The sequence below is a fragment of the Acinonyx jubatus genome, chromosome F2 (genome assembly GCF_027475565.1).
Source record: "Acinonyx jubatus isolate Ajub_Pintada_27869175 chromosome F2, VMU_Ajub_asm_v1.0, whole genome shotgun sequence".
Classification (NCBI taxonomy): Eukaryota; Metazoa; Chordata; class Mammalia; order Carnivora; family Felidae; genus Acinonyx; species Acinonyx jubatus.
Window position 1 is genome coordinate 8,535,475 of NC_069394.1, and position 140,730 is coordinate 8,676,204.

General features: G+C 54.2%; 1 protein-coding gene and 1 long non-coding RNA gene across 6 annotated transcripts; both read left to right on the forward strand.

Annotated features, from left to right (window-relative positions):
- The first annotated feature begins 8,945 nt into the window (after positions 1–8,945).
- On the forward strand, positions 8,946–19,540 carry LOC113600555 (uncharacterized). Its single transcript, XR_008292795.1, has 3 exons — positions 8,946–9,293; positions 15,631–16,913; positions 17,687–19,540. It is a non-coding gene; the product is annotated as an uncharacterized LOC113600555 (long non-coding RNA).
- A 3,034-nt stretch (positions 19,541–22,574) lies between these two features.
- Positions 22,575–116,151, forward strand: ST3GAL1 (ST3 beta-galactoside alpha-2,3-sialyltransferase 1). Of its 5 annotated transcripts, none has more exons than XM_027063856.2 (9): positions 22,575–22,932; positions 40,013–40,147; positions 76,805–76,860; positions 98,572–99,473; positions 108,429–108,625; positions 109,674–109,853; positions 110,666–110,711; positions 112,117–112,236; positions 114,025–116,151. In XM_027063856.2, the coding sequence occupies exons 4-9, from the start codon at positions 99,162–99,164 to the stop codon at positions 114,196–114,198; spliced, it is 1,029 nt and encodes a 342-aa protein (XP_026919657.1). In that variant the 5' UTR covers positions 22,575–22,932; positions 40,013–40,147; positions 76,805–76,860; positions 98,572–99,161; the 3' UTR covers positions 114,199–116,151. The 5 variants fall into 5 exon arrangements, with proteins under 5 accessions (XP_026919657.1, XP_053064468.1, XP_053064467.1 ...); XM_053208492.1 differs by lacking the exon at positions 22,575–22,932 and adding an exon at positions 24,488–26,938; XM_053208493.1 differs by lacking the exon at positions 76,805–76,860.
- Positions 116,152–140,730: the final 24,579 nt, after the last annotated feature.

A 140,730-nucleotide genomic window follows, 5' to 3' on the forward strand; every position in this document is an offset into this window, starting at 1 on the left:
AGGGGTGTCGTTACAGCCGGCCGGCAAAAGCCCCCCCCACCACCGCCACCGTCCTCCCTGACAATCCATTCTAGAACCGTTTCCCCGCATGGTGCCCCTTCCCCACCCCCGGCACCACCATGGAGCTGAGCCTGCCCCACCACAAGCTGCCACAGAGTAAAAAGTAGAGTCTGGGATTCCGGCAAACCTGGGTCTTCTCAGAAGTTAGGTTGGGACAGTCACCGCCCCGCTCCGAGCCCAGCTGTCTCGCCTGTCACGTGAACGCACAGTTCCTGCCACCCGGGACTATCGTGGAGTTCACGTGCTACAGGGGCAGGTGCTCAGGGAATGCCAGCGGCTTCCCCTTGTCTTGTCTGACAACCTGTGAGGTGACCTCACGGAAGGGGGCCGCTTCTCAGAGAGTGAAACAACTCTCTACAGCTTTCCCTTGAGGGACAAAAATACGAGGCGCTCCGAGAGCAACGAGGGCAGCTTGAAGCTCTCATTCTTCCATAACGAGTCTCCTGTGGGCACTCACAGCATTACAGCGACTGAAGGGCCAATCCAGGTCTCCCATTGAACAGACAGGAAAACTGAGGTCCGGGGAGAAAAATAGCAAAGCTTGGACGAAGGTACACGTCTCTCGACTGTCAGGGGAATGCCTTTTCGTGTCACCTCACCGTCTTCCTTTCCTGCCAACGTGCTCTCAAAGCTCACACCCAGTCGGGCAGCAAATCAAACCCAGCCCAGCAAGTGTTTTGAAAGTCCTATGATGTCGTCTAGGGACTGAGGATTCCGGTCTAATCAGAACGGATCTTCACACACATCCCAGGCTGTCACCCGTCAGCTCGGTGGCGTTGGAGAAGCCACCCACCTCCTCCACCCGCCTTCCTTCCCCTCTGCAAAATGGGCACGGCGATAATTACCTCACAGAATTGTTGCAAGCATTTACTAAAATACCGCGTGGATAAAGGGCTTAGCCTAGAACCCAGCTTACTACCGGAAGTACCACACGATAGACGCTGGTGGGGTTATCATGTGGTTGGGGCCGGGCCAGGCACCGAGGTGCTGGGAGGGGTTAAACATGGGCATGGTCTCCTTCTGGGGATTTACGATAACAGGCTAAGATGTCACGTTGGGGAGAACTCAAAGAACAAATGTCAGGGAGAGGGTGACGAAGTGACTTTGTATGAGATAGGGAGCAGGAGTGAGTTTACAAGACAAGAAAATGAAGAGAAGCATACATAGGGTTGGCCTCCGACGGAAATGAAATGTGCATGTGACATTTTATTTTCTTACTTAAAAAAAAATGCACAGTATCCGATATCAGATACATTTCAAAGTAGTTCTCTTGGGAGGTGGATGTCCTTCCCATTTTACAGACTAGAGAGAGAATACGGGCGCAGAGAAATGAAGGGACTTACCCAGAGCCACACTGTTAGGGCTTTTTGTGTGTTGTTTTGTTTTGTTTTTAGTGAAAAAGGAACATTTATTGCTACCTTTTAGTTTTTCTGATACATTTTTTTTCCATGGAAGTGAAATTCACATACTACACAAGTAACCGTGTTGTTTAAAATGTACAATTCAGTGATGTTTACTGCATTCACAACCTTGTGCCGTCACCACCTCTGTCTGGTTCCAAAACATCTTTCCCACACAAACTAAAATCTCTTACCCATTAAACAGTTACTCCTTACTTCTTCCTCCCCTCATTCCTGGCAACTTCCCATCTGGGTTCCCTACGAGTGCATTTACCTGCTCCAGATAGTTCATATAAATGGAATCAAACTTTCACTTCACGTATTGCTTTCCAGACTTATCCATGTGGTAACAGGTGTCAGAACCTCTCTGTGGCCGACCGATACTCCGCTGTGTGCGCACGCCACGATTTGTTCAGCCGCTCATCTACTGACACGGGTTTGGTTGTGTCCGTCTTTTGGTCATTGTGGGTAATGCTGTTATAGGGGCGCCTGGGTGGCTCAGTCGATGAAGCCTCCGACTCTTGATTTCGGCTCGGGTCACGATCTCACAGTTCATGGGATCGAGCCCCGCGTCCGGCTCTGCACTGAGAGTGCAGAGCCTGCTCGGGAGTCCCTCTCTCCGCCCTTCCCCTGCTCATTCTCCCTCTCTCAAAAAAATAAATAAATAAACTTAAATAACATAATGCTGCTACAAATATTCATGTATAAGCATTGGTTTGAATCCTTGCTTTTGAACCTCTACCTAAGAGCTGAATTGCTGGGTCATGTACCAATCCCATGTGTACCTTTTTGCATTCCCACCAGCAAGGTCCAAAGGGTTCCGGTTTCTCCATATGCTTATCAACACTTGCCACTTTCTTTTTTTTTTTTTTTTTTTAATTTTTATCATCATCCTAATGGGTGTAAAGTGGTATTTCATTGGGATTTTTAATTGCATTTCCCAAACACCTGATGCCACTGAGCACCTGTTCATGTGCGCATTCGCCATTTGTGTACCCTTTTTTTTTTTTTTAAAGAAACAGCGATTCATATGCTTTCCCCACTTTCTAATTGTGCTGTTTGTCTTTTCTCATGTGTTACGTTGCAAAAATCCTCTCTCTCTTTTGGAGACCAGACCCTCATCAGATAGATGGTTTGCAGATATTTGCCCCATTCTGTGTGTTGCCTTTTGGCTTTGTTGATCATGTCCTTTCATGCACAGTTTTGCATTGGAAGAAGTGCATTCAATGCTTTCTTTTGTTGCTGGTGTTTGTGACGTCCCCAGGGGTGATGTGAAGCCCTGGTCCTCTAGCAGGGCATCGAGGGTCTTCCCGCTGCATGCTGGCAGCTTTCCCAGGGGCAGTGAGAGATGCTTGCACTTGAGGTGAAATGAACCAGGTCAGGAGGCAGTAGGACGCCACCAATGAGCAAGGCCTGTGAAGGGCAGTGCAAGGTCAGGGGTGGAGGCCCTGTGGTAGTCTCCTTCCTCTCTGCACAGCTGGAATGGCCACGTGGGGTTTAGCTGTAGCTGCCTAAAAGCCTGTGCCACAAGAGGGGCTTGGAAAGGCCCCACCCCAACACGAGGGGACCTTCAAACAGAGCAAGGAACTGGGGCAACCAACTGGGGAGATGGTGACAGCAAGGGAGGGCACGGGCAGGAGAGGAAGAAGGGGAGAGAGGGACATCCAAGCGGGGGCCAGAGTGAGAACAGATGTTGGAAAAGAAGTTGCTTTTCCAGGGGTGCCTGGGTGGCTCGGTCAGTTAAGTGTCCAACTTTTGACCTCCACACGGGGCTCCAACTCAGGGAGACTTGATGTAGGCTTAGGTCATGACCTCACGGTTAGTGAGTTCGAGGCCCGAATTGGGCTAAGCACTGTCAGTGGTGTGAGAATATGCCCACTGACACAATCAAAGGAGGGACGCAGAGACTCGGGGCAGAGCGAAGCGAGGCTTTAATCAACATCTTGCAAGAGCGATTGCGTGTCTGACGGACAGGCTCACCCTGGGCAGTTACAGCAGTCAATTTGTCTTCTAGCAGGCAAGTCCCTCCCCCGATTTCTCATTGGCTGAGTACTGTAGCGGGAAGTCCCTGCCCTGGTTCCTCACTGGCTGAGTACTACAGAGGTAAGTCCCTCCCCCGATTTCTCATTGGCTGAGTACCACAGAGGTTACAGCCTGACCCGAACGTCACCTACGCTTACATAAGGCAAAAAGCAGTCTGACTGGAACAAATGTACATTTCTTGTGTTGACACAGAGACTTCAGTTCTTTGGCCCATGCTCATTGCAAAGCCTGCAAAAACCAGCCTGAGAGACAGAAAGGGGAAGAAGAACCAAGAAGCGAAGTGTCTAAGAGTTTGGGACTCCATTGGTGGTGGGGGGAGGGGTGGGGGGAGGTGGGGGTGGCGTCTTACATATTTCCATTCAGGTTGTGAACCTATTGTTAACTAGACAGCACAGATTTTATTTGGTATTTCTGAAAATGGGTCATCTCATTTCTCACAGTGGGGAGCCTGCTTGGGATTCTCTGTCCCTCCCCTGCTCATGTGCTCTCCCCCTCAAAATAAATAAATACACTTGAAAGAAAGAAAGAAAGAAAGAAAGAAAGAAAGAAAGAGAAAGAAAGGAGGAAGGAAAGGAAGGAGGAAGGAAAGGAGGAAAGAAAGGAAGAAGGAATGAAAAGAACAGAGAGGAGAGGAGAGGAGAGAAGGAAAAAAACAAAGAAAAGAAAAGAAAAGGAAAAGAAAAGAAAAGAAAAGGAAAGAAAAAGAAAAGAAAAGAGAAAAGAGAAGAGAAAAGAAAAAAAGAAAAGGAAAGAAAAGAAGAAAAGAAAAGGAAAAGAAAGGAAAAGAAAAAGAAAAAAGAAAAGAAAAGATAAAAGGAAAGGAAAGGAAAGAAAAGAAGAAAAGAAAATGAAAGAAAAGAGAAGAAAAGGAAAGAAAAGAAAAAAGAAAAGAAAAGGAAATATAAAAGGAAAGGAAAGGAAAGGAAAGAAGAAGAAAAGAAAAGGAAAAGAAAAAGAAAAAAGAAAAGAAAATGAAAGAAAAGAGAAAAGAAAAGAAAAAAGAAAAGAGAAAAGAAAAAAAACCTGCTTTCCAAACTCTCAAGCATGGAGCCCACGCTCCACCGTGGGCACTCTGGGCGGGGGGCACCCTGAGGGTACTTGGAGTGAGGGCTGGCCTGTGAGAATAGTTTCAGGCTCAGGTACATGTATGCATGTGCTGAGTGTCTTTACACACGTGACCTCATTTACTCCTTCCAGCCTTTCTGTGGAAGGTTTATTTTTTTCTCCTTCATACGTGAGGAAACGGAGACTCTCAGAGCGAAGACAATTTGCCAAAGACCCCGTTACAGACAAGAAACAGACTACATGTGGACGCTCACGTCCTGCTCCCTAGCGTGGGGCTCTTTCTGCTGTGACTCAGCTATGAACACAGTCACAGAGTCACCCTACGTGAAGCCTAGAGGTCACTTTAAGTCAGGGCCAGCTGTGCACGTGGGATGTGGCGCAGAGAGCCTCGCTACTTGGAGCGAGGTCCAGAGTCCAGAGGTCCGGCCGCATCGGCACCCCCTGGGAGCTGGTCAGAAACGCGGCGTCTCAGACCCTGCCCCAGACCTGCTGGCTGAGCAGCCGCGTTTTTCACCAGACCCCTGGGTGATCTGTCTGTACATAACAGTTTGGGAAACATCTGTCTAGGGCTATCGTTTCAGACTTCCAAGAAGAAGTTTTACTATTAGAAATAAGGATAATAGCTCGAGTTGTCGTAATTAGGCTCGGTCTCCTGGTCCAGCCACAGACAGGTCCAGAGTTTTCAAAATATCATGTGGCCGGAAAAGCTTATAACTGCTTTATCAGCCAACGGCTGACCTCAGAACCTTTGGCAAGACAAAATGTTCCGCTCTCTCAATGAGATCAATATTGCATTTCTGGTGATGTATTTATCTCATTACCATTTCTGACATATATTATGTAAAACCGCCCCTCTTGTTTCTGCTTTCATTGGTTTATTTGAATTTCTGACTTACCTTGATCCTAGACTACATGGACGCGTACACAACAACTCAGATGAGTCTCCCTCCGTGTCTCTGGTGGCCCCACGGCGGCCTTGGCTCCTGCCCTCATCTCAGAGATAACAGAGCTGTGTCCCGTCCCGATACTCTAGTAAGCAATTATGGGATCCAGCACTGGCTGAGTCCTTACTGCCTTCTGTTCTTTGAGGCTTTTCTGGACTTGACTGTGGTCCTTTACAGACCTTCTTTCCCAACCTCACTGTGTTTAAAGAATGCTGGCAGAAAGGAGGCACCCGGCTCAAAACATACGCAGCTAATACTAAGCAGACGCTTCCTCCCCTCTCCATGGTGGGGGTGGGGCTGGGGAGAGCTGGCAGCTCAGGACCCAGGATGGGACCCAAGGAGTCAACGAGGGAAGGTGGAAGTCAGAAGAGAACGGCACTAAAAACCCAGGGCTCTAGGGTCAGTCAGAACTGAGACAGGATCCTGTTCTGCCTCTTATTTGCTGGGTGACGTTGGGTAAATTTACTTACCCCTCTGAGTTCCCCTGACCTCATCCATAAAGTGGGGATGATCCAACTTCTAGGAGTTAAATTAAATGTAAGCAGAATACTGGATCCCAGGCCTGTCATGTACACTCAATAAAAGGGAGCTGTATTTTGAGTCTAGAGTACGTCATCGAGGGACAGAGCCGACAAAAGTCACGAATCTTCCAGTATTTAAAACACAAACAATCACATACACAATCATGTTTTCCTGTGTAAAATTCGAGAAAGGTTAACTGAAAACTTAAAAAGCAGGGGTGCCTGGGTGGCTCAGTGGTTAAGTGTCCAGCTTTGGCTCAGGTCATGATCTCGTGGTTCAGGAGTTCGAGGCCCACATTGGGCTCTGTGCTGACAGGGTGGAGGCCCGCTTCGGATCCTCTGTCCCCCTTTCTCTCTGCTCGTCCCCTGTTTGTGCTCTCTCTCAAAAATAAATAAACATTAAAAAAACATTTTTTTTTTAGAGAATTTGAGAAAAGTTTGCTGACCTGGATCAGAGAACAGTCCTGGGAACATCTGCCTTATCGAGTGTGTCCTATGTGTCCAGTGGCCTTCCCAGATGGTCTTGCTTAATCTTCCCAGTCAACAGACCCAGCGAGACACCCATCATCGTCCTGTTTTACTGATGAGCAAATGGGGGCTTGGAAAGCTTTAACAATCAGACCAGGATCACAAAGTTAATGAGCGGCTATTCCTGCACTAAACGCCCCGCTTCTCTAAACCGATCTCTTTACTGTGAACCTTCTGCATTGATTTGACAAGAGTCAAAACCAAGAAAGGAAAATCCTCAAATGCCAAGGATCCACTCAACAGCCCGAAGGAGTTGGGGAGATCCAGGCTTGAGGCCCTGGCAAGGAGGGCTGAAGTCAGCTAAGCCAGGAGTGCAAAAGGTCTGGGTCAACCAAGGAGAGATCTGTTAGGCTGCCACAACATACGGTTCTATAGGTTGTGCACTGCACAAAAAAAGATGAGCAGAGGCTGAAATCCAAATCACCCTCTTCTGGCCAAATGTGTTCTCTGCGGCAAGACTAGACCTGTCAAAATCAAGGCGGAATTTCCTTCTCGAAAAGGGATCACCCATTTCCCTGAGGGGTGGGGTTGTACTCACCCATCAGTCTCTAATTGCATAGAGACTCCATGTAAGCTAGCAACGTCCCGACTGTGTCTGAGGATTTGGAGGGACCCAGGTCTGAGTGGTCTTGAAGAGAGAGCCATCTTTACCTTTAAAGCACAGAGAAAGAGAAAGCAAATACCATTCCTGGGGTTTTACAGACGGGGGTCCCAAGGCTCGAGGCGGGCCAGGTGACTCGGTGGTGGTAAAATCTGGAGTAGAATTGACCCTCGGGTTTGGCAGTCTTTCCTCTGAGGCCTGCAGTCTCTGAGGGCATATCTCGAAATGCAGAAATTAGACCGAGGGGCATCGACGGGGGGTGGTGCAGGATGGGCCCATGTCTTCATAACTTCTTGGAAACACAGTTCCCTGTGGTAGGAGTTTCTCAAATTCTTTACAAATGGTCATCATATTATTGATGATGATATCCAGTAGGTACCTGGTGGAAAAAAATAGCGGCAAAAGCAGCAATAAATTGGGGCAATTTTCTAGTCAACATCTATTTTCCAACAGAGTGCTACATTTCAAAGGTCTTTTTTCAATCCCTGTACGTTTCGAGCTGGGGGCAGTGTATTTTGGGGGCAAGGGAATAGATATTTACATCAAGCACGCGGAGACCGGGATGTGCCTGGATGCGGCCACTTCTGGACGGAGATGCGCTGCGTGTACAAGGTCACTGAGCTTTACGCGGAAGGTCGGTGCACTTTGCAGAAGTCGTGCCCTATATAAGGGCAAACGTTCCTTCTGTGTCTTTCCGCCATGGGCCTTCCAGAGGCCTCGGCGGATTTCACCCTCAGGCTACTCCTGAGGGATGATTAACGGGTTGGTAGCGCAGATTAGGCACGATGCTCTGCAAACCCTTGGTCACCACGGAGGCGGCGAATCCACCTCCTGTCCTGTCTGCCCCTTGCCCCGCCCCCCGCCCCTCCACTCCCAGCCCTGCTTAGCCTGCGTGTGACACTAATTGCAGCGGGTGCCTTTGTGTGCTGATGACCTGAACAATTGGCCGGCTGCAGGTGCAACAGCGTGGAGTGCGTCTGGAGACCTCCTGGGCCCCACTTGTCTCCAGTGGGGCTGGCAGGCCTCTATGCTGGGGGGCGGGGGAGCTTGGGCGGGTCCCTCCTGGTGGTGTGAAATGTTCCACTGCAGACCCGGCGAAGCAGTCATGAAACTATTTTAAACCCCAGCGGGAAGGAGGGGCAGGCCTACTATTTCCATGCTAGTTACTTGAGATTGCTGCCTCTTAAACCTGGAAAATACAGCGTGTGTGCGGGTACCTGTGTGTTTACGTCTATGTAAGACTGGGGGGGGGGGGGTGGAGGGAGAATGTAGAAGGCAAGCACCTGAAATTTATTTGATCTTGGAGCCTGCCTGCCTCCTTTTTCTGCTGCCTTGTGAGTCTGGGCAAAGGACACAGACAAATGTGTATTCATTAAAAAATGCCTCTCGAGTGGCTAATTTGTGCAGGGATTTGGAAGAACCGGCATGATGAGCCCAGAAATGAGGGCAGAGCCGTGCGCTCTTCGCGAGCGGCCGGTCTTTCTTTGCCTTTTCCCCACTTCTGTGTTTATTGCGGGGGAAAATGCTGGCTGAATTGAGCGGCGTGCAGAAAGGCTAGAAGATAATCCCTCTCCGCTGTGTTCCCCTGGAGATCCAAACAGGCACACACAGGTCTAACCAAGTCAAATCCCAAGTTGCCAAGTCAGTACTGCGCTCCTGCTATGCACCCGAAAAGACAGGATTGAGTTGTTCCCTTGTTTATGCAACAGGCATTTATCCGAGAAGCCCCTGCCCTTGTCCGAGACTCTGAGCAGCGCCCAGGGCACTTAGGAACAGGTGGACCCAAAAGCTCCCCCCTCGCATAACCCAGTGGGAGGAGAGACACATACTGTGATAAATATAACACAGCGTGCTCCCTCCCCAGGCTCTTGCAAAGTGAGGGAGGGACAGGAGGTATCTGCTGGGCGGCGCCTGGTTCATGTTGCAGACCGATCTCAGCTGAAGTTCAGAAGTTCAGAAGGCGGAAGGGAAGAAAATGGGCATTAACTGAACTTGTCTATGTTCCTGGCATTGACGCGTTTCCCACACAATGTGCAGCATCCCTCCTAAGACCCTTGTGAAGGAAGAGTTTCTTCCCCTAAGCCTGCAGCTAAGGACACAGAGGCCCAGAGGTGATGGTAACTCGTTCAAGGTCAGAGAACTAGAATGTAGCAGATCGGGTTTGCAGTGCATTTTCCCTGGCACCAGCAGAAGGGCATAGGGTGGGAAGGGGTCAGTAGGGGTGGGGAGGTCGGCTGGGTAGAACATTCCACACAGAGTTTGCACTTTATCTTCCAGGCAAGATCCCAGCTTGGCAGCTTGGCAGACCCCGGGGGGCCAAATGCGGGTCAAGCTGAGCATCACCTAGCATCGAGGAGAGAGAAGTGCCCAGTATCACCTGTACAGCCACAGGCCTGTGTGACATGGGGCGAGTTACTTAACTTCCCTGAGCCTCGTTTTTCTCGTCTGTGAAATAGACAAAACCAGTGTCCATTTCATACCAGTTCCCATCTCCCAGGGCTGCTGGAGGGACCCAGGGAGCCGCACAGGTTACCCTGCATTGAGCTGTGCCCTGAATGGCAGAAACGCATAATTTATGTTAACAATTCTACTGGAGATGTGGCACCTAGCACCGTTTCTGGTACCTGAGAGTGGCTTAATACATGTTCATTATTTGTATCTTGTGCTTTTTCAAAATGATCAAATGCCTTCAGTGCTTCGTTGATCTGTGTCGCCATCGGGTAAAGAAGGGAAGTATTTGTCAGCTACGGATGCCATCTTGAGGCAGGGGCATTGTTTATACATTGAACACGAAACCTTCTTTGACCACTCAGAAGTCAGGGAATGAGGAGAACTCACTTTCTTGACCCTCCATGAGTTTACATGTCCAGCGGTGTGGCCCTGATGTCAGCCATTTACAGATGGCTCCCATGGAGTCTGCACGGGGCTTTTTCTCCGTGGCTGGCTTCCAGATGGTTAAAAGTTTCTTCCTCTCCAGTGTTGTTTGAAAAGCACCCCGACGTCGCTGCAAAAGCTAGATATTTCTTTTTGCTCTCCCATCAGCCATTGTGTAATCTTGGATGCGTGCCCTGTCTGTTCATTAGTTGATCTGATATTCATAATATCCCATTTAATAAAAGGAAAAGCAATAGAAATTAAGAGACCTGCCCCAAATTACAGAGACAATTAGCTTAAGGATAAATAGGAATGAGGAAAATACGACAGACAGGGAAGTCCTGGCCGGATCTGGACGGTCAAGAGGATTCGACACCTGCTGGGCAGGTGTATCAGACACCCTCCCCCCCCCCCCCCCCCCAGCACACAGCCCAGCTCCTCAGAGCCTCCCTCTCCACACCCTGGAACCCTCCATGCGTTCCCACGCCAGCTCAGCCCCTCCCACCATGACAAGCTTCTCCCGGGGTCTCTGCTGCTTCTGAGGTGGGATTCCTAGAGCCCGGGCATGACCAGCATCCTTGGCCCAGGGAGTGCTGGTGAGTGGATGACCCATGAGGCCAGACCTGCGATGGATGAGAAGTGGAAGGAAGCCAGTGAACTCGCTCCCCTCCCTCCCCCCCCCCCGCCCCCCAGTCTGCTCCCTGGTGCAGCAGTTCCGAGCCTCTTAGAGAGGGTCCTGGCGATAAAACAATACCAAGTGGTGCCCCCCTCCCCATCACATACCCCCCCACTGTGTTCCACTCCCTCCCAACTCGCCTCCCCTTTTCTCTCTCCAGCTTCTTTGGAAATCTCTCTCCTAGAGTAACATAATAACGAGCAAGCTTTTCCTCAGCCTTTGCTCGGTGGGATTCGAAGAGAAAGTGATTTCGCTCTCATTATTATTAATTAGGATAGCTAAAAGGCAGGAGGAGGCAGAGTGTGACAGAGAGAGGGGGAGAAGGGGTGCCCTTGGCAGTGGGTGGGTGTTAAGGATCATGCACATTCCAGGAGCGGACACAGTGCTTCCTTGCACAGACTTTGCAGCCGGCCACCCTGGGTTTGCACACCTCTCTCGTCAGTTACAAGCCTCCGAACCTTCAGTTGCTTCATCTGGAAACTGCAGGTGAAAATAATTCTGACGTCACAGGGGTCTGCAAATATTAAGAGTACTGATATTTGCCAATGGGGTGCCTGGGTGGCTGGCTCAGTGGCTTAAGTGTCTGACTCTTGATATCGGCTCAGGTCATGATCTCATGGTTCATGAGATCGACCCCCAGGTTGGGCTCTGTGCTGACAGTGTGGAGCCTTCTTGGGATTCTTTCTCTGTCTCTGTCTCTGTCTCTGTCTCTCTCTCTCCCTCTCAGCCTGCCCCCCTCCCCCCATCTCTCTCTCTCTTTCTCAAAATAAATAAATAAACTTAAAAAAAGAGTACTGATATTTGTCAACCACCTTACAGCAGCGTCTGATACGTTGTAAGTATCATTTACGCATTTATTAAACATACCAGTCAATGAACGACTCTCCCTTGACTTTGCCTGCAGGACTCTGAGGAAGTCAGGGAGTTTCTCTGAACCACAGAGAAAATAAAATGAACGGTTTGAATTAATAAAGGGCTTGGCCAGTTCTGGCCCTCCATTTTCTAAAGAGACCCCGGGCACTAATGTGAATCCAGCATCGGTTGTGGGTCAGGGAAGGTCTTAAGATCTTACATATAAATGGTCTTCAAATTTATATAAATCATGCCGTAATTAAGCCTCACAAGAGGTCTGTGAAGTTATGGTGAGTTCCCTGTATTTACCGACGAGAAAGAGAAGGCTCAGAGAGGCTAAGTGACTTGTGCACGGTGACGGAGTGACTGTCAGTACGCAAACTTGGGTTGTCTGGAAGCCCCACCACAAGGTCTGGGTCTAGGGAAAAAGTGGGACTGTAGAGATCAAAGCTTGGCTGTTCAAGATGTAGCTGAAGGGCTGGATGCCTTCCTGGAAACGGATGATTGAATGGGCGCCTTTCGGCGTGCTCAACGGCTCATGGTTGAAAGGGTGACAGCCTCCCAGGGGTCTGGGACAGAGGTGTGAGGGGTGGATTGGTGGGCGCGCTCTGACGCAGGGTCTAGGGAAGGAAAGGAACACGTTGGGATCAGAATTCACGCGTGTGTCTCTCCCTCCGCCAGGCCACGTGCACCTTGCACATGGTGGGTGCCCAGCCCTGGTTTGCGCGTGGCTACTTCTTGCCCAGAAGTTTTGGATAGAGGCATCTTTGCTTTGGGTTTAAAATTTTTCTTAAAGAGGGGGCACCTGGGTGGCTCAGTCGGTTAAGCGGCCCACTTCGGCTCCAGTCATGATCTCGTGGTTCTTGAGTTTGAGCCCCGCGTCGGGATCTGTGCCGACAGCTCGGAGCCTGGAGCCTGCTTTGGATGCTGTGTCTCCCTCTCTCTCTGCCCCTCCCCTGCTTATGCTCTGTCTCCTTCTGTCTCAAAAATAAATAAAAAACATTAAAAAAAATTTTTAAATACCAAAAAGCTTTTAAAAAATTAAGTTTATTTATTTTTGAGAGAGAGAGAGAGTGAGCAGGGGAAGGGCAAAGAGAGAATCCCAAGCAGGCTCCACACTGCCAGCACAGAGCCCAAAGTGGAACTCGAACCCACAAGTAGTGAGATGGTGACCTGAGCTGAAACGAAGAGTCGGAGGTTTAACCGACTGGGCCACCCAGGCTCCCCAGAGCCCTTCTATTTTGTACACAAATAAATAAAAATGGGAAAAAGTGGAAGTTGTATTTTGAGGTTTTGATTATTATTATTAATGTATTATTGTTACGAGACAACGTTTGCACAATTGAAAACTATTTGAGTTTTTAAAAATGTTTTAATATGAAAATCAGTAAAAACACCATTTTTCCTTAGATCTTTCAATTCAACTTCTAAGTCTCTTTTAACATAGACTATATTTTAACAACTACTTTCAAGGAGTCTCTTGTTTAAAGAACCCTAAATAACTTCATACAATGGGCCCAGATAACAACTGGATTCGTTAAATCCTCTCCATTGCTTCAACCGATGTGACAAAAGCCTGCCTAAGTATTTCAAACATCTAGTGAACCAGTAATTCAACGTATAACCAAGGGTGAGACTCTCGGATTCTTCCGAACAGTCAAACTTGGCACACTTTCTAATTAAAAAAAAAAAAACAAAAAACTTTCCCAATGAAAATTTACAAGTCTAAATTACCTCACTGCTCAGTTACATTTTAATTGGCATGATCAGACTAATCTGACTCTAATGTATCAAAACCTTTTTCTTTTTTTTAATTATACCACATACTTCAAATACCCGCCATATGCTGATTTCCCCCCAGACTTGACTTCTGGGATTTCCTTTCTCTTCACTCCGCAGAATACATTCTGAACTTTGCCAGGGCAGAAGTGTTCGGCACCAGGAGAAGAAGCAAGTTGTTTTAACATCACAAGCAAGTCCCGACCTAAACTTATGAAATTATCGACCAGAGATTTCTGGCCAGAACACAGGGGCTGAGGGACAAGGACGATTTTTTTTTTTTTCTTCTTCACGACAGTTGGCAGGTTCAGGCTTTTCTAGTCGCTATGGCAACAAGCAACTCCAAGCCCACACTGTGCACCTGAGATTAGTTTCTGCGCTCTTGCCCCTGGATCTAAGTTGAATGATCTAACCTCTTCTAACCTGGCAGCACAGACTGCTAATTGTCCCCGAATACGTGTGTCGCACAGTGTGTGTCCCAATATAAGGACTACGTTTACCAGTGTCCCCTGCAGCTAGGCAGCTGGGAGACGGAAGTGGAAGTCCTGGGAACAATCTGTAGAATGAACTTAAAGGGAAAGGGCATGTTCTTATCTCCTTCTGGATGCCTGGAATAAAGATTTGATGTCTGGAGCTGGGGCAGCCAGCTTGGACCAGGAAATCAAGTTGGGGAGGATGGTGTGCTCTACAGTGAAGCAACGAGCTGGCTGAGCCTGCGTCGCTGACCCTGTACAATGCTACACCAACCTTGTGTGCCAGGACTTAGGAAAGGAAAAAACTAACTTCTACCCAGTGAAGCCACTGTGACTGGGGGTTTTCCGCTGTCGAACTTAATCCTAACTGCTAGATACTACTGCCTGATTTGCGTAGGTGAAATTCTGGATCCTTCCCCCCCTGGAGGGGATTCTTCACCAGTCAGCTATTTGACTGCCTGATGGAATTCTGCCTTCTCCCGTGTCCGGTTGTAGACCACAGTCCTAGGGCACCCCAAGTGATTTACATGATTTTACCAAATGGATGCCCCAAATCGGTAGCAGGTGTCATATCTCTTAAAGCTGAGGCTATAGCTCCCAACCCAACGCCACGGTAGATTGGGCTGCCCCCAGAATCATTAAATGCAGATGGTTAAATGCAAGCAGCTAACGTTAATTTATATTTTATGAGTCTGTAGTTGAAAATACATAAGTGAGCACCAAAATACCGAGTAAATCAATAGACGCGAAAATAACAATAGTTAACGTACTATGCACTTACTGTGTGCATGGCTAATAACCACCCTATTTATCCTAGAGGGTGAAGTCTATCATTATCCTCAGTTTAGACATAAGGAAGCTGTGGCCACATGTTTTCCTCAAGCTCAGCCGTGGAGTCGCACCCCATAAACTAAGTGATAGAGGTGTTCCCAACCGTGTTCAGTCTCTGTACTGTTTTTAGGATCCAGCCAGAGAGAGAATAAAAGATGCACGCATGTTTGGTCTCAAGGAAAGTTAGGGCGTTCAACTACAAAAAATACAAAGGAATGATTTCAGGGCTTCTTTGTAATTTCTCCGCAGCATTTATGGTTATCATCTTTATTCTACCTCAATGTGGAAACCTATCCCAAATTTGGGTGTTGGCTTGCTTTCTACTGAGAAAAGTAACTTGCTCTCCTTTGGCGGGGGGGTGGGGGGGACGCTGTGGAGAGGGCATGGGGCAGAGGGACACTCAGAATTTCAAGGCCGCCACCATGGGCATGTAGTTTCAAGAAGAGGGAATTACAGGGCTTTCTTCCCCCAGAGATGCAGTTGGCCTGGCAGAACCCTGATATTTGGCAGCTCCCGTCCTGAGTACTTTTCCATTCTCATCTATAAAACATTTGCAGGAATGTTGACAAGTATAATATGCATAAGAAAGATACTTAAATTAATAATGGCCATCATTTATTGAATGCTTACTAAGTATCTGGCACCGAGCTGCTAATTTTGTATATATAATCTGTCTCCTTAAAACAACTCTGGGGGCCAGGTACCATCTGCCCATTCTGCAGACAAAAACCGGAAGGCTCGTGGGTCCAGAGCCCCCCGCCCCCGCCCCGCCTGCTGTTTCCCCCCAAAAGCAGGCACGGCTGCTTTGCAGCTTCCCAGTCTGCCTTTCACTCAGTTTCCCAGGTTAAGGTGCTGGTTCTTCACTGTCAGAAAACCTTCTAAAGAGCCTGAAGTTTCTTTTCCAGAACGAAAGGGTTAACCTGGGGGGCCCTGACGGATTTCACACCCAGTAATTGCATTCTGCTTGTTTTGACGTTGCTCAGAAATAAAATCATCGAAGAAACGTCACAGAACAAAAGGTTTCCTGCCGCAAGGACCCTTAAGATGATCTAAGCCAGCCGTTTCAATCCCGGGAACAGTTTGTCCAAACGGCAATTCAAGCGGAAGGACACGCACAATGTAAGCCATCTTTGTGAGCGCCCTCTTACCCTTTGTTGCACTTCTTTGGAAAGAACGCCCATCATGATAATTAATCGCTGATCCTGTAACACCCCCGGTATCCACCCGTGCCATGAATATTTGCTAAATGGATTAATGGAGGTGGGTAGCCAAGGTGCAATCTCCTGAGGTATGACAGAGCCCAGTTTGAAAACATTGCTCTAACTCAACCTCCTAAGCGTACACACAAGAAAGTTGAGGCCACAAAAAGGAAACTGTCCAAAGTCAAGTGGCGGCAAAGTCGCAAGAGCCGGGACTCGGGGCCAGAACATCCTATCAGGATGACTTTGTCCCTGGTCCCTTTGGAATTTATGGTTGAGCGGCTGAGCAGGGTGCTGTCCACGCGGTCCTTATAGCTGTATTACGGAAGGAAGCTGTTTCAAAAGGCAGATTCCTGGACCCCACTGCAAGGCAAGTGAATTTCGAGTCTCTGGGAGTAGGACCCAGGAATCTGAGCTTAGAATAAGCCTCCTGGAGTCATCCCTGTAGGCAGTGAACTTGGAGAAATAGACCTTACGGGTTCCTTGTCGGGCTCCAGGAGGTTAATTGGAGACGTAGCCATGATCCTTCTCCTGCTTGAGGACAGAATGAAGAGCCCTTGACCTGGGCGGGGGGGGGGGGGGGGGGAGTTACCTATAGTTACGTTCTTGACCGATTGATTTATTCCATAACCATTTATTGACCATCACCACGTCCTCAGGGCTCCGACCTTGTCCCTCTTCATTTTCTACAACATCCCCAGGTGACCTCATCCACACCAAGTCCCCACCACCACCCGCTGTCTGTGAATCTAGTCCTGCAACCCAGTCCTGAACATACTACAGCCTGCAGCCTGCCAACGCCTGCACCCCATCCCCTCCCTTGTGTCTGCACGGGCTCGTGATGGGGAGCGCAGAGCACAAGGATAAGGTTATGTTACTTTGGAAGCAAGGTCATAAAGGGCATATGGCTTCTACCCGGTTCCCCTGGGATGCTCTGTCTCAACATCTAGCCTCTATGGCCACGTGGAGGTGCTCTGGCGGACTGAGTTTCGTCTTCAAGTCAACTCATCCCCGATCCCAGACCCACGAGTGAAGAAGCCTCCGGACTCCAGCCTCAGCCATTCAAGGTACTCTCAGCTTCCCAGACACGTGGGGCAGAGATAAGCCCACCCTGCGGGGTTCCATCCAAATTCCTCACCCCCAGGTCCCATGATCAAACGCAGGCAGGACGGCCGTCTCATGCCTCTAGTTTTGGGGATGTTGTGTTACGCAGGGTTGGTAACCAGAGTCAGCAGCAAATGAAAAGTCCCGCAAAAAACCGAAATGGGACATGTGGAAACGGTTCCTTTCTCCTTCAGCAGTCGGAGGTGCCGTAGTTTAGAGATGGCCACCATCCACTGAGTGTCAATTATTTTTGCAGTTGGGTTACAAATAATAATAAAAAAAAAATCTCAGGGCGCCTGGGTGGCTCAGTCGGTTAAGCGTCCAACTTCAGCTCAGGTCATGATCTCACGGTTCGTGAGTTCGAGCCCCGTGTCCGGCTCTGTGCTAACAGCTCAGGACCTGGAGCCTGCTTCGGACTCTGTGTCTCCCTCTCCGTCTGCCCCTCCCCCACTCGCACTCTGTCTCGCTTGCTCTCAAAAATAAACAAACGTTAGACACTTTTTTTTTTTTAATAAAAACAATCTCACTATGGTACCTTCGAGAAACCGGGCTGAGCATGGTTAAACGTTCTCCCTCACAAAACAAGGGATCTGAGGGAAGATGTTACCAACCCTGAACCCGTTGTGAGGCCTTCAGGGATCAAAGGTTTTTCTGTCAACCTATCATGCTTCTGCCGGCCTCGCCATGAAAGATGGGTGATGCCTGCCCAGATGTCTCCCTTCTGCTCCTTCCTTAGGTCAGTCCCCTGGCCTCTGCTGGATTCCCGGAACGAACATGCCCTCCAGTCTGGACACCCCAGCGCCGGCCTCCCGAGGCTGCCGGAGTGGTCTGGCCAGCATGCAAATGTCGCCGCATCCCCATTGCCTCTGCCCGGTGTGTGAAGTCTCGGAGCCTCTGCCAGCATCCAGAGCGAAGTCCGAAGTCTGCTCCACCCGGCTTAGCAGGTGGTACGTGAACCGGATGGGCTCACGCCTCCTGCACACCGCACCCACCCCCCTGCTCTCACCTAGTTCTCCCTGAGATCCCAAGACACCTGTCCCCCAGGAGCTGCCCTCCGGTGGAGGAGGTCATCAGGAAGACGTGACTGCCGGCTGACCCGAGAGCTGACCCCGGGGAAGTGGAGGGCCTTCTCCCCCTCCCCTGTCCTGGGAATGTATATGCAGTCTCTCCCACACCCTGTTCCCACAGAGGGAGCCGTCTTCAGGGACAGGTGTTGTGGAGACTGCCTCGACGGCGTATATGACCGAACCTCACAAAGGCCTCTTTCTAAACTTTTAAGATTCTAGAAGGTGGGTTCAGGTATCTATTCATCTTGAGGCACTGAAGATCAGGCTTACAAAGTGAGTTCTCTTGCTTATTCAACCTGCCACTTACCAACGTGGGGTGGCCCGCCTCTGTCTTCGGTCTCTCCCTGTCTTCTGTGCATGCGGTCAGTTTCAGACTACACTCCAAATGCTCCCGGGTTTGTGAACCAACATCCTCTAAGTGACCTCACTACACCCACCTGTTAGCCTGTCACAGCGCTGCCCCAACGTGGTGAAATCCCAAGCATGGTCAGTCCCCTGCCAAACTGTGGGCTCCTGGTGGGCGGGGACCGTGTTGTGCCCACCTCCACGTCCCCAGCATTTAGCACAGTATGTGGTGAATTAAGGTGGGCCCCAAGTGCCCAGTGACTGCTGTCCTTACAAAAGGAGGAGGCACGCACTCACACAGTCACACACACACACACACACACACACACACACACACACAGAGCCATGTGAAGGGATCATCCACAAGCCAAGGAAGGCCGAAGATTGCCAGGAGCCACCAGAAGCTGGGAGAAAGGCACAGGCCAGATTCTCGCTCAGAGCTCCCAACAGGAGCCCATCCAGCGGAAACTTTGATTTCAGACTTCTGGCCTCCTGAGCTGTGAGAAAATACACGTCTGCTGTGTGGGGCCCCCGGCTCGCGGTAATTTGTTATGGTAGCATCCAGGAGGGCTGGACCCAGTGTCTACGATGTGGAGGAGGCATGGTTCTTTAAGGGTCCTGCAGCCCAGAACAGCAAAAGCTCTGAGGATACAGTGATCAGTGCTAAGAAGCAGAGTTCCCTCATCCCAGGCCTTGCATTAGACCTCTGGATCTCTAGGCTCAGAAGTTTGGATTGGCATCCTTAGACAATGGCAGCCATTGAAGATTTAAGGGTTTTGAGCTTGGGAATGCCTTGGGGGCAGTGAAGGGACTTTGGGGGAGAAAGGAACCTGGCTGTAGCTGCGTATGGTTCTCAAGCATCTAGCAGCAAGTAACAGAACCATGACCTAAAGTGGCTTAAACAAAATAATTGTTCTAATACAACAGAAAGTCTAGAGGTAGGCTTCAGGAACGGTGTGATCAGGGCTCTGGATCTACTTAGCTTCAGTTTGTCTCCCCTCATGGGTACAAGATGTCGTCCAGAGAAACTTGAGCTAAAAATACCTTCGTGTTCACGTCCAGTTGGAAATAAAGAGAAGCTTCCCAGGCCTTAGTCTTAAGGACTCTTTTCCTAGAAAACACAAATATATTTCTTTGTCTTCTTGATCCAAACAGGGATTAAATCTACGTATTCCTGAGCCAAATTCTGGCAAAGAGATTAGTGCGGTCATGATTGGACAAGATTAATCAGCTGCCTTAGCATGGATGTTGGGTCTAACATGTGTGAATAGTGTAAAGCGTGTGATTCTGTGGAATAGTTCTGCTGACTCAAATGCCCCCAAGATTCTCAGAACTGGAAGGGGGCTTAAGTGTTATGAGTCCTATAGTCCCCGTAATGCAAAACGTGTAGCTCTCCTTCCATGTGCTTACTCTTCAGGTGGGCACTTGCTGCCTGGGCAGCCCATTCACCGCTGGGTTGTTGACCCAGGACCCGGTGAAGCCTGCCAGTCAGATTCCTCTTCTGGAAAAACTAAAATCCGGAATAGATGAACAGTGGAAAGTGAAACTGTGAAACAAGAAGGACTGTTTTGACAGCTGCCCCGCCGTACAGGGGCTGGGGCCACAGACACCAGGAACATTTCAGGGCAGACCCTAGGACTTAGCAGAAGGAGACCGTGGGCAGGGATGGAACAGAGCAGAGAGGGGGCAAGAGCAGGGAGAGAAAGCGGAGGGAGGGAAAGAGGGACAGAGCCAGAGCCAGGAAGCCTGGCTGTGTCTCTCTTTCCGGCTTCTGTCAGTACATCCCCCTATTACCTCTTTTTATCTTAAGGGAAGTTGGGGCCCCAAAACCGTGGTAAGTAAAACCCTGCCCAAAACAAACGGCCACGTGCCCAGTAGCTCTGAACTCACCGCTGACAAGCCGGGCTGCCCTTTTCTGCCCAATCACCCAGATAGCATCAGGGCCCATTAGGATCCCTCCTTTCTGATGTGTGAAGAAAGGGGGCGGGGAGAGGATGAAATCAATTTCCTTCACCATTATTACCGAGAGCTTTGCAGTTGTTCTGAACACACGGGGGCGGGAGGGGGGTGAGCATTACATCAATGTCAGGGCTCCCTGGGGGGACTCACTGTGCAGACACTCCCTGTAATGACTATGGCGGCTGTACTAGGCAGGGCATGTTAGGAGACACTCGGGATGACAACGAGGAATGCCCTCACACACACCCCTGACACATAGCCCCGGAGGATGTGGGCTCCCCGAAAGGCCCGAGGGCCTCGCAAGTGCTGCCTCCATGGAATAGAGGACAAACCCGAGACGGGGAGAGGCCCTGTCTGTCACCTGGTAAGAAATAACATTGCAACACAACTGAGGCGGGCGAGAAAAAGCCTGGCCGGGTTAACCCCTCCGAGACGGAGACGGGGAAAAGGTGCAGCTGATGGAAATCTTTTTCTAGATAAGGTGATGATATATGCATGCTTCACCAGAGAGTCACTTAATTAGGTATTTCCATTTTACTGTGGAGTCACCGGCGGGAACTGCCAAGGACCTAGGGCTGAAATGAAGAGCTGTCTTTGGTTCTTGGCTGCAAAGGAGAACCAGCAGCTGGATGTTTGGGGGCCACTTACTTGCTCAATCTGGTCGTCTCTCCAGATTCACCTAGGATAAAATGGCGCAGTCTTAATTACTAATTCTTTAATTTTCTAGTGGTGAATTTTCGCACTCTCTCCTCCTCCTGTTTTTCAACCTGCTCCTTTTCTACTTCTCTATGCTCTGAATAGCTCCCTTTTCCTCCTCCAAGGCTGAAAAGTCTCCTGGACCACCCTTTACCCACCCCACCCCCCCCCATTGTGAGTAGGGGCCCACGCCAGAGGGCCCAGCATCCATGAAAGCCAACTTTCACTGGGTACTTACTATATGATAAGCTTAGTTGTAACTGTTCAACATGGATGGATTCACTCGTTTATTAGAACAACCTTATGGGATAGACAGCAATCAGTCCCATTTTCACAGAAGAGGAAACTGAGGCACAGGGCTACCTAAGCTTAGATTCTGTAACCAGCCTAAGATCACATCCAGTAGGTGCAAGACAAGACTGGAAGCATTAAGTCCCATCCAGCCCCTGGTCTGAAGCACACTCTGATGAATGACGTGCTAGGGAGCTATCTCCACTGCAAAAGGCTGACCTCTCCAAGGGAAGAAATGGAAGCCAGAAGAATTAAGCGCCCCTTAGGCCACGCTGCGCCTCTGTCCTCTGAGCATTGCTCAGAGAAGTTACAAAAGAGGTAAAATCCCCATAAGGGGATAAAAGCTGTACAATCACACGTTTTTAATGCCTCTTAAACCTGACGTCCAGCATTTAGTCTCTAAGACTGTCAAGTCCGTCACTGAGCAAGAAGTCTCCACTGCCCTCACTTCCCTATAAAGGAGAAACGGCAAAACCCCCACAAACCTGAGTCCCACAGGGGGTCCGGTCCCAGAAGCCCCAGTCCCAGGTCGCCGTGGGACCTGCCCCTGCCTGGCGTCCCGCTGCCTGGCGCTCACCCTGCCCTGGACCCTGGTGCAGCCTCCGCATCTGGGAGGAAAAAACTGCGGCGGGCAGGCGAGCCGGGGCGGGGACCGCGCCGCGGTGGCCGCTCTGCGGCTCGTAACGGGGCCCAGGCTCGGGCCTTACCAGGGCCCCAGCCCCGCCGCGCCCCTCCCCTCCCCCTCCCTCAATCCCACCTCGAGTCCCGCGCCCTTAAAGGAAGTCCATGGCCTTGCCCGGTCACCAACAGGGTGTCGGCCGGCCCCTTCTGTGCTACGGTGCGGCCGACTTGGGCTCTTCAGGACACCGCCACGTCCTCTGGGTGGGCGCCCGTCGCCTCCTCCCCGGGGTTGACCCCACGGGTCTCCGAGCGATTCTTCCCTAGTCTTTCCAGCCCGTGGGCGGCGGCGGCGGCGGCGGCGGCGGCGCGGAGTGTCGCGGAGCTGTCCCCGCAGAGCCCTCCCGGGGCGGCGATCCGGTCCCCGCGCCGCCTCCGGCGTCTCCCCAGCCTGGCCTCCGCCGAGCCGGCTGCAGTCCACGTGGCTCCGGAGCTCGCAGGAAGCCCCGAGCGAGCCGAAAGCCGAGCCGAGAGCGGGCGGAGGGGGCGCGGGAGGAGGGGGGGGGGAGCGGGCCCGGGGGGCGGGCACTGGGCGGAGGAAGGGGAGGGCCGCGCGCAGCCCAGGCGCCCGCCCCGCTCCGGCGCGCCCCGCTCCCGGCCCCGGCCGGCCAGGGAAGCGGCCCCTCCCCGGCCGCCCGCCGGCCCCTCCCGTTACACCCGGGGGAAGGTGTTCCCGAGACCGCTCCCATCCTCACCCCGCCTCCCCGCTTCCCCGGCTCCAGCCTCCGCCGGCGGAGCTCCACTATGCCAGACAGTTTCGACACTTTGCAAAGACAAAGACCAGAGGGAGGAAGAGGAGGACAGGGAGGGCGAGGAGGAGGAGGGAGAGGAGGACGACGCGATGTGAGCCGGGAAGGGGGCCAGTGCTCGGGACAACCCCCCCTGTAGTCTCCCCGGAGCCCCTCATCTCCAAAGCCGCGGAAACTCCAGCGTGTCTCCGGCTGCGGTGAGTGAGCGCGCCGAGCCCAGCGCGGCCAGGGTGAGCGGGGGGCTGCGTCCGCCGGAGTTGGGGCAGTTTCGAGTGTGTTCTCCAAGTGGAGGGGCGGTTGCCCGGAGCCGGGAACAGAAGTGGTCGGGAGGGGTCTAGGAGGGCTTGACAGTGGAAGTGGGACTGTAGACCCCGGGCGCCCAGGGGAAGACACGCGTAGGGAGACCCCCCCCTTCTTTAGCCACGGCGTCACCGGGGTCTTCGGGAGAGGGAGGAGGTCCGGGAGGAGGCCGGGGCTCCGGGATCTTTTGCCGTTATTGGAAGAGCTGCTGGGACCTCAGCGGGGAGCCTGCGCCAGGTCTGGGGCAGCGGTCCCCCGGGTGGCCCCAGTGACATTGCACCGGCGCCAGGCTGGAATCTCCCTGGTCCGGGCCGCCAGAGGGCGAAGCGGCCAGCGGGGCCGCCGGTGGGATGAGTCCCCTCGGGGTGGCTGGCTCCGGGGCTTTCGAGTGGAGCGAGGGGCGCGGGGGCCCGCGGAGGCCGCCGGTGATCCGATCGAGCTGCGGCGGGACAGTGTACGGATCGAGCGTCCAAATCCGCTGCGAGCAGGAGCACATCCGGGAGTTGGCCGTCGCCCCCGGGGACGCCGCCGGCCCACGTTACTCCGGAGACGACCGAGAAGTTGGCGCCCGGGACGCGGCAGCTGGACGTGGCGTGGTGGGCAGGGAGGTATTGGGTGGGCGCAGGGGAGCGTGGCGGGGGTGGTGCGGGTGGCAACTCGAAACTCCGGAGTCCTCCCCAACCCCGTTAGGCGCCGCAGCTGCAGCGAAAAAATCTGACAAAAGTTAGCAACTTGTCTGCGTCTCGTGGATGTGTGACCTGCGCGGGGCAGGGGCCGCTGTTTGGGAGAACGCAGGGCCAGGGCAGCGGTGACCCTGGGGCGGAGCGCCCGGATGGGGCTACGGCTAGATTCGGAATCCGGACCGTAGCGCAACTTTGAGATCCTCCTTTTCGCTGAGCCTGAGTGTGTTTGAGCGTGACCTTGCGGGAGGAAGCGCGGCTGAACTTGAGATGGGGGTTGAGGCTGCGCCCGGGCTGCCTTCAACGTGCCCCGCGGCCCGGCCTCTGGGGACGGGCGTCTGCAGCGTCTGGGTTCCGATCGGCGGCTGGAGCCCGGAGTCCTTCCAGCCTGCTACCCGAAGGTCTCGGCCAGCGCCTGCCACTCGCAGGGCTTGGTGGGGGCGCTCGGCGGGCGGACACGTGCGCGCTCAGAAGTGCGCGAGTGGTGGGGGCTGGGCGGGTCACTGCGTCTCACGGGCTCTGTGTGTCCCGCAGAGGGAACCGGCTTCGTCCCTGAGGGCAGCGACCACTTTGCCGAGGGGCCGCATCAGGCATCCGCCTGGCTCTCACGTGTCCCACCTCTAGGGACTCCTGGCTCCTTCTGGCTCACCACCCTCTTGGGTCCCCTCGCCACGCGGATTTGGGCCGAGATGTCCCCTAGGGAGACAGCGAGCGCCCACCGCCGCTAAGGCTGAGCGTGTGTGTTTGGCTGGGGGGAGGGGGAGGGGGGGAGGAGTGGGGGGAGAAGGAGATTAGCAGAGAACGAGGTTGTCCAGGAGCGGTAGCCACCGCGCCTGACACACAGTAGGGACTAAGGCTGTTTGAAAAGGCCTCTAGATGGAAATGCGCTGGCAGGGGCCGGAATGTCCCCTTCTCGCCTTCTCCTCCCCATTTCTACCACCGAATTTACGTTCATCCACCTAACCAAGGCCTTTCGGCCTCTAGGCGTGCCTTGAGCACCTACTACGCGCGGGGTTCAAAACTGGGCTGTTTAGAAGCTGAGGGCAGAGCCGCCTGGTGTTCCTTCCCTGGAGCTGCGTAAGGGCGCCCAGGCGGTTCGCAAAAGGCAAGGCGCACTGCCCCCTGCAGGCTGCTACGGAGACTGCTGCTTGTGTCCGAGGTGGGGAAGGGGCGCCAGTGACCGCACCTTGCCTGGGCTCCTTGGAGGTACCTTCCTGCACCTCTTCTTCCTTCCCCCAAAGCCATGGCCTGGCTGTGTTCTAAAATCCCGCAGTTGGCTGGAAAGATCGACCAGAGTTCACCAGTCCAGCACACTCCCACCCTCCCCATGGATCCCAGGTCTTTTATCATCTCCGTCTCTGACCTTCGAGCCTGAGACTTGGAACTCCCAGAATCTCAGTTTTCATATCTGTAAAATGGGGTCATCACTATTACTTTACAAATGTGTTGCACAGAGTTACATAAAATTGTGCGAATACGTGTGCACGTGTGGATATACGCATTCACGCATTCACACTACATATGCATATCCACATACGGTGACTCAAAGTCTGGGGAGAGGAATCCCATCTTCCAAAATACTTAGTTTTGCTGAACAAATAAATAACAGAATGAGTAGGGGGCCCCTTCCTCTGCCTTTGAACACCTCCACAAGCCTGGCAATGTACTGTCCCTGCATTTTGCCAGTCCAGCCTTTACCACTGGGGCAAGGCAACGGCCTGGGCCAGAGCAGGATCTTCCCCTCACCTCACTGGGTGGGCAGGCCTGCGGAGGCCTCTTGAGCCCTTGGCTGATGGAGAAAACAGGAAGTGTTGCTAGAAGAAATGGCAGAGGGTTTTTTTTTTTTCGTTTTGTTTTTTTCTAAGGGGGTGTGGATTCTGCTCAGTGTGGCTCTGAGTAGCCCGCTTGCTGACCTCAGGCCTGTGTTCCCTTTCTGGGGGCAAGCTAGGCATTCCCCCAGCTGGACATACCAGCAACCCTCTGACGTCAGGAACTTCCACAGAATCGGCTGTCTGGAGCCTTTGGTCCCCTAGGTATGGTGGGGTGGGTCCGTCTTTGGGCCTAGCAGCGAGGGGTCCTTGCAGATCCTGGAGCCTCAGGGATGTGAGGGGCTCTGTCTCCCCTCTGCACCAAGCAACCCCTAGGCCAGGATATCTCCTGGGGGCAAGTTCTCAGCAGCACCCTCCGCCCCCAGGAAGGGGTGCCTTTGAACCTCTTGGTCAGCTCACCTAGCTTGAGTCCCTTGCTGTGTGTGGCAAGCTGCTGACTCAGAGGAGTTATATTTGGACAGGGCTTTGCCTTACGGGATCTAGACCTTAACCCTCTCCCCAGGCTCCCTCCCACACCATGAAAAGCAACCAAAGTAAAGTAAAACAAATCCACCAGTGATCTCCTTATCCTGCTTCCCAATAAATCCTATATACACAAAGGACAAGCACCACCCTCCCGTGGAAGAGCTGGCCTGGTCACAGAGAATTCTAGAATAAGGCTCACATGCCCTTTGTTAAGTTGTGGACCACACGTGTAACCTTCGCTCCCCCCCTTGCAGACCCAAAGCTCTGAGAGCGCTCTTCTCTAATTTGGGCACAGGAGCCCAACCTTGGGCCCCAGAGGAAGTCCCAGAGCCAGTGCGCAATTGCTTTGTAATTTGGCACCCGTCTGTTCCAGGCTCTGGTCTCAGTTTCACTCTCTGCAAAATGAGAGGCTTGGAGTTCTGCTGACATGGCCTTGGGGCAGTTAAAGTCTTTCTTCATGAAGACAGCCTGTGCCCTGCTTGTTTTTTGCTCCAGCACCGTCCTCAGAACTTTCCGGGCATTCCTGGCATCACAGACAACAGGGCCACCCCGTGCAATGACGCCTCCTTACTCACTGCGAGTGCTCCAGACTCCCAGAGCCCACGCCCGCTTGGTGAAGTCATTCGTCAGCAATTCTCAGCACCGGACATTGAGAGACGCCCCAGAAGTTTCAGACTCCGGGGTCTGAAACTGGGCAGAGCCGAGGTGGCATTTTGGGGGAGCCCCGATGTTGTGTATTGCAAACAGGGACCTTGGTGACTTCACCAGGACCAATAGGGTTCCCACTCGAGCTGAAAATGTTCATAGAAGTCATTTTGTTCAATATTTTCATATTAATTCAAAAATACTGAAGCCCAGAGGGGAAATCAGGGGACCCTGAGTGACAGAGCTGATCTAGAACACCAGTTGGTCTCATAAACTCCAAATAGGTGAGTGCCCTGTGTTTTCCCTTCCCCCTACCCCCATTCTTTTCCCTGCACTGAAGTCCTTGTTTCCCTCTTGGAAACCCAACATTCCTTGGGAAGCCTGAGGTTTGACTGTTTCTTGGGTCTTGTTGGATGGATTGTTTTGATTTCTGTTGATCCAACATTTATTAGGAACTTAACTGTGTTCTACTCACCATGCAAGATGCTGGAAATAGAGAGTGGTAAGAACTCTGATCGACCCTTGTTACCATCCCCCAGAGGTCACCGCGTGGCGGGGAGGCTCACGGGTGCACTTGAAGAGTTTGTGGCAGTATGGTTTGCACGGGGCGGGAGCACGCATGTGCCGAGGGAGGGCTGGGACAGAGAAGCGAGTGGATTCCTGTGCCTTGCGGGACCCACAGGGAAGAATTCACTGGGGAGCCAAAGCCCGAATAACTAGGGAAGTCACACCGCAAGAGAGCGAAGGTGTAGTTTCTTGCCTGCCTAGAACTGGTATCTAATTAACATGGTGTGCGCCTAGTGAGCCCAAGAAAAGTGAAGTAAAATAAAATAACAGGCCGGATGTAGGTCTGTTCTGCGTGGTTCTGCAGAGGTGAGGGAGCTGGGATTTCAGGGCTTCAGTGATGTGGCCCCGTTCCTGCAGTAGGTGTCGATTTCTGGTTTGCTTGGGTGGGATTCATCATTGCCGCTCAGCCAGAATGCAGGTCCCTGAATTGAGATCTTCCAAGGGTTATGGGCACTGCAGTGATGGCCTGTCAAATAGAAAGTAGCTGCTTTGCTTTCGCTTCAAGAAAATACAATTCTGTGCTTTATTTTTCATCCTTGTCCTTAAACTTGATGTCAGAATTACATGGCTGCGTCGAGAGAGGGGGTTTTAAAAGGCATGGCAGGCAGGTGGGGGATGGTGCCCAGGTTTTCAGGCACATGACCACATCTAATTGTGTGAGCTCAGGCAGGCCCTGCACCTCGGGGGCTAGGGTTCAAGTGCAGGTGGTTTATCTCAGGACGCACGGTGAGGATTAAAGATCCTGCATGGAAGAGTGCCTGATGCCCCAGCTAAGAGCCTGTGCGGGCGGGTGAGCACAGGAGGTGCTGCTTTCTGGAGGCACCGAATTCAAACAGAGCACTTGGGAAATAAAGGAGTTGACTGAAGGCGGAAAGTTCTGGAAAGCTCATGGAAAAACACTTGACGTACAAGGCCGGTGTTGATGTTAAACGGTTTGTTAATAGCCCCCATTGGAAGAAGCAAGGCCAGACGATGAGGTTACAGGAACAGCGTGCTTTTCTCATTCCTGTGGGTTGTGAAAATAATAAAAAAAAAAAACTTTGAAAGTTTTTTTATCCCTAGGGCTTGACACGGGGAATTACCAGGAGCTGGAATATGGGGGGGGGGGGGGGGAGGGCAGTGGGGAAGTGCACGGGTGGGGGTGTGCCGTGCCCTGAGCCCTTCCTGCGTGGCCTGACAGGCTCAGGGACAGGTGCGACCTGTGTCAAAGTTGAACACACGCCTCGGTCTGTCGGGGTTAACGCTGGGACGAGTGTTGGAGACAGGACTTTGGTGTCAGGATATTTCTTACAGAGTCAAGTGGATCCAGGCAGGGCAACCCCTGGCCTAGGACTCAGGACTCCTAGCTCCTGGGCCTTATCCCATACCACCGGTTCCTGGCCGAGGACTTAGGTCCATCACCGGACCTCTTGGAGTCTCCCGTTTCCTCAACTGGTAGATGGCCGTCTAGAATTCCCACCCTGCGTGGGACAATTGGGAGGTGGCCCCAGCAGGAGGCCATGAGCTTGCCTTATTGATAATAAATAGAGTCACATCTGCTTTTTAGTAAGCACTTAGGGTGTGCCCAGTGCAGCAGCAGGTATTTTGAACAGAGAAGCATTCTGGATCCCAGTAGCAAACACGCACTCACAAACTGAGTGGAGGGTTTACCTGAGCCCAGTTACCACCCCCCCACCGTCTCCTACCCACCCCCCTCGCCCCCCAAGAGGCAGACGGAGGGATGGGTGAGGGGCACTGGGAGTGTGGCATAGGAGCTGCTAGAAGCCTCTGAAGAAAGCCTGTCTCCTCAACCTGGCAGGGAAGAGCCTGGGAGATAACACTGCCATCTTGCCGAGTCCTGCCTGCCTTCCACAATCCTTGGGGCACCAGGAGCTGAGCCCAGCCAGCAGCCAGAGGCCAGAGAGTTCCTTACTGGGGCCTCTCAGGAGCAGGACCGCCCCGGAGGGTGATCTTGCACTCACCTGCCTTCTCATTTGATTCTGCAGCAGCCGGGGGCGGGGGTGGTCACAGAATTCCCAAAGGACAGAAGCCTGAGGCAGGAGGGGAACTCCCTTACTCCAGGCCCTACCTCTGGGGCAAGCCGGACTTTTAACCCTTGTTCTCTATTCCCCTAGTAAGATAAAAGAATCAAGTGTAAGATACTATTGGGGCACCTGGGTGGCTTAGTGGGTTAAGCACCCGACTTTGGCTTATCACGATCCCAAGGTTCGTGAGTTCAAGCCCCGTGTCCCAGACCCCGCTTCAGATTCTGTGTCTCCTTCTCTCTGTTTCCTGTTCTCTTTCTCTCTCTCTCAAGAATAAATAAACTTTTTTTTTTTTTTTAAAGTGCAAGATATTATTATGAAGACCTTTGGGACTTCCATAGCATCTTTGAAAGAAGCAGAGTAGCCTCAGAATTAAGGTTTTGGTCTGAGGCTTATCACTTACTTCTCAAGGATCATGTTACTTACCTTGTCTGGGTCTCAGTTTCCTCTTCTGTCATGGGGATGATACTCCGTAGAGTTGATGCGAAAAATCAAAGAGTCACTCAACAAATGTTAGCTTTTGTGCACAAGGGTCAGGGTTCAGACGTGTGGTTTTGGGGTTGGTGGTGATTCCTCCTGTCCTTTTAAGCCTATGTGATATTCAGATAATACTGTTTGCATGTTTTTATCTTAAAAGTTTTTTCCTTCCAAAAACATCCGGGGATGTTCTTCTGACTCTGCGTATGTGTATGTGTGTACATATTTTTTTCTCCTGTAAAATATTTAGAAGTTCTCTAACCAAGTCTGATTCTGGAGCCCTTAAGAGAATAAAAAATAACAAGTTAAACAGCCTCAGTCATTCAGAGGTGAGCAGGAAAGGACATTCGTTCCAAATTATTTGGTGGAATTAAAAAAGAGATTGCTAATGACTTTTGGTAGGTCCGCATTTGGGTATGCAAAAAAAAAAAAAAAATCTTTTTTTTTTTTTAATTCCACCAGCGACCTTCAAAAAAGAAATCAAACCCAAATGGATATCATTGTGATAGATTTTGCTACATTAAAAAAAAAAAAAATCCGTTTGAGTCCACATTGAACTAACAGACCAGAGTGGCTAAAAATTCCCTTGATGAATATTTACTTAGCAGAGGGCTCTTGAGAAAAACCCAACCGAGAAAAAAAAAGAAAAAAAAAACCCAAAGCAAACCCAGCTTCTTCTCTAACTGAGAGGGTGGAATGACTCCAAAATATTGTTTCATGCTCAAAAAGCCTACAACAAGTCCACATGAAAGACGAAAATCCATCTAATTGGGCATTTACCTTTTCAGAAATAAAAGGCTCAGTGGAAAGAAAAGAAAAGGAAAGAAGAAAAGAAAACCTCTTTCCTTGGAAGACTAGACTGGAGCCCAAAATAAATCCCTCGAATCGCTTGGCCCAGTGATGCGGGGCCTCGTTCCCCCTCCCTTTTTTTATTGTGCTCTTGCGGTAACGGGTAAGAGAGCTGCTAGCGGTGTGGGAGCTGAAATACCTCTTGAAACCCCTGACCTCTGCGTTCACAGCCATTGGCATCTGCAGCCCTGACCTTATTTGGACTCCCCTGCAGCTCCTCTAGCTGTGGCCCTGGGATTAGGGTCCTGCCCAGGTTGCAGAGGAAGTGACTTACCCAAGGTCACACGGTCTCTGCAGGCAGATCTCCCATGTGCCCGCCGTTACCGACGTGCAAAGTGGGTCGCTCCTGGGAAGGCACAAGCCCACGCCTCCGACACACAACAGCACCAGACAGTGGCCTGGCTGCCCCCTCACTCATCTGACTCAGCCCATCGCTCACAGCCCCCATCCCCGCCCCTCCCACCTTGAATGGTTCAGATGAGTCAGGTGACCTGGTCGACACAAGGGCATGTGAGCAAAGGCAGATCCCTCGGGTTCCCACGTGCCCGGGGTCTGCCATCAGCTCCTCCACGTTGGCGGGGCCAGGATGCAAACTTGTCATCAGCGACTTGACCCTTCCTTTGATACTGCTTTCCTAGTCTTTATAAAGCAGCCCCGTAAAGTCACTGCTTGTATTTCCCCCCTACTCCCGTTTTACAGATGTGGAAACTGAGGCTCAGCGAAGTGAAGCCGCTTGCCCGAAGTCCCACAGCTAGAAAAGTGGCAATTCCTAACTGCTCCGTTTCTGTCCGAAGCCCAAAATCTCAGGCCTCATGTTGTGTAATTCCCAGGATCATCTGGTGTCTCTACATCGGGGGGCCGGCAAGGGTAGAAATAGACTCCCTCAGAGGTGCAGATATAGAGCACATCGCATGGACATCTGTCCCCAAGCCCACCCAAGCTGCGTGCCATCCCACCCAATGGCCACGGCAAAGGGACCCAGGTTCTGTAGCCTCTTCTTTGGCGGGAGGGCGGTCCTGATTGTCCTCTGCACGCTGTGTCCCAACGGGTGGGGCTCCAAGGCTTTTTCCCTGCTTCACCATTTGGTGCCGGCTGGATGGGTTTATTGAGCTAACCTTGATAGACTTGCCGGATTTTTCTGCCTCCGTGTCGGACCCTGTGTTGCTGATGGCAAGCACCCTTCCTTTGGGTTGTACTCATACATTGAATTCTGAGATCCCCATGGTGCCTGGGGATTGAGGAAGGTCTGGGAGCCCGCGGGTGTCAGAGACAGGGCGGTGAGCAGCAGGAAGGCTTAATCTGAAGCTTGTCACCAGGCATGCAGACCCACCCAGCTCCCCAGGCAGGTGTCTTTGAGCGACCTGCTCCAAGTAAAATGATTAGTAGAAGTTGCTGTTGCAACACTGGAAAATTCCCTTTTAATAACATCTTCACAATGGAGAGAAAGGTCTGCTGTTGGTCTCCTGCCTCGAAAACACCGTTAATCCTACCACCTGGTGGAGAGTCTGATGAATAAAGACCTTTGCTTGGGAAACGTACGAGCGGCCACAAACAAGAATGTCCTTGTGGGGGGTATTCCTGGTTGTTGCTAAAGCAAAATCTTAGATTTGAGACCTCAGTCTTCCGGCAAAAAAAGGAAAGTAGAATGAAAAAGGGAGATTAGAAGCCAGCGAGGTCGTGCTCCCCCACCTACCAGAAATTTCCAATGAAAATCACGCCTTCCGGAGTGGTTTGAAGAATTGGTTCCGACGTAGTTTTTCTGTCTCCTGCTAGTTTTTGTCTCTACCTATGACAGGGAACAAACTGAACTAAGCAAAAACGATCTGTGACCTCTAGGATCATAAAAATTAAACTGATGTCTCTACCAGGCCAAACGTCCGAACAAGGTGAAAAAATTTACTGGCCCCGGACACAGCTTTGAAGAGCAGAATATCTCCGCATCGTTGGGAATCTGCCCTGGGGTGAAGTAAAAGAGGTTTCTCCTTTTCTCTGAGCAGGAGCCACAGTGTCAGAAGCTGTGACGGGTTCCGGAGCCGGGGTGGGGGAGGGGTGGGGGGGAGGAAGGTGTGTTTGAGTAGATTGAATGATAACACATTACAGACGTTGCACGTTTATAGAGCATGAAACAAGAAGGAATTGTAAAATCCCAGCATTTGCAAAGAGGCTTAGCAGTGCCCTTGTTTAACCTTCCCCTATTCCAAGATTTCAATTATTCATCTACTGAGTCATTCATTGATTCGCTCAATAAAGGTACTGGCTCTGCCGCGTCTTAGCTGTGTGACCTTGAGCGAGTTGCCTAACCTCTCTGTGCCTCCATTCCTCATCAATAAAACGTGGGTAATAGTACCCACCTCCCAGTAGGTACTAAACGAGCACTAAATGAGTTGGTACTTAGTGTTTAGAACGGTGCCCTGCAGAGTGCCCACTCGAAGTGCTTGCTTTGGTCGTCATGATCCTTGTTCAAGTGTAGAAACCCCTTGCACGGTGTCCCGGGAATTGTTTCCTCCCTTCCACCCTCCCCTGTGGTGGTTCTGCGTCTGCTTGAACACCACTAGCGATAGGCGAGATCCGTGCCCCACGCAGTGACCCTTTGCTCTCTGGTCACCTCTGTGGATTAGGAAGCTCTTTGCCACACAGACCTTCCAGCCGTGGAGGGCTTCCTGGAGGAGGTGACAGGGTGCAGCTCTGGGGCTGTCCGAATTTAAGGCTGAGAAGTGGTCTGGGCTTATGAAGCTTGGGGGTGGCACTGGACCCGGGAGGCACCTAAGACTTTGACATGACATTTTAGATATTCCCTGCCCCCTACTTCACAGCTAAGCAGACAGAGGGCCAACCTGTGTGATTCCTCAGCCCGTTAGCGGGCAAAGCCGGGGCGAGAAGCCAGCCCGCAGCTCACAGCTGCCAAGTCCTGCCTTTACCGCTGGGTTTCTGCCCGACGTGGGAAGCTCGGGGTGTCCTAGAGAGCGAGCCTCCCTTGTCCTCCCCAGGCCAGCAGCCAGGGACCCCAGCGGCCGGGTCTCCTACGTGACCCCCTGCGCCAAGCCCTCTCCGCTGCTCGGTTGGCACAGTGCTTACACCACAGCCTCCCAGACCACCCCTGCCCACGGGCTCCTGTAGACCTCCCTCTGAGCAAGGCTGGCTTGCGTTTTGTGAATTCTGGCGGCCGTCTGCCCTTTTATCCCTCCGGAGTTTCTGCTCAGGAAATACCGCGTGCTGGACATTTCGGGCTCATTTAACGTTCTAACCAGGGCTCTGCGGTCATTATTGTTATCAGTGTTTTGACAGTTGGGAAAGCTGAGGTTCATTAAAGTTGGCCGTTGGGCCTAAGGTCCCCCAGGTTGAGTCGAGCGGGGGTTGGGGGGGGGCTGTTACACCCCCCCCATCTCGCGTCACCAGATCCTGCTGTGACACACCCACGTGGCAGACGTTTCCTGGGTCCAGTGTGTCTGGTCTGACCGCCCGCACTCACACACCCCTGCCAACCTGCCCCCCACCTCCCTTCCCTTCCCTTTGTTCTGAAGAATCAGATAAGAGGCCAAAAGAAAGAAGTCCCCCCTCCCCCCCACTTCACCAAGCCATATTTCAAAGGGCTATAAATAGGACGGTTAATGGTGGCACTCCAGGTCACATTCAGCACGGACAGACTCTGAGTGACGCCAGCCCTGTCCTCTGGCTCAAGGTTTCCATGGTCAGCACAACTTTGCTTTCTTCACTTCCTTCCCTTTTTCTTTCTCCCCCCCCCCACCCCCGCCCTCCTTCTTTCCCCTCGTCCACAAACTGTTGTTCACAAGTACATAGTTGTGCCTCCCTAATTAGGCCGCGGTTGCCGGGAAAACAGACCCAGGCGTCTTATTTCACAATCCCTCCTAGATCTGAGCGCGATTCTGGGCAGTACAGAGAAGCCGGGAGGCCCAGAGGAGACTGCTAGGCCTCCAGCGTCTGTCTCCCTGCTCTGAAGGCGAATTCAGGTTCCCCAGCGAGGAAGGCCGAGGGGACACCTCCGGGAAGGCCTGGGGCCCGAGGGGGCGGCGAGGGCCAGGAGAACACGGGCTCCGGGGCAGAGTGTGGGGGCCACCGTTTGTCATCTCTGAGACTGGGGCAGGTGACTTCCATGTCCGAGCCTCGGTCTTCCCACTGGTGCTCTGTGGCCGCACCGCCCATCTTCCTGGCTGGGAGTTGGGCTCAACAGAACAGGAGAGGACGGGGCATGGGGGAAAGCCCCAGAGAACAGACAGTCTTGAAGCTGGAAGACGGTGGGATCTGGTGACAGTGGCAACGAGGGGGGAGAGAGCCAGCGCCCAGGGGACCTCATGGAGGAACCCCGAGATGGAAGCAGGGCACCCCCCCCCCCTTCGTGTGCTTGGAGGAAGCGGGTTGTAAGAGAGGAAAATGGCGAGATTGCGGTTTGGGGGTTCTGAGCAACCTTCAGTTTTTCATAGTGAGGTACGACCGAGGTTTCTTTACCTGCTTCTAGAAGGAGCCGTAGCCAGACCTGCGTTGTTGGAAAACCAACAGACCGAGGCTCGAGGCGGATGGGAGGGAGCGGCCCGGTGCTCGCGGGAGTGACGGCCAGCCGTGTTTGGGGTGTTTGCCTCGGGTGAGAAGTTCCCACGTCTTTATTTCTCTGGGCTTGGAGAACAGACTGAACTCGGTGCTGGGAACCAGAAGCTGAAGCCGCTGCAGAGCTGGGAGCCACCAATGATGTTAGGGAGCCCAGAGCGGAGGTGCAGGCCAGTGAGCCGCCCCAGCCCCCCCCCCCCCACCGCCAACTTACACATCTGTGGGGTGTGAGGTGGGGAGACGACCTTCTAGAGCCCAGCCGGGCCAGAAGGTGAGGAGACGGGTCTGTGTACGAGGCGACCCTGACTTTGAATTGCACCTCTGCCCCTTGCCGAACCTGCGGCCTTGGGCAAACGACCTAATGCTTTCAGAGCGTCAGTTTCCACATCTTTGAAATGGGGGTCAGCCTGCCCCCGGCCACCAGAGGACTGCTGTGCAGACCGAATGAAATCATGCGCACAGGCTGCTTAGCCCGCTGCTGGCCTCGTCGTCCACATCCATCCATTTGCTGTGGGTAATCATAACGTCTCCCAGAAGCTGCCAGACCAGCGCCTGGCCTCCGAATTCAGAAATCCACTGGGTCGGAGAAACCGCCCCCAGCTGAAGCTCTGTCAGAGGGGGAGGGGACGCATGAGAGGACAGCCCTCCCAGGACAAGCGTGTGTACTTCCTGCCGGGTACAGTGCCCTTCCTGCCAGCCCGCCAGGCCGGGGCCAGCTTCCTCAGCCCCTGGGCCGCGAGAGGGGAGACACGGCTGCCTCAGGAAGGGGCCGCTCAACTCCTCTACCCTGGAGCCGGCCCAGGCACCCGTGGCTCCCCTGCCCTGCACCTTGCTCCCAGCTGGCCAGCAGCCCTGCTCTGGGTACCCGGCTCCTACTCCAGGCGTTTCTGGGTCATCTCACTGCCCAGCTTCTGATCCGTCCCTGCACCTGCCTACATCTGGGTCGCCCGTCCCCGTGGCAGACAGATCTGCCCGTCTCTGTGTTCATCTCACTCTCCACGGTCGTGATCATCGTGTTCCGGACAGGAGCTTGGATTAAGAAACCACCCACTTGTGCACTGACAGGCTCCCCCTGGGGTGCAGTGTGGCGCGGCTGCCGGCTGTGTGCCCGCACCCCTCCCCACTGGGCGGGCTCCTCACGGGCAGAACCCAAGAGTGTGCTGTGGTCCCTGCCAGGGCCGAGCAGCGAGCTCGACGGGCGCACCCGAGGCTCAGTGAGTGCCATCGTGAACTACGCCTTGCTAGGCAGGGTAGGAATTGGTTTATCACTCGGCCTCCAGTCTTGACTGCGGCCTTGAACGAGTTGCTTAGCCTCTTCAAGCCGCCAGGTACTCATCCGCAAAATGATGCAAATAATAGTTCACATGACATCCTTGTGAAGATTAGCAGAGCGTTGGAGAACACAGGGCTTAGTTTGGGAAAGTGCCCGTGAGCCGTTACAAGTGGTCTCGGAGGCTCTCACTACTGCGAGTTTTACTTCATTGCCGTTGTTGTTAAAGCGATTTCATGTTGGTTTTTATCCGCTTGTTTCGCAGTAGAGCCTTGCAAAGTAGTGGAAGCAGGTGCGGTGTCCGTTTTACTAAGGAGCAAACTAAGGCTCAGAGAAAGGCCATTTGTCTACAGTCACGCAGCCTGGCTTGACCCGCCTCTCCCGGTCTGTCGCACCTCCGGCAGCAAGGCACATTATTTTGGAGTATGACATGGCCACCGGCCTCTGGGAACAGACTCCTGTACCTTCAAAGGGCAGCAATATTACTCAGCTGGGCCCAGCGTTCACAGTTATCCGGATCATCACTTCTCGCGTGGAGGAGAAAGCCATGATTTATTAAGCGAACCGGCCGCACTCCTCCAGGGCTGATGCAGAGTTTTGCCTCCAGCCCCCTCCTCTGCTCCCCAAAGAAACAAAATCAGAGAACAAAACCCCCTGACGAGATGTATCGTGTTCTATTGCATGATGGGAAGGAACGTCAAAAAGAACGTCAGGGGGCTCGCCGATGGTGATGCTGTTAGGGGTAAAGAAGGAATGACTTATGGGCCCTCATCTCCCACGTAGCAGATACAGTTGGTGGACGTGTTTCTTGCTTCCAGATCTGGTTTAAACCCAGCAGTTGGCTTCTGAGGGCCTGGGCCGGGAGCGGCTACCAGTTGGATGGATAGAAATGAAAGGGCGAAGGCCCGGGAGAGGAAAGGTAGGGAAGCACGTGGAACGTAGGGAGATGCAGGAGGGCAGGGTGCTGTGGGAAGAGAGCCACCTCGGAAGAGGTTTTCGGGGTGCGTGTTGAAAAGCAAAGGCCAGGAGAATCTCTGTGCATAATAGCTAGGCTGCTCCCTGGGACCAACAGGTGCAGAGTGGGGGTAGTTACCTTCTCTGTGCACTTAGCGCCCCAGTTGTGTGTCAGGAGCTGAGAAACGGAGGCCACGGAAGGTGGGCGACACCTGGGGGACAGCTGAGTTTGGAAAAGCCCCGCAGTTGCAAGCTCGCCAGGTCGGGGCCAGGAATCCCGCGCAAACGAATGAAGGTAAGCACAGCGAGCTGCGGGTGCCCGACGGCAAGGTGGCTAACCCAGCTTGGAGTGTGGAAGGGAGTACGTTAAAGAAAACATCTCGGACGGGTGGCACGTGAATGTTTCTGTTCGTTCTCTCACTCAGGAAACAGGAACTGACTTTGTCCCACGCGGTAAGCCGCGTGCCAGGTGGTGGTGGCGGAATGACATGTAGCACGGGCACACCTGTGACCCCAGGGAGTTATCAGGCCAGTGGCGCATGCTGTTTGGGAGCGCAGGGAATTCTGGGCAGTGGCGGGGACTGGCCTCTTCGAGGCGCCCGGCAAAGCTGTCCCTGGGAAAGGCCATCGATACTGAAATCCAAAGAGCGTGTGGACAGCACAGAGGGAAAGAGGACAGTGCCAGCTGGTGATGGGAGGGAGGAAGGTCGGGGTTGCAATTTACACGGATCCCTCCAGGGGCTGCCAAGAGCAGGGAAAGGCATCAGAGGAGGTGGGAAAGGCAGGTCCAGTCAGGAGGCTGGGGCAGTGAGCAGCTCACCTTAATTCTTCTTTCAGACAACAGGGGCTGAAAAGAAAGTTCCATCCCGGGCGCTTGCATTTGCTGTGACACTGAGCCCCAACTGCTGTGGCTCGGGCCACTTCGCGTGTCGTCTGTGGCCACATCCCGCCCCCTCAGCGAGCTCCAAATAGAATCTATTTATTGTCAACACCAGGCGCCTTTAGACAAATCGTGGGTTGGTCTGTAACTAAATCCTGTTGACCTTACATCTAAAATAGCTCTTGAACCTCCCATATCTCCTTTATCCCACAGCCCTGCCTTAGTTCTGGCCCTCCTCCTCTCTGGGCAATCACCCACACAGGCCGATCTTTCGTTTTATTATCGTGATGGTTAAAAAAAAAAAAAATGAAACCCAAGTTAGTTAACATATAGTGTAATAGTGATTTCAGGAGTAGAGTTCAGTGATTCGTCTCTCACATATAGCCACCCCAGTGTTCATCCCAACAAGTGCCCTCCTCAATGCCCATCCCCCATTAACCTGTCTTTGTAAGTTGCAAGTTGATCGTGTTTTATGACCGTTGCCGGCAGTGTAAAGCTTACTTAGTGATTGCATCGGTGAGCTTTCCCTGCGTAACAAGCAGCTCCAAATCTTAGTGCCTTAAACAGCAAACACTTGTTATCTCTCCTGAATCTGTGGGTTGATTGGATGCTCCTTGTGGTCCTAGCAGCTTGGCTGGGACTCAGTGACGTGGTCCACGCACTGGGGGGGGGGGGGGGGGAGCTGGGCTGGCTGGCATGCCTGGGGCCTCTCCCATGGTGTTTGTCCTCCTCCAGGGGACCAGCTCAGGGGCCAGTGTGGCCCCAGAGTGATTCCTAGCAGCGAGGAAGGGGAAGTTTTGGGCACAAGCGCCTTTGAAACTTTTGGTCTTTTGTTATTGGCTCACTGGCTAAAGCAAGTGACATGGCCAAGTTCGGATTCAGAGGGTGGAGAAGTGGACCTCAATTCACGTGGGGAGAGGGAGCAAAACCACTCTGCAAAGGAGCGTGCGTACACGGTGGCCAGAGCAAATGGGAGGGGCCGTTACCGTACACACCTGTCCTGGCGGCTAAGACGAGGACAGTAGAACCACACAGAATGGGGGTGTCCCCTTGGACGCCGCTCTCTACCCCTTACTGCCTTTGTCATCTTGCTCAGGGTTGCTCACAGGAGCTCTCCCAGCTCCAGCTGCCCATCCATTGAATGGGAATGGTCCTGGAGACCACCCCAGGGATTTTGTGAGACAACGTGTGATCGGTACATCTCTCAGTGCTTGGGGCACAGTAAGAACTCAACTGAGGGTCTCTGTTCTTACTCAAGGGTGAGGCCTTCCCAAACCATCTCCCACCCGGCCTCCCTGGTGCATCCTAGCCCTGATCTCACATACATTTTTCTTTTATCGTCTTCCTCAGAGACCCTTTCCCCAACCCTTTTCTTTTTGCCAAAAGGCGTTTCACTTGAGCAAGGAGCAGCTGAAACGATCCATCTGGCCTCCTACTGGGTTGGTCATTTCTCCCTTCGCTCTGCCAAATATCATTCACGTCCTTGTATCGTGTTGCCATGAGATGCTTATTTATTTTTCTGTCCTCTCCACCAGCCTGAGCTTCTTAAAGGTGTGGACTATGGTTTACTCACCTTTCTGTCTCTGGTGCTTGGCTGTGGGCACTGAACGGGATAGGTGTTTCTTTCAAAAAAATACTTGATGTATAAATCACTGGGTGGGTGTGTGGGGCATTGGGCGAGTGGCTTTTAATCGTCCTGAGTCATTTTCAAAAGACCACGAATGAGCAAAATGTCAAAAATGACTTCAGCTTTTCTCCTCTTCCTCTTCCCTTCCAGTTGGGACCGTTTTCAGACTCCACCTTTCTGACCCGGAAATGCCAGAAGTGATCATCATCGCCAGGGGCTGTGGCGAGCAAACGTTTTGAGCTTTGTGGCCAGGACCAGAAGTGGACATTCCCTGGGCATACTTAGGTAAATGACTGCCCTCTTCCCCTTGCACGAGTGAGAGGTATTGTCTTTTCTGGTTTCTTCCGCAGAATAATCTTGAGTCGCGGAGGAGAGATGTCTTGTCTTGATCTCTTTATAATTTGGCCTGCCCTCCCCGGGGACATTCCGTTAAGAGGGAAGGCTTTCTCCTAAAGGGAAAAATGTAGGACCGTTAGGATGTCAAGTGACCTCTTTTTCTTGAAAGGAAAGCCTTCTGTGTTTTCATTAAGCAAGTACTTAAAAACCGGATTGGGAACAGCCTCGTATGGCCAATGCCTGCCATCTCAAAGAAGCTCTGGAATGATGCTGTGCTGGAGCGAGCATCAGCAAACAACTATGACCCACAGGACAAAACTGGCCTGGCCATTTTTTCTAAATAAAGTTTTATTGGTACCCAGCCACACTCCTCTGTTCAGGTATGTCTGTGGTTGCTGTCACAGCACAACAGCAGTGGTGACAGAGGCTGTGTGGCCTGAGAGCCTGAAATATTTAGTCTGGTCCTTAATGGAAAAAGCGTGCCAGGCCCTGGACTAGAGTTAAGCTGTCCATAGGTAGCCACTCCATATACAGCTATTTAAATGTTCATTCATTACACTTAAACAAAATTAAAAATTCAGCCCTCACTCAACACTGACCACATTTCAAGTGCCCAGTAGCCACATGTGACCCATGGCTACCATTTTGGACCGTGCACATTGAGAACGTTTCCATCAGTGAGGAAGGCGGGCTTGGGGAAACTTTGATCGCCCTGCCCTGGGCTGTCTCTCTTTGATCTGCCAGTGTTTAACTCAGCTTGGATATCATGGCAACCACTGTGGAAGAAGGAAGGTTGGTGCATGTATGTGTGCGTGTGTGGCTGTTCTATATGATTATTGGTGAGGACATCTATATCTGTGTCTACCTGCCTTGTCTATAAAAATGGAATTACTTTTAAAATTTCTTTGGAAAGCCAACCTGTGGTTGCTGTATATAATTCCATGTAAAAACTAAGCCACTTGGACCTTAGGATTTATCGGTTTTATATATACAAATAGGTTGATACAAATATGAGCCTTTCTGTGGTCGTAGGAAGGTCAGACACAGTATGGGGTCTCCTGAAAAGGGCAAGAGGCAATGGCCATAGTGTCTCCATAGGCTGAAGATAGGGGCAAGGGAGGTGAGAAATGAAGAGAGGAGGAAAATGAGCTAAAGGTATGATTTCTGTGAGTCTTGAGAGAATGAGGAGTGATGGGGACAAAAGATGATAGGGAAAGGACTGTGGGTTTACTTTTAAAGAACGTGTTACACACATTAACGATGATTGGGGCCTTATCACATCCCAGAAATGGTCTGAGCACAGAAGACCCTTGGGGAGAAGCTTGGACTTGGCAATAGTCCCGCCATCTTGGATGGGTCAGGACTGGGGGTATAATAGGAGGTTCCTCTTATCGAATAAGGCAGTGCAGTGCAGAATAAGAGGCCCAGTCACTGAGATGCCCAGTGTTTACGGATGGGTCTGAAGAGGGAACAGAAAAGAAACTCTAGGTATCCAGGAGGTCTATAGGCAAAGGCCCTAGGTTGTGTCTTTAGGAGCTGGGCTTAGTCGACCTTGGGTTGCCCAGGAACTAGCAAGAACAAAGCAGAGATTCGGACGATGGCAGAAGATTGAATTGATATGTGTCCGTACGTGTAGATCTGAATGGGCCCTACCTCTCTTCTCTTGGTTGGTCTTCAAACTCAGCACCATTGCAGGTGAGGGCTGGAAGCACCTGAAACGGGTGTTTCCATAACGGACCTTCAGACAATGGAGTTGAATGCAGATATGAAGTAATTAGAAGTCACAGTAAGAAAAGGTATTGAGTTTTGTGTAGTTAGTATCAAGCACATCAGGGATAACAGGGGTGATGGTGATGATATTGACAGTGATAATATCATCTATCCATTTTCAGCTTATTACGTGCTGGGTACACTGTTCTGGTAACAATAATATTATAAGAGCTTCAGATTATTGTGCTAAGCACTATATTCACTTTTTCTCAGTATATGAACCCAGGGTATTCTTTTCAATTGATTTTTTTTTCCAATTACTTTGTCTTGATATAATTGCAAATTTACAGATAAGTTGCAAAAAACAGCCCCCAAAGATTCCCGGGTACCATTCATTCGGATTCCTTAAGTGTTAACATTTTATTATTTTTGTTCTATCCTTTCCTCTCTCCATTTTTTCCTAAAATCAGAAAATTCTTACAATGACCATACAACTGAGGCAGAAACTTAACATTGACTTTCTACTATTATCTGATCCTTAGACCTTATTCAGATTTCAGCAGTTGCCCTCTGCGAGGTCCTTCATAGCAAAAGAAAGCCCATTTGGTATGTGCCCTTCTTGGAAAACTTCCTTAGTCTTACATTTCGTGACATTTTTGACATGTTCAAGCCAATTATTTTTCAGACTGTCCCTCAGTGTTTGATGCTCCCTCGTGATCCGATTTAGATTGTATGCTTTTGCCAGGCATCCCACAGAGCTCGTGGGGTGTCCTGAAGGCCTCACATTGGAAGGCTGATGCTGGGCTGTCCCATTCCTGCATTGTTGGCTTTATCAGTTGGTTAAGGATGGAATCAGCAGTTGGTCAAGGAGCCTTGGATCCTTTCGGTGGAGAATGGCATCTAAAAATATCCTCTGGTCACAAGATGTGTCCATTGCTACTGAGGGAGCATTGCCTCTAGGCCCTCTGAGCAGGCAGAGCTGAGAAATGGGCAGTGTGTGTGTGTGTGTGTGTGTGTGTGTGTGCGCATGTGTATACATATAGATTTGTCATACATATACACACATCCGTATTTATAGACATGTGTATACACATCTGTATATACACCTGTATACATCATATGTATGTGAATATCCATACATAGGTACATCATCGAGATCGTTTCTAAATCAACTGATGTATTAAAAACACCACGAGCGCACATGGGAGATGCTGGCTACAACGTTCTTGATATCCACATCTGTCTTCCTGACGCTGAACAGTCACCCAGGCCCAGTGCCAATACCACAGACCATCCCATTTATTAAACTATGGATCAGGCCCTGTTCCAAACTCTTCCCTTACCGTGACCGCTCATAACAGCCCAGTGGCCCACGTACGGATGAGGAAACGAGAAAGGAGAATTAACTTACGCAAAGCGACACGGCTGGTAAATGTGGCAAGTTTACAGCGGGTGCCTGTTTGCCTGTTGGCACTGGACCAGATGGCCGGGGGAGACCCCGCTGCCTCGGATGAAAAGTCGAGCCAAAGGCGGGGCAAGTGTTCGTCCCCGTGGATCCAAGACCGCTGATGCCCAGAGCAGCAGGAAGGCGAAAGCACGGTGGTGGTCACTTCCTTCACTCCCCAGGAAATGTTTACAGGCGGCGTCCCTGACGGAGTCGCGAAACACACAACAGGGTGTGCAGAGATGCATGTGGGGCGCAGGAGCGTGCAGCCGTGGGGGACTGTGTGTATGTGCGCACGAACGTTTTCGTGGCGGGAGGGGTGTTGTGTGGCTGCTCTCCTGGGCTTGCAAAGACCTTGATCAGGTTGAGGGTGTGAATGCGGAAGTGGGCGTCTCCGGGGGAGAGGGCATTTCCTGTCTTGCAGTAGGGGTATTCCTGGCCCAGTTGCTTAAGCTCAGAGGCTTTTGTATCCCTAGCTCCCAGCAGAACGATTGTAGGTTGTGAATTTGACGAATGCTAGTGTGAATAGCGTGTGCGTTAACAATGATTCCTGAGCTCTTTCTATGTGTCAGGCACTGTCCTGGGCAGACAAAGGGAGCTCACGTCCTAGCAGAGAGTGGGGAAGAGGAAGAGACTGGCAGTAAGCAGGCACCTAACCATGCGGGCGGCAGGGCGGGGGGACAGGTGGGGACGGGTGTAGGATGCTGGTCCAGGAGGAGCTGTCAGTGGAACCCAGTGACACCGCCCAGAGGAGAGCACAACAGTGAAGGTGAGGAGGCCCCCGATCAGAGGACCCACGGGGACTCCTCCCTGGCGTTCGCTCTGGAAAGCCAGGCCCGTTTGCTCCAGTGTATCTTTTCAGGCTCGAAGAGCCATGTAAGTGGGCATTATCCCTCAGGACTCAAGCATTTCCTCCAAAAACATAAATGTTACCAGCGGGCCCAGAGGCGGACTGGAGGCGAAGGCAGCCTCACTAGATAAGAGGCAGTGTTGGTGGTCAGAGATACGGACAGCAGTGAGACCCAGATGGAATTTCTATTGCTGATAACCTTTAAGAGAAGAGCAAGGGTTGGGGAACAGGGGCTGTTCCCCTGGAAGAGAGGAGACCCGGGGGCCCTGGCTTTGAGCCTCTGAAGACTGGGCAGCACCTTGTACCTGACGATTTTAAGGAGGGCGTCCTAGCAGAGTGAGTAGAATTAGCAGAGAGGTTTCGGTTCAGGCTGTGTTTTTCCTTCCTTCTCATCCATGCATTCGTTCGTTCATGCATGCATTCATTCATTCATTCATTCATTCATGCAGCAGAGGCTCTGGGTCCCTGGAACTATGCCAAGCACCCAGCCGGGGTGACGGGTGGGGAGGGAGGACAAAAGGGGAAGACAAGAGCTCTGTCCCTTGAGATATTAATACTTTCATGGGAGAAGCAGACAAATGAACAAGTCAAGAGTGTGCGCACTTTCAGTTCGGAGTGTGGGAAGGCCTGAAGCTAAGACAATTTTGGAGTTCTCTTTGAGAAATAACGATACGAATTATGAGTTTCAAGTGAAAGACAAGCCCCAGCTAAGTGGGGTGCTGCCAGGGGCTGGGGCTTAAGCTTCCCGGGGCCGGGACCTCCTGCGGCGTGGGTGAGAGTGCTCTCTCTCCTGGGGTACCCGGAGCACAGGGGGTGCCTTACAGCAGGAGGCTGGACAGAGCTCGGCAGAAAGGCTGGCGGCGGGACTCCTTACCTTCTAGGTCCTCCAAGCCCTTGTTCTTGGGCTAATCCGTTAGGGCTAAAGACCTTTCTCTTCTTAGACTTTCAAAAGCAATTTCCTTGCCATCTACAAGGGATCTGTCTACCTTACGATCCCACTTCCAGGACTGTGTTCTAAGGAATCACCTGAACTTCACGAGTATAAGTGCTGACAGACTGTTTGCCAGAAGGTCTGACTGCGGGTCACGTGCTCTTCTAAGAGCCCTGCGCATTGACACGTTTAATCCCCCCACAGCCACCCTGGGGGCTCCCTGCTCTGTTTCACCAGAGATGGGACCAGATCGAGGCACAGAGTGGCTGGGTAACTTAACCGCGGATGCACAGCTGCCAGCAGGTGCGGGAGCTGGGCCTTCAAGCCACGTGGTCGGCCTCTGGAGCCCAGTCCGCTTGCTGTGGTGCCCGTCCATCCATGATCCTTGCTGCCTGATTCCTTTATAGCAGCGCATCAGAGACAGCCCGAGTGGCCAAGGTTAGGAGAAGGGCCAAAGTACGGTCCCAGAACTCGTGGATTGTGGATTGATGCACGCAAGGAGCTTTAGCGACAGACACATCACAGGGCTTGATTGCAGGTGCGGAGGTGGAACACAGAGAAAACGAGAGTAGACGTTAACTGCGTGTTAACAGTGCTTGAAACTCCCTCTCAGCTTCCCCCCCATCACCCCCCGCCCTTCCTGGACAGGCTCATTCGCAGGTAGTTTCTGAGTGCCCGACACTGGAGACGCAGCGGTAAGGAGCTGAGACCTGGTTTCTGCTCTCATGCCGCTTACAGGGCAGGCTTCTGCTCTCTCCCTCTGCTCGCACTTGTCCCCAGCACATTGCACGGCGTATCTTCCTGCGGCCTCCATAGATCCCTCACTGGTCCTGGTGCCCTTGGTACCAGTGTCTCCCTGCACCTGTTACCTCGTTTGTAAAACGGAGCTGGGGACCCACACACCCTCTGGCCTTGGGAGCGCACACTCCTTACAGTTGTTGAGGGAGGCGCACTTTGCAGGCATCATTAGTATCTTCTAGAAAGGTCAGGCACCCACAGCTGAGACCGGGGCAGTTGCAGCAGCGCATGGGCCTCCCTGGGTGCTCAAAGATCCAGTTCTGGTCGACAGCCAGGCTGGAAGGGGGGAAGCAACAAGCCACAAGCCTCACCCCAAGCTCGCTGCGACCCTGCACCTGCCAGCCGCGGGTCCTTAACCTGCTGAGCCTTGTCGTTCCCTTGAGAAGATGCGGCTGGTCCTGCCCGGCAGGCGAGGTGGACCCCACAGGGATATGAAAGCTCCAAGGGTTCACTGGAATAGATCTCAGGGTGGACTGGGCCTGGCACCTCCTCCGTCTGTCTCTCTCCAGCTCTGTGACCTGGATGCCCGTTTGTAAGGAAGACAGTGGAGCACCCACCTGCGAGGGCCTATCGGGGTAAGAGGGTACGCACAAAGTGGGGCACGGTGCCTGGCCCGTGACCGGTGCTGACCCCTCACGTCTGTGGTTATTCATAGCTGAGCCAGAGTGGGGTGAGCTGTGAGGCTGTAGCAGAATTTCTTCCACGGGAGGGTGGACGTTCTGGGGTAACCATTGCGGCCAGGCCCCGTGGCCTTGATAGTATTCGTGCCACAAGAAGGGGGGCCACCAGATGCGTGGAAGTTTTCTATGTGATTCTGGAAGCCAAGCCCCCAGACTGAGTTGGCCTCAAATGACTGATATTTATTCCACTCGTGCCCGGATGGTAAACACTTGGGCATTCACCAATAACCTTTGTTCCTAAAGGGCATTCAGTCATGTCCTCCCTCTTTTCAGTGTCCACGTCCCTAGTGGCCCTGGGACAGAGTCCAAATTCCACAGCAGGACACAGCTCACCATGACCCGGGCCCCACCTGGGACCCCGGCCTTATCACTGCCCCACCCCACCTTCTGTGAACCACAGAGTAATTTCAAGAATACTATTAAGAGTATTAGAATGTTTTTTTTTTCAATGTTTATTTATTTTTGAGAGAGGCAGAATACAAGCAGGCGAGGGGCAGAGAGAGAGGCGGACACAGAATCCGAAGGAGGCTCCAGGCTCTGAGCTGTCCGCACAGAGCCCAACGCGGGGCTCGAACTCACGAACCCTGACATCATGACCTGAGCCCAAGTCGGATGCTCGGCCTACCGAGCCACCCAGGCGCCTGTGAGTGTAGACTGGTAAGACAGATAGTCTGAGTCTAAGTCACACTTAACTTGGATACTGTACCATATTGGGCAGGCCACTTAACCTGTCTTGATCTGCATTTCCTCATCTGCAGAATGGACGCAGTAGATGTCAGTGATGTGAGCATTAAATATGTTAATATATGTAAAAACGCTTAGGACCCTTCTGGACACACAGCAGTCCTAACTGCCCGTGCTGTGTGTCAAGTACCATTCTGTGTCAGTCTTAGCCTTCAGACTGCCTGGGGCGCTCCTCTGGGCCCTGCTGCTCCTAGTGAGCCCCCCGGGGACATTGTCCCTGACCAGAGTCAGTGTTGTGGCTGGGGGCGGCCCTCTTCTCATTAGGATTGCAAATACCTCTCAGCAGCAACTATGGGGAAACCTTGGGAAACAATAGGGTTTATTATTTACCGCTGCTTGAGGGTACACAGCACCGCCCCGGTGCCACACGGCCAGGTCACCAGGAGAGAGAGGGACAGAGAAGGAGTTCTGCCTTTATTGGGGTTGAGGGTGGGGCGCTACGTTGGTGCAGCTTTCCTCTTTATTGATGAGTTTATTTATTTATTTATTTTTTAATTTTTTTTTAACGTTTATTTATTTTTGAGACAGAGAAAGACAGAGCATGAACAGGGGAGGGGCAGAGAGAGAGGGAGACACAGAATCTGAAACGGGCTCCAGGCTCTGAGCTGTCAGCACAGAGCCCGACGCGGGGCTCGAACTCACAGATCATGAGATCATGACCTGAGCCGAAGTGGGACACTTAAGCGACTGAGCCACCCAGGAGCCCCTATTGATGAGTTTAAAACGTAGAAGCAGGAATTAGGGCACGGGAGGGGAAAAGTGGGGTCTCTGGAGCCTTCAGTTACATAGGCACCCAAGGCTTTCTAAAAGCGGAACTTGATGGGTGGTGCGGCCTGCTGTTTATCAGGTTCTGTAGCTGGCCTTGCATTTCTTTGAGACAGATGTCTTTAAAGCGTTTAGGCAATCAAAGCTTAACAACAGGTGCCATCACAATCGAAAAAGCTAGTTGCAGGTACTTGAACTACAGATGGTAGACACAGATGGGGCTATGGCTATGGATACACATATGCAGATATAGATATATTCTATGTTTATCCTAAATAAATTCACTCTACATGCAGCCTCCGGGACTTGGAACTCGCGGTTTGAATATGCATATCTCTCCACCTAGAACACCTTTCTTTTTGTACCTTCTTTTTTTTTTTAATTTTTTTTAACGTTTATTCTTTTTTTTTTTTTTTTTTTTTTTTTGCGAGACAGAGAGAGAGTGTGAATGGGCGAGGGGCAGAGAGAGAGAGAGAGAGGGAGAGAGGGAGATAACAGAATCCGAAGCAGGCTCCAGGCTCTGAACTGACAGCATAGAGCCTGACGCGGGGCTCAAACTCACAGACTGTGAGATCATGACCTGAGCCGAAGTCGGATGCTTAACCGACCGAGCCACCCAGGCGCCCCCTCTTTGTACCTTCTTGTTTAAATCCTCCCTCTTCAGGACTCAAGGGTCACCCCTTCTGGAAATCCTTCCCCCTAGCCTGTCCCACATCCTCCCCCTGGATCCCCAGGAATACCCCTGTATGTGTCTTGACCACATTGCCTGCCCTGCATGGCCTGTGCGTGTTTTCCCCGTTAGATTGGCAGCTCCTTGGGGAACAGAACGGTGATTCGCTCTTCATGGGGACTTAACTGAAAACCCACCCATGCCGGGCACGTCTCTGTGTCTGCAGGGCCGAGAATGGATACGTGAAGGCAGGCACAGGTGACCACTTGTGCCGGGCGCACAGAACCAGCCCCGGCTGCCGGTTTGAAAAACATATGGTACAGCTAGGTGACCACCCTCTGGGCTACTCACAGGCTTGGGTGCCCTTGGGGATTATTTCTCTCTTCTTCAATACCCCCCGGGGATCAACCAGCCCTCCACACTTCTTGTGACTTCTGCTTCCAGCTTTCGGAGTCCTGGAAATGAGGGATCCCACATCTGGGGGCTCAGTGGTCCTTTAACTTTGGGATTAGCTGCTATTTCTGTGCTGCCTACAGCTCAGCCTGTGTGCCAGCACGAAGAGCTCCTGATTATAGATGTGCATGCCTCAGGTTAAGTTAAGGAAACACACCTGCCGCAATAGCCAAGTGTACTTTCTGATCTGCGTAATGGGGAGGAGGAAGAAGGACGTGGGAAGGAACCAAAGCCAGCCCGTCCGAAATCCATTTGGCAGGCACCGTCTTGCGGACCGTGTAAGTCCCAGGGCTATGCCACTGTGTTGCTCAACAGTCTTCACGTAGGCACTTCCTCACGGGCACTGAAAATACCCTCTGTGTTGGGAGATTGGCCATCAGGAAAAGAGAAGGAAGGGGAGGCTTTGGGGCAGGAGGGATGGAGGTGTTCATTCTGTTGGTTGAATAGAATGGAATTGGCTCTCTGCACTTCAAAAGCACAGCAGATGTACAGTCACTTAACTGGAACCTCCTCGAGGGCAGGGGCCATGTCCTTCCCTGTTGCGTCGTCCGTAATTGGATGGAGTTGAGGGTCTCTCAGGGGGCGCTTCTGGAGTTGACACGAACAATTGTCGCATTGTGTGGTTGTGTAGTGTTTCATCAAGTGGTAGTACTGTATGGCTTCACCATTTCTTTTGTTTTAATGTTTATTTATCTATATTTAGAGAGAGCGCGCACATGAGTGCAAGTGGGGGAGAGGCAGAGGGGGGCAGAATCCCAAGCAGGCTCCGTGCTGATCTCAAGAACCGTGAGATCATGACCTGAGCCGAAATCAAGATTTGGACATTTAACCGAGGAAGCCACCCAGGTGCCCCAAGCATTTCTGTTACTGCATATTTCTGTAGAATACATGCATATAATATACGTGTGTGTGTGTGTGTGTGTGTGTGTGTGTATATTATATGTAATATATCATTATCATCATCATGGTTATAAATAATATTTTGGTGAGCGTCTTTATGCTTTTAGCATTTTCTTTCATTTGAACTATGCTCTTCAGATAAGTTCCCAGGACAAAGATCCTGAAAATGTGTTTGCCACCTGTTACCAGCTGTGACTTTGTTTTGGAACAAAGAGAGGAAGGCAGACTGGGGGACAAGAGCTGAAAGCCCATCCCTGCTGGGGCTAGGGAAAACCAGGGCCTGGAGGCAGCAGGAATGGGGTCTGGGGTTGGCAAGGGGGTCTCCTTTCGGCTGGGCTCTGCGTCCAGGTCCTGGAGGAAGGGGGGAGGGGAAGAGATGCAAATGAGGAGACAGGAAGTCCAGACAGAGAAACCTGCTTCTGGTAGGAGAGAGAGGGGGTCCTGGGGCCCCTCCTTTCTTGGGAGCAGTGTGCCCCATGATGGGGGAAGGGAGGGCGCTCTGGGCCATGTGCAGGTGGGACTGGAGCCTGTGAGGTGCCTGGTTCATTTGTAAAACTGGGGTGTCGATAATTCACAGGGAGAAATGTATTTCTGCTGCACAAACAGAGATCCTGACATTCTGGGCTCCTGCAACATCTGCAAACCCTTTGCTCTGGTTTCTGGGCACCGTGGGCTTCAGGACATTTGTGGAACTCCGGGGTTTGAAGGTTCCACAGGTCTTGAAGCTCAGAGTGCCATTGGCCTGGGAGGGGCACAGCATGCCGACATACCGTGGAAACCCGGGGGGGGGGGGGGTGTGTGTGCAGAATTCCAGAATCCCCTGGGAATCCAGAGAGCTCTGGCTCCAAAGTCATCCCTCTGAAATAAAAACAGTCAAGAAAGACAAAGAATGCACGGGAACGCACCCACAGCAGGAAGAGGCATATTGGCTGTCACAGCATCTGGGGAGCCTTCGGGAATTTTGCACATAGGGGCCTGGGGTGTCTACATCCTGCACGGACAGTCCTTCATGGCCAGGAAGGGTCGGCCTGTCCCAACTGCCAAGTGCAGCCTCCCCAGGACCCTGCGGGATGCTGGCGTGGGGCAGCGTGGCATGGTCCATGGTTCATAAGCTGCCTGTGTTCAGACTCCTTTTCATTAAGGACTCCTTAAACACTACTGATGGTCCCAAAGAGCATTTGTTTACGTGGCTTATATCTGTTTGTTTGTTTGTTTTTTTAAGTCTTTATTTATTTATTTTGAGAGAGCACACAAGCAGGGGAGGGGCAGAGAGAGAGGGAGAGAATCCCAAGCAGGCCCTGAGTTGGCAGCACGGAAGCCCGATGCGGGGCTCGATTCCGTGAACCATGAGATCGAGACCTGAGCCAAGATCAAGAGTCGGACACTTAACCGACTGAGCCACCCAGGCGTCCCAACATGGCCGATGTCTGTTAATATGTTCCAGGTTGGTTATTAAAATTGAGCTGTGCTTTTCATATGTATTCCTTCATTTAAAAATAACAATAATAGGGGTGCCTGGGTCGCTCTGTGGGTGAAGCATCCAACTTCGGCTCAGGTCATGATCTCATGGTGCATGAGTTTGGGCCCCACGTCAGGCTCTGTGCTGACAGCTCAGAGCCTGGAGCTGCCTTCAGATTCTGTGCCTCCCTCTCTCTCTGCCCCTCCCCTGCTTGCACTCCGTCTCTCTCTCTCTCTCTCCCTCTCTCTCTCTCTCTCTCTCAAAGAAAGAAAAATACATAGATAAAATAAAAAATAACAATAATAAATTAATCGCATGGTAACACAAATATGAAAAACAACTACTTTCCAAAACAGAAAAGTAGTGAGAAGACTGTTATGGTTTTACACATCTCTTCAGTGTCTTAAACGAAAGCAGCTGGGTTCTCCTCTCTGCTTCTGCATTTGATCTGTGGTAAAATCCCTGTCACTCACCTTTGGGAAACTCCCCTGTACCTTTGTGAGAGAGGGAAAAGGAAATGACATCTTAATATTATTATGAAAATGGTTTGGCATCAGGAACTCCCTGGAAGGGCCTCGGTGACCCCCAGCGGTCCTGGGAACATAGTATGAGAAGTGTGGGTGCAGAGGTTAAGAGTGTAGCTTTTCAAGCAGGCTGCCATGGGAGGGGGGGCTCTCACATCCCAGGTCCACTTGGAACCAGCTGAGTGACCTTAGAGAAGATACTTGACTTTTCTGTGCCTCACTTCCATCCTCTATAAAATGGGACAATAGGACCCATTTCATAGGATCGATATGGAAATTGAGCAGTGCCAGGCACATATTAAATGCTTCGTGTGCTATATAACTTGGTGCACATATACATATACATGCTATATGTGTGTATATATGTATATACTGTACATGAACATGCATACATTTGTGTGTATACTATATATAACACGTATCATATACATACTGAAGCCAATAAAATATTTTTAAAGATACTACAACAAAAGTCACACACTTCAAATTTTTCTTTAGTGTTGATTTATTTTTGAGAGAGAGAGACAGAGCCCAAGTGGAGGAGGGGCAGAGAGAGAGGAAGACATAGAATCCGACGCAGGTTCCAGGCCCTGAGCTGTCAGCACAGAGCGTGATACGGGGCTCGAACTCACAAAGTGTGAGATCGTGACCTGAGCCGAAGTCCGACACATAACTGACCAAGCCACCCAAGTGCCCCCAAAGTCGCCCATTTCACATCATTTCTAAGAATCGGAATTTTAAACACAGCCATTTCTTAAGGCGGTATTTCGGTCCCCTTACCGGGGTGAGGGACCCTTTGGGCACAGCCATGGTTGGGCACAGGGAGTGCCCCACGGAGCAGAACCGTAAGTGCAGGACCCAGATGAGAGGTCAGCTGTGCAGCCCTAAGGCCGGCAGACTGCTGCTCCCCTCTGCTTTGCTTGCCTGGAAACCAGAGCGAGGGCTTGGTGACTTCTGACTTTACGCCTCCTTTTCTCTTCGTCTGTTTGCTGGTGACGCAAACATCTTCATTTGGCCGCCCAATTGAAAACATCTGGCCACTGGGCAGGACAGAAATCAAAGCAAGCAACTGAAGTTCCCGGCCCAGGGATTTCCTGAACCCCCCCGCCTGTACCTGATGGATAGCACCGTGCTCAGTCGGGGGCGCCTCGCATGCTGGGAGCCTTGTCCCAAAATACTTTTCTCTGGAAGTTCACGGTGTGAGCCTTACAAAGGCATATGCATCCCGTTAGCCTTTGGAAATACGCGCGTAGGTTCAAAAAAATGAAAAGATAAAAGGTTGGCTTGGATTATGTCCCCATTGCATCGCACCTGTGTGAAGGCATCAGGGAGGTTTCGCCCTGAAGCCTTTTCCACCTGCTTCTGTGCAGACTGCTGCTCCCCACTCTGGCTCATTCATTAACTCAATTAACAAGCATCCACCGAATGCTTCCCTGTGCCAGGTGGGCTTCAGAGAGCTGGGAATGCCTCCGTCAACAAGCAATCCCTTGTGGCGGAGGGGACTTCTGATAAAACTCCAAAGTTGGGAAATGGAGTCTCATGTTCGCAGGAGGGTGAGAAGTGCTCAGAGGGAGTCATCAGAATGCTGCCGGTAGAGGGTGGCTGGGGCTGGCCACGCCAAGGGGAGAGCCTTGTCCATGTGTCCCCATGGGACACCATGTGTCCCCATGGGGGACAGCCATTGTCAAACCCTAAGGGGGCAGGAGCATACCTGGGGAATCTGAGTGGCAGACACCCTGGGGAGCCCCTGCAGAGCGAGTGAGGGGCTGGCAGATGGTTAGGGAGGAAGCGGGAAGGCCCGTCGTAGTGGCCTCCCTGGCCTTCGGGTGACCAACATCTCCAACTGTGACACCGTGCTTCTCAATGGACCGCAGTGACCTCCTATGGCTAATTCCCTAAGCTATTCAGATCACAACCTTGCCTCCTCTGGGAAACCACTCCTGTACCCATCTCGGGGCCCGGACCCCTCCTCTGGGCGCCCATGACATCCCACGCGGGCCTCTAGCCTCCTGTCCCCCAACTTCAGACGCAAGTTAATCTGCCTGCCCGTTGGTCTTCCCATCAGCTGGGTCCTTCAGTTGTTTGCCTGCCAAGTGGTCCTGAATTTCATGACCTCCTGCCTCTGTTGAGGAGCACCACCACCGACCCCCTAACATCGGACCCGCTAGGGTCCCCTGGGACCCTTCTCATCCTGTCTTCAAATGGAGCTGCTTCAGAACCCTGCTCGCGTTCTCCCCGGACCCCTCCCGGGCGCTCAGCCCGTGCTGCCTGGCATTTGCCTGTCGGATTCCCCTGCGAGATGCTAAATTCTACGGGGCAGGACGGGGTCCACGTCTGAAAGGGTGGCCTGAACTCCATGTGTGTTGCCTGCCCTGCGGCTGGAGAGCCGGGAAGTCCTTCACTGCCTGCCCTGGTCTGTCAGGATGGGGACTGGCTGCTCAGGGTCTGCCCCAGAGGCTTTGGTGCCTGGTTCCCGAACACCTGTTGCCCCCTCCACCTGCCCCGTATGTACGTCCAGCTCAGCACCTGCAGGGTCCATGTGTCCTCACGTGAGCCGTTCCTCTGCCAAGAGCCACCCACCGCCCCCCACCATTTCTTCACCCAGCAAGTGTGTCTGCCCAGCTCCTGCCATCCCTGGAAAACTCACTGATGCCCCATCTGCTTTAGTGCTGGCCCCTGCCCCTCTGTTCCCAGCGGCACACCGTCCTCTTACCATGGTGGCTGAGGGCTAACGTCCCAGAAGGATTCATGCGGCCCCACGCTTGCAGGGGCAGCAGATTTGATCTTTAAAGGGCCAGATAGTAAATATTTTCGGCTTTGTGGGCCAGATGGTCTCTGGTGTGACTGTTCAGATTCTGCCATCGCAGAGCAAAAGCAGCCGCAGGCAATGCGTAAGGTGAAGGGGGGTATCGTTGTGTTCCAGTAAGACTTCGTTTACAAAAACAGAAGCCAGGCTTGACCCGGGGATTGTGGTTTACTGACCCTCGGTCTCGGCTCCATCTAAGCTGTAGAGGGAAACAGCTGGATTAGCCTGTATGATGCACCGTATGCTGATTTTTGTGTCCCCCCCCCCCCTCCACCGCTGCATTTGGGAATGCAGGTTGGGTTGAACGGAGCTTTGCACCCTCAGTGGCCAGCACGGTGCCTGGCACAGGGCAGGCAGCTGGGATACGCGAGTGGGTCGGTGAGCCAGGGGATGACTGTGTCACAGGTACTGAGTCTAGTCCTCTGGGCTAGACCTGCGCCTTCCCTCCAGGCGTCTAAGCCGCCCCCCCTCCCCTGCCCCGGGCACTCAACTAAATCCCCTCCTCCAGGGGCACCATTTCTGGAATGATTTTATTGAGCTCCGGGTGGGGATGGGCACAGTCCTCTGGAGGTCGCCCTAGGAGGATTCTACTCAGCCCTCTAGACCCTGACATCTGGGAATGCCTCTCTTCTGGAAGCCAGTGGACAAACCCACAGATCTGTCCAGCCTTGACCAGGGCCCCCCTGGATTGACCTAGCCGCAGAGCTGAGATGGGGGTTCGGGCAGGTAGAGCTTCCTATGTGCTGTTAGTCCCTGGAAAGGAGGCACCGAGCTGTGAGACCCACCAGCGGGCGAGCTGTTTCCTTCCTGCACCGCGATTGTCCCGGGCTCTGCGTGGGCCTTGAGTCCCCACGTACACTGAGGCAGAGCCCCGTGTGCCCCCCTCCCCCCACTATCTCATTTAATCGTCATACCAGCCTATGCCCTGGGTAGTATCATCCTCATTTTATTCGGGGCAGACCAAGTCACGGAGAAGTAACTTGCCCGAGGTCCCATAATCCAGGGGCAGAGGGAAACACGTGGATCAAACAAGCTGCTGCTCCAGCTGCCGACACCACCGCACAGAGAACTGAAGCGATCTGCCCACCATCACACAGCATTTGTAGTAGAGGCAAGATTGAAAGCTGGGTGATTCGATTTCTAATCCGGTGTTTTATCCACAAGTCCGAACCCCTTCTTTGGCTTTTGACCTGCAAGTCAACAGAGCCAAGGTGCCTCCCTTCCCCTAGAGTAAAACAACCTCTCACCGCATCCTTTGCCAAGAAGCCGCCCCTTCTCCTGGGGCTGACAGTGCAAACACACACCTGAGTTGGCCAGGATGCGTGTCCCGGGCCTGGGATCAGCCGGATCTGGGTTCAAGAATCAGTACTCAGGGGGCCTTGGGCAAGTCGGCTGGCCTCTCTGACCTTCTGTTTTCTCATCTGGCACCGGGGGCTGCATGGCCCACGTTGGCCGAGGTGCTCTGAGAACTGAGCGTGGTGATGTGTCCCAGTGTCCCCCCCTCCCCCCCCCCCCCCCCCGGCCCCGTCACCGCGCCTCCGTTCCTGGGAGATGTGGCCTCCTGTCTCCGCTTCCTCACTTATTCCCGAAGCTCCTTCAGCCCGTCTGCACCGGGGAACTGCAGCACAGCCTGCCCACGGCATTCAGCTGCCAAACTTCAGCCCACGACCGCCTGTGAGTGACCACTCTGACCTCTGACCTCTGACCTCATCCCGGGCAGTGCTGCACGTTCAGGAAACCGCGCCGGGCTGTTTCCACCCCGGGGGCCATGGCAGCTCCCTTTTTCGTTCTTGCCCTGTCATCGCAGGCTTTTATAGTGGTTTCTCTGTGCCCGGAAGTCCCAGTATTCTCTCCGTTTCTCCCTGACGTGGAATTATATATCAGGAACCCACAGCGATTAGGCTCCTGGCCCCTCAGTGGATGCCTTTTTCTCTGGAGACGGATGTCTGGGTAAAAAGGAAGACATTAGGGGTGCCCGGGTGGCTCAGTCGGCTGAGTCCGACCCCGGCTCAGGCCGTGATCTCGCGGTTCGTGCGTTCGAGCCCCGCGTCGGGTTCTGTGCTGACAGCTCGGAGCCTGCAGCCCGCTTCCGATTCTGTGTCTCCCCCTCTCTCTGCCCCTCCCCTGCTCATGCTCTCTCTCTCTCTGTGTCTGAGTAATAAATCAATGTTAAAAAAATTAAAAGTAAATAAAATAGAAAGGAAGACATTAGCTGGCTGAAGCCAACTATATGCTTAGACAGACCCTTTAATGAGACCTCCACAGGGATTTGCTGGCTCTGGATGTGGGGAGGCTTAACGTCTTCATCAACCAAGTCTTCTAGAACAATCTACAGGAACCCGGACCCTGAGTGCTGGCTGGGGAATGAATGATGGCAGAGTGAACAGCACGGGTGGGGGCGTCTGGTGTCCAGGGGACTCCAGGGCTGGACAGAGCTGTCAGCTAAGGAGCCCAGGCCCGGGGTTTGCGTCCCGGCTGTGCCACTTCCCGGCTGGGTGACCTTGGACAGGTTCTTAAGCTCTCTGTGCTTCAGATTTGCATCTGAAAAATTGGGATGAGTAAAACGTGTTCAACTCTCATTCAAGAGAGGTATTTTTTTGAGTGGTCAACGATGCCTTACCTGGGGACAGCGCTGGCCCCACCGCAGGCCTTCGGGAGGTCCCGGGAATCCCACGAGAGTAGACTGCATTTGACACGGAGCAGGGAGGGGGTCTGGCCGTGCAGATCTCTGTCGATGGCCCGTCTCGTCTAAGTGCTCTGCGTGAACTCTTGGCCCCTCCAGATGCGGCTTGGAGGCAGGTGTCAGTTTCAGCATCACCATCCCTGCTTTAGAGGAGGGAAAGGGCACAGAGATGCTGAGATCCTTGCCCAGGGGTCCCGGCAAAGATTTGTCAGAGCCAGATTCAGATTCCGGCGACTTGGCCCTGACTCCACGCGCTCACCCACCAGGCCTTGCTGCCTCTTGGTGTGTGGGGAGAAACAGTCTTGCACCGGTATGGGTTGTTGTGACCCGACGCGTGCTATGACAGAGGCGTGCCTGGGGGACGGGCTCTGTTAGTCTTTTGGCTGACGCAGGTCTAGATTCCAGGCTCCTCCTCTGTGGTGTTAGGAGGAGCCAAGGATCCCCCAGGAAGGGCTGTGCCCCACCATCCTCCCGCTTGTGCAGCCCCCCCTTTAGTCTGGCCGGAAGCAGAAGGCCCCAGAGTCGGGGGGAGAAGGGGGGAAGACGGGAGGGGGGGAGACCATGGAGCAGGGGGGCACAGCACAGACCCATCTGTTTGGAATCAGACGGGCACTGAGCACAGTTGGCCAGAAACCGGTTCTATTTGGCCAGAAAGCAGCGTGGAAACATTCTGCCAAATCTCGAAGCAGAGCCAGCTCTCCCGAGTGGCGCCCTCCTGGTCTCTTGGTCTCTTTGCTGTAACGCTCATTTCCCAGCAGTGTCCACGCTGGAACCTGGGGACCTCCGGTTCGCACACGAAGCCTGGTTTCCTAGCGGGGGCCACCTAGCAAGGCGCGTGGCCATTGAATGCCTTCCTGGCGAGGACTTGAACCCAGGCTTGTGGATGCCGGTGCTTGGATCCGGGGTCAGCTGTGCTGTGGGGTAGAGCGCTTCAGGTCGGAAGGCGCGAGTCCCATTTCCTGCTCTGTCCCCCGACCAGCTGTGTGGCCTCATGCAAGTGGGACGACCTCTCTGAGCCAGACCTTCGGCTATGACATACCGTACGTGATGTGATACATTCCCGCAGGGAGGGTACAAGGAGATCCAGCCACAGTGAGCCTGTGTCAGAGCTTTCAGACTCCAGGAGGGACCTGTCTGCATGCCTCAGTGATGAGCACTCAGTGATTAGTGCCACTAATCCACAGGCTTTTCAGCTGGGCGGTGTGAGGCTGAACAGAGCCCTGGGGAGCGTGGGAGTCGGGGACAGTCTCCCCGTGCCCTCAATCCTGGGAGCCATTTGTGTTATTTTTATTCTTTTTTAATTTTAAAAAATTTTGCTGGGTTTGCATTGTCACACGCCCATTACCTTCCATCCCTTGCCAACATTCTTTATTGCTTCCTATTTTTCCTTCTTTGCTTTGGGCCTAAGCCTCTGGAAATGAAATCCCAAACCCCTGGGAGGCTTTCTTGTTAAATCGAGCCCTTGGGAGAGCTCTAGGTCAAGGTTCTAGGGAGACTCCAGCCCAGCATTGGGCTGCTAGAGAAGGTTTTAAAGGTGCCATTATTTTTTAGGGTTTGTTTTATTTTGTTTTGTTTTGTTTTTGGTACTCTTATTAAAGTAGCCATGACCACGGAAGAAAATCCTGAAAATAGGGAAAAGTGTAATGGCCCTGAGGGTAGGGAAGGGGGCAGATAACTCATGGAGCCCTCTTTCCAGAAAATACCTACGTTAGCATTGTATTTCCTTTCTCTGTATTTTTGGCTCCTGTATTGTTGAGACTATAATTCTGATTCTGATATCCTTTCTTTTGTTTGTTTATTTTTTCCGATTTAACAGCATGGCAGATGTTTTCCTGTGTTATTTTGAATTCTTCTTGAACGTTATTAATGATGCAGACTTTTCCGTCATATAATGGGTATTTGAACATATGAGGTTGCCCTTAATAGTTTCTTTAATGTGGAGCACGTTGGCACTCTCTGGCATTTTGCTATTAAAAATAACCTGGTGGGGCGCCTGGGTGGCTCAGTCCGTTAAGCATCCGACTTCGGCTCAGGTCACGATCTCACGGTTCGTGAGTTCGAGCCCCGCGTCGGGCTCTGTGCTGACAGCTCGGAGCCTGGAGCCTGCTTCGGATTCTGTGTCTCCCTTTCTCTGCCCCTTCGCCACTCATGCTCTGTCTCTCAAAAATGAATAAGCATTAACCTTTTTTTTAAAAAAAAATAACATGGGGATAAGCCTCTTGGGCACAAACTTGTACACATCAAGCCATTTCCTGGAGGGGAATTACAGAGTGGAAGCAAGAACGCATTTGGGGCCTCTGATGCCCCACACGAATGGCCTTTTGTCACAGACAGAAGGCTGACGTCTGGCAGAGCTAACGGGAACACAAGCCGCCTCTGCAGGGGGCTCGCGTTGCCCCGGAAGGGGGTTCAGAACCCATGCGCTCCCCACTGCCGGGGAAGGTACCCGGTGGGCCAGGCTCAACACCTTTTCTTGAAGAGGCTCTAGGAGCTGTGATGATCCAGGTTAAGTTCCTTAAAGCTGGAATGACTAGCAGCACTTGGAAGGCAGAAGTGTCCGTGCACAGAAGGTTCTGTGATGCTGGAATAGGTTTGCCCCCAGCAAGACGGAGCTCAGCACAGAACGTGAACAGCACACCCACCCCCATGGTGCGTGTTCCTTGCGGGGCCCCTGTCTTCCGTCTTCGCCACTGGCCTCTGCACTTCTGACCCAGAATGCCTTTCCTTCTTTGCTGATTCTCTGGAGCACCTGGGATCTAAGCTGCTTCGTGCACAAGCCTTCCCTGCTGTGGTCTCACCGCGTGGAACGTTACATTACGTGGCACACAGCAGGTGCTCAGTACCCAGGTACTGAATGAGTCAATGGTGAGTGGGGGAGATTATAAAGACCTTCTCAGAGGTCCCGAAGCAACAATACTTGACCACATTCATTTGCTGGATCCTTTTTTTTCCAATGTGTATTTATTTTTGAGAGAGAGAGAATCCGAAGCAGGCTCTGGGCTCCAAGCCATCAGCACGGAGCCCGACGCGGGGCTCAAACTCCTGAACCATGAGATCATAACCTGGACAGAAGTTGGGTGCTGAACCGACTGAGCCACCCAGGCGCCCACACTTCTTGGAATCTTAAATATGTGCCCGGCCTCCAATCCCGGACATGCCCCAGGTCGCCTGACGAGCTGTTTCTGTCAACGTCCCGTGTGTTTCCTGACTCCTGACACCTTGACGTTATCACAAAAACTTTTTCCTCATTTTTGTTTTTTCTATGAACCGGAAGTTTTCTCCCTGTGACACATGTGAGAACATTCTGGAATGTGCTTAATGGTTTCCTCCATACTTTGGCTAGCTCTCTAATCCCACCCTGGAGTGCAGTGACTGGGGCCGAGAGCATGCCTATGTGAGACTTGCCCCAGGACTGTGGATGGTCCCTAGAATGGCCGACCCGCCCACCTTCCCATTCGCTGGGCATGAGGCTCGTGTCTGCACGCACCAGAGATGCTCGGCATCACAGCGCCTGCTAATTTTTTGCTAGGCTCAGAGGCATCAAGTGTTGCCTCGTCCTGTCTGCGTTTGCATTTCTTGGATCGCTAATGAGGACCCTGACTTCTGTCCCTGCCTTGCCCTTGACCCGACCCCTCACCATCCCCCGGCCCGCAGGATCACTCTCTCTTCTGCTTGTCCTTCAAAGTAAAGATAGACACTTGCCCCTTCCGCAGGCTCTGGTCTCCGGCCTCCCCTCTCTCTGCTCCTCACGCTTCCAGAAAAGCAGGATGAGATCATGTTTACAAATCCAGTTCGGGGCTCTCACACCGCTGGGATCAAGGTCTGTGCTAACATTATACAGGCTGTGCAACCTGCACCGAGGGCCTTAGCCTCTCTGAGCCTCGGAGTCCTCCCTTGCAAACCAAGTATTAAAAACAGCACCTCCCGGGAGAGTTTTGGTTTTTTTTTTTTTTTTGAGAAGTCGGAGATATTATTTGCACGCAGTTTAGCACCTCATACAGCCGAGTCCTTGGTAGCTGTTGGGTATCAGAGTCCTGGTGATCGTGCATTGTCATTACCTGTTGACGCGACTGGCCTCCACAGCTTGAGAGGACTCCAGGGTGGGGCTGCTGTCACTGCATCTTATATTTTCAGCTCCCGACAGTGCTGGGCAAACAGCAAGACAGTAATGATGGGTTGGTCTAGATGTCATTTTAAAGTCCCTTCCAACCCTGAAATTCTATGATCAGAAAATTACCCGGGAAAAAGCCTTCCTTCCTAAGGTTTCTCAACGGGGCTTTATTACACGCCGCAGGTAATTATAGAGGCCGTAGCAGGAGCTCTGCGTGGCCTGAAGGCTGCCCGGTGCATTTCAAGGGCTATCATCTTTCCACTGACCGGGGGACTGGAATCCTGGCAAAGGCAAGGGCCTCTCCCTTCACAGGGCCGTGAGAGGCAGCCCCGGAGGACCCAGCCTCAAGCTGGCAGTCCCCCACTCCCTTCCCCGGGGGCTGGCAGGGCGGCATCTGGTGGCGTGTGAATATCAGGAAAGTCATGGAAAGCAGGAGCCGAGGAGGCCTTTGGAACCTCCGGTCCTGGGGGCACGGTCTCCCAGGTCCACAGGGGCCACGTGGATAATACCGATGGATAAAGAGGCCCGGGTAAGCGGTAGGGAGTAGTGGGGTCTGTGGCAAACTGGCACACTGACCAGGTTCTGACCAAAGGAGATGGCCACTGCTTAGCCCCAGGGAAACGGGAGTGCCAGCGTCCTGGATCTTTTGTCCTCTTGCCGAGGAAGCCAGAGGTCCAGATTTTTACGGACAGTTTTCTGATTTTTAAAAGTTATAGCGAGGGGTGCCTAGGTGGCTCAGTCGGTTGAGCGTCCGACTTCGACTCGGGTCATGATCTCGTGGTCTGTGCGTTCGAGCCCCGCGTCGGGCTCTGTGCCGACAGCTCGGAGCCTGGAGCCTGCTTCGGATTCTGAATCTCCCTCTGTCTCTGCTCCTCCCCGCTTGTGCTCTGTGTCTCTCTCTCTCTCTCAAAAATAAACATTAAAAAAATTTTGTTTTAAAGTTACACCTAATTCAGGGGCACCCCTAGTGGCTTAGTTTGTCGAGCGTCCGAATCGACTTCAGCTCAGGTCGTGATCTCCCGGTATGGGATGTGGGCTTGAGCCCCATGTCGGGCTCTGTGCTGGCTGTGCAGAGCCTGCTTGGGATTCTCTCTCTCCCTCTCTCCCTGCTCCTTCCCGTCCCCACAATAAATGAGTAAACTTAAAAAATAAATGATAGTTCATTCAACGTCTTGTCGATTGCTGTAAGGCACAGACAAAACATGCCAGGAGGCAGCACTTTCCATGCCCTGTGATTTAACACAAGATTTGACAGATTGGGAAACTGAGGCTCAGAATTCGGGAACTTGCCAAAGGTCCCCTCGAGTGGTGACCCCGAGGGACGTAAAGCACGGTCTTTTGAAGCTTAGTGCTGGCATGTTGCCCACCACCCTTTCCCCCGGGCAGGCACTGAGCCCAGAGAAGCAAAGGGACTTTCTCTAAGTCACACAGCTTTGTGATGGCAGAGTCTGGAGTAGGCCTGGGCCTTCTGAGCCTGCAGGGACCTGTCCAGCCACTGTGCGGCCAGAGACGATCCTGGAACGGTGTTGGCAAAAAAACTTGGCCCGGAGCTTGGCACGGGGCTCGTTCTGAGCGGGGGCCAGTCAGTGGTCAGCGGCTGGCCTGCCAATGAGCAGTAACGGTAAGGTACCACCTTGCCCGGAGCAGAGGGCAGTTTGTGGGTAGTTTGTAGGCTTGCTGAGCTAATGGACTCAACCCCGAGAGTGCAGAGAACGTCTCTGGCCTCTTTTGAAGCGTCTCTCCAACCAAGTGCCCGGAGTCTGATCGAAGGACATGTCCTTTCCCTGAACTGGCATCCTCAGATGTGAAGTTTCGGACGGAGTGGGAGATGTCTATTCTCGTCTGTGGCCAGCGCCATGGCCTAGGAGAATGAACCTGGGCTTGCAGTTATGAGAGTAATGAGCCAGTTCTAGCTCACTGTGTCCCGACTGTGACACTGGCTGGCCATTTTAATAATTGTTGCCCTGCTGACGTCCCAGAGCGATTTATTGTGAGAGTGTAGTCCAGCCGATAGGTCCAGATTGCCAAAGAAAATGCTAGAGAAACGTAAATTATTTTCGGCCTCAAATTCCTTTTGAGCTGGGGTGGGAATGCTAGGGAGGAGTCAGAGCATCCGGCAGGTGCAAAGGCCCTGAGGCAGGAATGAACTTGGGGACTTCAAGAGCAGATATGGGGTTGGCAGGACTGGCACAGAGAGATCAGGGGAGAACGTGTAAGGCAAAGCAGAGAGAGGTGACCCACGGACTGTCAGGAACAAGGGGAGGTCTCTGGAGGGAGGATCCAGCCGGCTGGCATCTCACAGGAAGGTGAGCTCCTCACCACCCTCTGAGGCACAGCTTTCTACTGAGGCCTGGGCAGGAGAACAGAGAGGTCCAGAAACTGGAGAAAACACAGTAGGGCTGGGGAGAAGGATCACCCCAAAGACATCAAGGAAGCGGGGTGGATCCTCTGGTCTGTGAAGTGTGAGTAAGGCTTGGACTGAAGACAAGGCCCACAGCCCCGAACTGGCACGGCCAGGAACCCGGCGGACCTTGAGGGTCTTAGCAAGACAGACCCGTGTCATGTGTGGACCCTGTGTGTCCACCTGTGCCCTGAGATCGCAGGACCACACGGCCCCCCGCCCCCCGCCATTCCTTCCAGCCTCATTCATTTGCCCAGAGGTCCCTGCCGCAGGACAGAATCTCACTGCCTGAGAATCCAGGAGTCTGAGGAGCCTCCCGGGATCCCTCCACTTCTGCCGTGAGAAGGCAGTGTCGTTCTGGTCCCACGGAGCTGGCAGAGGGGGGAAGGCAGGGACCCCCCAGAAGGAGACTGGGCAGCTGTTAGAAGGAAGAAGGGCAGCCACAGGTGGTCCCTCCTTTCTTGACCCCTGGCCATTCGCTTCTCTTCCACAGCACGCGTCCGCCCTGTGCGCCTCTGCGGGGGTCACAATAGAGGGCCGGCGGATGTGGCTCTGGGGGGCACCCTGAGCTAGTCGGTGACCCCCGACACCACAACGAAACACACACATTCCCTGTTGCCCGGGAGCAGGAGGGGGTCACACGAAGCATGAACTAGGGCTTGGTCAGGCGTGTTCTTTGTTCTTGAGTCCTGAGATTCCAATACCGTAAGAAATGACATCTCTCTGTTATTTGTATCACTTTGACTGTTCGTGCACTAGAGCTCGCTACTCTTTGTAGCTGACAGGTCACTTGCATTTCTCCTGAGCTGTTTTGCCTTTCTCGTCCTTCCCCCACTTTAAAAAATAGGCGTGTGTATGTCTGTGTGTGTGTGTGTGTGTGTGTGTGTGTGTTCTTAGTTTGTAAGAGCTCTTTATATATTACGATCAGCCAGGTGCCACAAATATGTTTCCTGCTTTGCCTTTATTTTTCTCTGTTGTTCAGGGCATTTAATCCCATAGACAGCTTTTTCTTTCAAGGGCCAGGCAGTAAATAGTCTAGGCTTTGAGAGCCATAGCCGTTCGGTCACTGCTCCTTACCTGTCATTGTAGCACAAAAGCCATCACATGCAATATGGAAATAAACGTGCACGGCTGTGTTCCAATAAAACTTTATTTACACGAATAGAGGGCCAGGCTGTAGTTCACCAACTGCTGCCTTACGAAAGTTTCCATTTCTAATATGCTCCCTCTTTTCCTTTGTGTAAAGACGGAATTTTATGCGGAACAGAGAACTTCCCCACTTCAAGGTTAAGTGAAGGGGGGAAACTAGAAGAAGAAAAAAGTACTCACAAGTGGTTAAGAGCAAAATGCCCCATGAGTGATTCATTCTGGCAGTTGGTTCAAGACAAGGCATCTCTGGACGTCCTGGCCCGAATCTGCACGTTGGACATCCCAAGTCCCCGGGGGAAGTGAGGGAGGCCCCCGCTATAGACGAGGCACAGGGCGGGGTCAAGGCCAGAGGCATCGAGACGCGAGCAGGGTGGGCCAGAGTGGAGGATGGCTCCCGAGGGGTTTCCTGTGCCCTGTGTGCCCTGTGCCCTCCTCTCTGACCTTTGTTCTCACCACCGACCTTGATTTTCAAGTGTGTTCTCAGGGGACACTCCTGTCCATTCAGCCAGTTAGTCCTGGGTAGCCCCAATGGGACCCCAAGCGAGGGTCCCCAACTTCTCCAGAAGCGACGAGTCCCCTTTGCTCCCTCTCCTCCCCCCCAGATCTGGACCCTCCTACGGACTGAGTTGTCAGCCTGATGGTAAAGAATCACACGTGGGTTTTACGCCACGCCAGAGGAGACCACTCTAGACTTGTCTTCGGATCCTTTCTTGCAGGGGTTCTTCTACCCAGCGCTGCCTGCAGGAGACAGCTTGCCTGTCAAAAATTTTAATTAAAAACTCAAAAGCCCCAGCAGGTTCTGCAAAGGGCCAGTGGAGAGATGCATTTGCTTGTCCGGATTTGTGGGGTCCAGTGGCTTTTCTCCTTCTTCCTTCCCAGCTTCCCTCCCCTGCCCACCCTTGGCTTGGGTGGCCTCAGGGCACCCTGAGGACAGGACGCTTGGGTTTGAGTCTCCAAGTGCGCTCACAGAGAGACCCTTTACCTGTCTGCACCTTGACGGATGCTCCTTAAGAATACAAGTGATCGGGGCGCCCCGGTGGCTCAGTCGGTTAAGCGTCAGTCTCTTGATTTCAGCTCGGGTCATGATCTCACGGTTCGTGAGACTGAGCTCTGCCTCGGGCTCTGTGCTGATGGTCCAGAGCCTGTTTGGGATTCTCTCTCTCTCTCTCTCTCTCTCTCTCTGCCCCTCCCCTACTCACGCTCTATCTCCCTCTCTCTCAAAATAAATAAACATTTTTTTCAAAGCTAAAAAAAAAAAAATGGGCGTGATTACATGTAACAAGGTCTGTGGTTTGTAGCCCAGGGGAAGGGAGACGACTTTTAAGTCCTGTGTCACCATCAGCGTCAGCCCCGGAGCCTGGCATTCTGGATTCAGGTACTGACATTGCCATCTACTGGCCATGTGACCTTGGACGAGTGACTTCACCTCTCTGTGCTTGCCCAAAGAGGAAGTGACACGAGGCCCCTAATACTAGGTTGTTTGGAAGATGAAATGGCTTAATCCACATAAAGCGTTTGAAACTGTGAACATGTGAGTAGTTGGTAAACGTTACCTGCTAGGTACCTAGTAGGTGGTTCACAGTCGCCCTTCTGTGTTTCCATTATATTCTTTTTCACTATTTCCCCAGGGACTTAGAGGTTCCCTGCACGTCTCCCTCCCCCTACACCGCTAATGAAAGCCCCAAACCCGGATAACCTTGCCTCTCCATCCTTCGCGGGCCTCGGCTTGATGAGAATTTTCAGAAGGTGTTTGCTGCTCTTTTCAAAACCCCTGAGATGAGTATTTACTGCCAAAATGTGCAAGTACATCGAAGGGATTTAATTCGGGCACTGGGTAAGAACGCTGGAGACTCAAAGAGGGAGAGTGGCGAGGGTTTCGCTCCTCTGCCCTCTGTCCGCTGTGGCCGATCACTTAGATTCCTAGTGGAAAAGTCAGTGGTTGTTACGGAGAATTGCACAGTGTGAGGACTTCGGAAGAAGGAACTGGGGGCTGGCCTCCTCAGACTCCTACTCCATCCCGCCCCCCACCTTGGGCAGAGGAGAACCCCCCCCCAAGCCCAAGCACACACACTGTCGGTGGTGATGAGACAAGATACCCGTGCCCAGCGTGCCGAGACTGCGAGCCGCCTTCACTCCTCTGTGTCAAGGCTACCGGCGTGCCCATTTTCCGGACGAAGAGACTGAGGCCCCAGAGGCTTTCAGTACTGGTTTCAGGCTGGCTGGCAGGCAAGCAGCAGAACCCGCTTCAGAGAGCAGCGAGCCCCTTCAAAAACCCACCCTCTTGCCTCGACTCGTCTCCGAGTTGAGCAGATCTTCCCCCACGCCTCCCGCAGCCGCGTTTCATTTGATGTGGGATGAGATGGAAGGACAATGAAATATTTATCGGCCTCGTGTCTGATGGGCGCCTTCACATGAAAGCCCAGAGAAGCCGCATGGGAAGTGGAGCTGGCACTTGTCGAAATAATCCGGCGTGAAAGGTGGCGTTGGCCTGGGGGCCCCGGTGGTGTTCGCTGTGGCCTGCTGTTTGATGTGATCCGGAAGCTTCAAGAAGAGGGGGGTGCTGCCTTGTTCGCCCTTGAGTCCCCAGCATCCAAAACAGAGCCTGGCACATTCTGGGCCCCGATGAGTCTTCGCTAAATGACCGAGGGCGTCTGGTTGCTCATTATGAAGCCAAGGGTTTGGACCAGGCGGTTGCCGAAGTGATCCCTCGCTCTTGCAGAGTTCTCTGAACTTGAAAACATTTCACTCGTGCAGCTTCCTCTTACTGACGGTTGTGGCTCAGGCCAGCTTTATGCAGGGATCTCAGTTCCCTCCCAGCAGAGCCTGAGGCAGGCGTTCGGCTGTGTGTGGATTACCAAGGAGGTGCTCCAGGAGAAGGGGGGGCGGTGAGGGGGACAGGACAGAGCAGGGTGGGGGAGAGAAGCTGAGCAGGGCTGTGCCTCCAGCTGTAGTCAACCCTTAGCTGACTCCATGGGACCCCTGAGCACAAAATGCGCCCACAATAGGGTTGGTTCCACACTGAGCCAAAGGATCCTGTAACCCCGGGCACCTCCGTCATTGTCCGGGGGCTGCCCGGGGGGAAGGGGACCAGGGTGTGGTCGCCTCCCAGGGAGGGCAGCTCCCGTCCAACCGGGCTGATCCCCCGGAGCCAACGGTCACAGCAGCTGAGGGGGGAATGGCCCTTCAGGCTGGTGCCAATACCGTCTGCTCTACGGGGACAAGTAGCCCGACCCTGACTGAGAAATGAAAACCTGAAACCTGCCTTTCCAGCTGAAGGGACTCCGGAGGTCACTGGGAGTAATCTGCAACCTAAGCAAAGCCCAGCATCTCTTGGTTACCAGCTCCTGCCCCTCGGTGCCACTCAGGTTTCCTGCTCGTCCTCTAGGCCAGCGCAGAGAAGAAGATTTTCTTTTCCTCGTGTCCCTACTGTGTGCCAGAAACCGGGAGCTTTGCACGGCTCGTCTCACTTAACTCTCTCGATAACCCTGCGACGTGGGTCTTATAATGCCGGTGTCTGCACGGCCTAAGCCCTTGCTCTTGAGGTAAAACATCTGGCCCGAGGCCTTGCAGCTAGAGGTGCAGAATGTCACCTCCCTCTTCTGGGCCAGAGCCTGTGATCTCTCTTCTCTCTGCGCTGCCTCCGTGAGCTTGGGTTGGGGGAGAAGAGGCATCCCTCTGTCTACAATCTTCTAAGGCTCCCACTCGCCTCTGGCGTAAGGCAAGGCCTCTGGGCCCGGCTTCCCAGGCCCCTCTGGGTTTTGCCACCTTCCCACCTATTCCGTCGCCTCCCTCATGTTGCCTGCCACCACCCTCAACTGTTGTGTGAGGGGGGGGGGAACTGGCATTCGCTCACTACCTGAAAACGTTAGCTCTTGGTTAGGGAGCCCTCACCGTAGGCCCAGGCTGGGTATACTTTGTATGGGTTATCTTGTGAAATCCTTGCGAGAATCCGTGAACTCAGCCCTGTGTCTCTGGCCTTACAGATGAGGAAGAGGGGCCCAAAGAGGTGAAGTAACTTGCTCAAATGCTCCTGGCCAGTAAGTAGTAGAATCAGGGATTGAACCCCAAACCCTGTGCTCTTATCTACTAGACCAGGGCCTGCCAAGAGAACTTTCCCGGCGATGGAAATGGTCCAGATCTGTACTGTCCAGTCTAGTAGCCACCCACTACATGAGTCCGTTGCGTCCTGGATATTTGGCTAATACAACTGAGGAGCTAAATTTTACATTTCATTTAGTTTTAAGGAGAAGTAGCCACGTGTGGCCAGCGGCTGTAAAGAACTGAGATCTGGAGGCGTTACTCTACTTGCTAGCTAAGACCTTAGCTGGATGCCAGATGCCAGCGGAAGACATGAGTTTCCTGGATCAGAGACAAACGACTTTGTTACTCACAGCACAGCCCACAGCCTGAGCTTCATGTTGGCCTCATTTCCCCTGGCTTTGCTTCGCGGATGAGGAACCATGATCTTTTAGAACGGGCTGCAAGCAAACCTCCCCGACTTTTCCCCTGGGGGGGAACATTATGATACTGCTCCAGATGGACACCCTCCCCCTACCTTCCATTCCCTATACATCCTTGAAAAGCTAGCCCAGAACAGAAGCTGCCAGTAATTCTGCTTCTAAGAGACATAGATGCACAAGAGACCATGAGGGACTGTCTCTCAACAGGAGCTGCTGTGTTGGGGGTGCAGCTCTAAACCACCTGTGTGAGTACGCTGAGATACTCCACGTGTGTTCCATCATTTGCTACCCTCCAGGAGCCTATGCCGTTGGCCTCAGTTTCCCCATTTTTCAGACGAATCAACTGAAGCTCACTTGAGCTGTCCTCCCTGAAAATTCCAATTACGGCCTCTTCTACTCTTACTCATTGTCAGCTCTGCCCTCCCATCCTCCCCCCGCCGCCCCCCGCAAAACAAAAACAAAAACAAAAGCAAAAACGTGAAACGCTTGTTCTCCTTGCTCCCTTTCAAAACTTGACCCTACAGGACTCTGGAATTCCTTTCCTCTTGTGCCTTGTCACATTCTTCCCATCTCTCTAGATCCGGGGCCAGGGCTGCCTCCTCCCTGAAGCCCTCCCTGCCCAGCACAGTCTGTGTCTTCTCTAACATAGAGCACCTGGTCCCATGCTCTTGACAGGCAGTTGTCTATTGCCTATTGGGAGGCTTGGGGGAACACGGACCAGTGAACAGGGACCCTCAAAAGGACAACTCTAGCAAGCACCGACTCCTGTTGTATGGCCTGCCATGTATTCACAGCTGACGGCCTCACCACCTGTTCCAGGATCTGGGATCTGTGAACAGGATTGACTTTCCCAGAAAGAGAAGGGGGTGTTTTGAAGTGACTCAAAGGAAAGCTTGTTGAATCAGTGTTGAGTTTTGGTAAATCCACCCACGAGGATAGAGACACTTGACATTTGCCTTCCAAGCCGGCATGAGGAATGAGTCTCATTTCTTCCTAAATGAGCAGGAGGCAGTGGAATGATGCCTGAGCTGCTCTCGGGAGACCAAGGTTCTGGTCCAAGTTCTGATGCTAACCAGCTGTATGACCTTGGGGAAGACACTCCCCTTTCTGGGCCTTAGTTTCTCATCTGTGAGTGAGAGAAAAGGAGCCAGCCCTTCAAGGTACCTTTCTACCCTTCTTTCCAACCCATGCTTCCCCCACAACTCTGGGCCTGGGAGAGAGCCCAGCTTCCCCTTCACAAGACCCAAGGGCCTCCCTGCTCCTTCCTTATCCAACCTCCTGCTGCCTCCCTGAGGAGGACTGGGCTCTGGGCGTCCTCTGGTAGAACGTAGACCTCCACACTGGCTGGCCAAGGGGGCGCTAGCCATAAGGATGCGCTGAAAAAGGAGCACTTGATCTGAACCCAGCCGTGTTTCTTTAGCTTTAACACATCACACGCATCCTCCTTGACAACCATAGTGAGCCCTTCCTAGGTCAGGCACTACGCTGAGGACTTGATATCCTCGCTCGCAGACTCTTTGCGTCAACCTCAGGATGTAGGTACTATTATTATCCCCATTTTGCCACTGAGGAAACCAAGGCGCAGAGAAGTGAATGCCAAAGAGCTGGCGAATGGCAGAGCCTGTGCTGGAAGTCAGATCTGAGCTCCTACTCCATTCTTACACATTGGATGTTGGTTGGTTGCAGGTAGAATAATTGCAAACCGAGCCCTACATGTGTCAGCTTTGCTGCATAACAAACAATCCCTAAATCTCCTTTCAACAAATGCTTATTTCTTGTTCACATTGCAAGTAGACTGTGGGTCCATTGCAGGCCGGCTGTGGCTCAACAATGTTCCTTGAGTTTTCTCTAAGGCCTGGGCCAAAGGTAGTCATTATCTAGGGTGTGCCACACTCATGCTAGAACTGAAAAAAAAAAACCAGATAATCAAATTTATTATTATTATTATTATTAGAGAGAGAGAGAGAGAGAGAGAGAGTACAAGTGGGGAAGAGGGGCAGAAGGAGAGAATCTCAAGCATTTTTTATGCTCAGTGCAGAGCCCAACATGGGGTTTGGTCCCATGTCCCTGGGACCGTGACCTGAGCTGAAACCAAGAGTCCGACGCTCAACCGACTGCGCCACCCAGGTGCCCCCGCATAATCAAACTTAAGCCTTCTGCCAAGAGATGGCACACTTCCTATCTGTTGACATCCCAGTGGCCAAAGCAAGAGAGCTGACCAAACCAAACATCAAAGCAGGGGGGAGGTATAGTCTTCTCACAGTGAAAGTAGGGACCGAGGAGGCAGGAAATACGTATTTGTGTAACACAGTTGGCCGTAAACTGCTGGGCTCTGCAGCCAGACGTGTAGGTCTGACCCCTGGCTCTACCATTTAGTAGCTGGGTGGCCTTCCGGAAGGTACTTCTCCTCCTCATGCCCCAGCTTCCTCATCTGTAAAATGGGCATGACAATTACAGCCCTGCGTGAGTCTCCTGGGGCTGCCATAACAGAGTCCTACAGCTGGGTGTCGTAAACAACGAAAACTTATTTTCTCTTTCTCACTTGGGCTAGAAGTCCAAGATCGAGTTGCCGTCAAAAGTGGTGTCTCGTGAGACTTCTCTTCCCAGCTTGTAGACGGCCATCTTTCTGTTGTGTCCTTGCTGGACTTTCTTTACGCGTGCACTGTGAGTGCATTTCAGGGTCTCTTCTTTTTCTTTCTTTCTTTTTTTTTTTTTTTTAATTTTTTAACGTTTATTTATTTTTGAGACAGGGAGAGACAGAGCATGAACGGGGGAGGGTCAGAGAGAAAGGGAGACACAGAATCTGAAACAGGCTCCAGGCTCTGAGCTGTCAGCACAGAGCCCGACGCGGGGCTCCAACTCACGGACCGCGAGATCACGACCTGAGCCGAAGTCGGACGCTTAACCAACGGAGCCACCCAGGCACCCCTAGTCTCTTCTTTTTCTTACAAGGATGCTGGTCTGTGGGACTAGGGCCCCAATCGTATGACCGCATCTCCCCTTAATTACCTCCCTATAGGCCTTGTCTCCAAATAACAGCCCCGTTGGCAAGGGCGGGGGCTGAGGGGGCGGGTAGGGCTTCACAAGAAAGCGCTGAATAGGAGTCGGGTTGCTATTCGTGCTTGGTTGTCACTTGGCTCTGCCGTGGTGACTCTTCATTCCATTCGTCTTTATGTCCTTGTCACCTGTCCCAATTCCCTGGCACAAACTAGGTGCTCAGAGAAGACGTTTTTTGTCATCCTGTGGTGAAGCAGGAAGCAGTTAATGGGAGCCCCCCAGGTTTGGGGGAGCCCTGGGTGTTGCTCACCTGCTGTGGCTTGAGGCACGTCCTTTCCTTATGCCAACCGGGACCTACCACATCAAGACGGATATTTTGCAAATGGCAAGACTTCACTCCTTTTTTATGGCCGAATAGTATTCCATTGCATAGATACACCATGTCTTCTTTACCCGTTCATCTGTTGATGGACACTAAGGCTGCCTCCATAACTTAGCTACTGTAGATAATACCGCGCTGGGTAATATATGGGACTGTTAAATCGCTGTATTGTATGTCTGGAACCAACATAACGCTGTATGCTAACTCTACTGGAATTTAAACAAACAAACAAAAAATAAGAAAATGGCCCAAGTTCTCGCCAGCAAAATCTCAGTAGATTTTCATTTTCTTGTGGCCTTTGGTGCCTACACTAAGGTAATTGGGCAATGTTCAGAACCAGAATTGACTCCGAGAGATTCTTTTTATAAAGATGCTGTTGTAAACCCCCAAGTGGCAGTAATTCTCCAAGCCCCCTGCCACAGATACTGTCCCCCACCAAGAAAGCACCGTAATGACCCTGCACAACAGGGCTGGATGTGGATGGGCATCAGGAGAACTCACTCGCACGGCTTTGTGTCCAGGGAAGTTTCTGGGTCTCGTTTATGAGTTTGGGTATTTGTCTTGAGTAGCCATTCGTAGAACCACCAGGCTCAGAGTCTCCTCTTGGGATTCAGTGGCAACACTCCAAACTCCGTGTTTGTCTCTTATTCCTAATACATATGTGGCCTTGCTTAGGGAGGCATGTGTCTGAGGCTGTGTGTTTAACAGAGGGATCCACCAGCTAAGGAGAAAATGATCAAAGGACATGGGGACAGCCTGCCTTTCCAAGTCCTCTGCTTGATGTGGCTCAGCTCAGCTCAGCAGTGTTGGGGCAGATGGTGCCATGTGCCTCCTCCCAGCTCACTGCTAATTAATTATTGGCACAACAAATAAGTCTGTGCGTGTTGACTCTCGCAGGCTCAATTTCCTCATCTGGGAAACGGGATCAATGACACTTCCCATAAGATGTGTCGCATCTGGCCCAGAGTAGATGGTGACGGTGAATGGTGATGGAGATGAAAGCAGTGATGATGATGATGGTGATAGTGTTGGCGATGATGATGCTGATGGTGATGATGTTGATGGAGACGGTGATGATGATGTTGATGGAGGTGATAGTGGTGATGATGTTGATGGAGGTGATGGTGGTGATGATGGTGATGATGATGTTGATGGAGATGGTGATGTTGATGTTGATGGAGATGGTGATGGTGATGGTGATGGTGATGGTGATGGTGATGATGTTGATGTTGATGATGACGTTGATGGAGATGGTGATGGTGATGTTGATGGAGGTGATAGTGGTGATGATGTTGATGGAGATGGTGGTGGTGATGATGGTGATGTTGATGGAGATGGTGATGGTGATGATGATGTTGATGGTGATGATGTTGATGTTGATGATGATGTTGATGGAGATGGTGATGGTGATGTTGATGGAGGTGATAGTGGTGATGATGTTGATGGACATGGTGGTGGTGATGATGGTGATGTTGATGGTGATGGAGATGGTGATGGTGATGATGATGTTGATGGTGATGTTGTTGATGTTGATGATGATGTTGATGGAGATGGTGATGTTGATGGAGATGGTGATGTGGTGATAGTGATGATGATGTTGATGTTGATGATGATGTTGATGGAGATGGTGATGGTGATGTTGATGGAGGTGATAGTGGTGATGATGTTGATGGACATGGTGGTGGTGATGATGGTGATGTTGATGGTGATGGAGATGGTGATGGTGATGATGATGTTGATGGTGATGTTGATGGAGATGGTGATGTTGATGGAGATGGTGATGGTGATGGTGATGATGATGCTGATGTTGATGATGATGTTGATGGAGATGGTGATGGTGATGATGATGTTGATGGTGATGGTGATGATGATGCTGATGTTGATGATGATGTTGATGGAGATGGTGATGGTGATGTTGATGGAGGTGATGGTGGTAATGATGGTGATGGTGATGGTAATGGTGATATGATGATGGTAATGATATGATAATGATAAAGATATAATGGTGATGCCACTGCTGTTGATATGGTGGTGATGAAGATATGATGATGGTGATGGTGAAGATGATGTTGAAGATATGACGATGATGATGGAGATGATATTGATGGTGGTGATGATGGCGATGGTGATGTTGGTGGTGGTGGTGATGGTGATTATGATGATGGCAGCTTTTCCCATAGAGAGGACTTACTGTATGCCAGGCATAGTTTAAACACTTCATATATGTTGGCCTTCTTAATCTTTTAAGCAAGCCGGGAGCTAGACACTGTCATTCTCCCTACTTTACAGATCAGGAAACTGAGGTATGGTGGAAAAGTGACTCACTGAAAGATACACAGCTAGCTGCTGCCCTGATGGCCTTGAAGCTCATCCAGTGTTAGTTATGCAAGACTATGTCCCCCGCCCAACGCTCCCCGACCTGTGGCAGGAAAAAGGGTGCAAACAACACACGCTGCTTATTCTAGAAAGTAATTACTTCGAATTAAACTATCGTGTACTTTCTAAAAATTTTCCTTTCATGTTGTTTCCATGGAGAGTCAGACAGAGGCAGGACAGCCCATCCTGGGCACTGACTCCCGCTGGCCGGAGCAGCCGCTCTGTAGTATTAACATCCATGGGCCTCTGGGTCATCCACTGTTGACCTGCAGAGGTCAGTGAGCTCAGATCCACGGGCGCAGGTGCGTTCAGGTGAGAGGGAGAGAAACAAGCCCAGGTGGCCTTGACTATTCCGAAAGTTCTTTTCTTGCTTGCCTTGGCAGGCACACGTACTAAAATTGGAATGCTATAGAAAGTTCTCTTCATCCCCACTCCCAGAGGGAAAGCATTTTGCATGCCTCACAGGTGACGAGAGCCGCGACAGCGAGCGGCTGAAGCTACTGCAAGCTGAGGGCTTATTATTAATACCATGGGGAGAGCTGGGGCGGGATTTTCATCTGTCCTTATTACTGTTTTGGGAGCCTCCCCCCCCCCCCAGCACTTAGGAAAAAAGCCCAAACAGCAATACTTCCTGAGTCTCAGATTCAAGTAACCTCTCCCTTTACAAAATGCCCAGCTGTCTGATTCCTGCCAGTTAGAACATTCCAGAGTCAGACCCTCCTCCCCCCGCCCCCCACGTGAGCCGGGACTTGCCACCAGCCCGGTTGCAGGTGCCACCTGCACGGGCCTCTCTCTTCCCGTCATGGGGGAACAATAGCTTCTAGTCCCATGCCTCCCCTCCCCGCTCCTGTGGCCCCACCAAGCCACTCCGCGTGTCTGAGCCTCAGTTTCCTCCCAGGTCCGACGGGAGGCCGGAGCTGCCTCGGGGACTGTGCGTGCAACCGTGAGGTTGCACAGGTTGTGTGGAGTGGCTGACCCTGCCGGGTGCACAGGACATCTCCAAATTAGGCACACCCCGGCCCCTGGTCTCCGATCTGGGGCAGGAAGCGGCCTCAGAGATCGCGCAGTGCACAGCGTTCGTTTACATTTTGGAGCACAGAGCCTCCCCACTCAGTGCTCCCGGCTCTGACCCCGCGCTCTGCTGGTGACTCTTCTCTTTCGCCACCAGTGGGCCTGACGGGGCCCTGCCATCAGAATAGCACTCCCTGTTTACTCTGGGTGTGTGAGCTTAGCTTGTTGCTGGCACAGTCTGGAGAGATCTTCCCGCCTTCTCCCTGCGGTAAGTCTGAGTACTTTTTTTTTCTGTTTTTCAGATGAAGAAGCCGAGGCTCCGAGAGGTTGAGGCACTCCCCCCGAGATCGCACAGCTGGTGAGTGGCTGGAACTTGAGCCCAGCTCTCGGTGACTCCAGAGCCTGTGCTGTTAATTGCTTGCTTTCTCTGTCTTAAACTGCGTTGAAATGGTTGTCCCCCGGCAGCCAAGGGTGGGAGACCTGTGACCCGGTTAGTGTCGTAACTCTCCCGGTGCCTCCTACAGAGCACAGTAGGCCCTCCAGACATACAGGATATTTTGAAGGGGATCCTTTCTAATCCCACGCGGTGGGGCAGTGTTCAGGGAACCGGACGCTCATCGAATCACTGGAAAGTTGTGCTTAATCAAGGGCTTCCCCTTTTCGCTACGTTTAAATGCCCCAAGCCACCAACGCGTGCGGCGTGAGAAATGCATTCTGCGCCCCGTCATAAAGCATGTCTTACATTTCGTGTGCAGACTGTGCCTATAGACCATTTTGACCGTGGAGGTGTCTTTGTGATTCAGAAAGTACGATCCTTGACTTCGCGGTGGGAAGGAGGGCAGGACAGGTGGCGAAAGTGGGGTCCAGCACCGGGCTGACACCAGCCCAGGCCCCCAGTGCCCTCATCCCACACCCAAGCAGGTGCCTTGCCAAGGGCTAACCTCCCCCAGCCTTTTCTGCACCCTCAGTGTGATTCTGACCATCTCCGTTTTCCGGTCTTGCTACCTCTCACGCTCCCCCCCTCTCCCGTCACCAAGAGTGCCCGTCTTCGTTTCCTCATCCTTGAGGCCCACTCTCTTGTTTTCAGAAGGTTTCCTAGAACCTGCTTCTGAAAAATCTTTGAGAATGAACAAGCCCCACTTAGTAACGTGACCGCAGATGAACCGCCTGATTTGGTCTCCTAAGTCCTCAGAGAAAACTCTAGAGTAGGGGTAGAGGTGGGTGTGATGTTGGTTTTCAAGCCATCTTCGGGGTGGTGGGGAGGCCCCAGCGTCCGGGCTGGGCCCCGCCCCCCTCAACTGGAAAATCTGCTTCAGTAGTTAGTTTCTGCCCGGGTAAGATTCTAGCTTAAACAAAATCCGGAAACCGCGACCTCACTAACATCCTCGTCCAGAAGTCCGGAAAGCTGGTTCTAGGTCTGGTTCCGCCACGTTGCACTGGATGAATTTCACCAAGTCCTTTACCTTCACTGGGCCTCAGTTTGTCCATCCGTACAGTGGGATCCTTGTGGTTTCTGGCCAGAGTGGCAATGAGTCTTTGATGATGCTCATGCAGCCGCTTATGCTCCTGAGTTGACAAGGAAAAGCCCATCAGGGCAGGGGACTGACTGAGAAAGGGGTGATACCTGATGAAAACAGCCCCACCCTCCATGGGTACCCTGGTTGGGACAAATCCAGAGTCACACGCACTCCCGGGGGGAACGAACCTCCCTCCATCTGATATCCCAGTATTCCATGGAAGTCACTCTGAGGCCGCGGGCTCTCTGGGAACCAGACCCGTGGGCCCCCTGGGAGGGCCGGGTGCCCCTCCCATGCCGTGAACCCCACATCCTGCCTCGCCACAGAGGACCCCAGGAGGCAGGATGCACACTTGCTCGCCACAGCTCTCGCTGCCTGCACAGATGTAGAGTGCGGTTTTGTAGTATTTTTGGCTTTATTGTTTTTGCAAAAGCCAGAGGAAGTCTGTGGGCGGAGCTCTGCCTCCCGTCCCCGAAGGTGACTGGTCTGCTTGGTCCGGGGCCAACAGAACTCAGGTCGGAGGGGGAAACCTCCCGAGGGGAGAGGCACCCGCCCTGAGCCAGACACTTGCCCTGGGCCATCCGTGGGCCACCCTGCCTTGAGGATGTCACTGTCACCATCCCATTTTCCATATGAGGATACTGAGGCCCAGAAATGACCCAGAACTCCCCCTCCCCCACCACCTCCCACTCTACACAAACCCAAAGGGACCTCTGCTCGCTGAGCTCTGAGCACTTTGCATCCTGTGTGCGGCCCACACATATTGAGAGCCCACCGCTGTTCTCAGTATGGGGGACACAGCAGTAAAGGACCCAGGTGAGGTCCCTGCCCGCCCCCCCTAGTGGGGGAAGAGAGACAAATAGAGAAGGAATACCGTGTACAGTGAAGTGTCATTTTGTGACTGAGTCTGCAAAGGGAAATGTAGCTGAGCAAGGGAGCACTGACAGCAATGCGATTTTAGGGGGATCAGGGAAGGCCCCTCCAGGGAGGGCATGTGGGCAGAACCATGAATGCAGCCAGAGAGCAAGCTGTGTGGATTCTAGGCTAAGAATCTTCTAGGCGGGGCAGGAAGGGTGGCAGGTGCAAAGGCCCTGGGGCAGGGAATGTGACTGTTGTACCAGAACACTCTTCGACCCTCCGTGTGTTTGCCTCCCCGCTCTCCCACCAACACAGCTACTAGTCTCTGTTGTCTCCTCCATCTGTCACCTCCAAGTGTCTGCAGGGGTGAGGTAGGGGGTCATGGCTATGTAGCAAAAAAAAAAAAATAAATAAAGAGAGAGAAGAAAAAAGACAAGAAGAAGAAATCAAACAGGATTGAGTGGAGCAGAAGAAAAATGTATATCTAATAGGAAATGACTCATCTGATTCCTTAACCCATTTTGTACAGTTCATTCTTGGTTGACATTTGAAGTAGCTTCATATTCGGTATGGGGGGGTGGGCAGAAGCAGACCCACCTGTGGCCCGGCACGGCCATCAGCAGGCTGTAATCTTGGGCAGCTTCCAGTCCCGCCCGGAGGTCCCTTCCTCCGCCATCTTGGTTGGTAATGACACCTGTCTGGCACCTGCTGAAGCAGCTCACGGGCGGGGTGCGCTGGAAGGGACGTGTTTGGAGAGTTAGGGACCACGAGTTCAAGTCTTGCTGCCACCACAGACGCCTATACAGCCTCGGACAAGTCACGTCCCTGAGCCTTGCTTTCCCTACCTGGAAAAGGAAGCAGAGAGGTAGGGTCCTCCCTCCGTTCCTCTGTGATCCTGAAATGCCACAAGCCTTTGCCTCCGAGGCAGGCGGCAGTCAGGCATCGGGACAGAGCCTTCCAGCAGCTCCCTTTTGATTTTGTGAGCCTGGAACTCTCAGCAGAGGGATGCCCAGTGCAGGGGGCACGACCTCGGTGATCCTGCCTCGGGCATTCAGATAAGAGCCTCAAGCAGTCCTCGCCTCTCTCTGGTGTGGGGCCTGTGGCTGTGGAACCAGAAATTCATTTCTAGGAGCCGAGGAACGTCTCTCTTTCCCTGGGACCCAGAAGGACTTATTAAAGTGTTCCATTAACTGAAGCTCATTCAGCTGGAAAAAGAATAATCAGACAGCAGTTCTGCCTGGTTACTGGCCTGTGAACTCCTTGAAAGTTTCCCAGAAGGAACGCTCAACAAGCCCCCGTATGGGGGCGCCTGGGTGGCTCAGTCGGTGAAGCATCTGACTCTCGATTTCAGCTCAGATCATGGTCTCACAGTTTGTGGGATCGAGTCCCACCTTGTGCTGTGTGTTGACAGTCCGGAGCCTGCTTGGGATTTTCCCTCTCCCTTTCCCTCTCTGCGCCTCCCCCATGCTCGCTCTCTCTCTCTCCCTCTAGATGAATGAATAAACTTAAAAATAAAAGTAAAAACTCCCGTATGTAAGAGAGCCCAGCCCTTCCTGCTTCCTCCCCGACGAGCAGTCAGCGTGGGAGTCGACCAGCAAGGCTGTTATCGTTCGGCCCATGAAACAGGCCCATCTGCCCATGAAACAGTCCCCCGTACGGGTACAGTGCCAGAGATACAGAAGTAAATGAGACACGGTCTGTGCTCTCAGTGACCGTTCGGGCTCAGCCTGACCACTTTCCTCGTTCGGTCGAACTCCAGACACTTCATGGCTGAGCTGACTCTGAAGGTCACAAAGATGTAAACATTTGAGCAACTTTCACCTGTCAGTGTTATCTGTTTTCCACAATGCCTGCGCCGAATTCATTGGCTTAGCCTTCTTCAGTCAAATCAATTTTCTTTTGGTTCCTTCCTTCCAACACATCCTTGTCTCACGTGAATTTGGAGGGAAGGGAAGTGGCCAGAAAGTTGCTCGTGGGCAACGAGGCACTTAACAAGGGCATTTTACTGGTTATAAAGTTCAGGATTTTGTAGCAAACGGTAAGCCAGCCCTCTTTTGGTCCCAGACTACCTCAGGTCGTGCAATTGGTTGCTGCAAACATAACCCTGAAAAGCAATCCAGATAAAGGACTGGTCAGGGCTTTGCATTCTGAGCCCACCCAGTAAGACGTGTGGGAATGCACGAGACCCTTGGAGGAGTGTCTCTTGACAATAGGTTGGCACAGAAAAAGTCTGGATTTGATCCCGAGGTCTAACACCTACTAACTGTGAGATTGTGCAAGTTGCAACTGTTCAGTGTCTTTTAGCCCCAGGTTTATTATCTGTAAAATGGGATAATACCTACCTTTCAGGTGATCGTTCACGATGATGTAAGATCGCTGTTGTAGGAACATGACGGGGAACAAAACGGAGTCTGAGCTCAAGGACCCTAATTGCATGGAGAACCTTTTCAGCTATCCATAAGCATGTAACGTTGGAAAACAGAGGTGGGCGAGGTGCAGAGGGTGGTAGACGGCGTGATTCAGGGGTGCAGAAGGTTCAGAGAGAGTCTCTCTGATGAGCTGACACGGGACCCAGCATCCTGAGTTAAGTGGTGGGTGTCGTCCTGTCTGTGGGAAAAGCATCCGGGCAGGGCGCACAGGCTGTGCACGGGTCCTGGGCTTGTCATCTTGCAAGGGGGCACGGGGCTGGGGAGCACAGTGGGCAAAGGGAAGGCGTGGAGAGTGGGGTCGGAAAGTAGGCAAGGACCAGTTCTAGGAGGATCTCGCAGGCATCGAGGGGCTTGGGGGAGCAGGAGAGCATGTTCGGTCCGGGGTTTGCTTTTTATCCCCGCCTGTTAACTGAGCAGCTAGCCTGTTACCGTTGCTTGGATCGCGGCAGGTGCCACGAGGCTCCTGGGTGTGGACGAGGGCCTGTTATGAATGGGAGAGATCTCACACCTCTTCTGCCCAGAGCCCGGGCCCAGAGTTTCCCCTTCTGAATTTGGGGGCAGGATGATAGCTTGGTCAATGCTCACAGATGCTGAGCTCCCAAAACAGGAGGGAGTGAAGGTTCTTGGGGCCGGGTCCAGGCCAAAGCTTACCAGAAGTCCCTTATCTCGCCAGGCCTGGCTACCTATCTGGAAAAGAGGGAGAAGATTAGCAGCCGGGCACGTTGTGAGAGCCTCGTAAATAGAAGTTGAACCTAAAGACCATGTGCTTATTATCTGCATTAGCAAGAATATTGTATTCGAGGCAAGTTCTGCTCAGAGACTGAGACTGTCTCTGCCAATAATTTAACACGGCTTCACTGAGGGAGTTCTAATTTATAATAGTAATATTTCACAAGCCAGTAGGATAGAGGATGATGTCTCTTAATAAGCCATTAAAGAAATAACATACTCCAAACCAGTGATGGATTACACTGTTGTTCCAGGCACAGGGGCGATGGGAGGAATAGAGTCCAAATTCAGTTGAGGTGCACCTTGCTAGGAGCTGGTTGTCTGTGGAGTCAGGCCTTCCAAGCACCAGCTGCCGGCTTGGGTCCCTTGATGCCGGGGCACGTAGCTCGCGGTGAGGGCACCGGTGTTGACAGGCGAGGTGGGCTCCTCCAAAGGTCCAGGGACAGCTGGTCCAGGGGCTGCTCCGTAGTGGCCCAGGGACAGCTCTGTGACTCGCACCCCTGCCCACGAGGAGAACTCGCCAAGGCAGAAACAGATGTCCCTTCTCCTCCTGAGACGGCTGCCGGGTTAATGCCACTGCCAACTGGGAATGGCCCGGCCAAGGCCGGAGCAAGTGTCTCAAGATTTCCAGAGAGTTCCTTAGGTCAGCAAAGAGGAGCCTTGCCCAGACCAAACACTCAGTGAGTCCTCGCAATTCTTGATATTTAACGTTTAATACTTCTTTTTTTTAATGTTTATTTTTAAGAGACAGAGAGACAGAGCGCGAGCCGGGGAGGGGCAGGGAGAGAGGGAGACACGGAATCCGAAGCAGGCTCCAGGCTCCGAGCTGTCAGCACAGAGCCTGTCGCGGGGCTCGAACTCATGAACCACGAGATCATGACCTGAGCCGAAGTCGGACGCTTGACCGACTGAGCCACCCAGGCGTCCCTTTGGTATTTGAAGTTTAAATGCCCATCATGTCATAGCCGCCGCTCCGTTATGCTTTTATCACCAAGCCCCCAGCAACTTGGGCACTGCGTGAGCTCCCGCGTGCTTACGGCCAGCAGATGTGAATGACAGCGTCCTGACACGGCTTTCTCGGTGGAAGGCAACCCACCCTGAGGTCAAAAGAGCTTTGCTGAAATCATAAGGAGGTGGGTTTGAAACCATAACATGCCGATACACAGCAAAGAGGAAGCAAACCCATCCTGGTAGCTCCTCTTTCCAGGTTTTTGATGATTATTCCTTTTCTCTATGGATCATAGAAATGTTTGCTATGAAGCTGTGGTCCACAACACACACACACACACGCACACACACACACACACACACACACATACACACACACACACAGATGCAAAATCCACCCGGTAGTGTCTTCCCCAGTAAAGGACAGTGTTGGTCACTCACTGGGACGGGGAAGGAGAAGGTGTAAAGGGTCAGGACCCCAGAAGGCCAAAGACAAGTATGAACGGAAGCCTGTGGGACAACCCCTCTCCAGACACACCAAGGCAAGGAAGGCTTCCTGAGGTCCCCCAGCTGGCAGAATCTGTGGGCTGGCACTTTGGGTCGCCATTCCTGCCCTGTGCTGTGTATGTTCCGCTACGCCCACAATCGTGCCAGGCCCGCCCCCCCCCCATCCAGCCTTGGTCTTCCTGAGACCCCGGGATGGCCGCCAGCCTTTTCAAAGTCCGTCTGTCACCGCTGCCCTGGAGGAGATGAAAGGACACCTGTTTGAAAGCAAATTGGGCAGAGCAAGAAAGTGCTGTGAAAGGTGCTGTGTTCCCTGAGTGGGAAGCCCTTTGACGGGCAGCCGGGGATGAGCCGTGCAGTCTCCCGCCCCCAGGACTCAGCAGAGACACAGATGGGGGGTGGGCGGGGGACTCCCAGTGTTGAATGCCCACCTGGCGCCCCGGCCGCAAGGGCGTTCTCTGTCCTGTGGGTCAGCGAGGCTCGCTCGTCCCCTCTCTCCTGCCCTGTCTGCCTCCTCCACGGATAGAGGGTGAGTGGCAGCTGTGTGCACCTTGTGGGGGGTCAGAGGGAGTAGGGCGGAGTGGAGACAGTCCCCCCGCCTGTGTGGACGCACCCTCAGGGGAGGTGATGGGCTCTGTCACCTGAAGGGCAGATACTTAGCTCGAAAAGCTCCGGGTTTGTGGCTGCGCTTGCTTGGGTCACCTTTGGGCTTCACGTTTCTGAAATGTACGACTCTGGGCCAAGCGGCTTAACCTCCCTGGTCCTCCGTTTTCTCATCCGCAAAAATGGACATCTGAATGGATTCAGTGAGTTAACAGGAAAAGAACTCTCAGACCAGCTTGTCGAGCTGCCCTTGGCACCAAGTTGGTGACTGCTCTCTAGAGGGTCAATACAGAGCAGCGACCACATGGGCTAACGGCCCCCGTGGGGGCCGCCGTCCCCTCACCGTCCCGTGTCGCTCCCTGAGAAGCCGTGAGGCATGTGCTGTTGCTGTTTTGGTTCTGCGCACAAGGGCAGGGCCTGGCTGAGCGCGGCCAAATGGCTTGTCCGAGGTCGCACGGCTGAGCAGGCTTTGGAGCTGCTTCCCACGTGGCATCTAGACCTGAGGTCTCTGGCTCCACCCACTGTTGGCCACGCGAGTGGCCCCGAGTAGGTCCCCTGACCTGTGTGCGCCCGTGTGGCCCACGGGTGCCGCAGGATGAGGCGTCTTCATGATGGCCAATGACGCGAGGCGGGAAGCGATGACAAGAGGAGAGAGCCGGCTGGGTGTTCCCCGTCCCCAGCATCTCCCTATGCGGTTTCAAATACGAACACCACAGGGTGTGGCATCGCGGCAGGCACAGGACACACAGCACAGGCTTTGAGTATGGAGCCCAGCCTTTGCTGGCTGCCCTTGAGCACGTGCCCTCAGCCTTCAAGGTGAAACACCATCGCCCTGCCGGGCTGTTGCGAAGATTGAATGAGCCCCAGCAGAGACGTGCAACCGGCTATCGGCACACGTCGCGGACGTCAGCAGCAGGTGTCCGGGCCTCCTTCCCGACCTGCATTCGCGTGGATTTCTCCACGACTCACCAGCTCCGGGACTCCAAGGCTAGTATCTCATCCCCTGCCCTGGCTGCTCCCGGCTCTGGGGACGCCTCCCCCACCTTCCCACCGTGTGCCGGGTCACCCCCGGCCTCTGTGCCCTACTCTCTGGACCTCTGCTGCCCCCGGCTGCCCAGTGCCGTTGGATTCTTGCGTTGAGTCTCGCCGGTGCTGCCTGGTTTCAGCTGCGCCAAAGGCCCTCCAGCCCACGATGTGATCCTCGCCCACCTGCTCCAGGCACCCGCGTTCCCAGTCCTCCCCGTGAGCTTCTCCGAAGTCCCTTGTCAACGGGGCAAGATGTCCCCCCAACCCCCAGTGCGGGCTCGGGGTAGGGGGACCCGTACAGATGACTTGGGCCCAGCGTGCTGTGGAATTGAATGGGTGGCCCTTCCTGATGACAACTGCCCTTCCTCTCCTCCCCGGTGGGGCTCTGGGGGGCTAAGACAGGACAGCTGTATCCCAGTGACCCCACTGGCCACCCTGAAACCCCTCAACCCTTGTTTTCTGGGGGTGGTTTGTGCCAGGCTCGTGCTTGCCTAGGGCTCCTGCCCGTCTCCGAACCCCGGTGGATGCTGGGCTCCTCTCGCCATACTGGCCGCTGGGTTTATCCTGTAGTCTGAATCCCCATTCTGGATGTCACTGGAGATCGTCACCTTAACTCTTTCAGGAGCCTTCATGATGCCCCTGCACATTAAGAGTTAAAAAAATCTCTCCTTGGAAGTCGGAGCCCGGGAGGAACGTTATCTCTTCAAGGTACCTACCTGTCAGCTGTCTAAACCTTCCCGCCAAACCCGCCAGGACTCCACCTGTCAGGTACCCAGGAGCCCTTTAGAACCAGCGACAGACCCCCGAGGTGGGGCTGGGGCGGGGGTCTCAGAGTCCTGAATAGTCTTTCCTTTGTCGGGACTTCTGCACCACCTAGATCGGGGAGGTCTCTTTCTTTCTGGGGGCAGGCATGAGCCTCGACGTGCAGCCCCAACCGTGTTACATGCTCTGCACGTTGCATGGCTGTCTTCAGACTCTGAATTGAGCACGGCTCAGTCTACACGCATAAGAAGATTTGCGGATTTGCATTCCTTTTGTGCGGCTGAAAATATGAAAATATATCCACTCCTTCTCGTCTGACCCTAATCCCGCTTAATCGTGTTTCTCACGGGCACGTCTCCAAACGTCCCATTCTGAACCACTGTTTGTGCTCCAAGGAATCTGTGTTTTCCTCTCCAGCCGCCCCCCAGCGAAGGAGCAGGCAAGAGGTACCAGGGTAAGGAGAGGAGGATTTCCAACCGCAAGAAGGGGGCTCTCTCGACCTGTCAGCACCGCCTGGGTGTGGGGGACCCGGGCGAACCGTCGAGTCAGCGCGGGAAGGAGCGGGGAGACTCAGGCCCCAAAGGAGATGAACTTCCGAAGCCACCAAGATAAGACAGGGCTCATCTTCAGTCTCCAGGGGACGCCGTGTGCACCCCATCCAGTCTCGTTTCCATATGCCAGTCGCATCACTGCTGTGTGCTGCTCACCAACCATCAGTGGCTCCCAATGCCTTTATCTCAAGTCTACATTCCAAAAGACTCACCTCCCCACCCCGCCCGCCCACCGCAGCCACTCAGAAGGGCACCCTGATTTCCGTAACTGCGCGAGATGCCCCCATCATCAGCACCGCCGCCCCTCCAGCCACCGTGCACTTTTTGGGACCCCACCCTCTCCACCCTCCTCGGTCTCCACGGACACCTCCTCCATGGAGCCTCCCTTCTTTCTCCGGTTGTCATCAGCCCAGCACTTCCGAGTCACCGGGGCCCTTGGGCGTGCGGAGCAGAGAGTTACACATATGAACTGCCACGTGCGGGATCCCAGTCTGGCCTCGCCGTCTGGAGGTGAAGAGAGACAGGCCCTCTGGTGTGGGCAGTAAAATACAGGTGTCCCCACAGGTAAGAGGCCCCGTGAGAGGCTGGGCAGAGCAGCCCTGAAGAGAAGAGCAGCCTCGGGCGTCAGCCCCGCCCTTCCTAGCCCTGTGACCTTGAGACAGTATCCTAAGGCCGAGGGCCTCAGGTGTCCTGTCCGCAAAATGGTATTGATAGTCGTACCTTCCCCAAAGGGCCTGGAACTCACTCTCTCACACCCTGGCTTCCCTAAGAAGCCGTGCAGCCTTGGGAAAGCTTAGCATCTCAGAGCCTAACTACCCCCACCCCTGCAAAGCAGAGTGGAGGGTACCTGCCCCCAGAGAGCCGCTGGGCACCTTGCCAGGGGTCCAGCAGGAAAACGTGTCAGATACTGACGCTGCGGGCTGGGCCTACTGTGTGTGGATAAGATGGGGAGGCAACTGAGGCAGCCAAGCCAATCCCGAGATACGGAGGAGACACCCCCGGGGGCCGCGGCAAAACAATGAGGATTCTCTCCGAAAGTTTGATGTTGGGGTGTGACAGAAGTCGGGGGGCCGGCGGATGGGAGAGGCTGGTGAACCGTTGGCAGAGAAGGGCTCCGGAATGGGCGGGGGGCAAGCTGCAGCCACCACCTAGAACACCCTGGGTGTGTTAGAGTGCCCCCTAATGGGACCTGGAATGTGGGGAGCCTGGAGCCTGAGGGGAGCCCGGGGGGGCTCTGGCTCTGTCCTGGCCATAGGCCATCTCCGCAGAAGACCTCCCAATGGGTGAGTTCCTGGGCAGCAGTGGGAACGGGGTTGGGAAGGTTCCAGAAAGATCAGCTACCCAAGGTAGGGGGGTTGCCAAGGCTCTGGGCATCCAGCTGGCCCCAACCAGCCCTTCACGCGAATCCTCTGAGGTTGCCAGGGCTGTTCCTAGGAGTGGGGGGGCAGGGCCGCCCATGGGGCACCTCCTGGGGCTGTTGGTACAGGACCGGCCGGGGTGGGGGGGGCTGCACCTGCCAGCAGGACGCATTGCACTCCACGTGGGCCACTGAGGGTGGCTTGAGGGAAAGGTTATTTACCAGGATGTGGTCTGGGGTAGAGGGACCGCAGGGCGGTGCTGTCCCCAGGGATGGAAACAGTGGGGGGTTTCCAGCTCTAGGGCTGAGGGGGTGAGAGGTTAAGGACGGAGGTGTTGCCGAGATCCCAAGACAGAGCTGGTGGACGCATGGAGGGGCCGGAGCCCCGAATCTCTGCCCCCTGTCCCTCCAGTCTCCTGCCTGTGTTCGTTCCCCTGGGCCAAACCCACAGGAAGCCAGCCGGAGTGGGAGCCCATAGATGCGGACCCTAAGGCCCGCCCCCCGGGCGCAAAGCATGTGGGGAAGGTGGAAGAAACATCTGGAGGGAAAGCCCGGACGCCCAGCTCTGCGCCTGAACCCCCAGAAGGCCTGGGTGCACGCGTTCCGTGCTCCCTGACCGGCAAGGCCAAGCGGGGATGGCCGTTCCGTCAGCCCCGATTTGGCCTCCTTGCAGCGGGACTTAGGCAAGCCTGGACCTCCCTGAGCCTGGTCTGGAAGCCTCACTGTGTCAAACCCTGCAGGGGCTTCCTGCGACTCCCGGGATATCGCCCCAGCCCTTGGGCCCGGCCCACGCCCGCCCTCCAGCTCCGTTTTGCATCTTGCGCTCTGGGTTTCTGTTCTGCGTGGCCTTCTCTCTTTCAGTTCCTTCAGACTCACCTGCTCTCCCCGAGACACCTTTCGCACCTGCAGCTTCCCCAGTCCGGAGGCTCTTGTCTTCTCTGCCTAGTTACCCATCAGTTATGGAAGCTTCAGGCTTCCTTTATGTGTTTGTGTGTCTGTTTGTCTAGAGCAAGAGTGGGGGAGAAGGACAGAGGGAGAGAGAGAGAGAATCTCAAGCACACTCTGCACTGAGCCCCTATGCAGGGCTCAGTCCCACGACCCTGGGATCGTGACCTGAGCCAAAACTCAAGAGCCGCATGCTCAACTGACTGAGCCACCCAGGCGCCTCTCCCTGGCACAGCTTTGAGACAAAATTCCTTCTCCGGGAAGCCTCCGTTTTTGCACTGAAGGCCTTCAACTGATTAGATGAGGCCCACCACGTTTTGGAGGCTGATCTTTATTTAAAGTCAGATTGATGATAGATGGCGGCCACGTCTCTAAACCGCCCTCCCAACGACGCCGAGGCTCATGTTTTGACCGGGCAACTGGGCGCCATGGCCTAGCTGAGCGGACGCACAGAGTTGAACCACCACCCCTTTTCACAGTTCCCTGGGTGATTCCTTGGTAATGGCAGCCTCCGCCCCACTCTGTAATGTCAAGTTCCAGGAGGGCGAGGATGAAGGTCATTGGCTTTCCTGAACCGTTGGTTTGACTGGCATGTAACAGAGCTGCAGCCACATGGCCTGTGCCCAGTTATTGTTGCATAAGAGAATTCGAGGGGGAGATGGGATCTGCACGGCAGGTGGCGGGGTGCAAATCGGAGTGAGGCGTCCGCTCCGCACTGGGCGCTCCTCCATCTGAACCCCACCCCTCCCCCCACAACGCATGCTTGTTTGGTTTCTCAAACGTGTGATGACACCAGGGCGGGTGAAATCTCCCTGATGTTAATGTTGGTAACGACTGGCATTTACTGAGGGTCAGGATCATTCTGGACGCTTTCTATATCCTTAAACCCTTAGCACTGATTCTGATCCCTGGTACATATTCAGCGTTCTGGGTAACATTTTCGTAACGTGGGGGCGACCCATCCCTTTGGGAAGTGGCTGTCCACGCTAACCTCGTGTGCATTATTTTTTTTCTCTCTTCACTGAGTCTGGGGTGTGCAGGGGCTGCATCATTGTCCCGTCGTACAGACGGGGCACTGAGGCCCAGGGATGTGGACTCGCCTGAAGTCCTGAGGTGACTCAGTGTCACTGCCGGACTGCAGGGATCCTGCCCCAGAGTGGGGGGGGGGGGCGTCTCCGTTGTCCTCTGTCCTCTGGGAAGCCCAGAGCGGGGAGAGAGGCCTCAAGGTGAGCACAGTTGCTGGCCGGGTTCATCGGGCCTGGTTTTTACTCCGCAAAGAGAGAAATAGCCACACCCTACCCTGCGTGTCGGGGAGCCTGTCATGACCCCCATTTGCCTCTGCGTGCCCGGGGCCACCACTCAGGCCTCCGCTCGTCGTGGCCCAGTTCCTCCCGGCTGATAGTTTGTGCAGGGAACGGTTGTAGCTTGGCTGGTCAGTCCTTCCTGCCCCAGGGGAGGGGAGAGGCTTGGGGCCGGTCCAGGCCCGGCCGGGCTGTGGGGATACAGCTGCCAGCTTTGTTGGTGACTCAGAGTGGGTGGAGAGGAGCTGGAGCGAGCCCCCCAGGGAGAGAACCAAACAAGCAGGGAGGTCTCGCTCTCTCCCCTGCCCGGCGGGGCCTCTCACCCTCTCCTGCACCCCCCACACCAGGCTCAGGGCAGGGCAGACCCCTGGGCGCCACCCGCCAGGCTCTGCCTGCCCCTTCACCACCCGCCAGTGGACGGTCTGGGGCAGGTGACCTGTCTGCTGCGAGCTTCTGTTCCTGCCTCGGAAAGATGGAGATGATACCCCGTCCCAGCAGCAGGAGTGTCGTGGGCTCGGGCAGTTTGACCTGCCGTCCTGCTTAGAATAGGGTCTGGCAGAGAGAACGCCTCCTTCCTGTTAAACCACCTCAGAGGCAAGGCTGGATTTTACCCCCCCCCCCATTTACAGATGGCAGACTGGAAGCTCAGGCAGCCCACGTAATGTCCCTGGGGTCACCGTCCCAGGGGCTCAGGTTCGGATTTTCCTGCAGGGCCTCGCCCCTGGTTGCAGCAGCTGGACCACCTGGGCCTCTGCTGGCTCTTTCCCTGCTTGGGCTCAGCCCGCAACAACGCCTTCCGAGCTCCTTTCGCCAGCGCAGCTGCATGAACAGAGCACTTCTGTCTCCGGAACCAGGCATGTCTGGGAATCTGGGGCCTGGCTCTCCTCTGAGCTCTGGTGCCATTGCCCTGTGTCATTGGACGAGTCATCTCCCCTCTGCGAGCTCAGCCTCTACATCTGTCAGAAGAAGTGGGGCAGAGATGTAAGGTGGGGTGTAGTCCGTGCAAGAAAACGGAACCCACTGAAATAATAAACCCTAAAGCCCAGAGAGCACTCGGGATGTGCTTGGGCGCCGCTCTAAGCCATTGACCTGCATTGACTCCTGTTTTTCTTGGTCCAGCCCTGAGAGGTAGGTTCCATGCTTATCCCCACGCTATAGGGGAAGACAGACAGAAGTTTTAAGCAGGCGGGTTGGATTCGCGGGATCTGGTGCTTGCAAAGTTGTTGGAAAGGTGACAGGAGCGCAGTCCTTGGGTATTTTGGCCCTACTCCTCCAGGCCGAGGTCCACAGGCCAGGAAACTACAGGAAGTCAGGCAAAATCTGCAGCCCGGAAGTGAGGGAGGCAGGTGGTTCTGGGCCCAAGGTTCAGACCGCGAAGCAGCACCCATCCCTGTGGGAAGGAGGATGGTCCTGCCTCCCTTTTGCCCGTCCAACTACTACTGGCCGGAATCTCAACCGCATCCGGAGCCCTACAGGCAGGGGAAGCTGGGAAATGTGGTTCCCAAACTTTCAGGCCCTGGGGGGACACTGAGGAGGGAGGAAAGAGTCCTCACTCCAGTGGACTGGACCCAGCCTAGCGGGCCATGCAAACAGCAGGATGCCCTCACGTGTGGACAAGGTTGATGCTCTACAGATTAACCTTTGCACAGAGAGTTGGGGCTGTGTGGACTCCATATACTTTGCCGGCTGCTAGCCCCTTCGTGGCTTTGGGACCCCTTCCCTGCAGGTCCTCGGGGGTCGTGGCCAGTAGAATAGGGAGCAGCCCTTTAAGGAATGGGCGTCACGAATGCAGCAAGCTGCAAGCATCATTTTCATGATGCCCCTGGGGTTGTTCATGCCCGATTTCATTTGTTCTTTTAAATAAGCCTGCCAGAAGGGCAAACCAGGGGTTCTGTCGGAATTTTTTTTTTTTTAATAAACGAAGACCTGAACCTTAGGGAGGGCAGAGAATTGATGTTTATAATGCACCGCCTCTGTGCGAGACCGGCTGGTCGCTTCTGTGCGCGTCCTTTTAAATCTACCACAGCCCTCCTGTGTGGGCACTATTAGTCCTGCTTCTTGGATCCAGAAACCAGTATCAGAGCAACGAAGTGCCTTTCCCATGAGCACATGACCAGGAATAGGAGGAATTCTCAAGAGCACACGAGCAGGAATGGAAGGAATCGGGATTCGAACCCAGGTCTGTCTGTGTCGTTCTTCTGACAGCTGTTGACCATGAGTCACTAGCAGGTGCCTCACAGAACCAGACGAGGTGGATTCCAAGTGTCCAGTGAATAGGCCGGGGCTGGGTAGCAGTTCAGGAGAGAAGGGATCTTCTTTGCTAGAAGTGATGGGACCCTTCACCAGCTAGTTCCTGTTTCATGCCACCCTGGGCCCCCAGGTGAAGCCGCCGGGACCCCCAAAGGCCAGGACGTTAGTGGAAGCCAGTTTCCAATGACCCAAAGCCTCATGGACGCTAAGTCCCCGTAACCGCTCGTCATGCTCTCGGGATGGGTTGAGCTGGGAAGTCCTCCTCCTTGCCGTGCCTCCTGAAGCTGGTGTGTGCGGAGGCCAAGTGAAAGCAGACGGAGCCGGGGAAGGGGGTGGCAGATGAGAGAGGCAGCCATGGCCCTCCACCTGTCCATCTGCCCACCCCGCTGGTATGAGGCGATGCAATCTGTGTGGCACCCCTGGGGCTTCTTTGGGCCCCACCCCCTCCTCCAGTTTTGCCAAACACCTGATGCACCCAGGAAGCTGTGCCAGGCACCAGGCATCAGAGAAGCAGAGGAAAGACTGTGGCCTCCACTTGCAGCTGTGGAGGAAGCTTGTAGACCATTTCTCCCACCGAGGACTATCAAAGCCGGATGAGACAGAAATCCAGTTCTTTGAGGGGCACCTGGGTGGCTCGGTTGGTTAAGCGTCCAACTTCGGCTCAGGTCGTGATCTCACAGCTCGTGAGTTTGAGCCCCGCATCGGGTTCTGTGCTGACAGCTCGGAGCCTGGAGCCTGCTTCAGATTCTGTGCTCCCCTGCCAAATATAAATGAACATTTAAAAAAAAAAAAAAAGAAAAGAAATCCAGCTCTTTGAAGGTGTTAAGAGAGCAGCCAAGGCAGCCGGGACTTGAGAGAGGAAGATCGAGAGAGAAGGGAGAAGAAGGGCTTGAGTCTTACATCCTGCGGCCTTCCTGCCTGAGGGACGTGCTGGCTCGTAGGAGGCTCCAGAGACAAGCAGAGAACAACAGCTCCGTGTTGGGCCGTCTCACAAGGCTGGGAGTAAAACTAATTAAATTAAAAATGGAACTTGGGACCACCAGGTCAGCCCAACCCTAAGTGACCAAGAACCTAGAGCAAAAGGAACCAGAGAGAAAAGAGGGATTGTCCTGCACCTTTTCTTCCTTCCAAGGCATTTACCAGTATTTCAGTTGCACGGGACCAGACCCCGAGAAACCAAGCCGAAAACAGCAGCCGAGAGGTTAAAAGGCTGGACCCCGCTTTTGATAACCTCACAGTGCAGGGGAGACAGAAATCGGAGGTGAGGCAGGCAAGGAGGAGGGGCCTCGGTAGACATCCCCGCTATCCTTTGAGAAGGGCCTCTGAGTGAGGGCAAACCAGAAATGACCAGTCACTGTGAAAACTAGAGTGTGGCCCCACTCATCCCAGTCACCAACTGGAACAAAGTCCCTGCTCACGTTCCTCTCCGAATGAGGACAGCCTGTTCCAGGGCCTCTGTGCTTTTGGCACATACAGTATGCACAGTTACCAGGCATGCCGGGAGACAGAACCAAATGATGGAAGAGAAATAAAGAGAGAAAACAGACAATAGAAGTAGACCCACATGTTCTCCAAATGTCACAAGGGACAGACATGATGGTCTTTACAATAACTGTGGTGAATAATTGCAGGACGATAGACAAGAGGGGGAATCTCACCTGAAGAAAACAAGAATCCATAAAAGTTTGGCTCAGATGGAAATTCTAGAACTGAAAAATACAATAACTGAAATGAATGCAATACCTAATTCAAAGACATTAGATGCAGAGGGAGAGGGCATGGCAAGGTAGTATGTGTCTTAAGAAATTGGAAAGACAACAGATTTCAAGCCCAAAGAAATGACAAGAAAGGAAGTAACGAAGATGAGAGCAGGTGTTGATGAAATAGAGGAGTAGCTGTGGCTGTAGAGAAAGATCTAGAAGGAGCAGCAGAAGGCGGGGGCGGAGTGCTGGCTCTGCCACCATCTCTCTGTGTGACCTTAGACGAGTCGCTTGCCTTCTCTGAGCCTCAGTTTCCCATGTCAGGAAAATAAGCATGATTATCCATTTGGCCCGGTTGTGTGGGGATCCACACGGAGGGGGGTCCACACAGAGGGGGGGTCCACACAGAGGGCAGCACTGCACTTCTTCACGCAACGTGCTGATGTACCCACCCATCGACTCGCCCCCTTGGTCATTTCACTGGCAACTCTCCTGCAGGGGCTTTGCGGAGAGCTAGGGGGCATCCCAGCCTTGGGGGATCTGTGCACCGCGGCAGGCGTGAACGGAACAGAAACCCGTGCGGTTCATTCACCAGGCTTTCCAAGCATTTAAAACAGCTCCTCTGTCAGTGGCTGGTCATCGCCAGCCTCTCCCTGTTGCCAGAGAGGTTTATCCTTGCTCAGCACCCTCTTGAGGGAAATCGTGACTTTCTGGATCCTTGAAAAGGTGCTAACGTGTGTCACCATTGTGCCAGTGACCCCTTTAGACTGTCACATACACGTTCTCCATGCCTCCTCCAGTACAGGCATACCGTGGGGATCTTGAGAGTTCAGTTCAGCGCGATCCAGCGGATATTGTAAACAAAGTGAGTCAAATGAGTTTTCTGGAGCGTACAGAAGTTATACTTCCACGGGGGGAGTCTGTTATGTGTGCAGTAGCATTATGCCTTAAAAAAACAAGGTGCATACCTTAACGTAGAAATCCTTTTCTGTTAAAAAGTGCTAACCCTCATTTGAGCTTTCAGCCCGCCGTAATCACTGATCACGGGCCATCTTAACAAATCTAATAGTGAAAAAGGTTGAAATATCATGAGGATGGCCAAAATGTCACGCAGAGATGCGACGTGAGCGAACACTGTTGGGAAACGGCACCGATAGGCTGGCGAGGCACAGGGATGCCGCTGTCCAATTCGTAAGAGACGCAGTATCTGCAAAGTGCGACTAAAGGGAGCGGGCTTGTCCTCCAGCACGTGGCTGAGAGGTGCCCATCACTCTGCAGACGGGCCAGGGGGCCGTGTCCCCGGGGGAGGTGTGGCCGGCCTCCCTCGCCACAGGCGTGCAGAGGTCTCAGGCCCGTGGCATCTTCGTCCGGATTCCACTCCCGGGAGCAGGGCTGGCTTTCGCCCGTGTGTCACAGGCTGCGTCACTTACTGGAGTACAGGGCAGTCACGCTTTCCTTGTTTCTTCCCGGGGCTGGGTAAGGGGTGGAAGGATGTTCTCGCTTTTCCATTGCTGTGCATGCGAGGGCTTTGGAAAGCACTCACTGATGCTGGCACAGAAGGTCTCTGCTGGGATGGGATCCGGGCGAGCACTCTGGCCCCGGAGATGCGGCTACCGGGACGTGCTGAGTGGATGGGAGGAGGGTGTTGTGGTTCCCCTGCTTCTGCAGCCCAGCCTTGCCCTCTGTTCCCCCCACCCCCACTCCAGCCCAGCATCAGCTCAGAGCATGAATATCTGTCCCATGGAGCCAGGACCTTGTAGGGACCCTGACAGCTCATTCAGAACTTTATTTGATCTGTGCGGTCCAACAGTCCTCTATTTGAGTGACCTTGTCTCTGCCCTTGGTGTTGGCAGGTCCCCATGTCACTGTGAGCAAACTTAGCCTTTCTAGTGGCTTCCACAGCCCTGTGCTCTCCACCCCACCCTCACACATGCCTGTTCCTCTCCTCCACATCGATTCAGGTGGACCAGCCTCTTTTCTCCCAAAGGCACCAGGGCCTTGCATCTGCTTGGGAACCTCCCACCTTAGACTCTTTCTCGATGTGTCCCAACCACCTATCCCAGAGCCTGGAGCATCGCAGAGCCCTAGAAAATATGCAGTGTGTGGATCAGATGACTGGACCAGCCTTGCCTGGGTGACAGCCCAGCAAAGTGGAAAGAATCTGTGATACCAGCCCCATTTTCCAGTTGAAGAAACGGTTCAGGGAGGGCAGGTGACTTGTTCACGGCCACACAGCAAACGGGCGGTACAGCCTCATTGAGAATCAGCATCTTCTGATTCTCCATCTGTGCTTTTCTGCCCAGCTCTCCCCTCTGGATGGTTGGCCCTTGTCTTTCCCGGCATCTGCTTCGGCGTTCCTTTTGTGCTGTGTGTGTGTGTGCCAGGTGACGGGGACCCAACAGTGAGTGAGACTGAGTTCCCGTCCTCGTGGAGCTCCCGGCCCAGGGAGGAGACAGATGAGTAAACAGGACCCCTGGAGTGGAGCCAGATGCTGTGGAAGCCAGAGAGGAGGCTGCTCCCGCCAGGAAGAGGCAGGCCTTCTTCCAGGAGTCAGCACCAGCTGATCCCTGAAGAATGAGTGGGAGTCAAACAGGGCGGGATGGTCTTTGCACACAGTGGGGTCAGTGTGGGCAGGAGCCCAAAGGCAGGGACAGCTCTGACCTGTGGATCAGTCGCACTGCTTCAAGCTAGAAGCAATCTGCTTTACAAAATAAAGGGGCTTTGTTACCTGTCTCATGTCACGCAGATGTTAAGGCGGAGGGTGGACTGCAGGTAAGGCTGGGCCAGGTTCAGCACCACCTGCCCCGGTCCTGCTCAGCCCTCGCTTCGTCCACTTGAGCCATTAAACCGGCCAGCACGACCTTGACTTTTATGTCCAAAAATCAAACAGCCAGAGCAAAATCAAGTTTCTTCGCCTCCTGCAAGTCAGGGGGTTTCAGTCTGACTGGAGGACTTAGCACACATACCCATCCATCCCTGGACCGAGAGGGCCGGGAATCCCCTGCCAGCCAAGTCAAATCCGAGCCCGCCCTTGACGGTAAGCAGGTTAATCTAACTCAAGTGACAGAGCTGCTTCTTCCTGGAAGAGCCGGCGGGGCGGGGGGGGGGGGGGGGTGGCCGGAAGGGACAACTCTGGACACCCGTAGGTCACCAGGACAAGTGGGGTTGTTTTGAACAGTGACAAGTGGTGCACTGGGCAAATCAAGATGTCCCCTTGCCCGCTGGGCTGAAGATCGGGAAGGTCGTAGAGGGCGGTAGCACATTGGAGTCCTGGATGTCTCCAGGAATGCGCTATGGATTTAATCTGATTTTTGCCCCCCCCGCTTTTTTTCTATAGTAATCAATAGCCCTCCAACTGTTACTTTCCTAGAAAAAAAATGTGCCTGTGGCATCTACACATTGAGGATGGGGAGGAATTGACCCGACGGAGATTGGGGCTGGGGCAGGGGACACATGCTAAGCAAAGACCAGAGTCAGCAAGCTCAAGTGAAGAGGTGTCACCGCCATAAGGTCAGGGACGTCCGGGGACTTGTGCTATGCATATCCGAGGAGTCCCTGTTGGCTTCCTTTGATGAGATCTGCTCCCCCTTTCGGTTACACCCTTCCAGCCGAAGACCAGTTGCCAGATAACGTATCGCTTCCCGAGCAGAGTCCTTGATCCAGGAACTCCCCTCCCCACGTGTGGAAGCAGAAGGGTGTGGATTTGGATTCAGGACCTGCTTCCTCTTTTCCCCAATGACCTGGGGAGGGCCATGTGGTCTCCTTGAGCCTGTTTATTCTGAGGACAAAATGGGGAACCCCTGTTTGTCTGGCAGTACACTTTGAGGACTCTTGGACGAGATAGGCAGAATGATCGACCATCGTGTCCGGCTTTTAGTGGATCATCCAAGAATCCTCATTCAATCATGCGTGGAAAGAGGAAAAGGAAAGCTGAACGATCACCTAACAGATCCCAGAAGCTCAGCCTGTCGCATTTTACCTTACCTTTCTGACCACTTCTGAGTGGAGGTGTTGTTTTCCCATTTCACAGAAGAGGAAACTGAGGGCCGGGAAGACTGACGGACTTCCCAAGACCACAGGGCTGGTAAACCAGAACTTGAACCGGGGCCATCGAAAGCCTGCTTCATAGGGCTGAGGCTGACCGGCAGAGGGTGCATGCCGGGGTGCACTGCGCGGAAGCGTAGAACTGTTGTTGAATTCAGAATCCAAAGGAGAGTGAAGGAGCGAGAAAGGAGCGTGTACGTAGCAGTCTCTGGGTGCCTGGCGCTGTTCGTGCATCGTTGACTCATTTCACAAACTTCGGTTGAACGCTTACACGTACAAGGCTCTGGCTGCGGAGAGATGGGGGGGGGGGGCAACTTCTGTGTCCCTTAGCAACCTGGCGGAATAGGCGCCAACATCCCATTAGCCACAGGCACACCCCGAGGCTCAAGACGGGGAGTAAATCGTCCATAGCCTCCCGTCTCGTTGGCTTGACAACAGAGTGGGAGATCACGGAGCTCATCCTGGAGGAGGTGAGGAGAGAGAGATGGGTTTTTATAACAAGCTAATGCGATTTCACCCTGTTTTCTTCCTCCTTTTCTGTGCAGGTGACAGACGGCCCTCAGTGCCTCCGTCAAGCAGGCTGCTTAATGGTGACAGCGTGGGAAAGACCAGGTTGTAATTAAGTATCAGCACACATCATCCCTTCCGGAGGACGGTGGCAAAGATACCTTCCCTCTCTCCTGCACCGTGACCCTTCCTTTGAGGTCCTCACCACCACCCCCCCCCCCCGAGAGTCCCTGCATCTGTCACAAAGATTAATTGCCCCTCAACCCCTTTGGATGGGAACGGAAATCATATTATTAAGTTTGATTAAAGCTTCGAGAGACACTATTGGCTGTTTAAGGACTGCTGACCAAGCCGCCTGCTTATCTCCTGGAAAGACAGATTATATGCAAGGGGAATCAACCTCACCCCGAGTGGTCACTTAGCCGCCGGCCATCACAGGGTGATGTCCGGCACACTGGGGTGGCCGCTGGCCCGCGGGAGCGAAGTCGGCCGCAGTCCCCCTGGGAGTCCCCGCCTCGCCTTGTGACCGAGCCTCCGTCTCTGGGATTTTTTTTCCGCGTCCCCCCCGCTCCCGGGCGTGATTTCCTCCAGCCCGTCCCTGGGAGGCGTCCTTCCGGACAGAGCAGAAATGGTGACCGTGAGGAAAAGGACTCTCAAAGTGCTTACCCTCCTCGTCCTCTTCATCTTCCTCACTTCCTTCTTCCTGAACTACTCCCACACCACGGTGGCCACCACCTGGTTCCCCAAGCAGATGGTCGTCGAGCTGTCCGAGAACTTCAAGAAGTTCATGAAGTACGCGCACAGGCCCTGCACATGCGCCCGCTGCATCGGGCAGCAGAGGGTCTCGCCCTGGTTCGACGAGAGGTTCAACCAGTCCATGCAGCCGCTGCTCACGGCCCAGAACGCGCTCCTGGAGGAGGACACCTACAGCTGGTGGCTGGTGAGAGCCAGGGACTGGCTGTGGGTCCGGACTGGGTGGGGGCTGGGCCCCCGGGGGGGCCCCGCCAGGCTCTCATTCATTCACCCAACAACTATTGGTCGGGGACCCGCGACGCGTAGATCAGAGCAGAGTGTTCTGCATTCGTTTCCTGTGTCTGCATAGACGGCTGCCCCAAACTGGGTGGTTTGAAACAGCAGACACATCACGCCAGGCTCAGCTGCCATCTTCACGCGACCCTCCCCTCTGGGTCTCTCTGGGTCTCTGGTCTCTCTCTCTCTGCCTTTCTCTCTAAGGCCCCCTGTTACTTGGTTCAGGGGCCTCTAAATCCAGGATGCTCGTTCATGACCCTTTTCCACAAGGGCCCCTTCACAAGTTCGGGAGCTGGGACGTGGTCATAACGTTTGTGCAGGGCCACCGCTCGGCCCGCCAGATATCGAGATGCAAAAAAGAGACATGGTCCCTACTCTCTGTTCAGAGAGTAGGGTCAGAACTCTGTTCTGGCCGAGAGAGACAGATCCGAGACGGAGAAGCCAAGCTCAGGGGGGAGTGCCCTGAGGAAGACCAGAGGAGGTTTGTGAGAGAAGCCAGGGGCCAGGGGGCTCCGTCATGGGGCTGTCGGGGAAGGTCTCTGAGGAGGCAGGACTTGAGCTAAGCCCCAGAGGTAGAGGAGGCGCCGGCCACAGAAGGGTCTGGAGAACGTGCCGGAGTCACGGCAGCAGCGAGCACAGGGGCCCTGGGGTGGGGCCCGCTGGGTGTGCTGGCCTGGAGGTGGGTGGCACCACGGTGAGGCGTCGGGTTTGTTCTGTGTGCACCAGGGAGCCTCCGTGGATCTTAGCCAGGGGCGTCCGCGATCCAGTCTAGTGGTCTGAAAGGTTATTCCGGGTGTTGAGCCCCAAAGTGGATTGAAGGGGAGTAAGAAACAATTCCTCCCTTGGAGATTCCTTGGGCACTTCCTGTATGCCAAGCGCCAGCATATGGAGATGGAAAAGTCTTCCCTTTCTTGGGTTGCAGGGGTGGTGAGGGAGGAGACGGACAGCCGCACGCCAGGGCCATAGAGCGGTACTTGGGAGGGAGCACAGAAGATGTGCAAGTGCAGAGGAGGGGCGTCAAACCCCACCCTGGGTCTGGGGCTGTCGGAGGAGACCGTGGCCACGCTCATCATAAAAGATTCAGAGAGGTTGTCCGGGTGGGGACCGGAGGAAGGGCTCTCCAGGCAGAGGGGCCGCTGGGTGCATCGGGCTAGAGGCGTGAGAAAGACCAGTGGGGTTGCTGGAGGTGTAGGGCCTCCTGGCTAAAATCCGAATGCGAATGGGGGGTGTGGGGTGTGAGCCATGAGGCCATTGACGTTAGCTCATGAAGGCCTTCATGTATCCTGTTATGAAGTGGAGTTGAGTGAAGGCTGAGAAAACCAGGGGGGGCTTCCTGTAAGAAGCCGACTTTCCCTTTCAGCAACTCTTTTTTTTTTTCCTTTCTTCTTTCTTTTTTGTTTTTTGTTTTTTGTCTATTTTTGGGAGAGAGCGCATGGGGCAGGGGAGAGGCAGAGAGAGAGGGAGACAGAGGATCCGAAGCAGGGTCTGTGCTGACAGCATAAAGCCCGACATGGGGCTCGAGCTCACAAGCTGTGAGATCAGGACCTGAGCCAAAATCAGATGCTTAACCGACTGAGCCACCCAGGCGCCCCTCTTTAAGCACCTCTTGCACTCCGGGAGCTTGTGGTCCATTTGGACAGCTGAGAAGAGGCTGAAATGACTCAGAAGAAGTGAATCGGAATGCCTGGGCCAAGCCTTGGTTCACTCACTGAGCTGTGTTGATCACGTCAGTGTGCAGGTCCTGGGGTGCGTTCCGGGGAGGTGACAGAACAGAGCAGGCAGGGTCTACACCCCCTCGAAGATTCCAGAGTCTGCTAAAGGGGGCAGGGGACCAAAGCTTGGCCAGGCAGGGTTTCGCCCTCACACTCTTGACACTTGGGCCTGGATACCTCTTTGTTTCTGGGACTGTCATGCACATCGTAAGGCGTTTGGCACAAGTATCCCTGGCCTCTACCCACTAAATGCCGGCCTCACCCGTCCCCCAGCTGTGAGAACCACAACGTCTCCAGATGTTACCAGATGACCCAGGCAGGGAACTTCTAGAGTGGACAGCCAGGACGGTCTTCATCGACCTCCTTCCCTAAGGCCCTCAGGGAGGGCAGTTTCTAAAATTCGCAGGCTGGGCCGAGCCCAGATAATGTACAAAAAGGTGTAAGAAAAGCACATCGGTTTCTCGCTATACCCTAGGTATCTTCACAGAACATGCTCTGTGCCTTCTAGACTTAGAAATCAGGGCGTAGCGTCATGGTCCCTGGGTTTTGCTCCCGACGTTCTAGGTCTTACCAAGAGTGCTTTTGAGTGAACCTTTTCATCTTGCCGAGTCTCAGACTGAGGTTATACCGGCTGCCTTGCCCACGTTCTCTACGACACGGCAAACATTAGCTGCTAACATTTCTTTAAAAAAATTTTTTTTAATGTTTATTTATTTTTGAGACAGAGAGAGACAGAGCATGAATGGGAGAGGGTCAGAGAGAGAGGGAGACACAGAATCGGAAGCAGGCTCCAGGGGCCGACGCGGGGCTCGAACTCACGGACCGTGAGATCGTGACCTGAGCCGAAGTCGGACGCCCAACCGACTGAGCCACCCAGGTGCCCCTAGCTGCTAACATTTCTATTTATTTATTTATTTATTTATTTATTTATTTATTTATTGCTGGCTGAATGGGCAAGTAGTAATGAATTTGCTTTCGCCCCCACCCCTGCGCTTATCAAGGCTGAACATTTTTCCAAGTGACTGTTAGCATTTTATCAAATTGTCCTCCCACGTCCCCACCCCCAGCTCTTCTCTACAGCCCTTCTTTTTCTGCAGCTCAGCCCCTGGTGGCCACTTGGAAGAGATGGGCGCTGGGAAGAGGGAGCCCCCGGTGAACAGAAATCGATAGCAACGAGCCGGGCGTTAGAGCTTCCGGGTTCCTTGACGGGATGCGGGCCACATGTCTGGAGTGAAGAAGCAGGACACCACGTCTGACAGGCACCCCTGTTCTGTGGGTGGAGGCCCGGAATATTTGCAATCAAAAGCAGCTTAGGGATTCCAAGATGCGTCAGGGCTGGGCTTGTGGGCCCCCAGACAGCCGGGGCAAAATGTCCCTGATGCATCCAGACCCAGGGCTCCAACCACAGAGCCCGTGCCTTTAAAATGTCGTGAGCCCGGTCAGAGCCCAGCTGCGGGGCGCTCGGCTGGCAGGGAGCCAGCGGAAGGTGGCTCACACCGTGTGACTCCCACACTCGCCACGTCCCAGACCCCTTGGAGCCCGGCGTGGAGCCGACGGCTGGAGTCGACACTTCCAGCTCGGTCTGTACCCAGGGAGCACCCAGCCAGGCGAGGCCACTCAGCCACCAGTGGGGGAGCCGGGCCCACAGACCCTTCGTCCCTCCTTCCCTGGGGTTTTGGGAAAGTGCGGAGGATGTGATGTCGGGGCCTGGGGCCGACCAGCCGAGCCGGGGGGGACTCTGAGGCCAGAACTGTGGGGTCCCGCGTCTCTGAGCTTCAAGGTCCCCGTGGGTCTCAGGGGCCTCCCGGCAGGTGAAAAAAACAAGGCAGATGTAGCTCCGACGGGAGCAGGAAGACCGGGGCAATCGCACAGGGTCCCCCTCGGGCTTGGTGCCCGCCCCCCATCTGCCTGCCCGGTGACCTTCTTCTCCTGCCTCTGTCCCAGGCACCCTGTGTCCCGGCCACATTTCCACTCCTGAGACAGGCCACACGGTGTTGGGCCCTCCCACTCCGTGGGGCCCGGGGTCCTGCCCCAACCACAGGAGACGTCTTTTCTGCCCCGATCATTGTGCTCAGTGCACTTGATAATCGCAGCCCCCATCCAATGCCAAGAGCCACTCTGGCCAAGCTTTCCAGGCACTGCCCTCCAGCCCCCCGACTTCACCACAGCCTGGGAGGTCATCTTAACCTCTGTTTCTCACTGGTGAGGGGCACAGTGGGATCCCATTCTAGTGCCTAAGCCCTGGAGCCAGGCCCGGGTACTCATATCTTGGGGGGCCCTGGGGAACCCACTCCACCTCACTGCACCTCAGTTTTCTCATCTGTAAAATGGGTGCCTCGTATCACCTTTCTCGTAGGATGGTTATGGGAAATAAATGAGGAAACGCCTATGAAGATCTCAGCGCAGGGCCCGGCGTGTAAGAGGAGCCACGGAATGTGTGGGGGGCGGCTGGGTGGCTCAGTCGGTTAAGCTTTCTGACTCTTGGTTTCGCGGTTCGGGTCACGATCTTGCAGTTCGAGAGTTCAGGCTCTGTGTCAGGTGCAGAATCTGCTTGGGATTCTTTGTCTCGCTTGTTCTCTCTCTGCCTCTCCTCTAAATAAATAAATAAATAAATAAATAAATAAATACACAAACTTAAGAAAAAAACAAAAAAACAATGCACGCTCCCACCTACGATGGGCTTTCAAAGTCCGGCAAAAGTCCCTGCTCTAACCTGCCCACGCCACACGGCATCGAGCACATGATGGGGGCTCAGCAGCGATGGGTCCCATGGGTGTGTGAATGTGTGTCGACCCTGGTAGAGGACATTCACGTATTCAGCAAGCACAGCAAAAGCACACGGAGCAGGCTACCGAATGTCACGCCTGTGCTTGTGGCTCGGATGCCAAGGGGGCCGGACAGACAAGCCCACAACAGCTGCGGGCCACACGACGCCTGTGCTGAGGGACCCGAGGTTCCCAGCACGCGCATAAGGGCCAGGACCAATATCGTGGGGGGTTGTGGGAGGCCTCCCAGGTGCCGCAGGGCAGGCTGGACCAGGAAGGAGGAGCAGGGTTCACTGGACGGAGAAGGAAGGAGGGATGGGAGGAGAGGGTACCTCTTTGCAGCACACACGGGGGCTTGCGACAGGGGGCACAGAAGGCCAGACATCACGCCTCCAGGCTGGGCTATCTGTGCTGTGGTTCACGCCCCCAAGATCCCCGTGGGATCACGTGCAAGGGCACGTGCAGTGAGGGAGGCTCTCCCAGACTGTGCTCCGAGCGTGAGTGTGCCCAGGATGTGCGCCTCCCTGTCCCAGCCCGCCGCGGTGGGTCCCGCAGTGGAGCCGGCGTGCCCGGCCCTCCCTCGCTGCGGACAGCGCCCGCCCCTCGCGGACGCATCCCGGACTTGGCCTCTGCTTCCCGGCCCCGCCCTGAGTCGCAGGCGTTCTCGAGGTTCCCCGTCCACAGTTGGCAGGTGCCTCCGGAGCACGGACTGGATGCAGACAAGGATACTGGGAAACTCCTCAGGACGAGCGAGAAGGGGAGGGTGAACTTTGAATGCAACATTCTCTCCGATGCGCAAGTCAGCACCTGGTAGCACCCTTCCTGTTACTTACAAAAGGCAGGGAGACGCGACAGACTGTTCCTTCCCAAGGAGGACAGGAGCAGGGACGCAGCATTGAGTGCCCTGCCCTGACTGACCCAGCTGGCGGGTGGGTGATTTCGGATTCTAATCTGCAGAAACACAGCCCGGCTTTCCTCCCCCAAGTTCTTCCCGGCTGTGCGGCTGACGCGCCCAAGGGCCTGGCCCCTTCCCCTCTCGGGGCCTCGGGGTCTCCAGCGCTGCCAGGAAAGCCCTGCAGCGGACCCCGAATTGCTGACGTGGGGCCATGTGCCGCCTGTGCGTGGCCAGCGGCGTGATTCTAGGTGATGCGAGGGCGTCAGACGCGAGGGTTCCAGAATCGCGCATCTCAGAGCGAGGAAGGGAGTCCGCTGTCATTCTCTCGCTGGGTCTGCAGTCGCGAGGACTTGAACCTGACCCGATGTTTCCTTTTGCACTTCATCCCCTGCCGGCTTTCCTTCTAACGGAGGGTGGGCATCTTGCCCGGGGCAAGCAACTGAATGAGCCCAAATGAAATAACGTTATTTTGTTTTCATTGTTTTCTGCAATTACTTTCTTCTTCCTCTTCTTCTTCTTCTTCTTCTTCTTCTTCTTCTTCTTCTTCTTCTTCTTCTTCTTCTTCTTCTCCTCCTCCTCCTCCTCCTCCTCCTCCTCCTCCTCCTCCTTCTCCTTCTCCATCTTCTCCGGCCAAGTAATCCTTGCTGTCCCTTTGTGGTGGGGATGTGAGAGTTCCTTTTAAAATGAACTTACTTCTTTTTTTTTTTCCTGCAATGAGTCATGAATGATGAGTAAGTCAGTAATAGCCGGGCTCAAGAGGATGCTGTGCTGTGCTCCTGAGTCACGTCCCCTGCGGGCTTCAAGCCCCAGGGCCTCCGAGGCAAAGCACGCACACATGTGATATACTAGGTGCTCAGTAAATACTGCTGAGCGCTGGATTGAAGAATGCCACGTCACCCCTGAATCCCACAGACTGTGCCAGACTCCCCCGAGGTAATGACACAATGTGAGGACGCTGGTCCTGAGTGTGCCTTCGCAGTGCTGGGCACAAAGGGGCCCTTCCTGGGTGGGGCCGTTTATGGAGGCTCCTGAAGGAGAGCTTGGCTGGGGCCCTCTGCCTGTCCCAGCATTGCCCAGGAGCGGTTGGAAATGCAGATTCTTGGGCCCAGCCCAGCCCTACTGTGTCGGGCTCCTTGATTTGGGAGCTTCCCAGGAGATCTTATCAGAAGCAGGTGTTTAACCTGGAGATTATTCTGTTTTACTGTGTTAAAATGTGCCTAACAGTATTTACTACCTTAACCATAAGGTAAGCGTACAATTCAGTGGCTTTAAGCACATTCCCACTGTTGTGTAACCCTCACCACCACCTATAGCCAGCATTTTTTCACCGTGTCCCCCAAACCCTGCTCCTGTTAAACCCTAACTCCTCTTCCTCCTCCCCCGGCCCCGGGCAACCACCATTCTGCCTTCTGTCGCTATGGATCTGACCCCTCAGTATTTTTCTTCTTGTGTCCGGCTTACTTCACCAAGCATGGGTTTCCAAGGCCCCCCCATGCTGTAGCGTCTACCAAAATTTCCTTCTTTTTTGTGACCCGAGTGATGTTCCACACCTGCTCTATCCATTCACCTGTCAGTGGACATTCGGCTTGCGTCCGCTTTACAGCTGCTGTGAATCATGCTGCTGTGAACAGCATGGTGTCTGCTCGTGACCCTGCTCTCTGTTCTTTTGAGGACGTGCTTTGGGATGGGATTGCCGACTTACGTGGTAGTTCTGTTTGTTATGCGCGGTGGCCACCCCATTTTGCATTCCCCGCCAACGGCATATGTGGGTTCCAGTTTCTCCATATCCTCACCAACAGTTGTTATTTTCTTTCTCTGTGTTTTATGTATTATAACCCTCCTAGGGGGTGTGTGTGCTGAGCGGTCCCGGTCTTATCGCCCATGGCAGGTGCGGAGGACGGGTTGGGGGTTTTAACTAAAGGAGTCATCTGGGCTTACCGATGGGCCTCTCCTTTGGAGATCTGATTCCTTCCGTCACAGGGCGGTGGAGGCCTGCGTGCCTCTGGATCTCCCTATGTGCCCTGTCACTAATGTCCTGGACAATGGCCAAAGCAATCTCTAACCTCTCCTTTCTTTCCCAGTCACTGCCCTGGGCCTGGAGCCAGGAGAGGCTGGTGGGACTCACCCCGCAGCCACCTCCCCCAAGCCCAGGGGCTGGGCTTTCCCGAGGTCTGGGTTCCAAGGGTCTGAGACAGGGGCCGTGTTGTGGGAGAGACTTTACGTTCGGTTTCTAAAAGCCTGGGTTCAAATCCCGGTTTGGATTTGGGACACGTGGTTCCACCAGGCTGGGCCCCAGAACATCCTTCTCACCTACGTTCCAGTGTGGTGTGATATATACACAGCGACATGGTGACAGAGTCTGATGGGATGCTCCTTAGGAAATGTCTCCAGGTTCTACCAGGGGTGAGGAGGTCAGAAGTCTCGAGCTTGGTCTTAAAGGATGAAAGCGATTTGCCAGGCAGACATCGGAGGCCTTGACGCATCCAGCAAAGGGCTAGTTTCTCAGTCTTGTTGGAGCCCAGTGGTCCCTGGGGGGTGGGGGGTGGGGGGTGGTCAGGAGGAGGAAGGGAGCAGAGGCGGGGGTGGTGGGCACGGAGGGTCACCTGACCTTTCTCTCGTGTGGTTTTCTCATATTACCGGGTCTCGATGCCTCAGTGGCTGGCAGAGTAGCTCGCACACAGTAGGTGCTCAATAAACATTTGTGGAATATGAGTGAGTGATCTTTCCCACCTCTCTGAGGGGTTCCTGGGCTTCCGGAGAGAGCTGTCTGAGCCTCCTCAGTCTCCAGGTGCCCAGCAAAAAGGAAGGTGCCAGGGAGGGACCCAGTGAGCACAGGGGGGAGCTAGGGGCCCAGTGAGCACAGAGGGGAGGGGCTTGGGGCCCAGTGAGCACAGGGGGCAGCTTGGGGCCCAGTGAGCACAGCGGGGAGGGGCTTGGGGCCCAGTGAGCACAGGGGGCAGCTTGGGGCCCAGTGAGCACAGGGGGCAGCTTGGGGCCCAGTGAGCACAGCGGGGAGGGGCTTGGGGCCCAGTGAGCACAGGGGGCAGCTTGGGGCCCAGTGAGCACAGGGTGGGAGCTCTGGGCCCAGTAAGCACAGGGAGGAGCTCTGGGCCCAGTGAGCACAGCAGGGAGCTAGGGGCCCAGTGAGCACAGGGGGCAGCTTGGGGCCCAGTGAGCACAGCGGGGAGGGGCTTGGGGCCCAGTGAGCACAGGGGGCAGCTTGGGGCCCAGTGAGCACGGGGGGGGGGGGGGGTGGGGGGGGGGCTCTGGGCCCAGTAAGCACAGGGAGGAGCTCTGGGCCCAGTGAGCACAGCGGGGAGCTAGGGGCCCAGTGAGCACAGGGGGCAGCTTGGGGCCCAGTGAGCACAGCGGGGAGGGGCTCCGGGCCCAGCGAGCACATGTGGGGCGCTGGGGGCCCAGCAGCCGGCTGGCTGAGCAGCGGCCAGAGGCAGCACAGCTGGGCTGACCTGTCTCCTTCCGTCCTCGGCCCGCAGAGGCTCCAGCGGGAGAAGCAACCCAATAATCTGAACGATACCATCAAGGAGCTGTTCCAGGTGGTGCCTGGGAACGTGGACCCCCTGCTGGAGAAGAAGTCGGGGGGCTGCCGGCGCTGTGCCGTGGTGGGCAACTCCGGGAACCTGAGGGAGTCCTGGTACGGGGCTCAGATAGACGGCCACGACTTCGTGCTGAGGTGAGCGCCCGTCCCCTTAGCTACAAGAGGCGCCTCGGCCCAGGGTCAGGAGGTCGAGACACCCCAGTCCTGGCATGGCCGGGCTCCCCCGCGGACCCCAGCACCCCCCCCCCGCCCCCCGAGGGCCTCAGTTTCCCCAGCCGTGCATCGTGGGAGGGAAGCGGACGAGCAGCGCCTCTCTGGACCCAGATGGGAAACGACTCGCGGGAGGAAGCCAGCGGGGCCGGGAGCTTGGCACGGAGACGCCTGGCGAGAGGGCAAGATTTATTTGAAGACTCCCGTTTAATCTTGAAAACTCAGTCCCGTTTTGCAGTCGAGGCTGTAATAAAACCGCATGTCTTTAATGTAAATTCGTTTCCCCGTCACCAAGTAAAAACAGATCCTCCAGGAAGACGTGTATCCTGGGTTTCTTGTCATAATCTCCACCACACTGTGCGCTCGGCCCCGGGGGTCACGAGCGCCTCAGCGCGAGGACAGGCAGCAGGGGGCTGCTGCTCCCCGGGGGCCTTCTAGAACAGTCTTCCGTTTCCGAGGTCTCTGCGTTTATGCCCTTAGACCCCTCGCCTGGCTTCTGGGAGCCTCAGTGTGCCTGGTGTGCAGCAGGAATATTCGTGGTGAGGGGGAGCGGGTCAGACAAACCTGACTTGGAGCCTTCCACCCGGAAGCTGTGTCCTGAAACAAATTCTTTGCCTTCGGGTTTCTTCCACCGGAAAATAGGGCCACAGGATGCCTCCCAGGTGTGGTTGTCATTACCATTAAGGTGTTAACGAGGTGCCTTGAGGGGCCAGGGTGGTGCCTTGTGCTTCCTAGGTCATCAGGAGAGACGATGGTCAGGCTCGTGTGAGGTCGTAAAAGAGAAACCGAGAGAAAACGAACAACGCAAGCTTTTGCGCTGCGTCTTAACGACTTGAGTCCCTTTTCCAGCTCAGGAAGCTGGGGCCCAGCCACGGAGGGTGAGGCACCAGAGGTGACATCACAGGCTTGTGGAGCTAAGGCTGACCCGTGCCCGTGGGATGCGACGTGCGACCTTCTGTCCCTTGTCCCCCAGGATGAACAAGGCCCCCACGGCGGGCTTTGAGGCCGACGTCGGGAGCAAGACCACGCACCATCTGGTGTACCCCGAGAGCTTCAGGGAGCTGGGGGAGAACGTCAGCATGGTCCTCGTCCCCTTCAAGACCACCGACCTGGAGTGGGTGGTCAGTGCCACCACCACGGGCACCATCTCTCAGTGAGTCCCCTGGGGGGCTGGGGTGGAGAGGCCCCTCCCCTCCCCTCCCTCCCCTCCCCTCCACCCCCCTCCCCTCCCCTCCCTCCTCTCCCCTCCCTTCCCCTCCCCTCCCCTCCCCTCCCCTCCCCTCCCCTCCCCCAAAGAGGGATCAGAGGCCCGCCCTGAGCATGCCTTCCTAGCTTGAGAGCCAGTCTCAGGTTCCTAGCTCCCTCCCTCTTCCTGAAAGGAAGTGGCTTCACTGTCCTCAAGGCCAGAAGCCTCCTTGTCTGAGGACCAGCCAGCAAGCCTGACGGATTGGGGTGCAGGAAGCCAGGGGCTGCCCTCCCAGGAGGGCCCTGAGGGAAGCGGACTCAAGCAGGGCAGGAGCGAGGGGGCCAGGCCTGGGCTCGGCTGCCTTCCCACCTTGTCCCCATTAGATGGACCGTGAAGCCGGGTGGTCGGGCGTTTACACCTTCACCTTGGGGCACACGTAACCTTGCAGATGGAAAGGGGGCGTTCGTGGGGCTCATCGGCCAGCGCCCTAGCCGTGGCAATGTGCGCTCTGGCCTCTGCTGCGCTCTGTGGTGTGGGGACTTGGAAAAAGTCGCCCCCCGCCCCCCACCTTTCTGGGGGAAAGGCGGCGGTTTGAAAGTTCCTGAATTAGCCACGAGCGCCCTCTGGTGTCTACAGTGGGCCACTGCTGCAGGGGGACGGGGCTGTGGCGGGGAGGCCGCATCCCTCCCTCCCTCTCCAGTGTCCCCCAGCCAGATCTGCGTGCAGGCAGCCTGCCCCCCCCCCCGCCCCCGCATTAACCGCTCTTTCTCCCCTTGCAGCACCTACGTCCCTGTCCCCGCGAAGATCAAAGTGAAAAAGAATAAGGTGAGTCGAACTCGGCCCCTTCTTGTCTGAGCTCAGGCTCGTTTTGAAGGAGCTGTACGAGGCTGGAGAGCACCACCTCCCCCCTCTGCCCGCGCCTGGCTGCAGAGAGCCCTTGGGCCCCCCCGTGCCCGCGGAGGCCGTAGCCCCCACTCAGCTTCCCTGCTCCACAAACACCGGGAAAGTGTCCCCGAGTGGGGGTCCCGGACCAGCAGCGTCACTGGGGTCCTGTCACAGATGCAGAGACTCAGACCCACCCCAGACCTGCTGAATCAGACACTCTAAGAGGAGGGGAGGGGGCAGCGATCCGATCCGGGCTTTTACCAGCCCTCCAGGGATGCTGATGCCGGCTGCTCTTTGAGACCCAGCGCTGTGTGGCGTGAGCTTCTCAAAGCCAGACCTCCCCTCCTGCCTCCATAGCTCCATCGTCCCCAGGGGGCCCCTGGTAGGGGGGTTGGCCAAGACGTGGACAAAGGGCGGAAGGATGGAAGAAGTGAAGTGTCCACCCCACTGGTCCTTTGCATATGCTGTCCTCTTCAGATGGTGAGGTCAAGATCAGAGAGGTCGAGTAACTTGCTCAGGAACACACAGCCAGTTTGTGGTATGGCTGGACCCGGGCCTCCAGCCCCTGCCATTTGCACGGGTGCACCGCCCAGGGAACGGGGAGAGCCCTATGTGGGCCCAGTGGGTACATGGGAAAGCCTCCCAGAGATGGCAGTCCCTTGAGGCCTGGCTGAGTGATGACCGGAGACCTGCATGGTCCTCTGTTCCAGTCCATTCCTGGGGGTTGGCCTTAGGCTTCCTGGACATGCATTCCCTCTACCGCCTGAGATGTCCCCTTCGCTGTCCTCGAAGCAGCCGTGGGGGTGGAGTCAAGGGCAGGTCTGATTCCAGGCACCTCCCAGCTTGGCCACCCTGGCTGTGTGACACCGGGCACAACACCTAGGCTCTCTGAGCACGGTTTCCTCATCTATAACACGAGGAGAGGAAAAGCTAGCGCGTGGGGTCATGTCGTGGCACAGAGATCATTCGACGGGTGGCGGCTCAGCCCCTGCGTATTCCTGCCCCGTGACAGAGGCGTCCCTGACCCCGCCGCATGCTGTTCCCTGGAACCTCCCTGGCCTGATGTGAATGTTACCGGAAGCCCTTTTCTCAGCCAGCCTTCTCCCCACCCCCACCCCCGTACTTTATTATTGCCTTTCTGCTTCATTTCTCTCCACGGCTCCATAGTTGTGTTCTATCTAGCACTCTCTGCCTCCGTGGTTAGGCCACCGCCGGTCCTTCCCACTAGGAGGGAAGGCCCACGAGGGCAGGGCTGCTGGCTCTGTTCGCTGCTCTGTCCCCCGCGGCCACGGCCGTGTGGGGCACCCAGCAGGTGCTCACGAGGGGCCCTGTCCTCTCCCCGCAGATCCTGATCTATCATCCGGCTTTCATCAAATACGTCTTTGACAACTGGCTGCAGGGCCACGGGCGATACCCATCCACCGGCATTCTGTCCGTCATCTTCTCGTTGCACATCTGCGATGAGGTACACCCGCCCCCCGTGCCTGCCAGGCCGCCCCACCCCGGGGGGAGCCCCTCATTCCGCGTTTCTCTGAGCGTCCGGGAGTGCGTCTGCAGTCAGGCTGACCCCGGGCCTCACCCGGGCCCCGACATAGCTCTTCTCCCAGAAGCTCCGGTTCCTTATCTCTACGCTCTGGGCGTTCCCGAGAACGTTGGCAGGGGCAAGGGTTCTGGCTCGCTCTGTGCAGGCTCCAGAGGCCGAGTCACAGCTGGCGTGTGGAGGCTCGGATCTGGGGGCAGAATAACGGAGCAGGTCGTAACGGGGGAGAGCTGGGGTCTCGATCCCGGCCGCTCTTAGAATCGTCCCCAGAGCTAAATCCCAGCACCCGGACCACGCCCAGGCCCGCGTTCGCCAGAATTTCTGAAGGTGCAAACCAGGCACCCAGGGCTTCCACTCTTCACCGACACTGAGAACCAGTGATCTTGCCAAGTGCGTGTTGTGTTTCCCTTCGTGGGTCTGCCTGACCGTCCGCCAAGCCATGTTGATTTGGGGTGCTCACTGCCACCCTGGGCAGAGGAGCAGGGGGGCCACAACACCTACACCCTTCTTCCTCCCTGGCCCTGTGTCAGGCGGGGCAATCAGATGTCACATGCAGCCATCCCCGCCCCTGCCCCACCTGGATCCTGGGGGACATCCATGGAGGGGGGAGAGGTTGTTCTGTCACCACCCTCCCCGGGAACCCGCACTGTCGCCAGAAGCCTGGGCTGTCTCTCCCAGAAGCCACCTCTCGTCCTCACCTCCACCCGGCTGCCTCAGAAATGCTACTCCCTTCTCTTCCCTCCTGCCCCGGGGCCGCTGTGGCCCTGCTGGCCTTCACAAGAAAGCTGTGCTGGCCAGCTGGCCACCGAGGTGTCTCCTGCCCCCGGTGGGGCCCCACCCCCCAAATCTGCCCTCCCCGCTGCCGCAGCCCGGACAGCATTTCCTCTCCCTGGAGGGCATGTTCCTTCCTGGACATCGTCAACGCCTCCCCCGAGACCCAATTCAAGTGTCACCTGCTATCTCAGATCCCTTGCGTCCTTGGCCCTGCTGTCCTCTGTGCTGCGGGAGCCCTGACGTTAGCCCCCGTCCTCACTGGTGCTTGTGGTACGTCACAGGCTCCAAGGTCTGAGACCTGACTCCTGAGCCCCTGATTTCCCCAGCACCCACCCAGGTGGCCCCGGTGATGAAGTCTGACGTATTTATCTCAGTGCTTGGCCCAGAGTAAGTGCTCAGTAAATGCTGGTGGTCACGTGTGGGAAAGGCCCCCCTGGCCACTGGCCAGTGAGGGCTCCTGAACCGCATGGATATTAGCCTCAGGGAAGAAAGAATTCAGCACCTACCACCTGCCTCAACGCGTCATTCTTCTTGGCCCATTTTCCGGATGAGGGACGCGAGGCTCAGAATAGCGGTTTGGCGCTCACTGGCTCCACCAGGCAGAGCTGGGAGCCCTGCTGGCAACTCCACTCCCCCTCCCCAGTCCCAGGAGCCTCCCTCTGACAAGAGGCTGTCCTGCCCCCGCACCCTCGGGGCCACCCACGCGCTGGCCTCCCGTCGTGCCTTCGGGCGTTACACTCGACTTCTATGGAACTTGCTTTTGCTTCCCTGAGCCCCTGGGAGTTCCAGTAAGGAACCAGACGGGTTCTACGGAGAAGGGTTTCTAGGAGTCTTGGGAAGCATTGCTTACAGACTCCGGGAGATGCCTGCAGGCCCCCTGCTTAGAGGTTTTACCTGTGGCCCTGCCGTCTGGTTCTGACCGTTGCTTTGCCCCCGCAGGTAGACTTGTACGGCTTCGGGGCAGACAGCAAGGGAAATTGGCATCACTACTGGGAGAACAATCCATCGGCGGGGGCTTTTCGCAAGACCGGGGTGCACGACGGAGACTTTGAGTCCAACGTGACGGCCACCTTGGCGTCCATCAATAAAATCCGGATATTCAAGGGAAGATGACGCTGCAAAGGAAAACTGAGGCACGCCTCTCTGTGTCCAGCCCCAGCCTCTCGCTGGGGCCGTTCTGTCCTGGGAGCTTTGAGGGCCAGCCTCGGGGGTGGGGGCGTTCAGGTGCCCCTCGCGGCCTCCCGCGAGCCAACATTTGGCAGCGTCTGCTCAGCAAGGTCCCCGAGCCCCGCCGGGTCTGCGAAGGAAGTCTCAGAACTGGTCTTAGATGGAGAGGGCCCCTCACTGCTGTCCCGGAGCTGGAGGGAGGTGGGGAGATGCGGGGGAGGGTCCAGTCTCCAAACACCGAGGTCCCTTTGGCTTCTGGGGAGGGGGCAGATACTTGGGACTCTGTGTTCTAAAGGAAAGGACAGTTTTCCGGGACGGATGGGCGGAGACTTTTCCTCTGCCCGGGGACCCAGGGAAGACCTCAGGACAGAGCCGTGTTGGACCATGTGGACACTGGGGGCAAGATGGCGCCTTTCTTTGCACGATGCCCGGCCCCTCCCTCACTTGGCTCGACAACCCCCCGCCCCCCGCCGCCCCGCTGTTGTCCCAAAGCTCATTTACGGTGGCCGGAGAGGCTCCCCGCCCCGAAGGTCCTCAGAGACTCGTGGCAAAGCGTTTCAGGCCCCGGCAGATGTCTTCTTCCCCAGCCGATGTCCCTGGAGCGATGGATCTTTGTGGCTGTAACCGTGGCTGAGAGCAGATCTGACCACTTCCGTGTGCCTTTGTGTCTGGGGAGAAACACGCGCATTGGCCGAAACAAGGCAAAAGCCTTGACTCGGGAGAGGGGACCCCCAGCAATGCCTCCCCCTTGCCCTGTAGCTCGGGGGAATCTTTTCTAGTTTCCTGAGGCAGCGCCTGAGTTGGAGCAGAGCTAGGATGACGGGCAGTGCTGTCCAGAGGCGCGTCAGCCGCGGAACATCATTCTTGCTTACATTCACAGACCGTTGGATGTGGCGCCCATGACCTTCCAAGGCCACGCGTATAACCTCCACCAGCCGGCACTTTCCCCAGGAAACCCACGCTCTGGGCCACGTCCCTGCTGGCCACCTGCACGGTGTCCCGAGGGCTGCAGGGCCATCCCACGAACATGAGTTTCAGAGCGGGAGAAGACATACCTCATTCTCTCCCTCCCGGGCTGCTCTGATCTTTCCTCTTCAGCCTTCCTGATTATTTATTGATTTATTCTTTTAACTCCACTGACGTCGTGTGCACTTTGTGGCTCTGTGGCTGGTCCTGACGGCTTAATTGAGCTTGTTCTTGCTTCGCCTGGCAGCCGGGGAGTGGGGGAGCTTGAATCTAGGGTCTTGGGGAGCTTCAGACTCGGGATGGGGGGCGTCTAGGGCTTGGGGGCTTGCCGGTGGGCCGATCCCAGGGCTTCAGGTTGGCAGCTTTGCGGGGTGCTCCGTATCTCCTTCCCTTCGGCCCCACCTTCCTTCCTCGTCATTGTGGATTGGATTCAGTCTCGGGCTAAGAATCTCCAAAACAGAGCGGGACTCCCTTGGGGCCGGGTGGGGAGTGGGGTCACACGTATAGGAGGACAGTGATTGATGGCTCTAGTTACTGACCCTTAATCAGAAAAACCGTTTTTCCTGTTGAGAGCATTTGCTAACAGGCCATGCCACCTTGAGGAGGCGTGACAGCTTCCTGGGGGAGCGTGAGGCGTGCCAGTCTCGGAAGCCACGGGGCCTGTCTCCTGCGCTCTCGCGGCTCTCTGGCAAGCCCCGTTCTCCCGGCTGCAGCCTCTCCCTCTACAAACAAGGAGGGAGGCATGTTGTCAGCTGCGGGGCCACAGGTGGTGTTGGGCAGTTCCCAGGGGTCCCCAGAAATGGCATGCTGCGTTTGTCTCCCCCCCAAGCCTGTGCATATGAGCATCGTCACTGGGAGAGATTCCTTAGCCTTTATTAGATTCTCAGAGATTCAGAATCCAGAATGTGATGTATAAAAAAAAAAAAACAACAACACACAAACGACGTGTGCCCGTTTTAAAGTCCTCCAAAGCATGAGACTCTCGTGACCGGTGAAGGCTCATCAGTCACTGTGAGGTCATCATCTTGATCATCCACGCTCAGAGACTAGAGCAGGCATCTGTCGATTGGCTGATTGAGCCCAGGGACAGCCCTTGAGAACCATGGCCACTGACACAGGGAGCAGGGTGGACTCCCGAGCTCTTCCTGGGTCCATACAGGGGTGACAGGTTCAGGGCACGCAGTCGGCTCCTGGGCGTTGCTGAGTCAGAACAGGTCCCCGTGCGGAGGAGGCGCAGGCTGTCCGGCCCGGCTGCCCGGTCCTGGCCGTCTCGCCCTCCCGCTAGGCCCGTTCAAGCCCGCCTGCCTTCCCATTTAACAGATCAGAAAAGCAGGACCCAGGGAAGGGAAGCGACTTGCCAAAGTGAACCTACAATCGTGACAGCACGAGTCAACCATTTTGAGCAAAACCAGGAAATTGTCGGCTCTCTGTTTAAAACATCCTGAGGTGGGCTTTCCCAGCTGGGTTCCATCCAGCATCTCAGAGAACTGTGATGGGGGGTGGGCCTCTGCCTTCTCCCCCAGGCTCGTCCCCAGGCTGCCCATGGTGGCCCTGGCAAGCCCTGGTGTCTGCCTTTTGCCGCCATCCCCCCAGTGGGGGAGAAACCTTGCTCCTCCCAGTGCCCCAGCACACGTTTGTGTACATTGGCTTGGCGAAGGGGTCTAAACCCGATACGCTCCAATCATTGGGACTGGGATCGAATGCGCTGATTGGCTTAACCCAGTTAGCGTCTCTACCCGGGGTAAGGATGGCTGAGAATTGGGCAAGACTGTTTCCCACAGAGCATTGAGCGTGCTGTGGGTGGGATAATGAGAAACCCCCAGCCAGAGGAGGCTCTCGAGTGTCCACCCCGCTCACTGTTGGACTCCCAGCCAAGGGCTCTGCCAGGTCCCCAGGCACAGGGCTCCTGGGAGGCCAGCCCCGGGCCCCAGGTATGGAGCAGAGGTGTCCCCGCCCGCAGTCATCAGTGCTGAGCCTAAAGCCAGAAAGATGGGGGCTGAGGAGGAAGAGAGATCTCGGCGCTCTCTCCAACCCCCAGTGAGCCAGGAGCCACCTCCTGCAAAACCAGCACCTGCTTCCACAGGCCCCCCTGGAGCCCCTGCCCTTACCCCCTCCCCCCGTCAGGGCACAAAGCAGGGCAGGTTTGTAGCGTCTGGCCCCCAGAGCCATCGAGCAGAAAAGAAAGTTCTTGAACCCATGCCTTTTGAGACTCTGGCTTCAGCGGGTGTTGTCGGGCAAACCCCACGGGCTGTGCTCAGTGGGAGAAGCCAGATACAAGAAAACAGGACTTAAAATAGGGAAGCCAGACAAGAAGGTGGGGAGGGCGATTCTTGTAAGTGCTGGGGGCAAGAAGGGCTGGGCCTCTGGGTCAAGGGTGGAGTGGAGTCCCAGAGAGTATTTCGAGCCGTGACCTCTGCTTTAAGTGTTCTTGTCAAGGCAGACCCGAACGCAAAAACGGGAAACGGAAAAGAGCTCACCGTCCCCCACATGGGGAGCACCAGAAATGCTTCCTCCAGGGAAGGACAAGCCCCGAGTGGCCGCTGTCCAGCGACAGATGGCCGGCCGCTGGCCACGTGCCATCGGGAGCCAGCAGCTGCCCCTGTGCCACCCCCCTGCCGCCCCCCAGAGCTCGGGGTTATCACCGTGTCCATCACGGACATCTGGTTGGAAGCAGACATGCCCACAGGCCATGTGGTCTGGGAGACGGAGTCAGCCTTCCGCTTTCTCGTCCTGAAGAACCTCCGCCTCTGGGGCACAGAGAGGAGAAGGTGCTGTGGCAGGAGGGGCAGAGACCCCCCCCCAAAGTGGCGTTCACAGCTGGCATCCGGGCATTAGCAGCTTCCTTGCTCATTAGACGAGCGGCAATGTGCTTCCCGCAAGCGTCCAGCCCACCCCCCCCTTTCCCTCTCAGCCCGTCAGAGACCTGCACTGGTGTTGAACTTGACCCCCTGGCTCAGCCGCCCTCATTGGGCAGAACTCCCATTTGTGTCCACCTGCGGATGGCCGTGACCCCGACGCCAGCTCTAACCTGCCACCTCGCCCCCTGCCCACCCCCCCCCCCCGGAGGCGAGCGCCCTCCCCAGCCGCATCAGCACGTCGCTGAACTCACGTCCAAGCCAAAGTTTCCCGAGCGCTTTCCGCTCCTTGCGGTCTCGTTTGGTTCCTCGTCGTCGTTGTAAAATTTGCTTTCTTTTCCCTCTCGCCTCGTGTTTGTTTTGTAGCCAAGCGCTAATCTGGATGCATTTGGAATGAAGTTAGCCAGAGTCCGCCTTCCTCAGCCTTTGCTCTGTTTTATTTATTGTTGGACATTTCCAATGATCCAAATCAAAGTGAATTTAAAAAAAAAGCTATTTTATCGTTTGGGTGCGTTTGTGGTGTTTCTGGGCGGGGGCGGGGCATGCCTTCATGTGGCCCCCCGCCCCACAGCTTCCGGTCAGGGGTTCTGCTCCGGCCTAAAAACGCCCCAGTGGCTCCCCGGCTGAGGGTCTCCTGGTTCTGCGTCCGTCCCTACCAAGTGCCCAGAGGTTCGGGAAGCAGAGCGTTAGCCTTTCAAATGCCACCATGACTCTCACTGCTGTGTGACTATGGCAAACCACCTCACCTCTCTTACCCTCTGCTGCCCCATCTGCCAAATGGACTTGACCATGCCAGCCGTCAGAAGGGGTGTGAGGTCAAGAATAAAAATCACTCAGGAGGCCCACCCGAGGAGATTTGCGTCGGCCGCTTCAGACAGTCACTGAATGAGATAGCCTTGGCCGGGGCCCAGGGTGGGCGAGGTAGGGTTCATCTCCTCGCAATAAACAGGTACATCCGTGGATGAATCCCAAGTTTGATCCAAAGTCGGCACAAGTCTCTGACTTTGTGAATAGTCCAGAAATCCAGTCTTGGGGTTCTATACTGTAAAATTAGTGTAAATGGTGATAGTCCCCAATTCGTGTCGGCTCTCACAACGGCCTGCTGGGCGTGAACTTGACTTCTCAAAGCGGTCCTGTGGAGCTGGTGCGTGGTTCCCGGGTTTCCATGTTTGCAAACAGGTGCAGAGTTAAAGCCAGATGAGGGCAGGGGTGGGGTTCAAAGCAAGCGTTCCCTCTGAAGGTCCGGGGCTCCCTGTCACTCTGCTGCCTCCCCAGGGGACGTCTCCCAGGCTGGGACCTTAGGGACGTCTTCCCAAAGTTGTTTGGGAAGTTTGTGGTGAACTTCGGAAAGCAGCCCTCAGAGGCAGGAGGGGACAGAGAGGAACACAGGTGTCCTGGAGTCGGGCTGCCTGCGTTCCTACTTAGCTGTGCGAGTTTGAGCATGTCCCTGAACCTCTCTGTGCCCGAGCTCCTTGTGGATAAAGTCTGGGTGAGGGGGTACCTACCCTAGAAACACACTTGAGAATTAAATGAGTGAATGCACACCACAGGCTAAGAAGAGAATCTAGTGCCCAGGGAGCCTCCTGTAGATGTCAGCTGTTATTAAAGTCGTGAGGAGACAGGGCTCCTGGGTGGCTGGGTCGGTTAAGCATCCAACTTCGGCTCAGGTCGTGATCTCGCGGTCCGTGAGTTCGAGCCCCGCGTCGGGCTCTGTGTCGACAGCTCAGAGCCTGGAGCCTGTTTCCGATTCTGTGTCTCCCTCTCTCTCTGCCCCTCCCCCGTTCATGCTCTGTCTCTCTCTGTCTCAAAAATAAATACACGTTAAAAAAAAAAAAAATTAAAGTCGTGAGGAGAGAAGGAGATGCCAGCAAAACCGTGAGGCCCCCTGGGGCACCCAGTCCGAATTCTTCTGCCCCCTCTCCTGCCCTGCCCCTGCCGGGGGCTTTTGTGCTGCTTTCTTTCCAAGTGGTTTCTTCAACTCTTAACATTCCCTTTCCTTGTTCCCATCACTTGGCTAACCTCACCCCATCAGGGCCCCTCTCTCAGGTATTGTTAACATGCGCCGGCTCCCTCCACTGAGACCTGGCCTCCCCCAAGTTCCCACCTGGGCGAGCTCCCATTATAGCTGCAATGTGGGAAAGGGGCCACCAGGTGGCGACACGCTCAGCCGGGTGGGCGCTCATCCACCCAGTCCCAGGCCCATGGGCAAAGCCTAGGAAGGGGTAGGAATTAGCTAGGACCCTCCACGGGGAGCCCTGAGGACCTGAAAACGTTTCTTCAGGACCCTCGGGCACCTGCCCAGACACAGAGGACAAGAGCCAGAGCCCTCCAGGCCCAGTGCTGTGCACCCCCCACGCCTCCCACAAACGTAGGTCTTCCAGGATTGGGTGTTGGGGACCCTGGGAAGGTCCCCCAGACACACCCCTCACGCGGCCCCAAACACACGCTTGGCTGCTCAGCAAAGAGCTCCTGGAACCAAAAAGAAGTTCCTGGGAAGAAGCGTTCTACCTGCTTCTGATTTTAAAACGTGAGGACTTTTAAATACATGCACTGATTGAGAAGAGATGAACCCCACCTCAACAATCATGTTTTCCACACATGCCACTCCCTTTTTAAAATTCTTCCTTTGGGGACGCCTGGGTGGCTCAGTCAGTTGAGCATCCGGCTTCGGCTCAGGTCATGATCTCACAGTCCGTGAGTTCGAGCCCCGCGTCGGGCTCTGTGCTGACAGCTCGGAGCCTGGAGCCTGCTTCGGATTCTGTGTCTCCCTCTCTCTCTGCCCCTCCCCTGCTCATGCTCTGCCTCTCTCTGTCTCAAAAATAAATAAAAACATTTAAAAAAATAATAATAAAAAATAAAAATAAAATTCTTCCTTTTTTGTTACTGTTGATGTCCCGCAGTGTTTAGGGGGACAAATCTGCCTCAAAAGTCATTTTGCCCCCGTGTCCGTGAGGAAGTGCCTAGGAAGTGTGCCTGTCCTGTGAGACACAGCGTCACCCAGCAAGGTGGAGGGTGTCCCCGCTTCCTCTGGTGCCCGGCCCACGGGGGACCCCCTCAGCTGTCCTCACCACGCCTTAGGAAGCTGGTTTACCTACACCAGGATTCACTACAGGTCGCGTCACAAAAGGAAATGTTCTGTGTATTCAGAGCCAAGTGAGGTCCAGGTCATGGGAGGTCCAGGGCACCTTTGCTGTAGGGGCCCGGTGAAGAAATGTCCCCCAATGATTCCAGGGTCCCTCTGCACCTGCTGGGGAAGGACCCGCCTCTGTTTCTGCTTCTGCTTCGTTCACTGATGCAACAACACCTGCCAAGTAGAGGCATCCCCAGGGCCCGGGTTCTGTCACCCCAATTCACGATCTCCATCTGTGGGATGATGCTGATAGATTCACTTGCCCCTGTTGCTCCCCTCCCTCTAAGCGCTCCCCCTCCCAGACCTGCCCAAGCCCTGGAGCCCCATAGAATAAGGGGAAGCCCTTCTGATCGTCCTCAGCTGAAACACTGGGTCCTCACAGGATGGCTGAATCCCAGGTAACCTGCTTCTCAGAGATGCTGGCCGCCCGCCCCACCTGACGTCCCGTGAGCACATGGAATAATTCAGACACTGGCCGTACTCAACCCCAACCCACTGCTATGGACCGGGTGATGTCCCCTACATTCCTATGTTGAAGTCCTGACCCCCAGGGTGATGCTGCTCGGAGGGGGGGCCCTTTGGGAGGTGATCAGGTTTAGAGCAGGTCATGGGCGGGGCGGGGGGGGGGGCATGATGAGGTAAAAACCGCAAGGCAGCTCAGGAAGCCACCGTCCTGCTCGGCTCTGGGAAGTGCGCCCTCCCCCGATGTGTCCCCATCTCCGGGCCTCCACGGGGCTCACTCCAGACTGGCAACCGGCAGGAGGCCGCATCTGGGGAGGGGATGGGCAAAAGACAACTGGAGTTTTTGCTGCGGTTCCAAGCCACGTCCTCCGATTCAGCCTGACCGCAGAGTACAAGTAGCAACAGGTTCCCAGATCAGTCTCTCTGTTAGCTCAGGCCTCACCGTGCCACGGTGGGACTGCGGCCCCGAGACCCCTGCCGCTTGGACACGGAGACTTGGACCTTGCCAGGTTATAGACCAGGGAGGCTGTGGGTCTGGATGAGAAACCACAGGAGGTGAGTGGGGACAGTCTCGGGAGGAACAGGACAAGGGAGCTAGAAAGAACAGAGAGGCCACGGCTCCACGGGGCTGTGAGGTGTCCCCAAGGCCAGGAACAAGATGACTTCAGGGAGAAATGTGGCAGGAGCTGTCGGAACGGCCTTTGAGATGGAGCAGGTCTAGGTGATGGCGAGCCGGAAGGCGGAAAGGGGAAGTCGGGAGAGAGCAGACGAACAGGGCCCAGAAGGGCAGGTGCTGTGTGTAAACAGGGACACTAGGGTCAGCAGGATAAGGGCACAAACTGGGCAGAAACACACTTACTGTAAAGTCCGCCAGGAATGAAGGAAAGGAGGCAGCAAGGTGGCAGGTGCCAGGAAGAGGGACAGTGCTGGTAACCGCAGGGCAGGTGCAGAAAAAAAAAAAAGTTTGGGGACAACGGGTGGGAGGGTGAAGTCCAGAAACATCCACGTGGACCCATAGGGACGCAGCGCTCACCTCAGACGCTGCTGCTGGGAGCGAGAGGAAAGTGACCATAGCCTGGGAGGGTAGCAGCGTCCTCAGGACCCTCAGGCATGCCTCACAGGTCAGGGCAGCGAGCCTGCCTCTTCGCAGGGCCAGGGCGCTCCCTGCGTGTGGCTGGCACACTTCCCGGAGCGCGGAAGACCGAAGCCAGGGGTTGCGATGGCTATCAGCCGAGAACATCTTTTCTCAAGGCTTCCAGAAGGGGTGCGTACCTATTGGGAAAACTATCGCCTCGGAGGCCTGGACGCCCCGAGGGTGTCTGCAGAGCCGCAGATGTCCAGGGTGCCTTCCTGTGGGTACCCGTGACTTCCGAGAACTCCTTCCCCTCCGTGTTTTATAACATTTGAACTGGCTTTCCTGAAACTTTAACTGGAACAGGGAGCTCTGTGTGGTGTAGATCTGTAGATTGCTGGAAGGTCTCCCCCCTGCCAGAGGTCCCCCAAGAAGAGGGCTTGGTTGGATCATAGACCCCCACAGGCCCCAAGGGTCCAAGACCCGGATCCAGACGTGGAGCTTCTCTGTGATGTGGGAATGAGGATTCCAGACTTGTCTGCCTCGGGGGATTGTGGGGGAAACTAACACACTTTAGGTTTACATGCATTTCGTTTGATAAGTACTCACCTAGGGCCACTGGGGGCTGGGGCTGGGGCAAGATGAGGTCTCTGCCATCCAAAGACCTCAGTCCAGTGGGGGGACAGGCAGGTAGCCAGACAGCGGCAACACCAGGAGAGGTGGGAGATTCTTCATAATGACCATGGTTCCCTTCTGCACCCTGTCAACGTGGGCTAAGTGCTTTGCCTACGTGAATTTCCTTGAATCCTGCGTCAGTTCTGCCAAGAAGCACAATCCCCCCAGGGGAGGAGAACTTAATGAGGAGACAGTCTCCGGGAGGTGAAGAAACTTACCAGCAAGGAAGGGGTGCACCCAGGACTTTAAAAGCAAGGTACTGAGCTCACGAGTCCTGGCTGAGAATTAAACACCTCCGTTCCCCACAAGAGTGTGGGACCAGGGGACTGTCAGCTTTGTTCTAGACTGAAGCACTTTGGAGATGAGCCCCCAGGGGCAGGTCCCAGGTGGTAGAGCAGGTCCTGCCCTGGGAAAGCCCAAGCTGTCCAAAGGTTCCCCTTCTGACCCGCCAGGAGCACTGGCCCGGCCACCTAGCAATGGTGGCCACCAGAGGGCGCAACGGACCCGCCTTCGGCAGGATTCCTTTCAACACTGGGTTTGGTTGGGAGCCAGACAGCAAGCAGTTGAAAAGCACATGAGAAAACACACACACACCCATGTGTAGGCTGCAGCCTCCTGGGGCTGATGACCGTGGGTCTGGGCCGCGGATACAGAGGCCCCAGGACAGCCTCGGAGTACGGACCGTATCGATTCATTCGTCCACGTTCGTTGAGTGCAGAGCTCCGTGACAGCCGTGGGCGGGCAGTCATTCCTGTGCTGTCCTGATGTAACCGTCTTGTGTTTCCAGTGGAGGTGGTCAAACCAGCCATGGGAAGACACCGTGACACGTGGTTACAGGAAGTCAGGGTTCCGTGGAGCACAGGGCCCGAGCGTGTCTAGGGAGATCAAGGGAGACTTCCTGGAGGAAGAGGCTGAGCCGTGAGGGGTAAGGATGGTCACCCAAGCAACGGTGGGAGAGCATGCCAGGCAGAGGGACGAGCACGTGCAAAGGCCCAGAGGCGAGACAGGGTGTGGCACAATCACGAAGCGGCAGATGCCCCGTGACACCGAGGCAGGGAGGCAGGAACGAGAGATGGGGGTCGGAGCAGCGGGGTCCAGGTCTCTTGTGAATTTGGGGGGAGATTGGGCTTTATTCTCAGGAAAACAGAGGGCACTGAAGGGTGCAGCCCAGAGCAAGCGGGGAAGCCCAAAGTGCCCCCTCCAGAAGAACACTTGGTGTGGCGGTTGGACGCATATTTACATCACATGCACACTTTACAAAGTGCCCCACACCCTTGCTCTCGTTCAGCAGCATCCGGCCAGGAACAGGGGAGCAGACCCGAGCTGATGGCTGAGACAGGACAGTCAGAGACAGACAAGGCTGGGACTCAGGATGGGGAGCTCTGCACTCCCCAGCTCTGCACACCCTCCCGCTGCTGGCAGGGCTGGGGGAAGGGCTGGGGGGGGGGCGTCTCCCCAGTTGGACACTGAGCCCCTCGTGACCGAGACCATCCTGCATTCCCAGAAGTGAGCGGAAAGCCTGGTCCAGGAGCACGATGCACGTGTGAGGGATCGGAGAGGTTTGAATGGAACGGATGGGTAATGGTAAGGCCCGAGTTTCCATTGCTCAGGCTTTGTCACGGCCAAGACTCGGTCAGGCTTCTAGGCACTCCCAGGCCTCAGGGTCCCCCGAGTGGGTGGGAGACACGGATCACCCTGAGGATGACCGGCTCCATTATTCCACAAAGGGACAGTTTGCAATGCTCTTCTGTGAACCACCCAGGCATCCCCAAGGAGTTGAAAACTCCTGAAAGTTATGAATGGAATCTCTTACTGAAATATAAAGTCATTTCTCTTTCTCTGTGGAGGTCGGGGTAGGGGGGAGGGAGAGAGAGAAGAAGAAGAAGAAGAAGAAGAAGAAGAAGAAGAAGAAGGGGAAGGGGAAGAGAAGGAGGAGGAGGAGGAGGAGGAGGGAGGGGGAGGAGGAAGAAAGAAAGAAATGAAGGCAGGAAGGGAACAAGAAAGAAAGAAGAACCCAGTAATTTGTTCTTCCTCTCCCTCCCTCTTCCTTGCAGGTGTATTTTAACAGAGTTGCCATCACAGAGGATGATCTATTTTTACATTTTACTGGCTTGTTATTTTGCAACCATTAATTTCCACATTGAAATGTGCGAAAACTTCTTAGCAGAGTTTCTAGAATATAGTTAATGTCCAAAAGAAAAGAAAGAAAGAAAGAAAGAAAGAAAGAGGAGGAGGAGGAGGGCAGATGGGGTGATACTAAATCTATCTATACATGACACTTTTTTATTTTTTTATTTTTTATTTTTTTTAATGTTTATTTATTTTTGAGACAGAGAGAGACAGAGCATGAGCAGGGGAGGGGCAGAGAGAGAGAGAGGGAGACACAGAATCGGAAGCAGGCTCCAGGCTCCAAGCTGTCAGCACAGAGCCCAACGCGGGGCTCGAACTCACGGACCGTGAGATCATGACCTGAGCCGAAGTCGGACGCTCAACCGACTGAGCCACGCAGGTGCCCCACATGACACTTTTTTAAAAAATTATTTCTAACTAGTATTAAAAATAAATTCTTTTTAAAAACCTACAGATTGGGAGAAATTATTTCCAAATCGCATACCTGATAATTTCCAGAATATATAAAGAATTCCCACAACTCAACAACAAAAAGGCAAGCAACCCAATTACCCGTTTAAAAACGGTCAAAGGATTTGAACGGATATTTCTCCAAAGAAGATACACAAACGGACAAGGCCCTCGTGAAAACATGCTCAACATCGTTAGGCGTCACTCTGATGAGGTTCTGACTGCACACCCGGCAGGATGGCCGTGAACCAAAAAGTCAAGAATGCGACACGCGCTGGCAAGGACATGGAGAAATCAGACTCCGGGTGCCCCCGCTGGTGTGAATGCAAAATGGTATGCCCGCTGTGCCACACGGCTTGGTGGCTCCCCCAAAAAGTTACACGGAATCACCGTATGACCCAGTAATCCTACTCGTAGGGATGTGCCCCCAATAACCGAAAATAGGCATGCCAACACATGGACGTGAATGTTCTCAGCGGCACTATTCACAAGAGCCAATAGGTAGAAACGACCTAGGCGTCTCTCTACCTATAAGAGGGTAAATACATGTGAAGAAGAACCCCTTTTTATGGATGTGGAAACTAGGGGTCAGAGTGAATAAAAGGTTTGCCCCAAGTCTCTGGGGTCTTAGCAGCAGTGGAAAGATCAGAAGCCGATTCCTTGACCGTCCTGCTTCAGAGAGAACCCTAGGTCTGCATTGCTGGGCCCATGGCCAGAGGTCAGGGGGCTGGTCAGGTGATACCTCTGGTCACATTCTTCCACAGGCTGGACCCCCTGGGAAACCTAGTCCCAGCCCCCGGCCCCTCCCACCAACCTCTGGCTTTTCTGGGCTCCTTGGCCCGGCCACACGGATTGCCTCCTCTCCTGCTTTTGTGCTGCTGGCCAGACTGGTAGGGAGCAGGCTTCTGGGCCCCTGGAAAGGCAGCTGCTGCCCTCTCGGCCTTGGCTGGAGGATGAATCGGCCCTTCCCTCCTCGCACTCCCCATCCTATGCCTCATCAGGCTTCTAGAGCCCCAGGACAGCCACCACGCTTATCTTACCAGAATTCTTTCTTTGCCTTTCCGTCTACCTCGCTCCACGGGGAGCTCTCAATCAGACACGTGTGAGCTCTCGTGCCCAGTGCGGTCCCTGGCAGTGAGCCGGTGCTCGATCGTGTGGGCCGAGTGAGGAAAAGGCATCGCTTTAAAAAATGCGGGATGGGGTGCACCTGGGTGGCTCAGTCCGTGGAGCGTCGGACTTCGGCTCGGGTCATGATCTTGCGTTTCCCGAGTTCGAGCCCCACATCGGGCTTACTGCTGTCGGCACAGAGCCCGCTTCAGATCCTCTGTCCCCCTTTCTCTCTGCCCCTGCCTGGCTCATGCACGGTCTCTCAAAAAAAAAAAAAAAAAAATGCTGGATGGATGGACAGCCGGGTGAACAGAAGTGTTGAGACAGAATGGGAAGGAAAGGGGCCTCGGTCTGAAGGTCAGAGAGCAGGCTCCCCACCATTCCCGACTCGGTGGAGAAACACAGGACCCCCTGGCCCTTCTCCGACCCCATTTTTCTCATCTATAAAAGAAGAAGCTTGGATGACCTGATCCCCAAAGGCTTTTCCCGCAGTGATCCTCTCCGAGACTCTGAGCCTGTGGCCTCAGGTGGGATGGAGGGATGGACCCTCCCAAGGCCAAAGACTCAGGTCCACAGAGTGTTGGAGAGGTCAGGTGGAGGGATCAGCCTGGAGCGGAGGAAGATCAGCCTAGAAGAGAGGCCACTTCGTGCTAAGGTTCAGGTGTGCCCAGAAGTACTGTGGTATTTGCCCGATTCTGCCTTCCTCCTCCAGCGTCAGTGCCCACGGTCCTCTCTGCTGTTTACAGCTCTCGCCTAGAGCTGGGAGCTGAGGCCACCAGCTCCGTGCTTAGGAAGGCGTGGTGACTTATCCAAGGCTCCACCACCGATGGCATTGCTCTCTAGGCTTGGAAGGTCTCTGTTCAAATGACCCCAGAGAAGGAGCCCCATAGGTCTGGGTGCTCAGGAAGTCTTTGTTACCTGGGGGTAACAAAGGGGATCTCGTCTCTGGACTAAGACAGGGTTCCCTTTAAGGAGGTCGGTCCTCTGCAGTGCGTTCCCTCCACCTCCCGCCCCTGCTACTGTGATAGCTCTGACGTCAGTTCTGTACTAGCGACCTCCTTAAGATCTTTCCTGCCAGGGAAGGCAGCCCGAGCTGCCAGTGAGACCCAGGGTATTGGCCTCTTGCCAACCTCTCCAGCCTTTTGTGTCTCGAATTGCCCCTTCTTCTCTCTTTCCCTCTGCCCCATGCCCTCCTGTCCCCCCCTCATCTCACCGTCATCCCCACTTGCTCTTCCCCCTCACACGCCTTTCCCGTGTTCTCCGTAAGACCCACTCCTCCTCAGTCCCGGTCCCTGCTGTCTCCTGTCCCCGCTGGGCTAATGACAGGACCCTGATCAGCGCTCAGGACAACTTGGTGAAATGGTGTGGTTCCCTGCCCCTCTCACCTCCCCGTCGCTGGGTACACACAGACTTGTAACTTTGTACCCTGAGCGCTTAGCACACTGCCCTGCTTTGGGCTGGTTCTGTGATATGTATAATAACAGCCTGCACTTCTCGGGTGCCGAGTGTGGGCCAGGCACTGAACCAGGGCTTCACGTGGACGAACTCACTGGCCCTTCACATCCATGGGCAGGCAGGGCGGCTCCTGGCCCATTACATATAGAAGCGGTCTGGAGCAGTGAACAGTCCACACAACTGTACTGTAGACGTCACCATCAGCAGCAGCACCACCACCACCACCTTCACCATCCTCCGCCCCCTTTTATAAATGAAGGGTAAGATGGATAAGAGAGTTTCAGGAACTCGCCCTAAGTCACAGAGCTAATAAATGCCAGAGCCAGGATTTGAATTGGCCATCTGGTTACAGGGTTTCAGCTCTGAACTCTTATGTTCTGCTGCTTTCTACCCTGCTTGGCTGCCACCGTGTGTGTGGTGGGTATCGGAAGGAAAGATGTGATGCCTTTAAGAAGAGCAAGAATGAGAAGGCGTTTCAGGAACAGGCATCAGCAAAAGCCTGTGGGTGTAGATCAAGATGGCCCCCCTTCCGGACCCAGTGGTCTGGGTGAGTTGATGTCGCCCCTGGTTCTCTGGCCTCCACCCTTCTCCCTACCTGCCCAGAGGGCCAGAGCACCTCCTGCTGATGTAGCAAAGACCTGACCCTGACACATACTTCCTGTGCGGCATTTGGGCACATTTCTTAATCTCTCGGAGGTTCAATGTCCTCATCTGCAAAATGTGGACAAGAATCGCGCCTTCCCCATAGTTTGGTTAAGGATTGAATGACATAATGCCTCTGAATTGCTTAACGTAGTTCCACAAACATTGCGAGGGATCAGGAAACGGTTGAAGAGGTCGAATATATATAGGTTTATTTATTTATTTTTGAGAGACAGAGAGAGAGAGAGAGAGGGAGACAGAGAGAATCCCAATCGGGTTCCGCGCTGTCAGTGCAGAGCCTGACGTGGGGCTCGAACCCACAAAACAGTGAGATCATGACCTGAGCCCAAATCAAGAGTCAGACACTTAACCGGCTGAGCCACCCAGGCGTCCCTTGAATATATTTTTGGTGAAATGCATAGTGCGGACACTTTACTCTCGTCTACTCTGTCCCAGAGGACTGGCTCTCGCAAACTACATTTTCCAGGCCCACTGGCCCACGGGTGGGAGGCCCTGGCTGGGGGGGAGAGAGAGCAGGAGGAGGGAGGGAGCTATGGGGTTTCTCCCTCTGCTTCGGGCAGAGTCTTTGAGGTGGCCTCATCCCTTCCCTGGTCCCAGCCCCAGCGAGACAGTCCCTGACAGGGTGCGAGCCCCAGGGGGCAGCCTCAGCCCCTCGGCCCCCCCCCCCCGGTGTCAGCCCCTCCTCCCTCATCCCCCAACCCAGGGAGAGATGCTGTCTGTGTTGCAAAGCTCCACAATGCCTCCAAGAGCCTCAGGAGTAGAGTTTGCCAGGATTAGTCAATTAAAAAAAACCAGGAAGTCCCGTTGAAGTTTCATTTCAGCCAGACAACATGTCATATTTTAAGGGGAAGTATCCCCAGATATGCAGGGAACATACTTACGTGGAAAAAAAAAAAGAAAATCCTTGTGCATCTGAAACGCACATCGAACTAGCCTTCCTGCGTTGCCTCTGGTGGCCCCACACGTGAGTCCTCTCAATTCCTCAGACACCGTCGCACCTGACTCTCCGTATTGTCTCTGTTAAACTTCCCGATAAGGGCTCTTTTGTCGCCAGATCAGATGCCGAGGCCAGCGTGAGCCAAATGCGTGTTCCTGGAATCCGAAAGCGACCCCCTTACCCCAGCCTTTTATTCACCTTCCAGCTCCCCAGGAGTTCAAAAAGGAACACAGAATTTGAAACGGACGTTAATTGAGCAGACGTAAGTGCCAGGCACCGGAGCCCTTGGCAGAGATAAAACACTTTGCTCTCTTAATCGCTGGCATCAGAACACCTCTCAAAGAGAGGTTCTGTTTGGGAAAATACCTTAACGAGCCACTCGGGGTGGCATCGGGGACCCCGAGGGCAAAGAAAACCAACAAAAGAAACGGCCTGTGCCAGGCTTCGGAAAAGGAGGGGAATCTTTTTTTGCCGCAGAGGGAGTGGAGGGCAGAGCTGTCCCGGTTGCCGTAGGACTGGAGGGCAGAGCTCTCTGGTAAAGGGAAACCCCAGTTTTATGACGCCCAGAAATTCTGTCGGGGATTGGCATGGAGCATAGGGAAGGCTGGCTTGTGTCTGCTCCACGGTGTCTGGGACGACTCAGTGGCACGTCTGTCTCCCCGTGAGGTAGCTGGAAACGTCGAGAGCCATCTGTGCCTGCCAGTTTGGTGGCCGATGTGGCCTCAGCTGGGGCTGCTGACCAGACTGTCATCCATCACGGCCATTCCGTGCGGTCTGGGCTTCTCCACGAAGGGAACAGGACTTTTTGCACGAAGCGCAGGGGTCCAAAAGCCGGTGTCCCGGTGGGCCGGGCAGAAGCTGGTCTCGGACCAGACTGACCTAGTCTCGGATATGAGGACCAGTCCCTCCTTGCCCTGTCTGGGGGACGGGACTGCCCACAGTCGGGAGGCGGAGACGGACGGCTCCGGTGGAAGGGAGGGTGGTCAGGTCACATAACAGGAGAGCAGGCACAATGGGAGAGCTCGTCAACTGTGGAAAAAAGCGCCATCTGCCACAAGGAGGGAGAGAAGAGCAGGAAGGGGTGAAAAGAAACCGGGAAACAAGCATGCGTTTAGAACAACATGTGGCCGGAAATGGAAGTGAAAGACGGGAGCGGGGAGACTTGGGCAGAGGAGTCGACGCGGAGGCCCTAGAAATTTCAACCGGGTTGCTGACTTCCTTTGCAAGCTGGAGGCATTGCTGCGGGGTCACGTCCCCGTCCTCTGCCTCCCACGCACCTCAGTCAAGTACCCCGGGCCCACCCAGGGCCTGGGCCGGCGTGTGCCTGTGCGCGCTCCTTCGTGTGCACACAGAAAGGGATGGGGCTCCACGGGTGACGTGTCGCGATGCTAAGAGGATGGAATGAAGGCTCTCAGACTTCATGACCCAGCAGCAAGGACAGTGACATGCCAGTAACTCTGAGCCCTTGAGCCCGAGTCACCGGGAATTTGCAAAAAACTTGGGGTGGGCTTTGGATTTGTCTAGAGTGCAGAACAGGGAGTCAGGCCGATTGTACTCACTCATTCGCTCGTCTGTTCTTTTGCCCAACAAGCTTGGGTCGTGCACCTGCGGTGTGTCAGAGACCGTGGTTGGAGCTGAGGCAGCAGCAGGGACAAGACAGCCCGGCTCTGCCGCACAGAGGGGACCTTTCAGCGAGATGGGCAGTGAACAGGTAAATACAAGTAAAATTAAAAAGCGAGTAAATAAAACACGAAATAAGAATGTCCGCGTCGGCCAACGACCCCCAAACCTCAGCACCTCCCGCGATAGAAACTCGTGTCTCGTGCGCAGAGGGATTAGTGTGGGGGGGTTATCCGGTCTTCCCTGGTATGGGGTGCAGGCTTCACTATTGTGTGACATGCCTCCCATCTGCTGGGACTTACCGGCCCCACAGCCAGGGACAGGGGTGGGGGTGGGGAGCACGGAGGCCCGTGCGGAGGAGTTTCATACACCAGCGCTGGAAACAGAGCACAGCACTCCTGCCCAGGTGCCATTGCCAAGGGCATGGTCCCGTGGCCACACCTCGCGGCAAGGAAGTGGGGAGGTGTGGTGGCCTGGGTGCCCGGGAGGAGGAGGAGCGTGACAAAGGGGACGAAGGAAAAAAACAAGGTATGGTGACAGCGGCCGGGGTAAGCGGGGAACCGTTCACACCGTGCGGGCAAGTCAGGCCTGTCTGAAGAGATGGCACCTGAGCTAGGATCTAAAGGGCGACAGGTGCCCGGTGGTCCACGCCGCTGGGGACACGTGCCCCGCACAGAAAGGAAATCAAGGACAAGTCCCCGAAAGGGTGGCCAGGTCAGTGCGTTCAAGGAGCTGGGGCGGCCAGTGTGGACAACCCGGGGTGAGGGTGGCGAGACGGAAGACCCCACATTCCCTGCAGGGCCCTTGAGGGAGCTTGATCTCAGCTCTAAGTGGCGCCAGAAGCCCCCGGGGGATTTCCAGCAGGGAAGTGCCTGAATCTGGGCTGCATTTTTCAGAGATCTTATCCTCCTTCCAAAGGGCAAGGAGGCCTTTATGGGTATTTGAGTTATCTGAGTTACAGTTTACCGTGTCAACCCATCCTCATGATAGCTTTGGGGAGGAGACAGCGTTGACCCTTTTGTGCGAGGGGAAACGGAGGGTCAAAAGCAGCAATAATTTTCCCAAGGTCACTCGTGACCTTGGCATAGCCAACTCTAGTTCCGGACCCAAGGCCAAGAGAGGAGTCATGGTTGAGGATAGAGGCCAAGGCTCAGTCAGGGCCCAAGGGTGGGGAAGTGCCCCTCTGCCAGGAGGTGGACCTCTTCACCCTGAGGGATGGCCCCATGGAAGGAGCAGATCATAATACCCGTTTCTCTCGGCCAGTGGGAAGGAAGCCTGTTGACCTTAGGACACAGTGGCTGTCAGTGATCATTGCAAAGACAGCCAACTCACCACGCTCGGCTGAAGAATGGCCTCTCCCCAGAGATGTCTGTGCCCCATCCGCAGACGGTGGGAACATGTGACCTTACTTGGGAAGGGGATTCTGCAGGTACGGCTAAGTTAAGGGTCTTGAGGTATTCCTCTATTACGTGGCTGGGCCCACTGTAGTCGCAAGGGCACTTCTAAGAGGGCAGGAGGAGAGGCAGAGTCCCAGACAGAGACGTGACAACATCATGGCCTGGGGCCCTGAGCCAAGCCGTAGTGGGCAGCCTCTGGAAATCCGAGAGAACAAGCAAACGATTCTCCCCTGGAGCCCCCACCAGGAAGGTGGTCCTTGACTTGAGCCCACAGAGACCCATTTCAGACTCGTGACCCCCAGAGCTCAAAGGCAACAAATTCATGTTGTGTTGAGCCCCTGAGTGTGTAACAATTTGTTACAGCCTCATCACAGGACATGTGTACAGCTAAGACAGGGAAACACCCACGACAGGGACTTCTAGAGGCTCCAGGAGCTGGCACCAAAGCCGAGGGGTCCCGGCCACTGCCGGTTCTCAAGATCCCTGACGGCTGGGCCCGAGAGCAAGCCCAGCCTTGACCTTTGGCCACCTTGGCAGAGGTGGCACTCGTGGCCTCCCCAAGGCTGCTGAGCAGCTGGCGGGCCTGGTTAATCAGTAAGGCTCATGTTTGTCCGGCCTGGCCTTCTGGTGACTTAGCACTCCTTGGCCTATTTATGATAGTTTTGCACTATCAGCATTTAATAAAATGTAATGAGTAACCAGGGTCCTGAGGTCTCCACACCTGCCTTCTCCAAACACAGCTGATTGGCCCCAACCTCCCCAGGGACTTTGGACTGGGGACAAATCCGACACGGTTGAGAACATGTGCCCCCCCCCCCAACCCTGGGGATGGGCCTGAGCCCTGAGCGGGCTGGCCTTGGGTTCAGGGTCCAGCTCCCCTTACCGGCTGTGGGTCACCCGGCCTCTCGGAGCCTCCGTATCTGCGTCTGCAAGGGACCTGCTTTGTCTGTTCAACAAATGTTTATTAACCATTAACTCTACAGCCTGTGCCGAGGGGAATGTGATGCAGTGGAAAGAGCTGAGAGAATCTGGGGGGGCCTCACGAGTACCCAGGAGACGGGAGATTCCCGTCTCCTTGGTCCCCGGACAACAAAAGTGTGAGTTTGTCTTCAGGCTGCCCAGAGACGTTCCTGGGGGTTCTAGGAGTTGTGTGCGTGCCGGGATGGGAGGGGGCACAGTTAGGGTGCTCATGGCACAGGGGCTGTGTGCATGTCAGGGGCACCAAGCAGCGTGAGGCGTAGCTTGGGCGTCCCAGCTGCGTGTCCTCCAGCAAGTGGCTCAGTGTCCCAGAGCATCAGCGTCCTCATGCCTAAAAAGAGACTCATCAGCCAGGCCTCCCCAAGTCGGGAGGATTACAAGGCGATGGTTTCTAGAGAGCTGCGTCCGTGTGGCTAAGCACACGGAAAGTGCTCAGTAGAGGTTGGCTCCCTTCTCTGCCATCCAGCCCCCTGCCAACGGAAAGCCTCAACCTGCAAGGTAGGGAGGTCCCCGTGGCTAGATGTTTTCCAGCAGAGACTGGACTCCTGCCCACGGGGTCGTAAGAAAAGATTGGCACATGTGGGCATGCTCGGCGGCTTGAGACCCTCATGAGCCACACAGAGCAGGCAGTGTGCTCCAGGAAGGCCGGCCACGGGGGAGCTGGGGAGCGATGGGGAGAAAGTAAGGGAGGCGATGGGGTCAAGAGGACACCCTTATTCCTCAAGCCTGTCTTCTGCTAGGACACGGGGGTCTAGGCCCTGTCTTCTCGGCAGAGGCTCCTTTGTGGCCATGTGCAAGGTACGGCTTGTTCTTGAGGCCCAGAGGGTTTGGAGACATCAAAGACATTTCGAGTGTCAGTTGATATAATCATCACAACACGTTAGGGCTGGAAGGAGGCACAGACACTATCGGGCCTTTCAGCTACAGATTGGGACACCGAATCACCGAAGGGGTGGAGGTTTCCCCAAGGCGATAGCCATGGACCCAGCCAGGTCTTTGTAACCAGGGCTTTGCCTAAAACAGACCTGTGACCTCACACAAGCCAATTCTAACGTGTTAGCCTTCCGCCCAGATGTTCACAGAACATCCCTCCCCAGAGAGTCCGCCTCTGGAAAGACTGGTTCCCTATTGCCCTCCAGCTCTTCATTTAGCTCCTTTTCAAACGTGTTGTTCTTTATTGAAGACGTTTATTCATTGGCCTAACACACGTTAGTAGGGTATTTAGTTATTAGTACGTATCCCGCCAGGACCGGGGATAACACGGCAAGGAAAAATTTTCTCTAAATAGTTGCTCTTGTCATGACAAAGCCATGAGTCTAGAGGTAGGACAGGTGTCTATTCAATAAGTATACAAATAGCTCTTGGTTTCTTCCCATGGCACCCTGAGCCCATGAAGACCAGGGACCAAGTCTGTCCTCTTGGGACAGACAATGTGAGGACGCTCACAAGATCCGGAAAGTCACTTGTGAAACAGGCGGGTGTCTTGCCAACCAGCTAAACTGTTGGTAGCTTGGCATCCATAATGGCGGGAGTATTCATCCCACGGAAACTGGCAAGGGCCATGAATCAGGGCGCTTCATTTTGTGGTTTCCCGGCATACCCCTCTGGGTCAGGGCCCCCCACCTGGTAAGAACTCGGGAAACACCCTGATGGATGAACTCTCACAAATTCCTTTCTTTGAAACAAGTACTGTATTGTGCCCATTTTTCAGATGAGGAAACCGAGCTTTCAGAGGGTTAGTCATTTGCTCAAGTTCGTACAGCAAGTGGTGAAGCCAGAATCCGGCTTAGATCTCTGGCTCGTACACTCTGCTCTCAACCTCCGGTCGCCAGGGCCAGGCCTTTCAGGCAAAGGGATCTGTCTACACTGCAGGAAGGAGGAGGGAAAGAGAGGCCGGTGCTGGGAAGCCCAGGGCTGCCCGGGGAAGGCGAGGGAGGGGTCTGTGACAGCACGCTGTGAGATCGGATCTGGGTTTCGGAACGTCGGGCCCAGGCCCCTGAAAAGTGGAGGCAGAAGATGCTCTTGCCTGTTGTTGATTGGTCTCATTTCCAAAAATATAAATGCCCACCTGGGAAGCCCGGAGTCCTTCCCGGGAAGGCACGTCTGAGGCCCATTCCAAGGAGAGGTCAGCTGAGGCACTCCAGGGCCGGCTGCTTAATGGGCCGCTGTTGGCAGAGCTCGTGGGCAGACCTGTTTCTTTTTATCAGAGAAGATATTCACGGAAGGTTCTGTGTCCTCGGGCCTGCTGCTGTGCCTGTTCCAAAACCCCAAGGGCTCCCCGAAGGGGTTTGCACCAAGACTTCCCATCTGTCTGGCTCCTGACTTGACCGTGCTCACCACGTAGTCAGCATTTGGTGGGTGTCGTGAAGGAACGAGACAGTGCATCTCTGATGTGGGTTAAGTAAATAACGCCCGTTTTCCCTGATTTAAAAGTAGCATAACTTGGAAAACACAGATATTTTGAAGAAAGAAAAGAAAAACCATAACCCAGCCGTAGACATAACCACGCTTGTCAGTCTGGTGCAGTCTTTTAAAAATATGTGTGGGGAGGAGGCACCTGGGTGGCTCAGTCGGTCAGGTGTCCGACTTCGGCTCAGGTCATGACCTCGAGGTTTGTGGGTTCAAGCCCCGCGTCGGGCTCTGTGCTGACAGCTCGGAGCCTGGAGCCTGCTTCCGATTCTGCGTCTCCCTCTCTGTCTGCCCCTCCAATGCTCATGCTTTCTCTCTCTCTCTCTCTCAAGAATAAACATTAAAAAATTTTTTAAATGTGCAGGCATGTGTACCCTCATTGTATTTTATCTCCACATAATCCTCTATCAGAAGAAATTCTCATGCTTATTAAAATCCTATAAAGATCGTCATTATTTAGCATACTGTCACGAGATTGCCAAGATTTATGTAACCGATCCCCTAAGTTTTGACGTTTCTATTGTGCCTTTGTTTATTCTTTTTTTAAAAAAGTTTTTGACATTTCTATTGTTCCTTTGTTTATTCTTTTTTTTTTTTTAAGTTTATTTATTTATTTTGAGAGAGAGAGAGAGAGTGAGAGTGCAAGCGGGGAGGCGGAGGGTGGAGGGGGCGAGATAGAGAAGGAGAGAGAGAATTCCAAGCAGGTTCCATGCAGCACAGAGGCCAACACGGACCGTGAGATCATGACCTGAGCCGAAGTCAAGGGTTGGATGCTTAACCAGCTGAGCCATGTGGGCGCCCCACGTTCCTTTGTTTACTCTTATCAACCCCCCTGCTATGATGTTTCTTCTTCCTAAATTGTTACCCAGATGCCAGTCTTGGTTTCGCTTTTCCTTTTTATTATGACTCCCTAGACGTGGATTTAGCAGGTCAGAGCAAGAAGTTTTCAAAGTAGAATATAACTATTCCATAATAAATACATAAAAAGTAAAATATAATAAATCAATACTAAATTCGTTTCTAGAAAATTGGTTCCAGGGCAGTAAGTACTGGCGTTTTTAACTTCACGGACTTGGTGGGTAACTGATGTGTGTTTTACTGGTGGCTGGGGGAGGGGGGGACCACATTTTCCATCTATTCGTGAGCCCTTCACGCTTCCTCCCGGGAGCCGAGGACGCAAGTCTCCAGCACAGGCTCGGGAGAGGGTATCGGCTTGGGCTCCTGGACGGTCCTCCTGCCCCGAGGCCCGTGGGCTGCCCACCCTCACGGAGGCTGATCGGAGCAGCAGAACCATCGCTGCTCCTGGCACAGCGGGAAGACTTCTGGGAAAAGCCACCGCGCACCTGGCGAGCCCAGCCTCTCTCCCGGCTCACTTGGCTCCCAGCACGGACAGGCGGCCAGCTTCCTCCTTGGGAAGAAGAGAAAGAGAAGCTAAGAAGTGAAGGACTGGGGGCGCCTGGGGGGCTCAGTTGGTTAAGCGTCCGACTTCAGCTCAGGTCCTGATCTCCCAGTTTGTGGGTTCGAGTCCCACATCGGGCTCTGTGCTGACAGCTCGGAGCCTGGAGCCTGCTTCGGAGTCTGTGTCTCCCTCTCTCTCTCTGTCCCTCCCCCGCTCAAAAATAAAACAAAACATTAAAAAAAAAAAAGAATAAGTAGTAAAGTGAAGGACAGGAAAGAGTTTCCTGCCTCTGGGGTCTGGATTAGGAAGGAACTAGGATTATTTTAGATTCTCCCTGAGAATTAACCCTGGAACGGTCGATCAGGGCATCTCTGGGTCACAGAGATGAAGGTCCCTTGTGCCCTTTCATCCAGGGGAGCAGCTACGGGCTGGGGCTCTGGAGCCAGACTGCCGGGGTTGCAATCCCCACCTGCCACTTACTACCCACGTGACAGTCACTTCACACTCCTCTCAGACCTTTGGTGCTAAATGAGACAACAGACACGGTGTGTCAGGCACAGCGGAGACAGAGGGGGAGCAAAGAAGCAGCCGTTACTCTTACATTGGTGCCCTTTTCCCGCTGTAACAAACCACCAGGAGGTTAGCACCTTAACGCTTAGGATTTTACAGTCCTGGGGGTCAAAAGTCCTAAATGGGACTCGATGGACTAAAACCAAGGTGTTGGCAAAGCTACATTCCTTCCAGAAGCTGCTGGTGGCTTCTCCTCCTTCTTCAGAGCCAGGAACCACAGCCCTCTGACCTCTGCTACCATCATCACCGTTTCTGACTCCGGGGCCTCCCTCTTCCATGTTTTAAGGACCCTTGTAATTACCTTGGTCCTACCCAGATAATCCAGGATAATCTCTTTATCTTAACGTCCTTAATTGCATCTGCAAAGTCCCTTTTGCCAAGTAAAGTCACATACTCATAGGCTGCGGGGATTAAGATATGGACATCTTTAGGGGTCATCATTCTGCCCATCACAAGATTTTATTTTCCCACATATTTCTTGAGTACCTGTTCTTTGTCAGGTGTCGAATCTTCTTCTGCTCTGAATAAGATTTAGGACTATTTTCTCAAGGCACTCACGGGCTGGTGCCAGTAGCAAGTAAGTAAACCAATAACCAAACCAAAGAGTTTAAGGGGTAAAGATCTAACGTTACACAGAGAATGGAGGACCGGATGAGGAGGAATATATCTGGGGGAGAAAGAAATCTCACATAGAGGAAGCAGGACAAGCAAAGGCATAAAGCGAAGAAGAGGCCACGTCAAGGGGTTTGCTCTAATTCCAGCTTAGAGCACGTAGACACTTAGATCCAATCTCGGTTGGGTCAGAGGCTGAAGCATCTCTGAGACAGTAGCCTAGAGAAGAAGAAAGACCCTCGATCACAGAGGACATACACGTCACAGTGAAGAGCTTGGATTTTATTGAGTAGGCCATGGAGAGAAGATGACAGATTAAGAGCATGGGATATGGTTAGGCTTCTAGTTTGCAATAATAAGATGGGGTGTGGACTGGGAGTGGGTGATAACACACAAGGGGACCAGCTTACACACCACCATCCTTCCATCCATTCACTTATCCATACATTCAACTAACTATTCACTCTTCAGTCCATCCATCCATCCATTTGTCCATCCATCCATCTGTCCATCCATCCATCCATCCATCCATCCATCCATCTATCCATCCATGTGTCCATACATCTGTCCATCCATCCATCCATCTGTCCATCCATCCATCTATCCATCCATCTGTCCATCCATCCGTCCATCTGTCCATCCATCCATCCATCCATCCATCTGTCCATCCATCCATCCATCTGCCCATCCATCCATCCATCCATCCATCCATTTGTCCATCCATCCAACTGTCCGTCCATCCGTCCATCCATCTGCCCATCCATCCATCCATCCATCTGTCCATCCATCTATCCATCCATCCATCCATCCATCCATCCATCCGTCCATCCATCTGCCCATCCATCCATCTGTCCATCCATCTGTTCGTCCATCTGTCCGTCCATCCATCCATCCATCTGCCCATCCATCCATCTATCCATCCATCTGTCCATCCATCTGTCCATCCAACCATCCATCCATCCATCCATCCATCCATCTTCCCATCCATCCATCCATCCATCCATTCTTTCATCCATCCAATTATTTATCCATCCATCTATCTATGTAACTTATTTAGTACCTATTTTCTTGCCCTGGCACCATGCTCAAAATGCAAAGACCTAAAACACATAGTCTCTGCCTTGAATAGCTCAGCTTTGAGAAGTTCTCAAACGGAAGGAGTTGTGACTGAAGGAGGCATATTAGAAGGATGCCTAATCCAGCCAGAGTGAGAGATCAAGGAAGACTTCCTGCAAGAGGCAATGCTTAAACTGAGTATTTAAAGTTGAGTAGGTGTCAACAAAGCAAAAGAGAAGAAGCCTCCCAGGCAGAGAGGACAGTTAAAAGCATGAACAAGCCTTGTGGGTTCTGAAACTCCTCATGGGATCTGGAACAAGACCCAAGATCCCAAACTCAGCAAGGAGTCAGAATTAGTGTTCCAGTGGTCAACATAACGTCAGGGGCACAAGGACAGGAATTTTGACTTTTTCCGCGTTTTCTCTAGAAACTAGACCAGGATCTGACACATAGTAAGTGCTCATCTAGTGTTTGTCGAATAAATGAATAATGATGAAAAGGAAGTCTGTGTCCTTACATATGTCCTTCATGTTCC

Coding starts and splice junctions, on each gene's coding strand:
- ST3GAL1 (XM_027063856.2), top strand. CDS start 99,162: ATGGTGACCGTGAGGAAAAGGACTCTCAAAGTGCTTACCCTCCTCGTC. Junction 110,712..112,116: donor TCAAAGTGAAAAAGAATAAG/GTGAGTCGAACT, acceptor CTCTCCCCGCAG/ATCCTGATCTATCATCCGGC. Junction 112,237..114,024: donor CGTTGCACATCTGCGATGAG/GTACACCCGCCC, acceptor TTGCCCCCGCAG/GTAGACTTGTACGGCTTCGG.